At 38.2% G+C, this 141,279-nt stretch overlaps 2 protein-coding genes and 3 long non-coding RNA genes across 6 annotated transcripts; 1 reads left to right on the top strand and 4 right to left on the bottom strand.

Annotated features, from left to right (window-relative positions):
- Window positions 1-19,583: 19,583 nt before the first annotated feature.
- LOC148855343 (uncharacterized) lies at window positions 19,584-64,301 on the bottom strand. The gene is made up of 4 exons (XR_016112647.1): window positions 63,907-64,301; window positions 56,494-56,593; window positions 19,924-19,955; window positions 19,584-19,759 (listed from the first exon to the last, which is right to left on the bottom strand). It is a non-coding gene; the product is annotated as an uncharacterized LOC148855343 (long non-coding RNA).
- Window positions 62,865-63,896, bottom strand: LOC148855344 (uncharacterized). Its single transcript, XR_016112648.1, has 2 exons — window positions 63,343-63,896; window positions 62,865-63,243 (listed from the first exon to the last, which is right to left on the bottom strand). It is a non-coding gene; the product is annotated as an uncharacterized LOC148855344 (long non-coding RNA).
- Window positions 64,302-73,821: 9,520 nt separating the features above from the next.
- LOC148855342 (uncharacterized) lies at window positions 73,822-78,728 on the top strand. Its single transcript, XR_016094785.1, has 3 exons — window positions 73,822-77,238; window positions 77,346-77,441; window positions 78,257-78,728. It is a non-coding gene; the product is annotated as an uncharacterized LOC148855342 (long non-coding RNA).
- A 2,811-nt stretch (window positions 78,729-81,539) lies between these two features.
- Window positions 81,540-82,592, bottom strand: LOC148855341 (uncharacterized). The gene is made up of 2 exons (XM_088984905.1): window positions 82,299-82,592; window positions 81,540-81,968 (listed from the first exon to the last, which is right to left on the bottom strand). Exons 1-2 carry the CDS (start codon window positions 82,590-82,592, stop codon window positions 81,540-81,542), a joined length of 723 nt encoding a protein of 240 aa, XP_088841031.1.
- Window positions 82,593-91,057: 8,465 nt separating this feature from the next.
- LOC148855340 (25.3 kDa vesicle transport protein SEC22-1-like) lies at window positions 91,058-132,241 on the bottom strand. Of its 2 annotated transcripts, none has more exons than XM_088983226.1 (8): window positions 131,591-132,241; window positions 131,280-131,476; window positions 101,627-101,746; window positions 101,242-101,449; window positions 93,758-93,918; window positions 93,507-93,653; window positions 92,203-92,279; window positions 91,058-91,450 (listed from the first exon to the last, which is right to left on the bottom strand). In XM_088983226.1, the coding sequence occupies exons 4-8, from the start codon at window positions 101,427-101,429 to the stop codon at window positions 91,367-91,369; spliced, it is 657 nt and encodes a 218-aa protein (XP_088839352.1). In that variant the 5' UTR covers window positions 101,430-101,449; window positions 101,627-101,746; window positions 131,280-131,476; window positions 131,591-132,241; the 3' UTR covers window positions 91,058-91,366. The 2 variants fall into 2 exon arrangements, with proteins under 2 accessions (XP_088839352.1, XP_088839353.1); XM_088983227.1 differs by having other exon boundaries at window positions 131,280-131,349; window positions 131,591-131,806.
- Window positions 132,242-141,279: the final 9,038 nt, after the last annotated feature.

Genomic DNA, 141,279 nt, shown 5'->3' with positions numbered 1-141,279 from the left:
ATTAGGTTTGGATTTAATTAATAGAACTTAATTATGAGAAGAAACAAAAATGACTTAAATATATGATTCAATGAACATGAATGCAAGTTAACAGCTCAAATTTTGGATTTAATGATAGAGAATTAAATGCAATGAATATCTTTAAATTACCTATTTTCAATTCATTTAATATCAAGAACCGACTACCCTATTTGTCTTCATTTTTTATCAATAAATTTAAATATAGAAGGGTAAATTTTGTCCTTAGAAAATTCCAGAAATATTCTTGAGGCCATTCGTGCTTTTCAAAATAGTATAGATTTCTAACTTGTTTCAAACATTTCCCAAAGAAGAAAGAGTCATTGGAGCTCAAACGATCGAATAGAAATCATGTAAGAAACTTTACTTTGTGTGGTAGTAAACTACTATCTTTTGGTGAACTACTTAACTTATCCAAATATGCTATCATGGATTGGTGATTACTCATTTTGGGTAATCACTACTCACTATTTACAACAAGTAGTCTGCGAAGAGTGGTAAACTACTGATTCTGGATGGTCAACTACTCACTATTCATAGCATTAGAGACCTTAAGAAATTTTGATTCCAAAGGTTTAGGAACCATTCCCTTAAGCTTCGAAACTTAGGTTTTTCATATTTTAGTCCATGAATGGCTTTGGGAACACCTAGGAACCAAACTTACTCATAGCCATTGGTGTCAAAGATTTGGTCAACCGAATTTAGTCTTATTTAAGTCAATATAGTATATCTTGCACCTAGTTACTTCAAGTCCTAGAAAAACAAACAAATAAAGTAGTTAGAGCTTGATGTCTTGTTTTTCTTCTTTCTTCTTGGTAGCTATCTTCTTCTTTGGAGAATCTTTATTCCATCATTAACTACTCTCTTTTGCCTCAGATAAATAATTGTTTTTCAATTCTTTTGATCTCAATTGAGTATTAATGCTTCTTTGCAGTTGCACACTTTTGTACTGTCAATGAGTCTATTATTATCAAAATACATAAGGTCAACAGTCTTCTCTTTTTTTGATGATAACAAACCATTGGTAGAAAATGATAACAATAATAAGCGCACATCAAAAGTACAAATTTAAACTCTCCTTATCATTTTTCTACCAAATAAAACAAATATAGATATATGACCACTTTAAGAACAGATGGAATAACCAAAGGATATTATCAATGAAGCACATGAATGCAACAATAGGAAAATGAACAACACAAGAAGGAAATACATGAAATGCCTTCTTGTTGTCTCCCATTTTCTTATGTAGGTGATACATCATCTATTGAGTTAACCTTTTCAGAGCTCCCCCAGACTAATGGAGGTGATGCATCCATCTTTGTTTGGGAGGTATTCACATATCATTTCATTATTAATATCATATTTCTCATCATTACATTTCTCTCCTTTTTGGCATCACCAATATCATTTTTTTTTCATCAACACATTTCTCCCCCAACATCGACAAAAAAGAAAGGGAGCAAGGGAAACTAAATAATGAAAGGACATAGATATGTGGATAGTGAAAGCACAAGTGAAAGGCAATGTCATTATATAAATAAAATCAAAATTAATCACACTACTCAATCTAACATAGTATAGAATATGTGAAGATTAATAGTTATTAGGTTTGTACAATGAGAGCAAAGCATTCAGTTAGAAAATAAGTTCATCAAGCACATAAACATGTTAATTTCTAACTGAAATTACCATACATGATTATTGGTACAAAATGCTTTAACAAGTATGCATCAGAGCTTAGGTGCCCCCTTGACACAGATGCTCCTCCTAAATAGAAGCAATGTCTCATGATAGCATAAGAGCATTTTGTAACCCTTTTTCACTTTTCTTTCCTCTCTATTTGAATGCATTTTTCCACCTTGAAATTCATTTTAGTATTTTAGAAATCACAAAGGGATTAATTTTCTTTAAATTTATTGTAGATGGGGATGCATTTGGAAGGTACTGTAATACATAGAAGTTACAAATGGATTTTCCATGGCATTTAAAATTCATTTATTTCCACCATATTATTAGTTATTAGAGGTCTACTTATGTTTGCATGTTTAGGACAACACAGCCATAGTGCTAGACTAGGTATATCAAAGCTCGGATAAAATCTTAGCATGATCTATAACAAAGAACATCTTAGAAACTTCTGTGGGGAATGAAATATCTTTTAGTAGAGAGAGAAAAAAAAACAAAACCTTATTTGATATCTCAATATTCAACACTTTTAGAACTCCATATATTCTACCAAAAAAATGCCTAAGACCAAGTTCAAGGTTAGGAAAAGACCCCATCTGGTTAGTCCTTAGCTGTAAGTTTTTAATGCTCTTGAAGACTTTACAGCTCATTCTTTAGTGATAGAGCTCTAAGCATGATGTCAAGGAAGAGAACCTCTCATCACTATCAAAGTGCCAAGATGTGGCAACCAATCCATGTCTACTAGTTTCACCAATTGAGCAACAAAGGTTAGCTATTTTGTAAAAGCAATTAAAAGCATAGCAATGCTCTATTTTATATTCCAATATTTATTGCAAATTCTATGGTACAGAAATATGTTTCAGGGTATCAGTACTGCAAAGCACTGTAAACTGTAAATGTTGCACATGAATATTATAAGTACTGCACCCCATATGTATGCTAGATTTACAGCCTGACTCTGCAGTTGTCTTGGGATGAAATATGTACCACCCATGTTATGAAAGATTTACAGTGCTTTAACAATCTGGCAGTACTGGTACTGTGGAACAAGTTTCAGTACCATATAATTACTGAACACTTTTAACATACATAAATGAAAACTTCTTTTTATTAATTATTTATACTTCCATTGCCATAAAAATTTCTATCAATAAAACCTGTATGTTGGACAGAATATATTAGATATTGTTATCCATGAATAAAAAATTAAGATATAACCCATGTAAATGCCATGATACATTAGATAAACTACAATTCAAGTCTCTGACAGCCATATATGAAGCCTTACAATTTGGTGATAATGGTAAACAATGAGTTTATTAACTCTTTTTATTTTTTTCTTTTCCCAAACAGATAAGCTAGGATGCTCAAAAATAAATGCCCATTTTTTCTTGCACTGAGTCTTTTCATGGTCGTCCTAATATGTCTGCAGGTCAAAGAATCAAAAGATCAGTTGCAAAAAAACTCGTTTTTTGATAGCATTCCTCTATAATTTCACATATAAATCTTAATTTATCTTGACGAAGGATGGAATCATGGAATTTGGTATTTCACATTCACATAGTATTATTGGTGCATTAATTAATAGAGGTTTATTGCAAATTCAGTGGTTAATTATATGTCCCTAGACAAAAAAATCCCTCGGAAAATGTGGCAAGCCTCCCACTCATAAAAAGGGTAAACAAATTTTAATTCGAAAAAATATATAAATAAACATATGTAGAGGGGTGGGTCCCACTCCATCTCTCAAATCTCGACATCCATTCCTGTTGATTCCTAATACAATTTAGAACGTTAAAACATATCCTTTAATAACGAACCTAGCTAATCCAGTTTTATTTTCTTACCAAGTCAAATAAGAAACTCAACGAAGCATAAGGTTGTGTTTGGTTTGAAAGAAAAGGTAGGTCATTCCCTTCCTTTCCCTGCCTTCTCTTTCAAACCAAACACAGCCTAAAGGCCTTGAAGATGTTATATTGCTGTGGATCCCATTCTTCTATATAAAATGGGTTATTTAATTACATATCAAAGTAAATTTAGTGTGGTAAATCAAATAAGAAAACTCAGCCTAAAATACTTCAAGATTTACCACTTGGAAAGTGGGTCTCAAACAAATTGAAACATGTACCCTAGCTATAAGTCTCCCCGTACTAATCACCACAGGGTCATTCACTAGTAGATTAAGAAAGGGCAAGATGACAAACGGTTTGAAAACTTTGTAACAGTATCGAAACAAAAGAGAAAACAAAGGAACAATCATAGAAGCAGAAGTCAACATATTCTGCCAAACAATTTACATCAGTTTGCGAATAGACAGCTTGCACTGTGAAGACCTTCCAAATTTTGGAATAAGTATGAAACATTGGATCACTTTCAAATATGAACAAAGATGGCACAATTCCAATCCCAACCAAACAAGGAAAGAAAGGAAAATATAGGATTTCTATGCAAGAAAAAAAAATACACATTCATGAGCATATAGCCCTGCAACTCTGGCCGCCTGGGGTGTCCTATATAGAAGGGGAAGCCTGACTTCATTAAAAAAAAAAATCTGAGACTAAGAACTGTGGACGTTACTACGAGAATTTAACTTTCTATAATTAGCAACTAACTGCAGGAGGAAAAAGATGCTCTCCATCAATTTTAAAGCTAAACTATATATATATATATATATATTCACTTCTTAGAATTAGTTTTGAGACCCAAAAAATCAGTTCCAATGATTTTCACCTACAAAACCTGATTATGATTTTCAAAGTCAGAAAAGTCATTAGAATTAATCAATTAATTGGAAGAATGGCAAATGCGACCTGCATAGCTATTAAAGACCCAAACAACTTAGGCCCATCCCACAATGGTCCCTAGTTCTGGCCCAAATTTACTTATTGATTCATTTAATCATTTAATTATTTATATATTGGCTTACTGTTAAGCTCATTACCATTTGTAGCCAATAGTATTCAGCCTAGGCAAAGTGATGAGGTTAATTAATTAGCAGTCCATTCCTTTAAAGAATAGTCAATGTTTTCACATTGGTATTTCGTTATTAGAGCTCTCCCTGCACCAATAATCAAGCAGAATGAATAATGACTGATGATGAGAGTGTTTTTTTCCTTTTCCTTTCAAACTAAAAGAAAGAGAGATCAGGGAGAGAGAAAGAGAGGGATGGAGGAAATGAAAAGAAAAACCGTAAAATAAATAAGTAGATCAGTAGACCTTTTGTCTAACAATAAAAGAAAAAAAAGAAACCCCTGAGGGCTGAGCAAATTAAGCTGAAAGTGGCTTCTTTTGTGTATTTCCTCAATCACATGCAAAGCTGAAAGCTGATGGCTGTGAATACATGAGATATAAGAAAAAAGATAAAAGACAAAAGTAAATGAAAAAGGATGACTGAATGGAATGGATAAAGCGAGCAGCAGAGGTGAACTTAGAATGTGGGTGTGCATATATGTACGGCCATGTAGTGGCCACTTACAACAATCCACGACTCCCCTCCCCTCATGTGTGGACTTTCTAGTTTCTACTAATAATTGATGTAATGATGGTGGAACTAGTCAAACTGTCGGGATTCCAATTGGTTTCTTACTTAGAGAGAGAAAAGAGAGAGAGAGAGAGAGTGTGTGAGTGAGTCTGAAGAAAGGAATGTGATGAGGTCGAGATGGTGGTTGAGTACCAACAGGAAGGACGGGTATTTTCTAACAGCGAGTTAATCTCAAGATTGAGAAGCTAGATTCCCGGAAGCCATGTGAGACAAAGATGTCATCACATGACCCACTCTCTCTAATCTAACCAAAATTAATTATCAAAAGCTTGATTAATATGTATATAATAATAATACTCTACAGATTAATCTCTCTTAAGCCTGAACACACCTCTCGGCTCTCCGTGAGAGAAGACACATGCCCATCAATCAGATCTCTCCAGACAAACTTGGAGATTTAATCAGATGGGTATGAATCTTTTATTTTATTAGTTGGGGAAGGTGTGCAGATTTCTGACACTGTGACTTCTTTAATCAATATTCTAATCCCTTTATATATAACACTTCCTAAAACCAAGACCCCTTATATTATTCCTCTGGTAGGTGTTTAGAATTAAAAAAAAAAAAAAAAAAAAAACTTCAAATAAACACATCTCGAAAGAATATATTGGAGAATGAAAAGCTCCATTGATTCTGCCCACCTTTTGACTCTCTCTCTTTCTCTCTCTCTTAGTATGAATTGGGAACTGCAACATTCTTGCTGGGCCCAACCCAACATCTATTGTCTCACCAGCATGGCCTCTGTCTCTCTCTCTCTCTCTCTCTCTCTCTCTCTCTCTCTCTCTCAATATGCTAGTGAATATATGAGCTTTAGTTTTTGGTTCCAGTTGTTTCATGTCTTCTAATAAAATATGTGAAAATTTGCAGAAAGCCCGCTTTGTTTCCTGGAAGAATCTCATCTCCTCTGCCTAGAGCGTAAGTCGTTTGGTGGGTTGATCCAATCAATGATGTGTATATGAGAGAGAGAGAGAGAGAGAGTAGTGTAATTGCCTTTGGTGATTCCCAAATTAAACACAATGGACCCTTTAGGAAGGTCCGTCTTTTGCTTTGTTGCAGTGACTTGGACTGTGTAATGCTTTCTTTCTCATCAAAGGTGGCCATAATGCATTATGCATGCAAAGCAAAGTAAAACCCTTTTCCGTAACATTTTCTCTCTCTTTCTGCATGGAGGAATATTTTCGTTCCCCTATCTTTTTCTTTTGAATGGAAAAGTAAGGTTGCCCCATTTCACAGAAAAGCATTATAAAACCCACCTTATTGAGATTTAGAAACAACCCACTTTTTCTATTAATTTTTCTTTTCTTTCTGTAATACTCAGAAAAGTGATTGCTTAGAAATCAGGCTCCTCCCCACAAGGAGGATCTTCACACTCTCCAATGTCAATCAATCTGTAGATATTGTATGTGCTTCAAACTTCTCCTCCCTTCTCCTCATCTGAGAATACCATTTTCTTGTTTGGTTGGGGGGAGGGAGATAATTTATGATCTCCATTACTTCTAATCTACTTCTTGCTTCTCTGTTCCTTTCTCTTCAATCCCATCAACCCCCCCCCCCATGACATGAATGGCATGAAACTGTAAATTAGCTTTTTCTTTTGTGGGTCCTACCCACCAGATAGAAATTGACCTTCAAAATATTTTAATATTAATCCACTGTAAACATAATATCTCTCCTTTACAAGACTACAATCACCAATGAATAATTCCACTAACTACCCCTACAATTGCAGTGGCAATTTCATATATAATATAGTCAAATTAAGTTGACCAAGAAATTAGAAACTCTCCGTATGTAGTCCCTACTTGCTAAACAGGATACAGACATATTTTAATCAAACCTTATTTTGAACGTTTTCAATGTTGAAATCTGTGATTTATGTAACAGATATGAAGGAGTAATAGAGACCAAGATGTCATGCATTGAATCTCAACAATCAGGTAGTAAGTGCACTAATTACTTTTGGATGTACAAAGAAAGCTCCGCAATGGACGAACTGGCAGGTGGTCCCACTGCTGGGCTGCACTCCAACCACTACGTAATCCAACATGTGCATGGTCTAGATTGATGACCACGTCTGCCATTTGGTGGTGAAACACATAAAAATACAGACACAGAAGCACCCAAAAAAAAAGAAAGCTTCTCTTGTGCAATCCATTTGGTTTTTGTGTTTTCTTATTATAGAGTTTCGCCTGCATTCTGTGTGATTGCTCGCTTTGAAAATTGGATTTAATGTCAATTCATTAACACAGGAAAGGAAGAAGACTGATTCATCAATTGGGTTCTATCTATTGCTGTCCGGTATGCCACATCAATCAATGACATAGATTGATATTAAGCCAACACAGGACAAGGAAAATTATAGCCTAGAAAAAACCAACTGTGTACCTTTACTTTATTTTATTTTATTTTCTTCTTGGTTGGTGATGATAAAGGCAACTTTCTGGGCTGTTCGAGGGGCATGTATACCAGGATTCCAGCTTGAGCATCTCATCAGGGTCCCTTAATTTATTTTTCCTTTCACATATGTATAGCCATTAGATATGGCGGTTGTCTGAAGATGCTATCTGATCAACATAGGTTGAAATTTCGAACTACCTAGAGCTAGAGAGGACCAAGGTCATTCGATCAGGTCCAACCATTACTGATCCACAGTCGGATTTCCCTGTGTGGGTGTGGAAATGACGCTTCCTTGCCATATTAACAATTCATTTCTATCCTTCTGACCCTAGACTATAGACAATAAATTAATATATGTACAACAAGTCCACAAAAATAAGAGTTCAGTTATAGTTCAGATTATAGAATTAAAACTCAGCCAGAACTAAGGGTATAAAGGGATTGAAATCGAATGGAATCAATCAATAACAGAATAATTTGAATTTGATTAAGTAGTCCACCAATTAATTATTTATTACAATATATATATATATATATATATATATATATATATATATATATATATATAATTTAAATATTTTATATATATAATTAGTTGAATTTGAATATTTATAGAATCGAATCAGGTCATATCTGAATTCAATTTGATTATGTTGAATCTTAAATTCAAAATTGGATTTTTGGAAGAGTTGGCCCTACCTAAAAACCCTAAATGCAACCATATTTAGCACAATATATAAAAGGTATAATTCAATTTATAGAACGAAAATATACTAAAAAATTCAGTCAAACACATATATGGTACGTGTCTTAAAAAATAGGTTAGTGTTTAATAAATTATGTTTTCAAAATATAAAAAGAAAAAATTGACATACTTTACGTGTAAATGAATGTATAATCAACAAAACATATGCTTGCATGTTTGTAGAGGTGCAATCCAATCCAAAATCCAATTCTATTTTGTTGGCTTCGGATATCCCCCTTTTGGATGTTCGGATCAGATAATAGGATCCAATCCATGTATATATATATATATATATATTGAAAATAGTTGAAAAAATATTTGTATTTTTGTTCTTATTTATATAAACTATTATATATTCATTTTCTCTTAATAATTTATTATTTAAAAAATAAATAAATTAGATTGGATTAGACCAGATTCGGATATCAAACATCCTAATTAATGGATTCAGATTCGAATCAATGTTTGTGAGATCCAATCAAATCTTTGGGATCGGATTGGATTTACAGTTTATAGTATCAGATCGGATCATATTCGGATTCAAAATCAATGTTTGTGAGATCCAATTGGATCTTCGGGATTAGATTAGATCTACGGTTTATAATATCCTATCAGATTCGGATATACCCCTGATTCGAATATGATCCAATTCATCTGCGTCCCTACATATTTGCAAATTTAAAATTTTGGTAATATTCTTGTATTCAAATTATATTAAAAAATATGATATTCTTAATTACTTTTCAGTTTTGAAAATCTATTTTATTCAAAATCAGAGACTCCCCACCATGTCCTAAGTAGTCTAATCACCCAATTAGAAGCCAGCCTATTTTGTTCCGGAATCAGATCCCATAATTAGTACCATTCAAACCTAACTCCTCCCAACACTTCATTCCCTCAAATATGAGAAATTGCACCAAATTCCTTATGCAGACACCCATTCAATTCATGTTTCAGGATATCAGTACCACAAAATCACAATAGTATGTGATTATTGAACACCTGTCCTGTAATCTGTAAATTAATGTTGGGCTAGCTTCTTAATGTTTGCAAACAACACAAAATCTGTAACCTTCCATCGTGTGTGAAATGGTCCTCTGCAACATTTACAGCTCCACTGTGTAAGATTTACAACCTTACGTACTGTGGTTTTGGTGCCACAAACTATACTGTTGAATTAATTGCTCTCCTTTAATACAAGTGTTAGTGCTATAGTTTCTTTTCTATCATGTCCATTCATTTCTCTGTATAAAATACAGGTTTGGAGTTTTCTTCCAGTGGTCTTGGATTGAGTGAATGACGGTTTCTTTCCATCTTATGCATTCATTTCTATTCATCTGACCTTGGAGAGAACAGTCCATAAATACATGTTAGGATAATATCAAATTTCAACTATGCATGATTGGGTTTGTAGAATTTAGACTTCAACTGGGACTTTATTTAAACAAAAACTATACATGGCACGGCAAAAAGAAAAGTAATTACATGCATTTTTTTAACTTGTTTTTCCTCTTTTTGGTAGGAACAGGCATTATTATGTTTAACATGTCATCATTTGAAAATTCCAGAATAAAAACTTTCGGTCATTTCAGAACCATGGTTTTTGAATCGCCGTTGATCTAGACAGTTGAATTGTTCAGCCCGGAAATCATCCAGACAATCGATTCTATTTTACCTCAAATTCGGTCTCTGGCAAAAAATCATTGAATTGGTCAACGAACAGTTGATTCAGATAGTTAAACCGTTGACCCAGAAACCAGAGACTAATGCAGTTCCGTTCCAAGTCATTTTTTAAAACATTGTTCAGAACTTTGGTCCATTAAAAATTTCTAAGTTTTGATATCTTTCACCAAATTTTAATCTTCTATTAATTGTTTTACAGTATTTTCAAATTTATTTATATTCCTTCTTATTATATATAATATTATATCTGAAATTCCAAACCAAATAAATAAGTGGGCAAAATATCCAAATTCCAAACAAAATTTCAAAATTTTGGCCGAATAAATTCACCCAAATATCTTTCTTGTCATGTCAATGCTTGTGTCCAAAACCGAACTTTCCAAAATTTCACCAACATAATTTTAAACCATGTAAACATTGATGTTAAAGTATATTTTGCCATTAATATGAATATACATTAATTTCTAAAATAATAAGATCAATGATAGAAATACAATTATGTTATATACACGACGTATTTGGGATATTGATATAGAGGATGTATCAGAAGAAAAGAAAATCTTTGAGTGTTACTCCCAATAATATCTTTGGGTTCCAAAATAATTAAACATCCAGAGAAGCAATGGTTTTCAGTTGTGAGTAGGGAGAGAGGTCGGCCAATGCCGTACACACTTATGTCATATATGTAGCAACAGTGACTTTATAGTAGTTTGTGGAGGAGAAGCAATAACTTAAAAGGGTATGAAGGAATTAATAACAAGTGCGAATAGACCATTAGTGGTGAGTCTCTAAACCTAACCTAGGAACTGCAAGTCTCAGGTGAAGGTGAAGAATTTGCAGAGAAGAAAGCAAATTTGTAGGGTGTCTATTACATAGACTGAGCATATACATATATTTGGACGCAACCACAAATCCGGGGTATATCCAGATTGCAGATGGTGATGGTTGTGAATCATCCAACCAATGCAAACAGAACACAAATATATAATTTAGTTGAGATGAGTAACTCGACGGTCACATCCTACATTATATCTCTCCTTCCTATGAACCCATCTTTAATATTTATAGAGAGAGAAATAAGAGAGAGAGAGAGAGACAGAGAGAGGTAGAGTTTAACGTTTTATAGGCAGATTTAGAAGCATAATCAGCGAATCAGAAGAGGAGGGCAGGGATGTCGGTAATACCCGTGACCAGGAAGTTGGTTCACGTGGCTCAAATTTTCCCACTTTTTTTTTTCAAATTATCGTGTTAATTTATCTTCCTTATTAAATGATCAACAGTTCCCAGTTTGCTTTCAATTAAGCACCACAAATCTCAAGGTCTGATCCAAAAAAAAAAAAGCAAAACCCATGTTTTTTCCTTGTTTTGTAATAATTTCTTAGGTCAACCACTCCGGTGACTGGAAACACAAACAAGGGTGGTAAAAAAGATGAGCTCTACTATATACCCTATATATATATATGCTTCAGAAGCAAACCAATCTGGGAATTATGGAACAGGGACTGATCTTTGAACGAAACCCATGTGGGGACCATGCATGGATAGGGTCCCACACAAGATTTTACCATCTGGGTCATCCTCTGGTGATCAAGAAAACGACTGATTTGATCGAACCATGCATGGTGCAACATGACATGTGGGGGATAAGTAATTGTTTACAGAGCCTACAGAGGAGGAGTGGTTGACACAAGCTTCTATATATCCTAGTTGGGTCAGCTCCGATGATCATGAAAATGACTGTTCGGATCGGACGGTGAAGGACAATGGAATCCATGATGATATACTGTGACCAAATGTAGTAGAGATTTCATCCAATACGTTAGCACCCTTGGCATGTGTGTTGTTAATGCAAACAGCAACGCAAACGGTGGAAGATTCCAAACTTGCCCGGGAAACGAGCTCTGAGCGTTTCTTGTGATCGATGGTGTGTTGTTGTTCGATGACAAAGGGCCTCGAAACTCGAAATCCTCTCTCTCCTCTCTCTCTCTCTCTCTGAACAAGTCTATCTCTCTCTCTTTGATGGAAGAAGAGAAGAGGATGAATTGAAAGCTGGAAAGGGGAGAGAGAGAGAGAGGAGAGAGAGAGAAGGTAAAAATAAATACAGGAGGGAGAATTGAATGCGTGAGACAGCGTGACAGGCATAATTTAACTGCAAGAACATAGAGGGACAGACATGTCCCTTGCTATAAAATAATTTAATGATGATTACACCATCATTCATTCACTTTGTTTTCTTTTCCGTGACCGAGTGTCAGTACCCACCATTGACTGTTACGTAGAGTCTACTCTCTGCAACCGAGGGCCGAGGCCTACACCCACATTCTTTTCTTTATGACTTTATTGATATTCATGTGGCCTCTGAAATTTAAACAAGCTCTCTTCACTAGTCTCTACGCCAGCGCCACTGCATTACTTACTACTATATATCTAATCAAGCCCTAATCGTCTTTGGATTATTCCCAAATTAAGGTTGTTTCTCAACTGTTTTTTTCTAGCTCAATTGGGTAACCCAGGACTCATGGGTTGGTGGGTGGGACCTGTGTTTGTGTGAAGGCCGAAAGAGAGACAGTTCCACACAGAGATTGAATGAAATGGATCTGTTGAAAGCTTCAACCATGCATCCTTTTGTACAATGTTAACTTAGCTGCTTTTGACATTGGTTACTTTACAAAAGAAGGGGGTGGTCATGGGCTACCAAGAAATATTTTATTTAACAAAACGTTCTTAAGTGCTTTATGGGTCTCAGTGAAATGGTAGAAAAAGAAGGCATAGATGCCATATTGTAACAAATTAAAGGAACTCTCTCTCTCTCTCTCTCTCTGTTTGTGTGTGTGGTCCATTCAAGGTCTTAAAAATCCAAGGGGAACTTAATAACACCACATACCTAATAACCACACAAGACAAGAAGCTACTTGACTTTTGAATACACAGTTGGTCGGTGCCAAATAAGAAAATCACAGTATCCCACCCACCTCAAAATGGGTTGCTTTTAATAATGACATCGATAGTCTGAGGAGAGGCTCCCCTAGGCCTAGGGTTTATGAATTTCATCAAGATGAGTTTATTGCTCTGGTGACATTATGCTCTGCTGGGTCTGCTCCTTGGAATCAATAAATAAATTCCACAACCAAAATAAATAAGCAGTTGTAGTAGTAAGTGGAGGTTAGTTTTAGGCCTTATAAATCTTTACTAATTTAACTTTAAAGAAAGGTACTTAGTGGTAGTGGTAGAAGAAGACACAAAGGAAAAAAGAGTAGGATTGTCCTTGTTTATCGCAACAGAAGACTCAAGGAATAAAAGGGAGAGCCGTAGTCCACGTCTTTGCAAGGTGGATTTGGTGAGTGCAATGGGTTCAAGGAATTAAAGGTGCCCAACCGTCCATACTTACTTTTTCAGCTGCTAATTTTCTTTCTAATTCTTAGACCCAGTAGAAACAAGGGAGGTGGGAAGATGGACCAGCTGCAATCCATTGTGGAAATAAGGTCCTCTCACTGCCCAATGGGACACTGACACGTGGCATAAAGTTGTACACCTTTGAAGTTGACGTTAGAAAGAGAAAAGCTTGAGTGGATCCAGCTATATAGCTGCTATATTGTGGTATTATATTTTCAAAAAACTAGAGAGAGAGAGAGAGGGGGTATGTCCTACATGGCCCATTGATCGAAAAGAAGGTATTAATTAGGAGGCAGAGAGATACAGGACTTTTTTGGCAGCAATGAAAAGAAAGATGAGAGAGAAGGTGAGAGGAAATCATTTTGTAATCCATTGCTTTATGATTGAAGAAGAGGAGAGAGAGAGAGAATTTAAAAGCTTTTGGGTCCTGACACCAAAGGATGCAGAGGGTCTCTCAGGCTATGATGGCCTTATGATGGGCATAATCCTGGAATGGTGGTTTTGCTTTGCTTTTATTTGGTTGGGTTTTGAGTTATTGTTTTGTACCACTCTGCCCGAGGCAGTGACCACCGGGCAGCGGTCAATACTCAAAGTCGGAAGGAAGTGAGAGCCACTGAGCTTTCACATCACATCGGTGGTGAGAGAAAGTGAGATAAACCAAACAGGGAAAAGCTTTGAAAAAAGGCAAAGCGAAGCCAACTCCCCACGCTCTCCTCTCTCTCTCTCCTCACCTTCTCTTCCTCTTCTTTCCTAGTTTCTAGTTCCCACTTGCCACCTCTCTTTCTCTCTCCTCTCTCTCTCTCTGCCCGGTGAGAGAGAGAGGGGGGCTGACCTGACAATGTCCTCCACGAACGTCGCTGCCCGTCCTGTCTGCCCGGCATTTAAAGCGCGGGAGCAGTAGCGAAGATTTGGAATTTACAATGAGAGTCACAGCTCAGATGGACCCCTACAGTCTGTCAAACTACAAACACTACATTCCACAAACCAACTATAATAACCTTTTTGCTTCTTCCTCTATTCTTTTAGTTTATTTTAATTTTGTTTGATTATGGCTTTATTAGTAATCCCTGCTACCACTTTCGATTTCTCTTCTTCTTATTGTCTCGTGAGAAATTGATTTATTTTTTCCCTGTATTTTTATTTATTTATTTAATTTTTTTGCGGGTGGTTTAGGATTCCCTAAAGGATGGTGATCAAATTGTACATGTGACTTCACATTATTAATGTTGATGTGAACTCAACCACCTTTTTGACGAGTACTTTCTGTGATCATCTTCTGGACCAATGCCAATTTGATCAAACGCTGAGAAATAATATCCAACCCATTGACTTTCCATCTAAATGAATCCAATTGATTAGGTGGGGCTCCCATATTAAATTGGGTTATTTTTCCATCTGAGAAGATCTCCCAGGTGGAACTCATAGAAGCTAGGTTCCCATGCAGATATTATTTAATTTCTAGTAGTTATTAGACAGTCAGTTGGTCTTTTTGATTCATTCATAAATAGCCCAACAGCTCTTTTGTTGGTTTAATTAATTCTAACATTGGTATTCAGGTGGTTATGAGATGCTGCTTGACATGTTCTTTTGATTAACTGATAATAATCTAGGAGTTCCTCTTCAGATTCTGAACATTGTTTTTCTTTGTTCTTATTTCAGGTGTGTTGAACTGGAAAAGGAAAAAAAAAACATACAAAAGAAGTAAAATATATGCTATTCTATTGCTCATAGATGATGTCTCGGATTAAAACAAAAAAAAAGCAGAGCAAAGGGGTACCAAGATCAGTTTGGTCAGTGAATATAGTATATTTTATATTTTTTGACAGGTATACATACAACTGTTGTTTATGTCTCTGATCTATTTTGCTAATGGTGGAAATTTTATGGATGGATCATTGACCAGAGTTAGCAGTAATTGGTTGACCATAGTTGCCTAATTGGTTGAATTATATTGGATGGATGCTGCAATTTAATGATCCTAATCACTTTGTTAGTTGTTTATTTAAATATTTAGGACCATTTGGTGCAAGTTTGGGGCTATTGCTTTCCATAATTAATGGTAACTAGCTTGCCATACATATAAATCTGCCATTTATACCTAGACAACAACAAGCGTACATACTTCAATGAGTGAACTCCACCAGAATTGAACTTAAGCACATTGTAGGGCCCAAACTGTTAATACCATATCTATGTAGTATGTATTACATACTTCATGGCGGGTGCAATTTAATTATGAATTTGCAATGAATCTGGAGATCCAACCATACAACCCCAATTGCAGGTGGCCTATTTGATTAAAATACAAAGCAATTAATTTCAATTACTTTGACTATATACTGGGTATTCTATTTTCCATATTTGCAGCAATGAAAAAGAAGTAAATTTGATTTGGTGGGTATTCTATACTGATTTGGTTCCTAATAATGTTTTTGGTGAGTTCCATATTGGACAGTAGGACTATTAAGGCTAGGGAAAGGGAACCCAAAGTTTTAGCCGAGGGAAGCTTTCCATATCTCCAAGCCATAGAAATTGATTCATGAGTGTCTGTCAACTCATGGGCTTGACCATATCATTTTAATCTAGATCATTTGGACCTCCAATGAAGCCCATGAAGAATGGAAAACTACATACATACATACATATATGTTTTGCATCCAATAAGAAATAACAACTAAGGTTGTTTACTCCCCTAACCCTAACAAGGTAAAGTAAACACATATATACATTGTTTTGAACTGCCTAGGATGCCATTCATATATAGCCTCATGATAATTACTCATGGCAAGAAACTAGGGGAATCAGCTTATGTCCCTTATCCCACACTTAGCAAGAAATTAACCTTGGCCTATCTTGAAATCAGGCTGTGGACAAGCTTAGATAGCTCAGCATTCCATGTCTGACCAAAATGATTCCACGTTAATAGTTTGTCTTATTAAGACCATTCTGAGAGGTAAGTTAAGATCATTGCAGGCCATGAAATTTGGGGGTATCTTATGACTAATTGAAACTGGACATTAGGACAGTCCTGGTGGCTGCCACGCAAAGAACTGGTCCTCAATACTATTCAACCAGAGGGAGAGAGAGATGGGTCAATTGGGCGTGCGTGTATGACCATGTGTGACAATGAGAGAACATGAATTCAGTTGTCAATGCTCTATCTCAGTGAGAATGAACAATCATCCAAAGGGGTTGGACGGGCTCGGACTGCACCCATTAGCTGATTTGTCTTGTCTAACAGCTCGTGTCCCTCTCACTCGTCTTAAACAAAATGGGTAAAAGTGTGTAAATCCACGTAACCAAGGTGGCTTTATCTAGTAAAAGGCAACACCCCACTTTTTTCGAAACACATAAACGGCCAAGTGTTTGGCTCCACCAGTGACAACTCTATTCTATTTGGTACTCCTTTCTGCTTCCAGACTAAACCAAGACATCCTTTGAGGACCACACCAAAGGGTATTTTAAGAAAGTCAAAAAAGATTGTCAGCTACAACATACGAGCACTGTAACCAATTTGAATCCCATTTGTACAAACCATCTGTATCTCCATCTTCACTCAATAACACCATACCACAGCACTAGTTTCAACCCTTTCCCCCACAAATTGAATGAGCCCTACAGGTAAGCTGTCAATATGGTTCCAATTAAATTTCCCTTCACAACAGTTTGGTCAAGCTGTGAGAACAATGATTGATACCATCTCTTTTCTCTTAGTTCCATCTCCTGCAACATTTAGTTTTGAATCATTACAATCAATCACCAAGACTCACTGCAATTAGACCCTTCTGTTAATCTAAGTTATGGTCTATGTTATTCCTCCATGACTCCACCCATCTGTGCTTCACCACCACAGCGTGAACGTGCAAGGGACGAGCGTTGGATCACGGGTAACCTCTGCTTGCCCAGCTATTTATGGAACGGCAGTTCTGTAGGTTCCTCTGAACTTTTCTTAGCATCGAGAGGTCAGATGGCAGTGCAATAGCAAACAATTGCCTGCATGTAACATTCAAAGCTAAACAACAATTCCTGGTTTCATGGCAATCCCGTCAGTGGAGACGTCCTTTTCAATTAGCAAGCAACTTGGTTTCTGATTGATAAAGACCATGATCAACATTCTGATACCCATCAATTTGGTTAGATGAATGATCAAGAGTAGGCAGTCTTAAGAGTGATCACTTGTCCCCTGAAGTAAGACCGGCATTGGGGTCCCCACTCTTGTTTCTACAGACTTATTTGGATTTGCAGGCAGTATAGTATCAAAACTCATTAATAACCTGCAACAATGACAGAAATGTAAAAAGAGAAAGGAAAAAAACAAAAGGAAAGCGATGATAGTAACCTTTGGTGGTCCAGTTATGCACCGTTTATATGGAGGAAGCATATGTAGTATTCATGGCAAAGTGGGTTTTAATCTTTTTTGATCCCATGAAGTAGACTGTTGCAATCGTAAAGCAACCAATGCAGTGGATAACCATAAATGGCATACATAGCTACCTCTCAAGGATGTTCTGAAAAGATGAAACACATCTAGATGCGTTTCACACCTTATGGAGGGGGTATTTCCAGAGGGGCGTTTCAAATAATTGGGTGGGTACCCTCTCTCTCTCTCTCTCTCTCTCTCTCTGATTCATTTTACCCATTGTATGCCAAAAGTAATATGAAGATGTGGACCACTACCAAGAAAAAACAGCAAAGCTTAAAATCAAAGGCACAGGGTGTTGTGGGAATTCAAAATCCAAGTCCATTATCCGTTTCTTGAGCAGGATAAGCAACGGTCTTGCATCATTTAACCAAAGGTATCACATGATATTTTCTATTGGTATAGACAATCAGTTAGTTAGACCTAATCAACGGACCGCCTCTTTGATGAGCCATTAACTTCAAAATATCAGAAGATTGTAGATAACGTTTGTTATTTGCATGGATAATTAGGATCATTTGTTTGTCTCAAGACACGGGATTAGGTATGTCTTGCCAAAATGAAAATTTGTTCAATCAATTCAACAAACTAGTTTTATAAAACTCTTCACATAACACAGTTCATGGACTGTCTATAGACGTGTTCACCAAGCATCCAAAACCACCCAATAATCAGATTTTAATCTACAAAGTCTTCTCAGTTAACCATTAACAAGTAATAGTACGTGTATGTGGGAAACTAGCTTTTTAATTTATCTTGTGAAAGTAAAAATCCTATTCAGATTGAAAGGTAAGGAAGCATACAGAGGGTAAAGAGCTTGAATACCAACTCAAGTTGGGATTCAGAAGCAGCAGCAATGTAGGAGTTGGGCCAGTGCTTCACAATAAATACCTCAGAAATTACGCATCCTGTAACCTTGAGTCCATTACTTTGCCGGTTTGCCCTATGGGTGGCATTTATATCACGGAATTTCCAAATGAGCACCATACTTGTCCTATCAGTTGGGTTGCTAACCTGGCAAACCTTGCTCTTTCACTATCATGGCCCATTAACCACTACTCATCTGGAGTCCATATCATGGCTAGTCCTCAAATCTAATCCAGCTCTAGGGCATCTAAAGGTGCCTCTGGATCTTTAACAAAGTGATTTAGTCCCTTTACAAAAGAAAGAACCAGCCAAAATGACTAGAGGAGAAATTTGACACTAGATATGAACCCCGTTATTGAAAGCAAAGCAGGATAGAAATTGGGGTGCTCAAGGTCGGTTAACCGGTTCGATTAACCGTCGGTTTGGTTTGTCAGTTTTTTATATTTATAATATATATTATAAAAAAACATATAAATATATAATAAAAATAGAAATGCATATAAAACATTATATTTTAAATAATAAATAATATATCATATATTATAAATATATATTTATATATAACGCATATTTATTAATTTAAAATATATAAAATATATATGAAATATATATATATAATATACATAAATATATATAAAATATAAAAAATATATATGTATACCGGTCAGTTCTGTTAACCACCGGTTTTCCATATTGCGAAACCAAACCGGTTTGGTTCGATTTATCAAATTTATTATTCGGTTTTGGTTGGTTTTTTGGTTTGGTTCAGTTTTTCGGTTTGTCTTGCTCACCCCTAGATAAAAAGTTTAATAATAACAGCATGATAAGGGTTGTAAGAAATGCTTTCAACATCATAATAACTAGTAACAAGTTTAATACAGCTTTTATCAATAATGCGGCATCTTGCCCCATCTGCATCACAATATACCCTTCATTTAGATCCTCTTTCCATATAACTATGCTGTTAAAATGCCACGGTATTCGTGAGTTGAATTTCCAAAAGATCCTGCAGTGATTCAATCATTTTGACTCAATTAAACACCCTTGCCTTGACAAAAAGCGTTGACATCCCAATTATTTTAAATGATAAACAACTTATTAGCAAATTGCCCATAACCCATCAGCTCATACTTGAAAATGGATAAAGCTAAAAAGGGCAGTGCTTCCTACCTTTCTTTAGTTCGGTTCCATCCATCATTCAACTACAGTGAAAAAAATACATAAATTAGCATTGATCAAGAGAAAAAACACCTTATTTTCTGATAGTATTCATCTCATCTTGGAAAAATAAAGGATAGGTAAATTTGATCAAAAGGGGGGAGAGAGAGAGAGAGAGAGATGATAGGTAAACATACTTTAACTATTAAACAAGATCCATAATAGTCAAACAACAGAGGATTAACCTTCTTCCCTTAATTAGATCATAAGCTTTACAGAAGACTCATATGCTGTCTGATTTTCATTAACCCCCAAATGCATGCAAAAGGACCTCCAATACCATAGCAATGCATTTCAATCTCCACTATGATGCTTCTAATAAAACACAAAAATACCAGTATGCTTTTTTTATAGATAAAAAATTGATATGCTTGTGGAGTCGCATTTAGTGATGATAAAACTGAATTTATGGTCTTCTTAATGTTTTACACAGAATTTACATATATTGTTAAGATTGTTTTTTATTTTTTCTTTTGATAAGAAAAATATATTGTAAATGTGTATGCTAAGATGGATGAGTGGAAAAACTAGAAAGAATAGGATCAGAAATGAAGTCATTAGAAGGAACTTAGGAGTAGCTCCAAATAGGTGATATAAGAGAAAGCAAACTAAGATGGTTTGGTCATTTGTATAGTAGACCATTAACAGCACACATAAGAAGTGATTTGTTACAAGGAGCTAGAAAGGCTAGGAGTAGACCAAAAGGGGCATGGCTCGAAGTAGTAAGAAATGATTGAAGAGCTCATAAATGTACCAATGGATGACATTAAACAGAGGGGAATAATGAAACAGGATTCATGTAGCCAACCCCATATAGTTGGGGTTTTTTGTTTTATGTTATTATCTTTTGATGGGGGCAAACAGGGGAGGGGGGTACCCATCCCCTTTCCCTATGCCCCCCCCCCCCCCCCCCCCCCGTCCCCTGGTGGATATGGGATTAGATCTAGGGTCTCCACAACAATGAAACCGCACTCAACTTGGTCACCAACCAGTTGGCATATAGTTGGGATAAGGGTTGGATGATGATGATTTTTTTTTATAATAAAAGAAAAAGGAATTCATTAGAAAAAATAAAAATAGAATACAAAAGAAGGTGACCAGCAGTCACCCGAGAAAAAAATAAGCAATCTTACTGAACATGACACGACCAAAGCCCTATAACAACACCAAAAAAAATGAGCCAACACTTCAAACTCTGAAAAAAAAAATAAAAAGGTACTTGTTTACTTCTTCCCGCAGGCTTTACTTGATTTTTTTCGCCTTTGTAGGCAGCCCAATTCCGAATAAACCCCCTTTTAACCTTGCAAACACTTTTGAAAACTGGACTGTACTAAGGAATATCTGATTGTTGAAATGTCTTACAGCTAGGTTCTTCACCCCTCAGGCCCTTTTGATCACTATTGACTCTTACCAGCTCCAAAACCGCATTCCTCTCAAAAAACTGAATTGAAACCACCTCTTTCTCTCCGTTACAACCAGCCCCGCCTTTGAGAAAACTTGACTTCTTTTGGTCACAATCTAACCTTGAGTTGACAGCCGTCTCTACGGAACCCAAACTCAAATCTCCAACATTTACAGTAGGCATCGGATATCTTTCTTCCAAATTTTTGAACATTTTTTCTAGCATAATCCTCCCCTCCAATAATAGGTCAACCCAAAGCCTTACCTCCACCTCTACCCTTGCCACCTTTTCCAAATCAAGTATTCCCTCAACTAAATAAGTCTCATCTAAGATCACTTTCTCGGCATCTGAAACATCCTTTTCAGTATTAACATCTTCAAGCTCAATAACATCCTGTGAAGGCTTGCTTCTATATTTGTTTCATCTGTAGGCTTTAATGTTCACATTCTCTTCAATGTTTCCATCACCATGATCCAGCCCTCCTTCAAGACCAACACCTACCACTAATCCCGCATCCCCTTGTCTCACTGCATCCATATTTGAACAAAAGTGAAGCTTCAAACTCCCTTAAACTCTCATAGCCCTTCAATTCAACCCCCTCAAGCCTCCCATTTTTCTACAGCCAACAAAACTATCTAGAGAATTCAAAACCCCTTCCCTTCCCTTCAACCCCAACGAAACACCATCTTTCGCAAACTCAGAAAAATCATTCTTCCTATCAGAATTACCTTGAGTATTCCTCTCCAGCCTCTCATCATTTGCTTCCCCATCATTTTCAACCCCAGTTATTGGACAATCAAATCTCCCACCATCAAGCCTTCAATCTTCCACTTCAAAATTATGGGAACCCAAATCAAACAAATCACACTCTTCTGAGAGTTTCACCACATCATGGCCAACTCTGGAAGAGGAAATAACACAATCAACCTCAACAGAGTTGCCACAGTTGCTACCCATCTCACCTTCATCTACCAGTGAAGACTCCTCTTCAAAATCAGAGACCTTTACTTCCTCAGTTCCAAGCATCAACATCAAAAAGACAAAAACCACTTTCACCAACACCGACATGAACTGACAGTCCCTCCATATTAGACCTTGTTGTGCCCCAAATCCACTTTTCCAGAAAAGCCTCAGCTACATGCTGCAGCAAATGAGCTGAAGGGTTGAACATCCTTGCACTGGGATCAGAACCGAAGAAATCACGCCATTCCCAAACTTTCTAAAACCAAGACCAACACTCCCCTGTTTCTACTATTATGAATCGATTTCGAAACCTTCCCCTTTAAGTATATTGTAAATATTAATTACAATAAATTTTACATTCTTCATTCTGGATCTAGAACTTGTTACTTTGAAGATAAGCTGTCACTACTTTTCAACCCAATACATAAACACTTGACTAGTCAAGCTGGAAATCAAATCGATGTTTGTGGTATGGTTCCATATAGGGAAAACCTCCAGAACCATGATGAGATTATAATCCTATTTAACCCAAATAACAGCTCTGATGGAGACACAATCCTGATAACACATGAAGAAGGAAGTTTATTAGTAAGGAAAGTTGCAGTGTGCAAGAGAAAAGAAGATAAAGCCTAGCACTTTTGACAGTAATAGATAGGAACTCGTCACTTTTAGGTTAGTGCTTGTGCTGTTTCCCTTGAGAAGAGCAGTGCTTTCAGCATTCAGTATTTAGAAGCTAGTACAGCATTCTTCCAAATGGTTCAAACCTAGAACCAATAAACCTGAAGTACCCTTTGAAAGAAATTAGCCATTTACACTTCTTTTATGATCATTTAATGCCCTTTTGAAAGTAATTAAAGCCATTTACACTGGTGCCGCCTGAAGAGAGTTTGACTTCTAACACTTCTCTTCTCCTCTTTCTTTCTCTCTCCTTTCTTTCTCTTTTCATTATTTTTTATTGTTTCCTCGCTGATAACATGGTATCAGAGTGCAACTTCTGGGCCTGAGAACAGATCGCTCATCTTCTTCTTCCTCTCCTTGTTGTCTTCTACAGACTGGGTTCAAGAAAGTGATCTATGACTGATCTAGGAGTTTTTTTTTCTTCCTCTTGGTCGTGTACCATGAAAATCTTTAAAACTAAGTGGTCGAATGCTGTGAGAAGTTTCAGTTTTTCACTTGTCTATGGCCCATGGTGTTTCAGAATTACTTTGCGTTAGGTCCTTGCTGAATGAGATTGTGGTAGATGCAGAGGAGCCCATTATGTTATACTGTGATAACCAAGCTGCAATCAATATTGCCAACAATCCAGTTCAGCATGACAGGACAAAGCACATTGAGGTTGATAGACACTTCATAAGTGAAAGGGTGACAACTTGAGAAGTCTACATGCCTTAATGTCTCCTCTGAGTTACAATGAATTGATGTCTTCACCAAAGGGGTTGCAAAGAACAAGCTTGAACATGACCTACGCAAGTTGGGAATGTGTAACATTTACTAACAACTTGAGGGGGAGTGTTGAGGATTTTGTGCAGATTAGTTAGTTGTTTTTGTTTATTATTTGTTTAGATAGTAAGTGGAGACCACGGTAATCTTATTGGGACCCTTTGAAGTGATGTCTTTAAGTTTTTTATGCAGTTTTATGTGTTAGCCACCCTATAAGGGCATATTAGTTATTGTACTTATTTTTTACTTAAAGTATAAATACCAATGGGACAGGGCGGACAGATCTGATTTGCTCTCTCTTTCTTTCTCTACTTCTTCTCTTCTCGTTCTCTTCTTCCACAAGAAACTCTTCTTTTCTTTGCGAATTTTTGATTCAGCAGATTTCTACTCCTTCCCTGTTTCTCCTCAAAGGAGAGTAGGGTTGAGGAGACTCACATTCAGGTTCAGCTTCCTCCTCTTTCCAATCCTCTTCCATTCTGTGTGTTCCTCCACCGCCATAAGGGTTAGTAGAGTTCAAGAGCCGTGGAATAACCTAAAGCTATATTACCAACACCACTAGCTTCTCTAGAGGAAAATCCTTCTCAGTCAGATACTCTTGTTCCTATTCCTATTGATATGTCTGATCCTTCTACTATTAATGATCTAGATATTCCCATTGCTAAGAGAAAGGGTGTTAGATCTTATACTAATCATCCTATCTCTCATTTTGTCTCCTATGATCATGTCTCACCTTCATTCGATGCCTTCGTTACCTCTATTGACAATATCCCTAATCCTAAGAATGTGGCAAAAGATTTATCTATACTTGAATGGACAGATGCAATGAAGGAAGAACTTAATGCCTTACACAACAATGGCACTTGCGAGTTAGTAGATCTTCCTGAAGGAAAAGAACCGGTGGGATGTTAATGGGTATTCACAGTAAAGCATAAGGTTGATGGTACAATTGAGAGATGATGATTGCAAAAAGGAATGTAGAACAAAGGTAAGTACAAGCAGAAACCATACACTGCCCAGAATACTACTGCAAGGATGAGCATCATAAAGCTTGCAATGGTGTGGATTTGATGAATGCTATTGTATGAAGATGTTTCATAGAAGATCCTCTCAGATATTTCATGGAGGAGGGAGGAGATGGGAAGCAGGGAGTCGATACAGGAGAGAAGAGATGGGTGCAAGGGTAAGACCAAATTTTTCATACAGTAAGGCGGTGTCTGTCAGTGCATGGCCTGATTTTAGGCATTCAGAACTCAAAAAGGTGGAGGAAAAGTAGGTGGTATTGGCAGAGGTCCAAGGTGTTGAAGCAAGAAGAAGGTTCTTTCATGATTGCATGGTGAGAAGATTCTGGTGGAGAGTAGGGGTTCGAGAAGTGGAAAACTGGGTAAATAGTTCTTGGAAGGAAGTGGGGGGAGTGAGGGTAAAGAAGTTGGCAGATGACCTTTTCCTTTTCATTTTTCCTTCGAGATCCGATACAAAGTGGATCCTCGACAATGGTCCATGGCAAATGGGGAGAAATCATCTTCTTCTTGATTGGTGGGGAGCTAGTGTAGGATACCTCTATCTGGAATCAAGTGAGGATATTGATCGCTCGGAAACTATCTGGGTTAGGGTGTTTGGTCTTCCTCTGATTCTCTGGTGTCCGAGTGTAACCAAAACAATTGGGGATGCATGTGGTGGTTTTTTGGAAACTGAAGATTCTCCAGAGGAGCTGGCTAGTTGTGAGTGAATTCGTATGAAGGTGAGAAAGAAGACCCCATTCCTGAGAAGGTCGAGATTGTGGTTGGGGAGTTTCTTTTCTCAATTAGCATTTGGCCTAAAACTTTTCCGTCAGTCCGAAGATGGAAGAGGGACAATCAAACGAACAATCAAGTTCAAAAAGAGAGGACGGTTTTGGAGACCTCAAAGACAGTGGTTTTAGAAGATGTTGGAGAAAGTTCGCTGCCTCAAGATTCCCTTAGAGGTATTCAGGCCTGTAACATGCCGCCGATGAGGTCGCCAGAGATTGGAGGGGAAGAAGAGACCTTTGATGCAAATCTGGACCGTCCAATCTTAAAACCTATGGAGGGTTTGGATCTTATCTCAAGGGATAGCTTCGAGGTTCGTGTGCAAAAGTTAAAACTGGGAAGTAGTGGGGGAAATTCGATGGTTGAGGATTTAAAAACTTTAGTTAAACAATGTATTAAAGAGATGCACCCATGGAGGAGAACACACCGAACAAGGGGAGGGTGGCTTGACAAGGGTCAAAAGTTGGGGAACGTGAAAGAGAGGGTTTTCCAAGATGGGTCCAGGACCTGGACCCATGTCAATTGAACCCAAATAACCCAAATACCCGATGGTCCCGATCCATGCAAGCGTTCAGGAGAAACAAAATTTCTAAGTCCACTAGTGAACCAAGGTGGCCCATAGGAAGACGGTATCTCAACAACCCAGTTCATTTGGAGCTGACCTGGGTTAGCTAACCTCCTAAACAATCAGAGATGACAGGGCTCGAAACATTAGCTGAGCTGGATTCTTTGTCATCGGGGTCGAAGTTCAAAGGTGTTGTTCAGGCTGCTTCGCCTCTTCCCTTGTATCCTCTTGCTTTGGAGAGTCCGCCAGAGTTTGAACACAAGCGGCGACAAAATCAACTTCTTTCTTTGGTTCCTGTGTGATGGGGTCAGATGTGCAAAGTGAAAGTGGGGCAGATCGTCTCAACCAATTCAAAGAGCCGAAGAGAAGTGGGAGAAGCCCTGAGTTGACGAAAAGGAGTGAAGAAGCTCACCTAAAGGGAAACAAGGACAAGACAAATTCTTTGGAAGGCCAGGAAGGTAAGTATAGTAATATTGCTACTAATCCTTCTCCCTGGGTGACATCAAAGCTCTTGGGGTTGGGAAACTTCCTGGGGATTTCGATGGAGGGGATGAAAGCTGAAATAGTTAAGTTTTTTGAAGGGGTTGAACAAAGAGTTCTTATGGAAAGGGAAAAAATGGCAGCAAAAAAAGGAGGTACTAACTCAAAGAGACATAGAGAAATGATGAGGCTTATGTGGGGGTTGAATGATAAGGTGGGGAGTAGTGAAGGGGAAGCAAGGGAGTCTAAGAAGGTTTGAGGTGGGGGTAATTGGATTCTGATAAGTTTTTCATGGAGTTTAAAATTTTATCTTGGAATGTTAGAGGTTTGGGTTTGGGAAGGAGAAGATTGGTGATGTGTGATTCCCTGAAGTTGTCGAACTCGAAGATCGTCTTGCTCCAAGAAACAAAGTTGGAGAGTTTAGATCCTGCTATTGTCCAAAGTACTTGGGGGGAAGGTCGGGTTAGGTGGAAGGCATTGGCAGCTTCTGGGAGTGTTGGAGGTCTTCTGAGTCTTTGGGATCCTTCTTTTTGTAGCCTTGTTTCCAGAAGAAATTGGAAATTTCTCAATTTCTTTAATTATGAAGTTACATGATGGCATAGTTATCCAAATCACAAATGTTTATGGGCCAATAGTTTCAAACCTTTGGGTGGCTTTCTAGGAGGAGTTAGCAGATATGAGAGGTTCACTGATTCATCCTTGGGTCATTGGTAGAGATTTTAATGCGACTGTATCAGTGGAAGAGAAAAATACAAGGGGTAGAAGAACGGGGTCAATGAATTTGTTTGCTGATTTTATCAACAATATGGAACTATGGATGTCCCTGTTCAGGGTAACAAATTCACCTGGACTAATAATCAAGAAAACCCCACCCTGGTGAGGCTGGATAGATTTTTGGTTTCCTCAAATTGGGATGATTTCTTTCCTGATTTTAGGCAGGTCACTTTCCCTAGACCGGTTTCTGACCAGTCCTATTCAGCTTGTTTGTGGTCATCGGGAGAGAATCAGAACGCCTTTTAAACATGAAAATGCCTGGTTTGAGGAGGACAAGCTTATACCCTTAATCAAATCTATGTGGAATGAGCTTCAGGTGGAGGGTTCTAGCTCTTTTATTTTGGCAAAAAAAATTAGGTGCCATCAAAGGAAAGTTAAAAATGTGGAGCTTGGAGAGTAAATTGAATTCGGGTACTGAAAAGAAAGCTTTATTGAGCACCATTGAAGAGATTGACAAAGCTGAAGAGGTGGGTCCCTTAACTGAAGAGTTGAGATTAAAAAGAACTACTGCAAAAATCAGATATGACAAGTTGGTTGTAAAGGAAGAAATGAAATGGAGACAAAGAGCCAAAACCACTTGGCTAAAGGAGGGTGATAAAAATACGAAATTTTTTCACAAAATGGAAAATGCCCATGCAAGAGCTTCAATCAACAAGCTGGTGTGGGAGGATAGGAGTAGAGAATCATGTTCAGAGATTGAGTCAGTAGTCGCCTCCTTCTATAAAAATCTCTATAGAGAAAGCTGGACCCATAGGCCATTTCCTTCTGATCTTCCTTTCAAGCAGTTGGATGAAGATCAGAAATTTTGGCTTGAGAGACCGTTTACAGAAGAGGAAATAAAGGCAGCAATCAAGAAGTTAGAATGTGATAAATCGCTGGAGCCAGATGGGCTTACAAACCTTTTTTATGTAAAATGTTGGGATATTGTGAAGAAAGACCTGTTGAAGGTGTTCCAGGCATTCCATATAAATGCATTTCTGCAAAGAAGTTTGAATGCTACATTTATTACTCTCATTCCAAAGATTGAGGGGGCTGTAAATATTAAGGATTTTAGACTATCAGTCTCCTGCACAATTTCTCTAAAATCTTGGCTTAAGTCTTGGTAGAAAGAATGAAAGTTGTGCTAGGCAGTGTAATTTCTAGTAACCGAAGTGCGTTTGTTCTGGGAAGACAGATGGTTGATTCAATACTCATTGCAAATGAGTTGTTAGACTCTAGAAGAAGAGAGGGTACCCCGGGTGTTATTTGTAAACTTGATATTGAGAAAGCTTATGATCATGTTAACTTGAATTTCTTGGACCTGGTACTGGAGAAAATGAATTTTGGGCAGAAATGGAGAAACTGGATCAGAGTGTGTTAAGACCCCAAAATTTTTTATCCTAATTAATGGCCAATCGACGGGATTTTTTGGTAGTTCTAGAGGTTTGAGGCAGGGAGGTCCTCTTTACCCCTTGTTGTTTATTTGTACCATGGAAGTCCTAACTCTTTTCAAAGAAGGCTGCAGATAATGGGTATTGGGAAGGTTTTGCAATCTCTCCAAGAAAGGAAAAAATTAATATCCTCCAGTTTGCAGACGATACCTTATGTTTTGTTGATGCATCCCCGATTCAGTTGGAATTAGTGCTTTGGATTCTTAGTTGGTTTAAAGTGGTGTCTGGACTCAAAATTAACTTGAGTAAGAGTCAGATCATCCCAGTGGGTCAGTCTGGAGGATGAATGGAGCTGGAAATGGAATGCAGATGGTTGTTTCTCTGTTAAATCTATGGTTCTCAAGCTCCTTAGTGCAGGTCAGGAGAATTTCCCCGCCAGGCAGATTTGGAATTCAACTAGCCCCTCTAAGATTAATTTTTTGGTTTGGACAGTGGTTCTTGATAAATGTCTGACTAGAGTTAATCTGGAGAAATGAGGTATTTGTAGAAGAACTGAAGGGTAGTTTTGTAATTCTACTGTATTCTATTATTCTTTCTTGTACTATATTAGGCATGTATTTTAGTGTACAGCTTTTTTATTCTCTTTGTAAGGACAATCTTGTCCATTTACCCTAGTATAAATATCAATTTCCTGGGTTGGTTCGATCAGATTGATCAATCCTAACAGATCTGAACCTCTATCACTTCTCTTGCTCTTTCACCTTCTCACGAACTGATATGGTATCAGAGCAGGCTGCTCTCTAATCCTTTCCTCTTCCTTTTTGATCAGTTTGAGAACTTTAATCATTGCCGATTGGCTCTAGATTGTTTTGATCTCTCCAGAGACCTGTTCTCTATGTTTTGCGCATCTAGGGAGAGAGATTTCATTAGATCTCTCTCGTATGACATCAGTTTGCAATAAGAATTGAAAGGAAGTGCCGCCTAGGCCCTCTCATCATATTCGGAACTTTTCATCTTGATCTGAGAAGTTTTGAGAGAAATCTATACATCTCCTCTGGGTGGCTGCATCCAGACTTTCCTTTACTGGACTGTGAATCAAGTGTTCTTAATTTACTGGAACTTGGACAATTTCTGGTGACTGTAAGAGGTTTTTTTATCAGTTTCTTTGTCTCTCATAGTCTGATTACTACTTTACTGCTTGATTTGATTAGTCTTTACTGTGTTTCCTTTTCATTATGGCTCTGGAAAAGAATGAATTTATTTCTGTTTTCGATGGGAGCAACTATGCTCTCTGGAAGTTCCATTTTCAGTATTTTGTTGAAGGGAAAGGCATGTGGGGTTATATTGATGGTTCCACTCCCATGCCTGACGCCAGTGATGTCAAAGTGCTGAAATAGTGAACTGAGAACGCTCAGGTTACTTCATGGATACTTGGGTCTATCTCAATGGATGTCAGTATTCCAATGAGAGGTCTCAAATCTGCCCATGACATGTTCGAATACCTTGAAAACGTATATCGGCAATCGAATATGCCTAGGTAATATTAGATTGAAATTGATATCTTCTCCTATGTTCAAGGGGAGAAGCGGATTCAGGAATACTATGCAGGATTTGTAAATCTCTAGATTGAATATAAACTGGCTCACTTTGGGGATCTCTAGACTGAATACTATGCAGGATTTGTAAATCTCTAGACTGAATACAAACTGGCTCACTTTGGGGATCTGTCTACAAACTGCTGTGTGAAGACTATGAAGAAGCATCTCAATAAGAGAAAGATCATGCACTTTTTGATGCACCACAAGCCTGATTATGAAACTCTACTCTCCAATGTTCTCAATAGAGAACCAGTGCCTAAATTTGATGCAATCCTTGGAGAATTGTTAAGGGAGGAAACTCATCTTCTTACCTTATCTGCACTAGATCAGAAAAAGGAACATGGGATTGATACAGTGTTTTTGGCTACCAAACAGAAGAGTAAGAAAGACTTCTCGAAGTTGTAGTGTTACGAATGCAAAGAATACGGCCACGTGGCATCCCACTGCAAGAAGAAAAACTTTTGTACCTACTACAAACAGCAAGGACATATTATTGTGGAATGCCCGACTAGGCCTCCCAAGAAAGGACAACATAAGGCTTGTCAGGCCTCAACCGAATCTGTTTCTACTGATACTGCCTCCTCATCATTAGCTCACAAGCCAGATGCTTAGGAAAATTTGACTGAGGAAAAGATTCGTGAGCTCATGTCTCTAGCTATTTCTTCTGCTTTTTCTGCTTTTAGACTGGCTGGTAAGTCTGCTTATTTATGCTCATCTCCTTGTCACATGTGGATTATTGATTCCGGGGCCTCAAATCATATGACTAGGGCCTCCTTCGGTGATTCTCTACCTGTATATGCTTGTAATGATTTATATTTATCCACTACTAAGACCAAACCCTTACATCTGCCCAAAACTTTCTTTGTGCCCAAACTGACTACTAGTCTAATCTCTATTGGGCAACTTGTTGATGATGGTAATGATGTCTTATTTACTCGTGATGGTTGTTTTATTCAGGACCAGCACACTAGGGAGCTGAAGGGGAAGGGGCGTAGGCTTGGGAGGCTATTTGCTCTGGAATTCAAGACAAAGAGATCTTCACCTGATTCTTGTTTACTTTCCGTTACACCTAGTTCTTCTATTTCTTCCTATAATAATGTCTGGCACTTATGGCATAGACGTTTGGGTCACACTCATGCTAAAAATTTGGATTATTTATTTTCCTCTGGTTGCTTTCCTATGAATACTTCTTCAGTTAAAAATGTTGATAAATCTTGCTTAACTTGCTGCTATAGTAAAAGTCATGTTTTACCTTTTCCATCTTCTATTGAACATGCATTTACACTTTTTTTATCTTATTCATAGTGATGTTTGGTCGTCTCCAGTTATTTCACGCTTGGGTTATAAGTACTTTGTGTTATTCATTGATGATTGTACATGTTACACATGGGTTTACTTCCTTCGAAAGAAATCAGAAGTCTTCCCTATATTTAAGAACTTTCATGCCATGGTAATGACCCAGTTTAAAAGCACCATAAATATTTTGAGGTCAAACTCAGGGGGAGAATACTATGATGGTGAGGATGGTGAGTTTCAATCCTATCTTAAACAACACGGTACTCAGTCCCAGAGATCTTGTCCTATTACCCCTCAACAGAATGGAGTATCAGAGCGCAAGAACCGTCACATTGCTAGTATGGTGAGATCCTTGATACAAGACTCCCATGCTCCCCTTACCTTCTAGGTGGATGCAACTCGCATTGTTGTTCATCTCATCAATAGTCTTCCTACACCAATTCTTGAAAATTCTTCTCCCCATCAGCCCTTATTTCATCGTCCACCAAACCTATCCATACTTCATGTATTCGGATGTGTTTGTTTTGTCCATCTCCCTCCCCATGAATGCACCAAGCTAACAACTCAATCAGCTATGTGTGCTTTCATGAGATATAGTACAGAACAAAAGGGGTTTCTCTATTATGATCCCAAAGTCCGTCGATTGCACATTTCTCGCAATTGTCATCTTTCTTGAGAACCTTTCATTCTTTGAGCATACTTGTGAATTGCCTGCACCATCCATTTCTATTCTTCATAACTTTGGTTCTATAGGTGATTCTCCTTCTCTTCAGCTTCTTTAGGTGTATTTCAAGAAGTATCCAGTTCGCCCATTGCCTATGCCTCCTCCACTTCAAACAACAGTGGCTGGTCATTACTCTCCATCCAACACTACTAGAAGTACAGATTCTCCTCCCGAGGATTTACCTTCATCTATTCCTTTGTGTCGGTCATCTCGTATTTCTCATCCATCTTATCGCTATGGCTTCTTTTCAAGTCAGCTCCTTCTCAATTGTTTTGTCATCCACAAATATTCCTAAGTCTTACAACCAAGCCGTAGCAGTTGAGCATTGGAAAGATGCTATGGATTCAAAGGTTCAGGCTTTATTGGAGAATGATACACGGGATCTTGTCTCTCCTCCCCCATATGTCTCCATCATTGGTAGCCAGTGGGTTCACACCGTGAAACTCAAATCTAATGGTACTTTGGGTAGATATAAGGCCCGTCTAGTAGCTCAAGGCTACAAGCAAGAGTATGGAATTGACTATGATGAAACTTTTGCACCTGTGGCCAAAATGACAACTATTCACTTGCTACTAGCCATTACTGCTCTCAAACAGTGGATAGTTCATCAGATGGATGTCAAGAATGCCTTCCTCCGTGGAGAGTTACAAGAGACAGTTTATATGAAACCACCTCCCGGCTATTGTAACAATCCTCAGTTGGTGTGTAAACTGAAGAAATCCCCTATATGGCCTTAGACAAGCTCCACGAGCTTGGTTTGATCACTTCCGTACAATAGTGTTGGAGGCTGGTTTTCAGTAGAGTGTGTCAGACTACTCTCTCTTCACCCTCACCTATTGGGCTAGAGAAGAGAGCAATCACATTCCCATCCTCATTCCTTAATACTCCCCCAATACCCAAGGGCCTTGGGTTCCCCACACTACTCCCATCAAAATTCAACTTAATAAACCCACTGGGAGGAGGGGCCTAAACATGTACAGAATAAACAGTAGGTGTAGACCTTGCAACTTCCTTCCAATTCCTTAACAAATCATCATTTGAAAAGTCATTAAACAGGTCCGAAGACTTAAGCCAATGCACCACTCTAACATGAATCACCTCCAAGATGGAATGTAACCCTCTTTCCTTATCAGCAAAAATTCTCAAGTTCTTTTCTACCCAAATCGTCCAATATACTGCAGCCCTTATACTTCTCCACATAATTCTTCCCCTTTTCACTGGCCACCTGAAAAAAAGAAACAAACAGACTTTGCACATTCGGCGGGGGAGTCCAACTCTATCTCTATGGATGTATCCTTGATTTTCAATCATATTTCCATGCCTCTCCTCAATGAGGGACATATAGTAATGAGAGGAAAGCTCAATTTTCCTTATCTATTATTGTTTCTCACTCTCAGTCACATTGACTCTACTATTTTTTTTTCTTTTTTATCAGTCACTTTAAGTCTACTATCATTGCCATAACTAGAAAGATCAGTGTACATCTCAACGTGTGAAGCAACTAGAGATCATGCATTGATGCCAATGGGCTCTCAAAAGGCAAACCTAAATGTAGAGAACACTGATGTGGGACCCACAGCAGTGGTCCCCACTGTGTTCGTAGGACAGCATGTGTAGTTATTTGTTTCAGTTATAGTAGTGTCAGTTTGGGTCAGTTTGTTAATTCAGTTGTTATTTATTTCAGTTTTTATTTACTTTATTTATCATGTAAGTACTAAGGGCAGATCTGTCCTTTCCTTTATGTACTGAACATAACCTATAAATACTAAGAGAATGGCAGCGGCTAGACCTATTCATGGGCCGGGCCGGGCTCGGGCCGGGCTTTGACTCTTTATTAATAGAAAAATGTTAGGCCCGAGCCCGAGCCCGAAGCCCGACCTAATAAGAGAAATTCAAAATTTTCCCTATTAAAATAGACATTGTCTATTTTAATTCAGATTTTTTCCCCTATTTAAATGAACAATGGTCCTACAAGTGAATCAACAACATTCTCAAATCAAAAAATTTATTCAAATGGACATCACATAGGGTTTTTACTTAGGTTTAACTATAGGTCAGGCCGGGCTCTAGACCTGTTCATGGGCCGGGCCGGGCTCGGGCCGGGCTTTGACTCTTTATTAACAGAAAAATGTTAGGCCCGAGCCCGAGCCCGAAGCCCGACCTAATAAGAGAAATTCATGTCTATTTTAATTCAGATTTTTCCCCTATTTAAATGAACAATGGGCCTACAAGTGAATCAACAACATTCTCAAATCAAAAAATTTATTCAAATGGACATCACATAGGGTTTTTACTTAGGTTTAACTATAGGTCGGGTCGGGCTCTAGACCTGTTCATGGGCCGGGCCGGGCTTGGGCCGGGCTTTGACTCTTTATTAACAGAAAAATGTTAGGCCCGAGCCTGAGCCCGGTCCGACCAATGGGCCTACAACTTGGGCCCGAGCCCGGCCCTGATAAAAAGCCCGAAGCCCGAGCCCGAGCCCGAAGCCCGACTTAATAAGAGAAATTCAAAATTTTCCCTATTAAAATAGGCATTATCTATTTTAATTCAGATTTTTTCCCCTATTTAAATGAACAATGGGCCTACAAGTGAATCAACAACATTCTCAAATCAAAAAATTTATTCAAATGGACATCACATAGGGTTTTTACTTAGGTTTAACTATAGGTCGGGCCGGGCTATTTTGGCAAAGCCCAAGCCCGGCTCGAATTTTATGCGGGCCGGGCTTTCTGGCCCGAGGTTAAGCCGGCGGGCCAAAAAGCCTGTTCAAGCCCGTCCAGGGGTCGAGCCGGGCCGTGCCAGCCCGTCGGGCCACCCGGCCCATGAACAGGTCTAGCAGCGGCAGATGTGTTAGAATCAGTCCCTCCTTTCAACCCCATGTGTTCTCTTGTTTCTCTTCTCTTCCTTCTCCTTTTTCTCACTTTTCTTCTGCTTTTGTAAACCTAAAATCTATTAGGATTCAAGACTAATTACAGTCTTGATCTTCTACTTGGTATCAGAGCCTATCTAGGGCTTCTCATGTGTGTCTAGTCCAGCTGACCACATGAGAACTAGCTAGGGCTGGAAGCTTATGAAGAAGTACTCGGTGGCTGATTCTTGGAGATTACCAGGAGAGGTTCGCAACAGTTGAGGACTTGTCGCGGCTTGAAAAGAGTTGGTAATCAGGAAGAAGCAGCGAAGGTTAGGGTTCAGGTAACCCTGGAAGGCAGTGAACTGAAATCCATAAGTAAGTTTTTTATTTAGTTTCAGAGACTACAATCAATCGAGATAGGTTGGACCTATCTAGAAGGAGAGGCCGAACTATTTTAAGTTTGTTTCTAGGGTTTGACTGTTAGGCCGAACCCCCCTTCTCTCAGAGGTGATCAGTTTTAGGGTTTCATATTGACCCTACAACAGGTCCCACTTGTATGGACTGCTTGGAGAGTGCAGCTGAGCACTTATTTCAGACCTACAGTTGAAACCCTAATCCTACTCCCGTAGCAGTGGTTTCAGAAAATAGCATCTCAGATTGCTCTCCTAGAGGATAAAAACTTGACAGACTGCCTGGTACTATACTTGTCGATTGATTTCAGATCAGATTTGTGTTGGTTTCTTGCATATACTATGATAGCCGATTGATTTCAGATCAGATTTGTGTTGGTTTCCTACATATACTGTGATAGCCGATTGGTTTCAGATCAGACCTGCATTGATTTCACTCTGTTTTCTGGTGTAGTGGCTCTAACAGTTTGTAGCTACTGATTCTTGACCAAAGATGGAGTTTAAAGGTCAGGGAGAAAGTAGTTTTGGGAACAATAGTTATGGTAGTGTATCTGAAACCGGGTTTCAGATTACAACTGTGAGATTTGATGGGTCAAATTACTTGGAATGGGCTCAATCATCCATGATGGCTATTGGAGGAAGGGAAAAATTGGGTTACCTCTTGGGAGATGTTAAAGAACCTTCCAAGGATGACCCAACATACACCAAGTGGGTTCAAGAGAACTATTTGGTTATGGCATGGCTGTGTAATTTTATGCAGCCACATATTAGCCGAAATTACTTGTGAGCAAAGACAGCCAAAGAGATATGGGCTGTTGTGAAAGAAACCTATTCCCAACCCCTTAATGTTGCCAGAGCCTATGAACTGAAGTGTAGGTGAACAACCTTAAACAAGGAAATAAACCAGTTTTTGTCTACTTCTCTACCTTGAAATCCTTGTGGCATGAGATTGACCATCTAGAGACCCTTGAGTGGGAGAGTCCCAAAGATGCACAGACTCATAGAAAGCAAGTTGAGACAAATAGGGTGTTTGAGTTTCTAGCTGGTTTGAATTCAGAATATGACATTGTGCGACAACAGATATTGACAAGAGATAGTGTGACCCTTTCTCAAGCATACTCCCTAGTGCATAGTGAAGAGACCAGGAGGAAAGTCATGATGCAGCCTCAGCCCCCTTTCCCAGCCCTGACAGCTATTAAACCTAAGTCAGGAGGTGATCCAGAAAGGGACCGGAAGAAGGAAGATAAACGGGACCTGGTAATGTGAACATTGCAAGAAACCCAAGCACACAAAAGATACTCGTTGGAAGCTACATCCTCACTTGGTCCCAGCAAAACTAAGAAATAAGAAGGGTAATGCTCATGTGGCCGTGAACACTGATTCAGCACCCTCATCAGGCACATCCCTAGAGACTTTAGCTGCTAGTTGGGAGTTCAGTTCAGCCATCTCAATCACCATCAGCTCCTGCCACATCTACATTTGCACATTCAAGTACTCGAGCCTCAGCTTACCATGCTTCAACTCCAGGTAATACTGACTGCTGCTGGGTAATAGATTCAGGTGCATCCGACCATATGACTAGCTTGCCATCATTGTCCACTTCTTATCACTTGTCCTCTGGTCGAGATAGAGTATCCATTGCTGATGGCTCTCTTGTTCTCATTTCAGGCAAGGATGACATCAAGCTATCGGATACTATCTCTTTATCTTCTGTCTTGCATGTCCCTAAGTTTGATACTAACCTGCTTTCAATCAGTAGTATTACCAAACACATGAACTGTTCAGTAAACTTTTTCCCAGACCGATGTGTTTTTCAGGACTTGGAGACGAGGAAGGTGATTGGGACTGGTCGTGAGACGAGTGGGATCTATCTGCTTGGAGAGAGTTCTCGTCGGGAGGAATCAGTGGATAAGAAGTCTTTTGTTTCTCAGTCTGTGAGTCCGGTTATGCTTTGGCATAATCGATTAGGTCATTTGTCTTTCAAGTCTTTGAAGAGTCTATTTCCTGCTTTATTTGAGTCTGTTGAGTTATCAAAGTTGAGGTGTGAGAGTTGTGAGTTTGCCAAACATTGTAGAACCTCTTATTCTTTGAGTAATAAAATGAGTAATTCCTCTTTTGCTATTGTGCATACTGATGTTTGGGGGCCATATCATATCTCTTCTATAGGTGGGTACAGATATTTTTTACTGTTTGTTGATGACCATACCCACTTTTCTTGGGTCTATCTTATGCGTTCTCGGGATGAGGTTCCTGCTCTGACCCAAAACTTCCATCAGATGATTCTCACTCAGTTTGGAGCCAAAATCAAAGTCCTTAGATCTGATAATGCAAAGGAATACTTTGCTACGCCATTGACCTCCTACCTTCTTAGCCATGGAGTTATTCACCAGAGCACTTGCCCTTATACACCACAACAGAACGACGTTGCCGAAAGGAAGAATAGGCATATCTTGGAGGTGGCTAGAAGCATTATGCTTACCTCCAATGTACCTATTCGCTTCTAGGGTGATGCTATCCTCACGGCAGTATATCTCATTAATCGGGTTCCTTCCCAGGTTCTTGATATGAAAACCCCTTTTTCCCTTCTATACCCAAACGAGGAGTTGTTCATTGTTCCCCTTAAAACCTTTGGTTGTGCCTGTTTTGTTCAGCTTCTCGGGCCTCATCATTCCAAGTTTGAACCTAAGGCCTCCAAATGCATTTTCCTCCATTATGCACAAACTCAAAAGGGTTATTGCCGCTATGATCCGGTTTTAGGGAAAAGGTTTGTCTCCATGGATGTCACCTTCTTTGAGGAGACACCCTATTATCCTAGGGTCTCTCCTCAGGGGGAGAGCAGTGAGAGTGGGGCTATTTTGAGTCTCTTTCCTCAGGGGGAGAGCAGTGAGAGTGGGGTTATTTTGAGTCTCTTTCCTCAGAGGGAGAGTAGTGGGAGTGGGGCTGTTCCTTTACCTATTCCACTAGGTGATGAAGGCTGTAGTGGTGAGGGTGGTCAGAGGGATCAGGAGTTGAAAGTCTATCATAGGCGATGCAGGCAGGTTGATCCTAGTCATCAGAAGTCCCGGCCAGCTCCAGTTCCTTCTGCGGCTCCAGATCTAGAGCCTACTAAGATACCTTCCACTGTTACCACTTCCCCTCCTGTGGATGACCTTGATCTCCCTATTGGCATCCGCAAAGGGAAACGACATTGCACCACATCTACAGCTCACAGCATCTCACAGGTCTTATCCTATGATCGCCTATCTCCCTCTTACCGGTCCTATCTCACTTCCATTGTCAATGTCCCTATTCCAAGAATAGTGCAAGAAGCCTTATCAGTTCCAGAATGGAAAGATGCAATGCAAGTCGAAATGGATGCCCTGTTGAAGAATAATACTTGGGCACCGGTTGACCCACCAAAAGGAAAGAAACTAGTGGGATGTAGATGGGTGTTCTCTGTGAAGCATAATGTTGATGGCTCTATTCAAAGGTACAAAGCCCAGCTGGTTGCAAAGGGGTTCACCCAGACTTATGGTATAGACTACTTGGAGACCTTTGCCCCAGTAGCCAAGATGACCACTATCCGAGTTCTGTTATCCCTTGCAGCAAATCATTCTTGGCCCTTGTTCCAGATGGATGTTAAAAATGCCTTTCTGAATGGAGACTTATAGGAAGAGGTCTACATGCAGTTGCCTCCTGGATTCTATGATACAGAGACAGGTAAGAAGGTTTGTCGACTGAACAAGGCATTGTATGGCTTGAAGCAGTCACCTAGAGCCTAATTTGATAGGTTCAGATTAGCCCTTGGAAAATTCGGTTATGTGCAGGCCCAGTCAGATCATACACTATTCATCAAGAGGGTGGAGTCTTCTCTGACACTACTTGCAGTATATGTTGATGATATTGTGGTGACAGGAAATGATACCCATGAGATTGAGTCCCTCAAACAGCTCCTTCATCAAGAGTTTGAGGTAAAAGATCTCGGTGCACTACGGTACTTTTTGGGTATTGAGGTTGCTAGATCCAAGCAGGGGATTTTTATCTCTCAGAGAAAATATGCTCTAGATCTGTTAGCGGAAACTGGAAGGTTGGGTGTTAAGCCTGCTGATACACCCATTGAACAAAATCACAAGATTAGTGCAGAGGGCGGGGAGCCTCTTGAAGATAAAGTTATGTTCCAACGGTTGGTTGGAAAACTCCTATATCTCTGCCTCACTCGGCCATATATCAGTTATGCAGTTAGTGTTGTTAACCAGTACATGCATTCCCCTAGAACTTCTCATCTTCTTGTGGCAGAGAGATCAAAGTTGGGAATGATAGATATCTACTCCCAACTTGAGGGGGAGTGTAGAGAACACTGATGTGGGACCCACAGAAGTGGTCCCCACTGTGTTCGTTGGACAGCATGTGTAGTTATTTGTTTCAGTTATAGTAGTGTCAGTTTGGGTCAGTTTGTTAATTCAGTTGTTATTTATTTCAGTTTTTATTTACTTTATTTATCATGTAAGTACTAAGGGGAGATCTGTCCTTTCCTTTATGTACTAAACATAACCTATAAATACTAAGAGTGGCGGTGGCAGATGTGTTAGAATCTGTCCCTCCTTTCAACCCCTTGTGTTCTCCTGTTTCTCTTCTCTTCCTTCTCCTTTTTCTCACTTTTCTTCTGCTTTTGTAAACCTAAAATCTATTAGGATTCAAGACTGATTACAGTCTTGATCTTCTACTCTAAATCTTATCCCACCCTCTTCTCAGTTACGTTTTGTTCCTCTTCCTTCTTTACTTCTTCCTACTGTTAGTGATCTTGATGTTCCGATTGCCCATCATAAGGGTGTTAGATCTTGCACCACTAGACATGCTAATTACTCATTATGCTTCTTGCAATTCCTTATCCTTCGCATATTACAAAAAACAAACATACATATGTGTTTTGAGAGCATATCTAGGCAGGGGACTTACCTTTGAAAGAACAATTCCCATCCTTGTATTCCCTCTCAAGGTTTAAAAATGAGCCTATTCACACTTTTCTAAAGAGGTCTTAGAGATTCTAAATTGAAAAATGTATCAGCCTTGATTCAAGTCTTGGAAGGGGTGGTGTTAGATCCCTCAAGGAGAGATAACCGGATTCGAACTCTTTCTCCCTTTAGTGTTTTTTCTTGTTCCTCATTCTTCAAAGCCTTAGTTTAACCCTCTAATGGCCTTGGGCAACCTTTTCCAGTCAAGGAAGTTAAGGTAAACCAATCCCCCCAAGCATAGGAGCTTTTTGTTGGAAAGCCTTCCCAGAAAAGTGTAACACTTGTGGTTTAATCCAAAGAAAAGACCTAATTGATGTTTATCCCCAAACTTGTGCATCCTTTGTAAAGTTAATGGTGAGAGTTGCTATCACTTGTTAATCTCCTGCCCTCTTGTTTCAGCAATTTGAGATCGGTTTCTCTCTATTTGGTTGCAGATGGACCCTCCACCCAAGTGTACAAAGCTTGCTTGCATCCTTTCTATTAGAGAATCAAAGAAGAAGGGTAGAGTATTGTGGAGATTTACAAGAGTTGTCATTTGGACAGTTTGGGAAGATAGGAATCAAAGGATTTTCTTAGAAAATAAAAGTAAGGATGTCATCATTGGAACTATAACTGTTAGAGTGGTTCATTGGTCAAGTCTTTGGAGCTCTTTGAAGGAATATCAGTAGGTGATGTGTTCAATAATTAGAAGGAAATGGCTAATTCAGCACCTCTCAAGAATTGGAAGGAAGTGGCTAATTCACTAAGATGAATTTTGATGGGCACAATGAAGGGAACCCGGGCCCTTTAGGTATAGGAGTATTTACAGATGAGGAAGGAAAAGTTATTGCTCTATATACATGCCCTATTGGAGTAGGAAAGTCACTAAGAGCTGAGGTTATGGGGGTAATAGAAGGGATAAAAAGAGCAAAGGAGTTAAATATCAAAAAATTGATTGTGGAAGATGACGACTTGGAGATATAGGTACAATGGGTTAAGAGAAATGAAAACTCCTTTGCAAATGTAGTTGCAAAACAAGGGGTGGGAAGGGATAGTCTTTTTTGGGCCATGTTGTTGTTTGTTTTTTGTTCTCAGGGAGAGTTAAGAGAATTTACCCCTCCCCTTGCTTCCTTGTATTTGTTTCCAATTTTTTTTAATAAAAGTTTTGTTGTTAATCAAAAAAAAAAGTCAAACTATTGACAGAAAGAAGGTAGAAGGTTGGCATTAAGTTTAGGTGCATAGAGGACAAAAAGCAAGGTAAGGGTCTCAATGGCTCTAATGTCTCCCTTTCTAGAAATAGGAGCAAGAGAGCCATTGGCAAGGGAAACCTTATCTCATCCAGGTAAAAACCAATAGGAACAAAAAAAGGTTAGATATGTCACACAACTAGTTTGAAGTAGAAAGAACACCAAAAATCAAGGGTGAGTCAAACCCACCCCAAAGAAGAATACAACATATTTACAAAAAAGCCCTCACAAGGCTAAAGAAGAATACAACAAGAAAGAAAACAAAGTATAGAGTACAAAGACTACAATAACATAATACATCATTGAGACTCTTCAGACTCCCCCTCTAACCGATGCGAATTCATTAACATCATTTTGCTCACAAGAAATAAATGTCTGGATCTCATCATGGCCTTTGTGAAGATGTAAGCAATTTGCATATATAAGGCAAAATGAGGGAGAGAGATAGAGACAGCAAGAAACAAGTCTCGAATAAAGTGGCAGTCCACCTCAATATGCTTCATCCTTTCATGAAAGACAGGGTCAGAAGCAATCTTTATAGCACTAGTGTTGTCTACATACAAAGGGATAGGTGTAGAGAAAGAGTGACCAAGCTCCCTAAAGAGGGATTGAAGCCAAACAACCTCACTACACATAGCCAAGTTTGGCATGTATTCAACTTCCGTAGATGACTTGGAGACAATTTGTTGTTTCTTGCATTTCCATGAGATAAGAAAATCACACATGAAAACACACCACCCAATAGTGGAGTGATGGGTGTCAGGACAGCCTGCCCAACTACATTAGCATAGGCCCTCAATTGGATAGGAGAGGACGAAGAGAAGTCACTGTGATAAAGTGCCACGAACATAGCATCCAATGTACAACAATCAAATGGGGTTTTTTTATCAATAACTGAATTTTCATTAAAAATAAGAGCAGTACAAAGAAAGGGAGAGATAAACTCTCTTAACTCTCCCCAAGCATAAGAATAACATTACAACATAGCCCAAAAAACATGACTTCTCCCACCCCTTGTTTTGCTAATGCATCAGCAAAGCTATTAGCATCTCTTTTTACCCAATTCAGAATAATTATCATTCTTTGAACCAGCCATTTAAATTTCCTTTTCTCACTAATGTAGTCCCATGACACCAGTCACTCTTCCTTTTGAAGCCAGCTTAAAACCAACTTTGAATCCCCTTCAATAATCAGCTTAGATTCAACTCCTTGGATCTTTCAATACCTTGCCTAACCACTAAAATTTATGCCCTCAAGGAATCTCCCACCCCTATTGGACCCGAGTGTAAAGCAATTACTCTACCATCCTCATTTCCAAAAACCCCTCAATTCCTAAAGGGCCAGGATTTCCTTCACTACTCATCAAAATTCAGCTTAGTGAAACCACTGAATGGGGGAGATCAAGATGACTTAGTGACAACCTTCAAAGCTATGGAGTCAACCACTTCCAATTCCTCCTCAAGTCCACAACAGAAACACCCTCAAATAATTTAGGGTTTTTACCCAATGAACCACTCTAATGGTGATGACTTCAATGAGAGTTTCCCTATTTCTCTCCTTATCAGTAAACGTTCTTTGATTCCTCTCTCCCCAAATTGTTTAACAAACTACTACTCTCATACACCTCCATAAAACTCTTCCCCTCTTCCAATTCCAACAAGCAAAGGTAAGGCTAAACAGGCTTTGTGCGTTTAGCAAGGGGTTCCACCTACAACCAAACAAGGAAAAAAACAAACCCAAATATCTAAAACAAAGCGACAGGATATTAATAAGTGAAGGGAAGACTCACCATAAGCCTTACAAAGGGGATACCAATGAAAAGACAAGCACCAATTAGGTCTTTTCTTTGAAGCAAATCACAAAGTGTTAATCCTTCCCATAAACACTTTCCAGCAAAAACCACCAACCCAAGGTGGAATTGGTTTACTCCAAACCTCCTTAACCAGAAAAGGAATGCCCATGCTATCATTTTGTTGAATTAGAGACAAAAAGAAGGAAGGACAAGTATAGATACCTGAGGAGGAGAGGGTCCAAATTTGGCGATAACTTCTAGGAGGGTCTAAGAAAACCTTTTCAAGCTCTTGAATCAAGGACAAAGCACTAGTTAATTCACAATCCCTCAATCCCCTTCTAAGCCCCAAGTCCCAACCAAATCCTGAACTCGAATTGGAAGGCACTAGAAAAGAAGCAATAAACTCATCCTTTCGGTTGGAAATAGCATAAATATAAGGGAATTAGTCTTTCAGAGGTGAGTTGCCCATCCAAACATGGTCCCAAAATTTAACAAGATTACCGAAGCAAGGATTATACCTGATAAACTGTAGGGAAGAGGGTAGGACAACGTGAATGGACTTCGAAGGAGAGGCTCTAGTTGCCCTTGTTAATACTCCAACATCCCAACCACCAGCCACAAGCCCATGAATGCTAACGATTACCTTAACCCATAGCTTATGCCTCTTAATTGACAATCTCCAAAGCCATTTAGCTAGCAAAGCTACATTTCTTTCCTGAATGTTCCCCAAACCTAGGCCTCCAACCTTCTTCTTTTAACTACTTCCCAATTAACTCTATGGTCCTTTTTTTCCTCCCTAGCTCCCACAGGAAATCCCTCATTAGTTTCTCAAGCTTACTACTCACCCCTTCTAGAATCCTAAAAACTGACAAAAAGTAAACCAACAAGTTAGCAAGGGTGAACCTAACTAGGGTGATCCTCCCACCCAGAGACAAATAACTTTTCTTCCAAGTAGTCAAATGGGGTTAACTAGTAGTAGAGACAAACCAACTTACAACCTAAACCGCATGAGAGATGCAGGAAAGAAAATGGAGCGTCTACTGTCTGGAGCATCTAGAGACAAACCGACTTCCACGAATGTATCTGATAATGCGAAGAACTGTAGTCATGTGCGGTTGTCGAAGAGAAGAGACAAACTAACTAACAACTTGGACAGCATAAGAGATATCTGGACATGTCATGGTGAGGTAGACCAAACTACCGACAAGCTGTCAGTAAAGAGTGGCATCTGTTAGGGGGTCTCCATCATCCTTAAAAAGTTTCAGATTCATCTCAAGAGGTGTCTCAACCTGTTTGTCATCACTCAGGTTTGCAGATTTCACAAGGTCCATCGCATACTTGTGTTGATTAACAAAATACCCACAGGGAGAGTGAGTAACTTCTAGTTCCAAGAAATAAGTGAGATGACCAAGGTCCTTCACCTTGAAAGATTTATTGAGAAGTTGTTTCAAAGAGGAAATACTCTAACTGTCATCACCGGTAATAAGAATGCATCCACATAAAGAAGTAATAATGTAATTCCTTGGGGATGCCTCGATATAAACAATGAATAATCTAAAGTGCTCTGGGTGAATCTTGCATCTATGATCACTGAACAAAATTTCTCAAACCAAGCCCTGGGAGCTTGTTTAAGACCATACAAGGACTTTTTTAGTCGACACACCAGGGGAGAACTATCATAGTATCACGGTGGAGGCTTCATATAAACAATTTCCTTGAGGTCCCCGTGCAAGAAAGCATTTTTGACACCCATCTGATGAATCTCCCACTGTTTAATTGTAGATATAGCCAACAATAAACGAACAATGGTCATCTTTGCTATAGGGGCAAATGTTTCATCATAATCTATCCCATACTCCTGCTTATACCCCTGTGCCACCAAACGTGTCTTGTATCTATCAAGATACCCATCACATTTGAGTTTCACTGGATATACCCACCTGCTTCCAATAAGAGAGGCATCTGGAGGGGTAGGAATCATGGATAGGTGCAGGTGTACTTACAGGATCAAGAGAAGGAGAAGAACCCGTGGCTAGAGATGATGGATCAGCTTTTGGTGATGAAGAGGGTATAGCGATAGGAGACAGAGAACCTACAATATCGAAATGGAAGTAGTAGGCTACTTAACAATGTGGGCAAAAAAGGAAATGTTCTCAAGAAAGATGACATTGAGGGATACGCAAACTCAACAAGACTTCGGATCATAGAAAAGGAAGCACTTATGATCAGGGCTATATCCCACAAAAGCACACATTGCTAATTGGGGAGTAAGCTTTGTGCGCTCATGTGGAGGAAGATGGACAAAACATATACAACCAAAGACATAATGAATAGAAAAATCAGGTGAACGGTGAAACAAGCTTTGAAAAGGAGAGGTATTATGCAAGACAGATGAAGGAAAAATGTTAATAAGGTGCACAGTATTGCTGGCCGCCTCCACCCAAAATGAAGTAGGAGCATGGGAGTCATGAAGAAGAGTCTGAACTATACTCAAAGATATGTTTGTTCTTGCGGTCTACCACTCAATTTTTTTTTTTTTTGTGGAGTGCTAGGACAAGATCTTCGGTATTGAATTCCATTGTCTCTCAAGAAAATTTGAAAGTCTCCATCAAGGTATTCACCCCCCGAGTTTGAATGGAGAACCCCAATGTTTGAATCAAATTGGATTTTGACTTTTGCTAGGAAAGGTTTAAAGGTAGAAAAAATTTCAAATTTGTTTCTCAAGAAATATATCCAGGTAAAGTGAGTACTGTTAGCGTAGGGGTATTTCTGTCTTTATACCTTGATTGATGTTGCTGATCTGTAATGTTGTGTTGAAATATGTGCTCTTAACTTAAGTAAGGGCACATAGGTCTTTTCAGTTATGTTTTAATATTAATATAAATTCTCACTGGCCGAATGGGAGAGGACAGGTTGACTCTTTCAGTTCGAACCAGAATTCTCTCTTCTCTCTTTCTCTCTTTCTCTCTTCCTCTATCATTCTCTCTTCTTCTACATAACTAAACTCAGTCAGGCCAAACTCTAAGGCAGACCTGAATTCTATCATGGTATCAGAGCAGGTTAAATCTGCCTAGATTTCTGCTTGCCTAAGGTTCATTCTCTGCGCACCCTATCTAGGGTTTTCCTTTTTTTTCTGTGTTCGATTGGAGATAAGGGAAAGGGATGAAAAGGAGTGATCGCCCTCTTCCCTTGGGGGTCTCTATGCCTCCAATCAGGTCATATGTGGTCGGTTGCTGTGATTTCTGAGATCGCCCTCTCCTAGTAGAGGAGGAATAGAGGGCCAAACTGTGTGTGGCTGTTGTGTGTGAAGCGGGTGTTGTGTGTGGACTGCTCTCCTGCTCGCATGGGTGTTACTTCAGCGATAAGGTAAGAGATTTCAGTTCTGGTTTATGGATTAAATAGGAGGTGTGTTTCAGATCATTTGCTAGTGTTTCGGCCAGTCAGTGCTAGGGTTTATGCTAGTTTCTTTGCGCATGTTGAAGGAAGAGATATGATCATATAGTGGTGAGATTTTAGGTAGTTGTAGGAGCAGGGTTTGTGGTGTAAAGAGCACACATTCCAGCAACAATTAGTGCTGCAATCAGTGTGACAGGTGTGACCTAGTGGTGTGTAGTGTGCAGATCTTAGTGATAATAGAAGTCAGCAAGTGTGCAATATTGGTGATAACGTAATGGGAGACAGTAATGATTATAAACCTAGTGTGATGGTGCCTACAGACTACCTAAATGTTCAGATGACCTCCATTAAGTTAAATGGAGAGAATCATGTGCCTTGGGCTAAATCCGTTGAAGTATTTCTAAAGGCAAAGAAGAAGGTAAAACATATCAGAGAGAAGAAACCTTACTCTGACTCTCACGAGTATGAAGATTAGGAGCAAGAGGACGCTCAGATCATCACATGGTTGTGGAACAGTATGGAACCCAGGATTAGTGTGAACTTCATGTTCCTTGATACTGCCAAAGACGTGTGGGACCATGCGAAAAAATTGTATCAGGGCAAGACAATACAACCAGAGTTTATCAGCTTTATCAAGAGTACTTTAATCTGCAACAGGGCAATCAGAGTCTTGAGGAGTACTATGCCAACATGAGGAACATATGTAATGAGTTGAATGTTTATCATCCTCTCACTTCTGATGTCAAGATTTAGCAACAATAGAGAGAGCAGCTTGATGTGACTAGATTTTTTGTGGGACTAAAGTCTGAATATGAACCAGTATGGGCTCAGATATTAGGAGGATCAGCTCTTCCGTCCCTGGAAGAGGTATTTGCTCGACTTCGGAGGATTTCTATCGGATCTACTGAGAACTCTAATATCTCAGATAGATCGGCCTTTGCTGCATCGAGAGGCCGTGGTGGCAGAGGTGGAGCTCAGGGAGCTCAGTCTAGCCATGGTGTTGGTAGTGGTTCTGCATATGGCCGAAGTGGCAATGGTGGGTCTACTTATAATCGTGGTGGTGGTTGTACTGGGAGCAGAGATTCAAGGGGAGCCCGTGGTAGAGGACGTAGCTCAGGCCCGAGGAAGTGCACTCATTGTGGTATGGATGGACATACCATCAACTATTGTTATGATTTACATGGTCCTCCCTCAACCTGGGCCAACCATGCCGCGACCGGTGACTCAAGTTCCAGCTTTAAATAGGAGAATCATTCATCTAACCAGTTGCCTCCTACATCCACAGATGGTAACCATGAAGGAGATGGTGAGTGTTCCCCGTGATGAATATGAGAGGTTTATCCAATCACAACAGAACACGGCAACTTTTGCTCACTCAAGTATGGCTTGTCTGGCATCTACACCCAATCCCTGGATCATTGACTCCAGAGCCTCCGATCACATGACTGGAACTCCAAGTGTGTTTTCCTCCTTGTCTCATCTCAACATCGCAATTTGTCACCCTTGCTAATGGTTCCACATCCTCAATTTGTGGTGTTGGTAATGTTGACCTAGATCTTGTATCCCTCTCATCAGTTCTGTATGTTCCTAAATTGCCTTTTAACCTTATGTCTGTTAGTAAGCTAACCAAATCACTTAACTGCTCCATTACCTTTTATCCTTCTATGTATGTCTTTCAGGATCTCAAGACGGGGATGAAGATTGGTGGAGGGCATGAAGCAGGTGGACTGTATTATCTTGACGGTGGTGGTGATAGAACTTCAACAGCTCTCCAGTCATCTCTTTCTCCTCTCCAGTGGCATTGCCGATTTGGTCATCCGTCGCTCAAAGTCTTGAAGTCCTTGGTTCCGTCCTTGAGTCAGCTTTCTGTTTTGGATTGTGAGTCGTGTCAGTTTGGGAAACACCATCGTGTTCCCTTTAGTTCTAGGGTTGATAACCGTGTGTCGAGTCGTTTTTCTTTAGTTCATTCAGATGTTTGGGGTCCTTATAAAGTAATGTCATATAATGGATACAGATATTTTGTCATTTTTGTGGATGATTTTTCAAGGATGATGTGGCTCTATTTAATGAAAGAAAGAAGTGAATTGTTTACCATTTTCCAAAAATTTTATGCTGAAATTCATAACCAATTTGGTACCCATATCAAACTTTTTCGTTCTGATAATGGCCGCGAATATTTATCCTCATCATTTCAGGAATACCTGGACCAACATGGCATTATACATCAGACCTCGTGTACCTACACCCCACAACAAAACGGGGTGGCTAAGAGAAAGAATCGCCATCTCCTTGAAATAGCAAGATCCCTAATGCATTACATGCATGCTCCCAAACCTTTTTGGAGTGATGCAGTGCTTACCTCTTGTTTTCTGATTAATCGAATGCCCACGTTCATCCTTGATGGTCAGTCTCCGTTTCAGGTCTTGTTTCCCTCTTTGTCTCCGTTCCCTCTTACGCCCAGAGTTTTTGGGTGTGTCTGTTTTGTCCATCATCTGGGTCCTGGGAACGACAAGTTTGATGCCCGTTCTCTCAAGTGCATCTTCCTTGGCTATTCTCGGACCCAGAAAGGGTATAGGTGTTACCATCCTGGTTCTCGACGGTCCTTTGTGTGTGCTGATGTCAGCTTCTTTGAGTCTACTTCGTTCTTTTTGGGGTCTGGTGATGCTTCTTCCTTCTCATCACCTCCTCCCCTTCCACTTCCCGTTGTCGATCCTCAGTTTGTTCCAGTTGTGACCAAATCCTTGCCTCCGGTGCCACCACCTATTGAACGCCCACCTATTCGTCATGTGTATACACATCGCCCAAGTGCACCGGCTACTACTCCTCCAGCTACATCTCCGTCGACGGATCTGGCACCAGAACCCCACTTAGCATCTGAGATTGATCTACCCATTGCTTTGCGGAAAGGTAAACGTACTTGCACCCTTCATCCCATTTCTAATTATGTTTCTCTTACTCACATTTCTGCTTCCCATCGCCAGTTTGTTACCTTGTTATCATCAGTTATTGTTCCTAAAGATGTCTAGGAAGCCCTTGCCTCTCCAGGGTGGTGCCGTGCCATGGAAGAAGAACTCTCAGCCCTTCATCATAATCATACTTGGGACCTCGCTGCTCTTCCTCCTGGGAAGCAAGCTGTTGGTTGTAAGTGGGTTTATACAGTTAAGTACCTGCCTGATGGTAGTGTTGAACGCCTGAAAGCGCGATTAGTTGCAAAAGGGTACTCCCAAACCTATGGCATTGACTACATAGAGACCTTCTCACCGGTTGCTAAGATCGGGTCAGTTCGTGTTGTGATCTCTCTTGCAGCCATGTATCAGTGGACACTATATCAGCTTGATATCAAGAATGCCTTTTTGCATGGTGACTTACTCGAGGAGGTCTACATGGAGCAACCTCCAGGGTTTGTTGCTCAGGGGGAGGATGGTAAGGTGTGCCGACTAAAGAAGGCTATATATGGGCTTAAACAGTCTCCTCGAGCATGGTTTGGTAGGTTCAGTGAGGTGGTAAAGAAGTTTGACATGAAACAGTGCAAGGTTGACCATTCTGTATTTAGTCATGACTCTTCGGGAGGAAAAATACTGTTGGTGGTGTATGTAGATGATATTGTTATTACTGGGAATGATAACATTGGTATTGATAGGCTGAAGACTTATCTGCAGGATCACTTTCAGACAAAGGATCTGGGTAAACTAAAATACTTCTTGGGGATAGAGGTAGCGAGATCCAAGTATTGGATTAATCTGTGCCAGAGGAAGTATGTGCTTGATTTGCTGGACGAAACAGGCTTGTTGGGTGCCAAACCAGCTGAAACACCCATGGACACAAATACCAAGCTAAGCAGTGATATGGGTGAAGTGTTTGAAGACCCTGGCAAATACCGACGACTTGTGGGCAAACTGAACTACCTAATCATTACCAGACCAGACATCTCATTTGCAGTTAGTGTGGTAAGCCAGTTCATGCAAAAACCTCTGACTCCTCACTGGAATGCAGTTCTGAGAATTGTGAAGTATCTAAAAGGGGCCCCGGGTCGCGGTCTGATATACAAGAGTGGGGGAAAACTTGAAATAGAAGGGTATTCTGATGCTGATTGGGCCGGTTCTATGTCTGATAGGCGGTCTACTACAGGCTATTGCACGTTTCTGGGAGGTAACCTGGTGACATGGAAAAGTAAGAAGCAGACGGTTGTGGCAAGAAGCAGTGCAGAGGCAGAATATAGGGCTATGGCGCATACTGCTTGTGAGTTAGTGTGGCTAAGGAACCTTCTACAAGAAGTAGGGTACAACATTAACACTCCAATGAAGCTCTACTGTGATAATCAGGCTGTAGATCATATCTCCTCGAATCTAGTGTTTCATGAAAGAACCAAGCATATTGAGGTTGACTGTCACTTTGTGAAGGAGAAGGTGCTGAATGGAGAGCTAGACGCTACACATGTTAATACAGGAAATCAATGGGCTGACTTATTTACAAAAGGTTTGAGTCGGGGAAGAGTGGACTACATATGTAACAAGCTGGGAGTATATGAAGTGTTAGCGTAGAGGTATTTCTATCTTTATACCTTGATTGATGTTGCTGATCTGTAATGTTGTGTTGAAATATGCGCTCTTAACTTAAGAAAGGGCACATAGGTCTTTTCAGTTATGTTTTAATATTAATATAAATTCTTACTGGCCGAATGGGAGATGACAAGTTGACTCTTTCAGTTCGAACCAGAATTCTCTCTTCTCTCTTTCTCTCTTTCTCTCTTTCTCTATCATTCTCTCTTTTTCTACATAACTGAACTTAGTCAGGCCAAACTCTAAGGCAGACCTGAATTCTATCAAGTACAATCATCAATAAATGTAACAAAATATTTAAATCCCAACCTGAAAACAACTGGAGACAACCAAACATCACTATGTACTATTTTAAAAGGAACAGAAACATGTTCAACAACTGAAGGAAAAGGTAAAACATGGCTCTTACTCAAGCAACAAGAAATACAAGCCTTATCAACATTATTAAAAGAAGTAGCTTTAGAAGACAAATAATCATCACGAAACAAATACTCAAGTTTATTTGCATAGGGGTGACCAAGACACCTATGCCACAAGTGCCAAAAATTATTTCTACAAATAACCTTAGTACTAGGGGTGGTAGTAAGAATAGGATGTGGATGAAGGCCCCAGTGTCTTTTCGAATTCCAAGGCAAATAGCCGACCCAGTCTACACCCCTTCCCTTTCACCGTCCCAGTGCACTGGTCTTGTATCAAATAGTCATCATGGGAAAAGAAAACAATGCTACCATCCTCAACTAGCTGACTGACTGAGATCAAATTCATTGTAAGTTTAGGAACAAAGAAAGTTTTATGTAGATGAAAGAAAGAATTGACAGATGTAGTCAAAGACAAATCATTGCAACCAACAATATCCAATTTTTCTCAATCAGCAGTAATAATATGTTTATTCAAAGATTTGGGTTTAACGGACTGACCAGTGTGTGCCCTTGTCATATGGTTAGAAGCCCCAGAATCAATGATCCATAAGTGACTAGGAGAGGAACAATAATAGGATGACTCACCCGAAAGACCGATGGCTGAAAATACAGAAGAAATAGTTGAGGATACTAGCTGCCGCATTCTTTCTTCTGTAAGAGTACTAGAATTTTCATCTATTCCTGCTAAAGTTGTACTTCCTGCATCTACACCTTCAGTTGTTGTCTGGAAAGCATTATGTTGGCCGAGTAGGACATTCAGGAATAATATGTCCATGTTGTTTGCAGTAGGTACAAAAATTTTCTTCCGACAATGTGAAACATGTCCATATTCCTTGCATTCATAGCACTGTACACGGGACAAGTCCTTCTTGGGCTTGGATTTATTCATCAGAAAGGCTGTCTCTGTTCCAGAATCAGATTTCGACCTCAAGATCGATTGACAAATGAATCTAGTTTCCTCCCTGAGAAGCTCCCCCAAAACTGTGTCAAGTGTGGGAGGAGTGCCCCTACTGAGAATGTTGGACCTTACAATTTCATATTCAGATCTCAGATGCATTAGAAAATGCATGACCTTCCTCCTATCAAAGTGTTCTTTCATATTTTTGATGCAGCAAGCAAAGGTGCTTTCACCCATGTGAACTAATTCATATTATGTCCACAAATTCACAAAGCCAACATAATACTATATTTTCTTCTCACCCTGACTGTAAGAAAATATCCCTGTCTCAATCTGATATTGATGAGAGATGCTGGACTGTTGGTACACCTTTTCCATATAGGTGAACATCTCACTAGCAGTTCGATAACTTCTCATTGGAATAGCAATCTCAGTTTCAACGAAGCCAAGAAGCCAAGACACAACTTTGGCATTGTCGATCTTCCACTGTTTCAGCCCATTGGAATCAGATTCATCAGGTTGTTTTGTGGAACCATCCACAAATCCCCATAGGCCATTTCCCTCAACATAGAACTGGAAATGGAATTTACAGAAGGTATAGTTTGTCCCATTGAACTTTACTAGTAGAATATCCCTTTTCTCCATGGACATTTCAGCAATGAGTAAGCAAAGGAAACTAAGAAAGTAGAGCAGCCGAAGGTCCAAATCAATCCAATAAACAAAACAGCCACACAGTTTTTGAACTGATAACAGTCCAAAAAAGGTAAGCTTTCTGGACTGTCGAACAAGAAAAAGGGAAAAACACCCTTCAAAAGGAATCCAAACCAGAACTAAAGTATAGATCTATATAGATCTGACCTGGGTGACATCAGATCTGAAGTTTCACAGTGTTTGGAGTAGCCGATTGAGAGAAAAAGAAGAAACCCTATTTCTGATTGCGATCTTCCGGAGAAAGAGCAGCAGAGATGTGCTGATCAGTACAGCAACCTATGAGATCCAAAACTTGAGTAGATGGGTCGATCTCACAGGCCTAAAGAGATCTCAATCAAGGACAGGTTGAAAAACCTGCTTTGATACCATGTCAACTTAGATCAAATCAGAGAAGAAAAGCTAAGAATGAAAGGGTGTGTTCTCTCTTTAATCACACGCCCAGAAATAATTAACTTATATAAGAAAGAATACAATGTTATAGAAAGGACAGTTATGCCCTTATCTTACAAGAAAGAATAAAACAAAAGAGAGTGTACATAAGTTACAACATAACAAAGTGGTCCCAAGAGCCAAAAAAGGAAAGAAAATGTAAGAAACATAAATCAGTCTCTACAGTAGAGTTCTTCAATAGTCTACAAAACTCAACTATATGCCCCTCGTGACCACAGTGGGTGCATATCTGAACTCCATTAAAATTCCTACAATAACCAATGGTGTGCCCCTCTAAACCACAATTGGTATAGTATCTAACATCCATGGTCCTAGCACAACCTTAATCACCTGCTGCTATCTCAGGTCAACCCCTAGTACAACCACCTCCATGTAGACCACTACCACTACCATCTCTAGTAACTACCAAAGTTGAACAGTCCACAGTGGGTGTAGATTGTCACTCAAAGTCTTGCTCTTTGGATTCTAGAGAAAACTTCTTCCATAGATGGTAGTTCTAGACTGCCCAAAATTTGTGATCTCACAGATTCATATGCAAGTTTGATACCAAACAAGAACTTGGCAACATAAAATTCATTCAACTCCTCCATAACCCCATCAACTCAGAAAGATGATCTTCTAAAGACCAATCTACTTGCTATAAGGTGAAGAAGGATGGGAACAATTGATTTATACGAGTGATATTGTTGCTGCCAGAGCACATTCTTCTAATCAGTTCCCAAATAGGCTTAAAAGTATCCATGAAAATCAAGCTGTTATTGATTTTAGATTCCATGAAATTCCATAACCATGTCTTTATTAAGCATCCTCTTGCACCCAATCACAGAGTAACATATTCGGGTTTATTTTCGGTTAGGTATTTAAGCTTCTCTTTAGTTCAGTTTAGTAGATGTCATTTGAATGGGTAAGAAGTCAGGTGACACCATCACAGCAAGTTTAGACACCATTTCAATCACTACTTCCAATCAAATAAGTAATAAGAATCTGGTAACTAATCTTTACCACAACCGGCCAGTCACCAAATCAAGAATCAGGCTGCTTTCAGCATTAATAAAAAAGTTGACTCACCTTTTGTTTCACAAAACTGCAGTCTGCAGCATATAATCTTCACTGGTTGATGCATCTCCCAGTCACAAACTTCTGCATCCATATGATCACCATGCCCTCTTGAAATTTCCCAATTGAGGGTCTCACATTACACACCATTCACCACACACAAAGTGATGGATAGAACCATCACAAATGGCGCAAAAAAATAGCAATCTGCCTGACTGCATTCTCAGTCTTCTATATATAAAATCAGAAAAATAATAAAGAGAGAAGAAGATAGATTGTAAGAGAAAGAGAGAGAGAGAGAGAGAGAGAGAGAGAGAGAGGAAGAGTAGAAAAAGACAAGTCAGGCCATGTCAACCTGCTCTGATACCATGTAAACTGGTAGAACTAGCTACAGGAGTGGTTTAGAAGAGAAAATAAGAAGAAGAAAACTGATCACAGCCAGAAGAGAGGAGAAAACCCAAGCTCCCTGTTCAGTTGAGACTTAAAACTCAATTAGTCTCACCTAGCAATTGGCTGGGTATATATAAAAGACATCAAATTACAATGATAACCCTGTCTAAAATACCCTACTGCCCAATAACACATAAAAAAGTCTAGGGCAAAAAATAAAAACCTCCCCTGGGTTTCCCGACAATCCTATAAACCTCTGCTATATCTTGACATTGATAAAATCCCCCTAAAATTTTAGAAGGAGCAAATACCTCCCTTTCTTAGTTTTCCTGCAACAGAGAAATTGAAGCTACCAAAATGCCCTTTCTTTCTCCCCACTTCTACTTCTACCTATTTTTTTCTCTTCCTTCTTTTGCACCTCCAATGTGCATGAGGTGACCATACCTAGGGAGCTCATCTTGTTCCTCACAATTTCTGCTATCGAACCGGTGAAAAATCACCATAGTTTGCTCCTGTTTACTCCTATTTTCAAAACCATTTACATGATTACATTCCTCCTGTTTCCTCTTCATTCTATGGCATAAAACCAACTTCAAAACCATTAAGAAATTAGAATACAAAATTTAAGAAACCAAGGGTGTTGTGGTAGCTGGATGATTCTGAAGGCTGAAGAAAGTACCACTAGGTAGATGGCAATTACACCCAGATGTGCTTGTGGGACTAAAAGTCGTGTAGTTAATACATTTCAACTGACCCATTTAGCTCCAAAAAGGAGAATAAAACATTTCATTCTCAGAGGAGATCAGGAGACGAAAAGATATGGATATCAAGATTGACATCTTGGCCTTGATTCTGCCATTGTTACTCGGATTGGTCTGTCATTCAAACAAGCACAATTCAAGGATGATATTGCATTGTTGACATCTTCAGCAGAGTTATAGGTTATAAATCCAAAACCCTTTGACCTACTACTTTACCTGCCAAAGACCACCTTAGCCTCCACCACACCATTCCTTGCTCAGTCGCATAAGTTCTCATGCACTTAGTGTTCTTCCTGTATTGTTGCAACTCCAAAAACTGAAGCTTGAAGTGTTAGTAAACATTAACAATATTCAATAACCTGTTGCTTTTGAATTTGCAGGACATGCATGATGAAAGTTTATCTAAAAGAAATTCATCATAATGAAAGTTTATCAACTTGACCTTTATCGAAACAGTACTAAGCTTATTATCCTGACATTTTTTAACTAATTTCATGACCTAATTATTCATTAATTTCAGAGGAACCATGATGCTGTACAATTATCATGAGAGTCTCGTCCTAACTACTCAGTTAACCTACTAGATAAAGATCAAGTTCAAGACAGACCAAAATGGGGTATATATTAAACATCTTTGGGCTTAACTTATCTTTTACCCTATGCTTTTCTTGGCAAATTTGGGTCTCATGCCAGATCTTGTCTGCTTGAACCCCCGTCCTTTTCCATCTCCAATTTGTTTTAACAGGTTATCATTTACTAGTTCACTGCCAAGATCAAGAATGTTCAATGGCAAAGTATCTATTTGTTCAAGGTCCTCAAGGATCATTCACGTTAGCTTTTCATGAGCATATATGTTATGGGTCATTTATCAGAAGACCCGAGAGGCAACCATCTGATCATGCCAACTCAGCTAACACAGGCATTTGTTACTCAAGTGGGTGGTTACGGGATTCAGTAGACTGTTAGGCAGTTATTATTCGATCAATCATGGCAATCGTTGTAACCATTACAGATATAACTGTCTCAGAGTGACTATATATATGTAATCCCTCAACCTAATGGATCATTATTAGAATTATCCTTCATTATCCCTTGTCTCCTTCTCGCTGAGTAAGTAACCTGCCCTCTGTGAGGCAGTGCTCTGGCATTATAGCTCAAGGGAACCCTCCTCTCTTGTCAATAAAGGGAAGGGGTATGTATCAATTGGTATCAGAGCAGTTTGGTCCTAGGGAAAGGATGAACAGGTTATAAGAGCTCCCGAACAGGCTGGAGAAACGGCAGGAGAAGACTCTTACCCTTCTCGATCAAATTTGGGAGCGAGTCAATTACTTGTTTCCTTTGGAGGAGCATAGCCTACAAGTCTCTCCTCTTGGGAGAGCACTGAAGGTTGCAGAGGACTCAAGCTTGGCACCAAATCCAGAAACCTTGGTTGGCGAAACAGTGGCCGAGGTCCAAAACGGTGGTGTGAAGACTATCATACCCCCTGTCGAGATCCACCAAACCCCAAATCCTAATCCCTCCATCATGTTGTCCAACAACTCTGGTATGTTTATTCGTTCCTTCTGCGACAAACCTCACCTTCACCCCATTTCCCTCTCCCTCTCACTGAACCTCAGTCTTTCCATCACCCCCTCTATCAAACAGACAATGACCTTCCTCGTAAACCAGTCCCAGGTCACCAATGTCATGAACAATTCACCGCCTTTATTTTCCCCATCTTGTTTCCCAACCATAGCTCGAACAATTGCCTTGTCCTGTTTTCCAAGACCCATGAATTAGCCATATGAATTCTTGTTTCTTTCCTCTCTTGCCTCCATTGATGAACCCCCTCTCTGGCCTGACTTTCTCTGGGGAAGGCATCCTTTGACTCTGCTCATATGTTCAATCACCAATGATAGACCATTGTCGAAGATGGCATCGTCACCCCTTAGTGGCAACTACAAGCTCTGGTATGTCTTTTTCTTTTCCATAGTAGAAGGCCCTTTTACTGTTTATAACACCGGACATCAATTCGTTGGTCGTATGGGTTTGTCTATATCTCCAACTACCCCCAACAACCATTTTGTCAATCGGCTACCCTATTCTCTGATCATTTACTGTGATGTGGAGATCCCCTTTCGAGACATCACCTACAAGATTTCTACTGTGTTGAATGGGTGCTACCGTGAGGTCCTTTCAATCATTAATAGTGTGTGCAAGAAGACTCAAGAGGGTTCAATGGCGAAGAGATGTTGGCATATTTCTCGTCTGGATCCTTTCCTCCCCCTCACATTAGAGAAGTTGAACAAGGATGAAGCCAAGAACCAGGGCTCTGTGAACTTGTCTAATACAATCTTGGACACTAGCCGGATCATTGGTCAGACGCCTTCTAACCCATCTGTTCGAAGCAATATGGAGCTCTTGCTCCTCGAGGTAGATCCTGGCCCTGGTAACCAGTCTATCCTCATGGTCGCTGACAAGAATGAGATGAAGCAGTTAATTGTTGAAGAAGATGCGAGGAAAATAAGAAATAGAATAGTAGAACCACAACAAGGAAGCAGAGAAGACCGATTCCTGGCTTCTGGCGGCAAGGTAAATTCCACCCACCAAACTCATTTCCCTGACGCCAGAAATATCAAATCCCACCACCAAGTAGACTCCGTGAACAAAGCTATTGCCAAGGATACAATTGATACCCATCTCCATGCCATCTTCAAACAATTGGGAGAGTCTGGTACGTCTTTCAGTTACTTCCAATCCATTAAAAACACCAATCAATCTATTTCCGAACAGCAAATCACTGTCATCTTGTCCAAAGTTCAATGCAGTGGCAATATACAGCCCTTGGGTTGCATGGCCTTCGTTGACAAATCCAACTTCCAAGTCATCACCTACAACAAAAATGCCATGACACCGTTGGACCATAATCCGAAATTACTACCCAATTTAAACAAACATGAGACCATTACCGTTGATACTGATATTGTTAGACAGTTTTGTATGCCCTTAGCTTCAATCTGATTTGATGTACTTTTGTTATTTAGTGGAAATAAATAAAGTGCATGTTTGATTCATGTTGTTTGGTTTAATTCTGTGTAAAACCCTAAAACTGGACATTTATAGAGACTCATGTTAGTTTTAAATGTTCACAGCTGTTGGATGGCCTATCTCAGCCATCAGGGTAAGACCTGAGGCACATGCAGTATGGGATTACTTGAATCCTTGAACCGGACCAGATTTTCAGTATTGCCTTGGACCTTGGAGATAGATGGGCAAAACTGGAAAGTTACACCTGACCCCTAGACTCGATTATGACATTTCACTAGGTGTTGGATCAGGCTGCCTTTGATATGCCATTCAGTGAGATCCTTAGTGGGGATCAAAACCTGGGTATGTTGGGGCAGTTTGAGAATTCATCTGAGTGGGTAATCATAGTGACAGAATCAGCCACTTTGTCGGACAAAGGGTAATGATCAGGAATGCACTCTCTCTGATGGAAACCAAACTGCCGGTAGTTGATTTCAATCGTTGGAATTTTGTTTTTGCAAAATTAATATATTTATATATATATATGTTCGGTTTCGAATTGTTTGCAAATGGTTTTAATTCCCAGGATCCATGTGAGAGGAGAGTGCGGCACTGTTCCTTGCAGCCGAGGGAGAGGTCCTCTCTTGTCGGGCAGTGCTTGATCATTAAGGGCTGAGAGGTTAAGTGTAGGGCCATTGAGGATAATACCTGATGGGCTAATCTTGCACCTGCCCACAGTCCCTGGGTTTTTATAAGATGGCTTGGCCCAGGGACCACTTAATGTAAGTGTTGGGCCCATAGGGTCCATATGATGGACTCAAGGGGTTCATTGAGTTTTTCAGTGAATTCGGCTGGGCCGAACCCATGTGGCTGGTGTGTAGATCAATGCTTGGGTCCCACGCCATACAAAGAAGCCCAACTGGGCAGCAGATTGGAAAGTAATTAGACACTGAACACTTAATGGGCCAAAAGCCCATTTCGAGGTGGGCTGATATGATCACCCATCCTTGGGGCGAATTTGAGATTAAAGTTAGTAAAAGGATTGGGCCTTTAGCCTTATCCACTCTTAGAGACCAAATTCAAATTAGATTTGAATCTGGTAACCTCCTGATAAGATCAGGAGTAAGCTAACTCTATCTACAAAAGGGATTAAGATTATCCCCTATCCAAATACTGATTTGGATTGGGATAACTCCTAAAAAGGAGGTTTCTTAATCAAGAAGAAAGGAGGAAATTTCGAACCACCTTGAAGAGGTATAGGATACCTCCTGCGAATTCAGATCTGATCTGATTCATACTCTCCAGAAAAACAGAAAACAGTTCAGCCTTTTGTTTTTGGAGATCTCCTCCTACCGCCGCCATCTGCCATTGCAAGATTAGATCTTTGCAGAAAAGAAAGTCAAGAAAACTGTTCTTGACATCAGTCTTGCAAGAAAGACTGAAAAGAATTCAGTGTTATTTGAATCTGGTAACCTCCTGATAAGATCAGGAGTAAGCTAACTCTATCTACAAAAGGGATTAAGATTATCCCCTATCCAAATACTGATTTGGATTGGGATAACTCCTAAAAAGGAGGTTTCTTAATCAAGAAGAAAGGAGGAAATTTCGAACCACCTTGAAGAGGTATAGGATACCTCCTGCGAATTCAGATCTGATCTGATTCATACTCTCCAGAAAAACAGAAAACAGTTCAGCCTTTTGTTTTTGGAGATCTCCTCCTACCGCCGCCATCTGCCATTGCAAGATTAGATCTTTGCAGAAAAGAAAGTCAAGAAAACTGTTCTTGACATCAGTCTTGCAAGAAAGACTGAAAAGAATTCAGTGTTTAGTACTTCCAGAGGATTCTTGTGAAGGATCCAGTGTGTAGGACGCACCCTACTGGTTCTGTTCCATTCACAGCTGTGTCATCTTCAGCAGGAACGGATCTTGGAGCATTCTTTGGGCGTGAACACCAACTTTGGGAGATACTGCTTCTCCGGATCAGGTATATTCCTCCCATTTATCTTTTGGTACAGATCTGGTTTGATTATGGTTCAAGTAGGATCCTTGAATACTATATTCCAAATTTAGGGAATATGATTCCCAGTTGAGAGAAGGTAGGAAATTTTTGAAATTCGTCCACCCATTCCGCAACCTTTTTGGCGTCCATTAGATGGATCCTACCATTCTTTCAGATATAAACACTCTTTTCACTCCATTTAGCATGGGTTTGTTTGGGAAGGTCTTGTGTGTTTGAAAAATCAATTTACTGAACCATGTTGAAGCTAAGAATTCTGAGAAACCCTTTTATGCAATTTTGCATAGTATCAATGTGGGAATAGAAATTAATTTGAAGCCTACACAAACTGAGGACCCCACTCTATCCATTGCTTGGGTCGTGCAGTCAAAGAAGCTCATGGTCTGTACAACGTCGAGGGCGCAATTAGCATCCCAGTTATCAAGAAAACATCCACTTCTGATACAAACTCTCTTTTGTGACATACTTACTGCGATTGTTACTCGTCAAAATTCCCGCATTGTGGATTTTATGAGGTATGATAGTGCTGCATTTTTCTACTAAGGGAAATACTACCCAGTTCATGTCTCAACAGGGTTGAACGTGAGCAGTTTGACTGAAGTTGGATACCCTGGTGCAGCCTTTCTTGGTGATGCAGTTTGTGTGATGGTTGCGGCTTATACAGCATCTCTAGAATTCTGGTTTTGGCTCCAGTCCCACGTAGCAAAGGAGATCAAGTGGGGAGCTCTTGAATTGTTAAGACACTCTAACATTTTGTCGTTCACCATCCAACCTATTAGCACCAAATATTGGCTTAAAGGAGAGACAACGGGTTTCAACAAATTGCATGAGAATGGAGTCAACAAGCCCAAGGCTAACTCTTCTTTTATTCCAGTAAAAGATCTTGCCTTTTTGGCAATTCAAGGAAGCTACATGGAATGATCATCTTGTTGCATGCCACCCAATGACAGATGTTGACACCACCAATACTCAGGCTATCGTTTTAAACAACAGATGTCCATTAGGTGGCCAACCCAAGGTTTTGTTGTCCTCAGGAGAAGTAGTGTGATCTCCTATTTCTAGTCAGAATTAATGAAGCTCTGAATGCCGGTGATCTCACTGGACAACCATATATAAACCTCAACATTACAGTGTGCATGGGGTGTCAATCATGGTAGGCCTAGAAGTGTTGTCTCTCATTGTTGTTGACACCGGCAGTTGCGGATTCCGGATGGCTAACTCATATGGGTGCTGGTACTGCCCTACATTACAACCACGCAAATTTGATGGAAGATTTGGCAATCAGCATTGGAATTAATGAATCTGAAGCAAGCAACAACATTAATCCTAACTCTTGCGATTGAGAAGGACCTGCGAGAAGCAAGCAACTCATATCTATTGATGAGGCATTCTGTTAATCATGTGGTTTTAACGAAGGTATCAACAAGGTTTCATAAAATGATGATCAACAAGGAAGAGAGCATTATTATTGGATTGAACAAAGGTGAAGGAGGCACTACTATTGCTGCCTGGTTCCTCTACCAACTGTGCTCATTAGCAACATGTGCTACTCAGGAGACTGTACTAACCCAAAATACATTATTATATGCCTTGAGGACAAGGCTCAACTTAAGGGGGTGGGAATGTTATGGGTCATTTATCAGAAGACCCGAGAGGCAACCATCTGATCATGCCAACTCTGCTAATACAGGCATTTGTGACTCAAGTGGGTGGTTATGGGATTCAGTAGACTGTTAGGTGGTTATTATTCGACCAATCTTGGCAATCATTGTAACCATTACTGATATAACACTCTCAGAGTGACTATATATATGTAATCCCTGAACCTAATGGATCATTATTAGAATTATCCTTCATTATCCCTGGTCTCCTTCTCGTTGAGTAGGTAACCTGCCCTCTGTGAGAGGTGCTTTGGCATTATAGCTCAAGGGAACCCTCCTCTCCTGTCAGTAAAGGGAAGAGGTATGTATCAATATACTACTAGACTAACAATCGGAATTGAAACCAAATTAGAAATTAGTTACTGGAGAGTGGTCACTCACGCACTGAACCTGCAACATAGCCAATGAAGTACATTGCCCAGCTCTGAACTCCCCTTTGGCTCTCAATCCAAAATCACAATTAATTTTCAAATATTTTCCTCAATTTTATATTTTTCTTTTCTTTTATACCAAAGAATCGGTCACTCTAGCAAGCATAATCTTTATATTACAGGATCAAATCAGTGGAGACACCTAAAACCACATGAGGGCAGCAAATCAAATATGCTCGCCCAATTCTTTTCGACAAAATGCCTCAAATGGAAAACAGTTCCAGAGAACAAAGCATGTTCACTGACCCTTCCGTGTTTGTACGCATGAAGTAATTTAATCAGCAGATTTTGATAAGCCACTCTGCTCCAAACTTCAAAAACGATCAAATCCAGAAGGGAAAGACAAAGCAAAAGAGGGAGAAAAAACCGACATAAAAGGCATTGAACTCTTCACCGGATGGTAGCCAATCAAGAGCTCTACGGAGACATTTAAGCATCCAATTCAAGGAAAAACGAACGATTAAGGTATTTAGATTCTCAACAGGCAACGTCACGAATGAGAGAGAACACTCACCGTAGGACTGAGACGAAGCGAATGCAGGCTTCACATCCAAACGGAGGAATTGTCCCTCCACTTGAGCGGTGTGTGCTGAGCTTTTGCTTGCAGGAGATCCGGGTGGTGGGAAAATCTGACGCACAGGAGATATTCGTGATGTACGGTTGGATGCGGTGTTTAAAGACATTATATGAGATCGGACTATGAGCGAGAGTCCGGATCTCCTGCAAATAAAAACTTTCAGATCACGTAGAATTCGGAATATCTCCCATATATTTATGTTGAATTCTCGTGGCGTGGGGGAATGGGGCCGGATCTCAGAACAAAATAGTAGGATTATCAACGGATCGGGTGTGGATGGGGTCCAGATAAAATCAGAATCGAGGATGTATAAATCTTGATTGTAATGCCTCGTTTCGTGTAGCGCTATCACACTTACATGGGTAAAGTGTTTCTTGCGTAAAATTTATGGAAAAGTTTATTTAGTTATGTTCTTTTAGTTAAACCCTGATAAATTTTACATTCCAAGTTATCCATGTTCTTTTCACCAATTTTTCTGGAGAAGAAGCTAATATATTAGACTATTGTCAAAATTGGCCTAAATGAATATTTTATGTGGAGGTTTTATTTTATAAACCTGTATAATAAGTCTATACCATATTAAAAGTAATCCAATCAATCACAAACTAATCATTATTAACAACATTATCTTTTTTGGGCAATGATGACAACTTTTCACCATTGGAAAAGCTTGAGCTCAACACCGGTGGGAGATCGAGCTTTGTGGGGAGTGGGGAAGAAGCTATCAAGTTCCTCCAGCAGAGTGTTGACAAAGTGTCTGATTTGAGTGACCCTATCGATATAGATAGAACAGAGAACAAAGCCCCACAAATAGAGAGAGAGAGACAAAAGAGGTTTGAATAGGTTTCACCTAGTTTGGCTCAACCTTCTTCGGTTAGGACACAGGACTCCCTCACCGGTGGAGAATCCGGAAGACATGGTTTCTCTCTCTCTTGCTATTCGCGTTTTGATGGGCCTATATTTGATGCTTGGTCCCCACCCCCTCATACAATTGGGGTTTAAAGATTTACCAAAAGATTGTCTTGAAAGTGATCAATTAAGCCCTGTCCCAACGACGAAGGATTACAGTTAAGTTCTTAACTTAAGAACTTACTAAAAGATTGACCTGCTTAGTTCTGCAACATTGGTCGTTGCAATCTTTGGATTGGTGGATGGGGTTTTGGTGATGAACTTCTCAATATCATTGTTTAGCGAACCAGAAGCATTCAAGTGGGTTCTTGTAATCATAGGAATATGTGGAGTTATTATATTTTGTTCATTTTTTTGGTTTTTCAGGTACAAAAAGACTCAGGCCCTTGTAGATGCAACAAAAATGAGAGAAAAAGCATGGGAATCTCTCTTTCAGGCCTATTTTAAATTTAAAGAACGAAGAATGGTCAGTTAATGCCACCTCTCATCTTGTTCCTTCAGCTTCAACCTAGATTAAGAGAAAGGGGAATAGGGTAAAAAGAAAGAAAAAGGGTAAAATGGTTTGAATATTATCATAAAAGTTAGTTTTGGCATTATGAAATTATTTAAAATGCACCTGATCTCATGTGATTGACAGTGAGTTAACGCTAGGTACCAGATTATCACAAATGAAAGTTTTGAGTACCGGGTTGTCACAATTGAAAGTTCGAGTATTGGATTGTCATATTTTAAAGTTCGGGGACCAAATTGTCACTTGAGCCAAAGTATATGGTACTAATCGGGAATTTTATCTTAGATATATTGTTGTAATGCTTGACCGAAGTGAGAGTGAGAGAGAGATCCTTTATTAAAGCACCACTTGGTTCGTCTTTTTGCACGGTCTTTCGGCTGTTTATAAGCCAAGAAGACTAAAAAGTGGTCTATTCCCATTTGGCACACGGAAGATTTAGCCGCCAAAAGACACGATGTCGAAAAGATGTGAGAAGCCTATTTCGAACTGCATCTTTTGGGTTTTAATCTCACGTTGAAAGGCCCTAAAAGATGCATGAAAAGATGTGCATTTGCCAAACGATCTCCGAACTGTCCAAATCTTATGTCAAAAGTCCAATACGTGATTGTCAGAGTTACAAGAAGATCTTCTCGAAAATACTTGTCAAACGGGCTCTAACTCCGACGACAACAAAAATTAAAATCTCTTGGTAGTGGCTTGACGGCAAAAGTTAAAATCTACCCTCTTTCATGAAGAAAAGAGTCTAATAGAAAATAAAAAATAATAAAACTGAGATTCTAATTTGAATTGGTTATACCAGATTAACCCCAATATACTACCGCGCACTAAATCAAATAAATTGCCGCTTTACATTTCATTTTTCTTGCTTCAAACTTCTACCCGCGGGTCAGGAAACACCGCCACCTTGGGCATACCTGAGCCGGTGGCTTTAAAAACCGCCGACTTTCTTCATTTTTCTCATATACGCTTAGTTTGAAGGAAAAAAATTGAAAAAGTAAAGGAAAGATATGAAAATCTATTCAAGGTTTGTAAAAGTTTTTCTGTCTTTTCTTTCTTTTCCCTACTTTTTCCTTTAAACCAAATACAACCATAGTGATGGGTCATCATATTTCAGAGCTTGTGAAGCAATTCATTTTTATCCAAGTGCGTAGGAGCTCACATGTGCAAAGTCATATTCAGGGAGCTCGCACATGGGCTCACTCACATGTTAGTCGTAGTCTTTGGTTAGTCAAATTGTCCACAGCTCTAAGTTGGGCAGCCTATCTCGTTGGTCCTAGTATTTGGAAGTCCGGATTGGTTGTCTTTGGGCCAGGGTTTACTTTGGCTGTTGGGGCTCAATAGTATAGACTGTTGAGACAATTTCTAGGTTGGGCACATTTTGAGCAATTCAATAATTTAAATTCATGCTTTGGTTTTTAATAAAAATAAATTAATATGTAATTATTAATTTACTCATTCTCAGGGTAATGTGGTATTCTTAAAAATTCTCTCAATAACATAGACTGTTGACCTCCAACAGCTAAAGTTTTTCCCTCGAACCATGGATGGCTAAAACACCATTCCTGTCGTGCCTAACCTAAGTTGGTCTCTTAGTTAAGGTTAGTGCCCAATGTCGTTAGTGCTCAGTAGGGTTAGCATATATGCCATTGGTGCTTGCGCGGTGCCATTAGAGCTCGACAATGTCATGCTTTAGTGAATAAACAAGTTTAGTACTGAAAAAGAATGAGAACTTTCGATGAATGGTTTAAATACAAAAGACTTTAAGCCGTCATCAAGTTTGGCGCCAATTAATTATAATATATACTCCGTTTTGCAGAGTTCAAAGTACGGGGTTCAACACTCCTACTACAGCCTTCAAAAAAAAAAAGGATAAAAGATAAGAAGGATAAAAATAATAATAATTCCAATGATGGTGCAATATATTCTAAAGAAAATCTCTTTAACATGTTATCATTTAAGAATATTGTAGAATAGTTAAACATTAATAGCATCAATAAAGCAATTAATCCTTTGTGGAAAATCAAAGACTATTGAAAACATTCAAAACTATAGAAAGAGCATGTGGAGAATCAAGTTTAAAAATGCGCATAGGGAAAGTAATTAGGAATGGCAATGGGGCAGGTTCAGGGCAGAGATCATATTCTTTGTTTCCGCTCTCAATTCTGAAATTAACTCCCATCCCCATTGAAGATAAAGTTTATTCCTCCATCTCCAATTCCCAATGAGATGGGTTCCCCAAAATTATTTTAGACAGTAGTATTTTTTTGAAAAATAATTTTACTTAAAATAAATAAAAATTTTAAATTATAAAATAATGTTTTAAATATGTTTTGACACACACACACACACACACATATATATATATATATATATATATATATACACATATATAAATAATATAAATAATATACATTTAATATAAATAATTGGGGTTCGGGTGGGGAAGAGACTTCAATCCCATCCCGACTCTGACCCCGAATGGGAATTCCTATTAATCCCCATCTCTGTCCCCACCTTGCCAAAATAATCCACATCCCCGACCCCATTGGGTCAGGGAAGTCGGGTCTCCATCGGGGATGGGGAAAATTGCCATCCCTAAAAGCAATCAAGTTGCTGGTTTTCTAGCAAGCAAATCTAGTAGGAAGAACCCAAAAATGCTGATGGTCGTGACTAAGAACATAGATATTTCAATTTTACTAGAATTTTGAGGGAGGACTTTTGGGACTGCACTACCCCTCATCTTCTTAGCTGGAAATTGTGTATCCAATTAGATGAACTTATACTGCATTGTCTTGGGCTTTTGAGTTGGGCCCATTTAAATTTTAACAAATCCCCAACATGAGCACGATCCCACACCAAAGGCTGCATTCAGAAACAATGCAAATGGAGTGTCAATCCTAGTTCAGTGTAAATTTGCACTCTGGTTCACTTTTGTCTGTGTTTGACAACATTACATTTATGCATTGACAAATGACATACCAATGCATATTTACATTGATAATAAGATGTAAAAGTATACATCAATAAAAAAGAAGTAAATTTGCATTCAAATGGACTTTTGATAAAAAAAAAAAAAGCACATGTTTTATTAAAGTTCATGTTTGCATCCATTACAGTTAAAAGTCTGTTTGGTAAGAAGGTAAATTTGTCAGTGAAAAACTAATCCAGTTTTGCAATTTATATGATTACACTCTACATATTTGTATTCACACTTATTGGATCATTTCCAAACGCAGTCAAAATTGAGCTCCTATTTTGTGTTTCTTAATCCCTTAGGCTCAATTTGGAAAGAGTATAAATACAAACATGTACAATACAAATAGATACAAAATAATAGCAAATACAAGGTTTTGTACTCTTTCCAAATGGAGCCTTTATACCAATAAATATAAGAAAAAGAGTCTACGAAACTTTTTGTTTTTCATGTCTATGATACCTTTAGGAACTCATTTGGTGTTTACTAGCAAATGATTTGTAATATCCTATAAATTGAGCAATTATTTTTTTAACTCTTGGAAAAGTTATTTATTTTGGCAAGATAAAGAAAACAATAATCTCCATTTAATTTATCATAAAATAAGAAATTAAAAAATAGAAAATTGACAAAAAGTTATTGAGAAATTTCCAAAACAGCCTAAAATATCATTTAAAATTATTTAATTCTGCTATTTTAAATGGAGCAATTGATTATTTGATTTAGTTGGAGTCTCACCCAATGATGGTTATTGATCTACAAAACATGGAAGACATCGCAAAATTAGGATTAAACCATTGAAAATGCAAAGGCCGAATCGGGATTAATTGTACTTGATGGCTGTATTAGGGATTGTTTAATCAATAATGTCCCACGTCAGCCATGCATACAAAGGCGGTATTTGGAACCATGAGCGTTTTTTCAATAATGTTGCTAGATAGGCACCACTTCAGCATTTAGCCCATCATGCTGATTCGTATGCATAGAGACTCATAAAATCTGGCCTTGATTTATGTGCATACCTACAGTTGGAGGAATCTTCATTTTAATGATTTTCCCAATGGTTAGGTATTTATTCCCTGTTATGCCGATGTGGTGCCTAATGGCCCCTAGTTGTCAATAAATGATATTATAATTACTTTTCTTAGTTTTGCAAATAAATCAAATACAAATGTTTAGGGAATAACCAAAAGTTATACTAAACAATACAAAGTGAGCTAGAGATTGGTGTCATTGTTGGGATTATACACTTGATGGAGTCTGGATTTTCTACACAATCCTTCCTGAAGTCCTTTTTGTACACCATATCAAAGAGTGCCATGTCAGCACTCTTATGTTAAAATTTCACATGTGTGAGTTAGAGTAACAGGCATTTCAAACGTCCTCCCTATTTTTAGTATATTAAAATTTTAAAATAAATAAAAAAATACGGTTTCTTTTTCCTATTTCATTTAAATAAAAACAAGAAAATTAAACAATCAAGAATAAGAGTTCCGCCTTGACTTCCAATTTCCAAGAATTAAACATGTGAAAGCTGAGATGATTCTCTAACTGATAACCAACTGGAATCAATAATCGAGAGGTAAAGTAATTAATTGACCTTTTTCTGTCGATATTAATATGTAGACACCGATGCAAGTAATGCTGGCGACGGCACCTCCGGTATGTCACCCTATAGAAAACTGGGTTCCCTGGAGCTCCACTCGCTTCCACCGCTTTCCCAACAAAGTTTAAAATATAAACAGACAAAAACAAATGATAGTATGACTGCAGATGAGGAACAAGCTTATGGGAGCAGGACAATTCACTGATATCCTGCCGATTTGGTTGGATTTGTTGGGGTTGAGTGAGCTCTTGATGAAGTCCATTTCATTTGATCGAATGATGACACAGTTGGTTCTACAATTCTACTAGCCTGTGATAACATCTCTTTGTGAATCAATCTATCACTCCCAACTCTTCGATAAATCATTGATTTTGTAGCTTAACATCACTGCAAAAATATGGAACACGACATGATAGCTGAAGGAATTAATTAGAATCCTTGCCTATCTCTAAAGCAGTATCGACTCAAATCAAACTTCCTACATAATAGCTTCTTCCATATCTCTGAGTAGATTATTGGGATCTTCCGGTGTCAGCATATGATTTTTGCTCAGTTCATCGCTTGAACCTCTAATTTTTCCCAAACACCCAATTAGACCCATCTGACCTCTTCGAAACACTCAAAAACCCAAAAAACACAAATATCACCTTGAAAGCCATCAAATTCACCGTTAAACCTACCCAATACCAATCTGATGGCCCCAATTAACCCCCACTTACAATTCAACCATCAGATCAAACCACATCATCAAATCCCAGTCACCCCAAATACTCACTTGTGAAATCCCAACCACAAAATACCTTCGTTTACCCTTCAATTGCACAAAGATTCTATTTTAAAGTCCCAGATTGATCGGATTCCAAGTCCACCCGATTTGGGCCTAGTTGGCCCAATCCAGCCTTACCAATCACCTCAAACTACCTGGAAATCCTAGCATGTGAAATTTCACTCAAAACTTCCTTTGTTTGCCCTTTCACCACACAAAGATTCCATTTTGAAATCTCATATTAATTGAATCGAACCCTTTCTAGATCTACCCAATCCAGGCCCAGTTGGGCCAATCTGATCCCACCAATCAACCCTAAATGCCCAAAAATCCCCACCTTGCCAAATTTCAGCCAAAAATACCTTCATTAACCATTCTATTAAAAAAGATTCCATTTTGGCCAATCTTACTAGCCCATAGACAACCCCCTTGTGGTCAGACCCATTTCAACCCTCCATTCATCCTGAACCCCGGTTTGACCAAATTTTTCCAAAGATGCCACCCGGAGTCCCCATAATAACGAAAATGCCATTAACCCTACTATAAGTTAAACCTAAAGTTTCCAATTCAAAAAAGAATAGACACTATTCACCCTCGTTCTCCTCCGAACCTAGAACAGAGCACAAGCGACGACGAGTTCAAAACAATCCTCATCTTCGGATTTTCTCTCCCTATCATCTTTCTTTCTTCTTCTTCCTCTTCCTCCTCCCTCTGTTTCGCTTTAAATAGTAACCGCTGCTGCCCGAAGTTGCAGCGGCGGTCTTTCCGCCCGCCCGCGCCCCTTCTCTTTCTTCTTTCCTCTTCTCCTTTTTTCTTCTTCTTCTTCTTCTTCTCGGAAAACCCCCCGATTCACCGTTTCTTCCCTGCGAACGAATAGAGGCAACAACGGTGTTTCATCACCGCTGCAACCTACAATTTATCACAGCAGTGGCATATTAGAGCGCAGCCAGTCTCGGTGTCGGTCTCCCTCTCTTTTCTCAGTTTCACACAACTGCCATCGATCACAGCCATTATCACTGCGACCGAACTCATGATGATCTCACATGGCAGCACATCCCTGTTTTCACTACTAAAGTCAATTCCCTCATCTGTTTGAGGAATTAGAAGTAGCCCAAGAAGCTAGCCCAATTGTCCTCTCTATTCGAAGCAGGTCTCCTTTCATATCTGATTAATTCGCGTTCGCTCTCCTCATCGTTCATTCAGATGTCGAATAAATCTTATTCGGCTAGGTTTCTCTTTGTAGAAATCGATCACTCTCAGGCCAAAATCTCAATATAGGTAACGCCTGTTCTTGCTCTACTTCTTGCCGCTTCTTAGTTTTGTCGTGTGGTTCATAAATTTTTTGCATCTGCAACTGGGAGGAGAGAGACTGGGCTGATTCAGCTCTAGTAACTCTCGGTACCAGCCCAGATTTGCTTGTTCGTTGCTTGTTGTAAAGGTTTCAGTTGAATTAGTTTGTTTCTTCTTATGTTCTTAATATTTAGTTTCTTAGGCTTTATTTGTTTTAATTGAATAGGTTGTTTTCAGTTTTTCCCTTACTAGTTATCATTAATTCCTTCTCTTTGTTTCTATAAACTTCATTGAAGTTTAAAATTCTTTTAGGTAGAATATTTAAAGATGTTGAATATCGAAAGTTCATCCTATTCTTTATAGCATTATTATCTCCTAATATCCAAAGTTGTTGTGATGTTTTGTTTCTTGGTTCATAGAACAGTTATTTGTGCTGGTCCCATGTGGGCCCTGCCTATTGGACCTGGATAGGGGTGCCATCGGACTAATTTAGCTAGTGTCTTGGGCTAATGGAGTCACTATTAAATCAAAAGATTTTAATACTTTTTTCGGATGTCCTATCACCTCCACTTTTTTATTTGATCAGATTCTATTTTCAGCCCAAGTGACAAATGAGCCCATTAGTCGACTTTTACATTTAGGTTTCCAACAATAGAATATACCAACTACATGCATGAGATTTGTTAAGATCATGGCTCTCTCACGTTGCTAAAATCGATAGAGAATGGTCAATTGAATACTTCACCTCCATTGTTGATTCCAGTTGGTTCTTAGTTATAGAGTCATCTCAGCTTTCATGCATTTAATTCTTGGAAATTGGAAGTCAAGGTGGAACTCTTATTCTCAATTATTTGATTTTCTTTGTTTTTATTTGAATGAAATAAGAAAAAGAAACCTTAGTTCATATTATTTATTTATTTTAAAATTTTAATATATTAAAAATAAAGAAGACGTATTCTAATTCGCACATGTAAAAATAAGGAAGACGTATTCTAATTCAAAAGATTGTGCAGAAAATCCGGATGATGGCACCTCACAAAATAGTAAATTACCACCTGTCTGCTCTTTGGTGGATCTGCATATTTAGAACTAACGAATGGGGAGCGGATTAGCTTGAGACAAAAACAGACACACCCAGCTGACCTAACACGGTTGAATACGTCTGTGTTCGGTATAACTGGGTCCTAAATGGGGCCCACAGTAAGCATTGATGTGTTCAACTGTGAGAATAGTTCATCCGAATGTGCATGATTTTGTCTCCAGTTCATCCGACTGAACGGAACGGACGTTAACTCATATCTCCCAAGCCAAAAGACTAAAAGGCCATAAAATCTTCATTCCCGCTCTCCTCCTTCGACTATGTTTTCTTTATCACCCTCGTCTCATCTCAGCCAGAAGTCTAGAACTGAGCTTGGACTCCATGCTTCCTCTCTAGCGTCAAACAACTGAGTTAGGTGGTTACACCATCTGACGATTTCTTAGGTAATGAGAAATATGCTTTCTCGTCACTGTCTCATTTTCACTTTTTTATTCTTATTATATTTTTTACTACCAAATAGGCAAGGGAGGTACCTCCAATTGATAAAGAGTCACTGACCCTCCTTTTTTCTAAGGAAAGTAAGTGTGTCGAACATCCAAATGATCTAGATTTTCTACAATGCCATCTTGATACAAAGGATTACTCTTGACAAGAGTAAATTGCATTTGCAGGTAAAGAGTTGAATCAGGTTTGGGCAGCTTTTTGTTAGGTCCAATCACCGGAAACGATTCATTAATGAACTCTCTAAATTTGATTTTCTGAGCAGAAACCTAAAGGTCCTACGCAATACCAATAAGCTGAGCACTGAAGATTTTGATGATTTGAACTCTTAGGCCCCGTTTGGTTTGTGGAATGGGGATGAGAATAATATTCTCTTTTTCTCTCATTTGTTTCAACAGAAATAGGGGATGGGATGAGAAAGAAGTCGGATGTGAGATCCCAAAATTGTGTAATCTAGGTTGCATCAAAACAATGCGATCCCAGTGGAAAAACCTAAGAAAACTCAAGTTTCTTCATCCTCATCCTTTGCTTCGCTGCTGCTGCACCACCGCTGCTTGTAATCACCACCACCATCGCTGTTGGGTTTGCCCTTCTACCTTCTGCCGCCACCACCTTCACTTTTTCCTTCCCTTTTGGTAACAATCGCCACTGCTGATAACCACCACCGCTGCTACACCACTACTTCCCTTCCAGGCATCCAACTCAACGAAGAAGAAAAGTGAGAAATGAGGAGAAATTATATCAGTTACATGTGCTTGATCATTAGTGCTTGGTGGGATGCCAAATGAAATCTGATTCCCGACAATAAGTAATGATAGAAGAAGAAGAAGAAGATAAAAGCGTGTCTTTCAAATCAGACCTAGATACGAAATGAGATACCATCAAAAGATGCATCCCAGGGCGTTGGTAGGCTTTGTGTCCTCCGTCATCTCTTAGGCCTTACTTTCCATCCTCCTCTTCCCCTCTGCAACCACCACCAACGCTTTTTCGCTCTCCCACTCACCCTTTCTCGCTTCTTCCTTTGCTACCTTCTTCCATCTCATTCTCTACTTCCTCAGCTCCTCCCCTATCCTCACTTCCATCTCCCTCCTCTCTCCCTCCTCCAGTAAACGAAAAAGACTAGAGCATCTGAGTGGATTGTCATCGTCAGAGTTATAAGAGCGTCGCTGCTCAGATTGTGGTTGATTCCTCGTCGAAAATTTTGAGTGTTATTGCCGGTTATCGTGGACACAAAGGGGATTCTAGGATTCTCAAGTCCTCGTCGCTATATAAGGAGGTTGAAGGTGGGCATTAGGGGGATGAAATCCAGTGTAGAGCTTGGCTTGGTAATGGTGGGCATTAGGGGGTGCCACTCTGTTTCTTCTTCTCTTTCTCTTCCATGGCAATAGATTGTGGTTTCTGCTTTCTAACTACAATATCGGTGGCAGGTGGAGTGGCAATGAATGTCTGCGTTTTGTTTGATCTTTGTAAATTGAACCTAGAGAACTAGCAGGGTGGACTCTGTTTTGTATTGGGTATTTTTCCTACTATTTTCCCATATAAAACCAAACAATGGAAAGTTAAATTTTTACACTTTTCCATCCCATCCCATCTTTTCCCATCCCACCCAAATCTTCCCACAAACCAAATGGAGCCTTAGGTATAACTCGTGAGCATGTGATCATAGCTTTGGTGAGAGAAACAATAAAGTAAGGATCGACAATGATGATTTTTTGATGTTGTTGTTCGGAGTCATTTGAGGCAAATGGATGTCGACAAGAGTCGTAGGCGGTAAAGCAACGGCTCCATATTAGGTAAGTTTTCATCCTTGACAATTTTCAACTTTAGGTAAGGTAGATTATTTGGTTTGAAGCCATTGAAGTCGAATCTCCAATGTTTCCATCACAATTAGAAGCCATAATTGACCAAGAAGAAGAAAATAATATACGGTTTGCTTGAGTTCAACTGCTTCAAATTCGTGTTCATGCAGTAATCCCTTAAATTGTTACTAGTTGGAAATTTTCCATTTTTTCCCTTCGAATTCGTAGGTACTTCCCTTGCATGTTGGTAGTGAAAAAAAAAAACAAATAATCTATACTATCTATAAAAGAGCAAGTGCCCCTTTTCTCTGGAATTTTCATTAGATGTTTTCTACCCCTCTTGTCTAAGCATACAATGGGTATTATAAATATCCTCTACTCTCACTTTATAAACTACTCACTTATAATAGTTTAGAAATTGCCCACTTATAATAGTTCAAAAACTACCCACTTATAATAAGAAACTACCCATGAATCATAAATAGTTTTATTTTAGAGATACTTCTACGTGTAAATGCACATACACGTTTAGTAGTTACCATAAATAGACTAATAGACAAGGTTTTTAAAATTGACCCAGACAATGAATCAGTCAGGGGTATGGTTCCTAGGTCGAACGATCCGACCATTCGAATTGAACGGTTGACCCATTTTGACAAAAAATTAAAAAAATAAATAAAAAGAAATTAAAAAAATAATAACCAATCAAAATTGTCGAACGGTTAACCGCTCGAGTCAGTGGTTTGCTGACCAAAATCAACGATTTTTGGAAAAAATCCAATTTTGGGGAAACCCGGAACAGGTCACCTGACCAAATCGAGAAATTAGTTCCCGATTTTTCTGGCTCGACCATCTGGTCTAGTTTTGAAAACCATGCTAATAGATTTGTAATTTGGTTTGGGTTAAGACTTAAAGACTTAAGAGGTGCCCAACCCCTGCCCAAATAGGGCTGCAAATAATTCGGATCAGATCCAATCCAAATCCGATACCAATCCGTTAAGAAGCGGATTCGAATATCCCTCCTGATCCTAACAAATTGGATTAGATTGGAAAAAGCCGATCCGTTAACTTAATGGATTGAATTCAAATATTGGCCAATCCGATCCATTGTGACCCAATTAGATCCGTTAATTATGAAATATTATATATTATTATTTACATATTATATATGTATATTCTATATATTATTTATATAATTATATATTATATATTTTACACTACAAGAAATTCAGTCAAAGGTGGCGGTTTATAGCCAGCGGTCTTCTAAAGACCACCGCTTACATCAGTTTTAGAAGTTAACACGACGGTCCTTTACAATGGGCCAGATTTAAACTGATCTAAAGTTAAATAGACCGGTATAGGATAAATGGGGGAGGTAAAATATTTCATTCTGCTGAACAAATTTCACTAATGAGACAAAGGTTCTTTGCAAAGAGAACCTCTTGTAGAGAAATTTTGAAGAAGACAAACTCAGACAACCTCTTGCAGAGAAATTTTGAAGAAGACAAATTCTTTTTTCACGAGCAAGAAAAATAAGAGAGAAGAATCATTGTTCATGGAGAAGTTAGGAAAGAAATCTAAGGTTACAAATGCTGTTCGTTGAGAAGGGGAGAGATACCTTTAAATCTCTAGATGATATCCAAGCACTGAACCTTATTTGTTTTAGGAAAAATATTTTTTTTTAATTCTAAGTGCATGTTGAATAACTTGGTTTGAAGTTCTTTAGATCTCATTTCAAACTTCGAATGGGATATAAATATATCCACTTTTAAAAATTTTTATTTCATAATGATGACGAAGTGAGGGCATTATTGAATCAAGCCTAGGGTGAAGTTCCTGGCTCTCCAATATTTATAATGAAGGTTGTTTCCCAGGTATGATCATCGTCTTTTCATTTGGTTAACTTATTTTTTTCCTCTAGAAAGTTTGTAGTTCCAAAAGTTAATCTTGTCCCTGATAGTAAACTTGTTTCTTCATTTAGAGTCATCATTTAGAAGTCCAATTACTTTGTGATCAATATGACAATGTTGAAGCTCTGCATGGTTGTGATTGCAATGTTCAAAGGCAGCACCAGAAGGTGATTTTTCCTTATATGCTTTTGTTTCAATGTGGGTGATTTTTATAACCATTTTCTTCCTATTTCATTTTTACGACTTTCTTCTGGTGGGGAATTGTTTTTTCTCTGGTTTCTTTTTTCATTATAATATCTTCACCTGAGTTGTTAACATTATCTTTATGCTAAATAGATTAAAGGTTTGTAGTAGTACATGTATGTTAGACATCAAAGGTAGTAAAATATGTTATTGTATTTAAGGGTGCATCATTATTTGTTTGTGTTAAGATGGAGGAGTCAACCAAGTTATGTGGTTCAAACCATCAACCCAATCTCAACTTTAGAGAGTGAGAAAAAAGAACAACTCTGACCCAAATAACCAATTCATGGAGTGGAAATGTAGGAGTTTCAAGCTTGAAAGTTGGAAATCTCCAAATATTTGGAGCATTTGTGGAGCATTTATATGTATGTGTATGTAGAGTATTTATGTGTATAATGTAAGTTCAAGTTGAAAGAGAGAAAATGGCATGCACTAGTTGTAAGTTGATATAATTGAAAAGTGAGGAAATAGGAAGTAAGAAAAGAGGTCTGACCTGGGTGATCTTGTAAAGTCTCATTATTTACTCAAAGAAGAGGTCCGACTTGGGTGACAAGTAAAGTCTAAACTTCTTTACTAGAAATAGGAGTGGGGAAGTCCTGTATTGCCTAGTAGTCGAGTACTATTCACTTTTCTGCCCTATATATAAGTCACTCAAACCATGTCTTCATGTATCAAAATGTTTTCCATTATTTGCAAAATTAGAACTCTAATCATGTTTCATATTTTTTTGGTAGTGTAGGTTTAAGCTGGCATGGCTTTGTAATGGAAGAACCAGTGTTTGAACATAAAAGGTGCTACTTGGCATGGATCTGATTGCTAATGTTAAACTAGTATTTGAACATAAAAGGTGCCCCTTGTTATGAATCAGATATGTTATACCTTATATAATATCTCTTTGTCCACTAAGAATATCCTGATTAAATCAATTGATCAGTGGGTCTCTTAGATGTCCATTACTTCCATGCATATGCCCAGAAGAGACACGCACCCACACATCATATTTATACAATATTTAAATGAACCTTCATGCATTTGCAATCTAGAGGAGGAATTCATGAATTCTCATGTTCCCAATTTGGTAATATTTCTCTCTCTTAGTTCTATAATTAGATGATGATGCTCTCAGAAGTCAGAAACTTGAATGGTAGATTTGACTTCTTTGAGTCAATCATGTAAGAAATTGAGATTGCTTGATCCATCAAATCCACTAAGAAATTTGATTAGTTTAACTCAACTGCAGAAATTCAATCGGATTAATATGACTTAAGCATGGACAAGTAAATAGTAAACTTCAGGAAATGTGGGTTGTAGAGTGGCTTTAACAGTAGAGATTGTTGTTGTCATTTAGGGCTTTAAACTATCAATTTACCAAAGCTGGAGCGATGTGGATGTAGAAGTGACTACCTAACTGCTATTTCATGTTTGAATGCTCTTGAGTAACCACCTTGGAGGTTCAAGATTTTGGTTAGAAAATCCAAAGTTTTTGGGAACATATTGAATTGCTTGTTCAAGTGGGTCCCCAAGTTAGCTAACTCCCTAGTTGATTAGCTAAGTCAGGTGAAGAAAATTAAGGATTTTATTGGTGTTTACCAAGGCCAGGTTCTGAATTGTATACACATTACATAGTTTTTATTTGTACCATCATATGGTCATTTGTTCTTGGATGTAATAGTCTTTCTTGTTTTTTTTGGCAAGGACATTGTTTTTCTTTTTATGATTGGAAATGAATATAAGTTGTTATTTCATAAAAAAAGGAAAATAATAAAATCATGATTTTTTTTCTCTGGATTTAATTGCTTTAAAACCTTATGGAAGTCTTTTATGCCTATCTAAATCCTTCAAAAAATACATATTCCTTAACACTAATCTTTTCATATTTTCTCTCATAATTTGTTATTTATGTTATATCCTATGATTTAAATTTACTTACTCGAATTATCGATTGACTAAGGGTGTCCCATTTTGCAATAATTTGATTTGCTTGCACTTTTTGGCTTTTGTTCTTAGACATACAATCTGAATACCTTTTCAGTTTGCATTCATTGGTATCCATCACTAAATCATTAATTTAGATCTCAGTTGTTAGGTGCTACAGGGCTGGTTCAATGGTGATTCAATCAATAATTGAATGTCATAGTTTGAATGCAATTTATGGCAAAGAAATTTGCAAAATTCTCAATGTATCCCTACAAATCTCTATCCTAAGCCTTCATAAAAAATTTCATTAGCCTCTACAATAAGTTGTTATACAAGGAAATCCTTGAATTCCTTGCCAAACTATGGATCTATTGGAAATCCTTGAATTCATTGCTCCACAAAACACCCAAAAATATGGTTATCCCCCTTTTACTTAGCTTGAAGTTTCCATATCTGTAACATGCCCTGAATGGTATGTATGAAGTGGAATTTAATGTCAAATATGATTGAATGGTGGGCCCATTACACTGTATTGGATTTACAGTTTATGAATAATCTCCCATTTCTTTGCATAAAACAGAACCCATGAATGGTAAATCCATGAGTAAAAGAAGGTCCTAGGCTCCTAGTAGTTAGCATTGGTAGAATAGAAGGGTGAGAAAGAAAAAATTAAGATCTAATATGGAAGAAGAAAGGGAAAATAAGGTCTCTCAAAACACGATGGATTCAAAGATCTTGGTCTTGTTGGATGGATAAATCAATAACCAATTTAATGAGGCTAAAATAAAAGTGATGCAACTTAAACTACTATACAACCATTTAAGATGCTTAACCTTATTCTTGAGACACCAACAAACTAGAAACTAGCTTTTAAAAGGTTCAAATTAACCAAAATTAGAACCACCCAAAAATTACAAAATTTCCATTGGATGGGAAATCATGAGAACATTGATGTCTTGATTTATGGATTCTTTTCTTGATTCTATGTTTGCATAATCATCAAACCAAACTAGTGTGCTTTCAATCCACCTTTGACCCTGGAGGTTGAACAAAAGACATGAAAAGTTAACCAGATCCTAGGTTTTTTATGATTTTGATTTTACCAACTGGTCACCAGCTAGCTTTTTGGGTCAACATCTACATTGGATTTTAAAGCATTTCCCAAACCTTAAATGCTACATTGGGACTTGTGTTTCCTGTATCTGTAAATTTGAAAATTCTGTTTTCACAACAGATTTCTCTGATGCATCTCTGTAAAGGAATCAGAATAGAAGGTAGAGATGAGAGTGGTCAGCTTTAATCTATTTTGATTTTTGTATGAAAAAAAATCTGATCCATCCTATAAGTAGACCTTGAAACAGCATCTAGAGGCATGGAATTGTTGTTCTGTAGCTTCGAAAGTGAATTTTCCACGGGTTCTACTTTCAACTCTTCTGAGAACAAATTCCTAGACCACATCGTTTGCACCTATCTAGTAGTAGTATCTTACATTGTCATTTGGTAGCAATGTGTACAGGTGGAGGAAAATGTCATTAAGAGGTCAAAGATTGCACCAAGTATCCATTTGGAATTGAAATCTAGAGCCATTTCCCTATCTATATATAACTTCTTTAATGAACTATTCCTTGCTTAATTTCAGAACAATAAGTAACTTTCATAGCTCGCATCCTAGCTATGTCAAGCCATAAGTGATATGTCCCAGTCAGCAGCTACATAACAAGTGCTCTTCTTAGGGTGAGAACAAATCACAGAATTTCATTCAAATTTTCACTGCCCATCCCAGCTGGTTGGGTTGTGTTTAAATACAAGAAATTCTTAACTGCCTACCACTAGGATAGCCTTTAATTAAGGGATTAGCCTTCTAACTAGTTGGTCGATCTGTAAGCCTTAGCAAAATAACAAACTAACAAATTAACAATAATAACAAAGTAACAATAACAATAACCAACTAACACACTATGACACTAACAACTAACTAATTTGGCTGAGATATTCTCCAACCAGTTATTGACCCATTCTAACCGAAGTAAAGACAGAAGTAGGAGCATGTCTAGTTCATCACTCCACGAACCTCGGATTCCTCCTGGGCACCCTAGAGAACCTTCTTAACTTATCATTGCCCCCCCCCCATTAAGTGGAACATTGTCCTCAAGGTTCAAAGTGGGAAACCGATCCAGTAGTTCCTGTGTGTTTTCCCAAGTAGCTTCTTCGATGGGTAATTTCTTCCATTGGACCAGGCTTTCCTCAATGAAGAGCTTCCCTTTTTTCACACACCTTGTGTCTATAATAGCTTCTGGTTCAACAATGATTTCCCCATCATTTGTTATAGGCGGCAAAGTTGTGCTTGTAGCGACGTGATCACCAACATATTTCTTTAATGAAGACACGTGAAAGACATGATGAATCTGGGAATCTTCTAGTAACTTAAGCTTATAGGCAACTTTACCCACCTTCTCTTCTATGGTATATGGGCCATAGAATTTGTTGGCCAACTTTTGGCAAGTTCTTCGGAACACTGTTTGTTGGCGGTATGGCTATAATTTAAGGAAGACAGAATCACCAACCTGAAACTCAATATCACATCTCTTTGAATCAGCTACTTGTTTCATTCTGTTCACAGCCATGTGTAAATTGGTCTTGAGTTGTTGGAGGATAGCATCCCTTGTGAGAAGTGTTTAATCAACTTCGTTTACTGTTGAAGACCCGATTTCAATACCATAAAGGGCTTGGAAGGGTGTCCTTCCAGTGGGTATGTGGTAGGTGGTATTATACCAATATTCTGCCCAAGGAAGGAAGGTAGCCCACTTACGTGGCTGCTGAGATGTGAAACATCGAAGATATTGCTCGAGACAATGGTTTAATACCTCAGATTGTCCGTCGGTTTGTGGGTGGTAGGAGGAGCTCATGTTGAGTTGAGTTCCTGATAGTTTGAAGAATTCCTTCCAAAAGTTGCTTATGAAGATGGGGTCACGGTCACTGATGATCGTCCTTGGCATTCCATGTAGCTTGATCACTCCTTCAACGAAATTTACAGCTATTACTTTGGTCGTGAAGGGATGCGCTAAAGGCAAGAAATGCACATACTTTGACAAACGATCGATGACAACCAGAATAGTATTGAATCCATTAGAAGTCGGCAAGCCCTCTATGAAATCCATTGTGATATCCTCCCAAACTTGGCATGGAATGGGTAGGGGTTGAAGGAGACCAGCTGGTGATTGTGTGGTTGCTTTATTTCTTTGGCAAATGTCACATGAAGCCACATACTCCATGATAATTTTATGCATCGATGGCCAATAAAATTGTTGAGCCAGCCACTTGAATGTTCGCAAGGTACCCGAATGCCCACCCAAGGGTGAGTCTTGGAATTCATATAAGAGCTAAGAGATGATGTTCGAATTTGGAGGGATTACAACTTTGCCTTTGTAGCACACTACTCCATTTCGCCATTTATAAGGTTCCCCAAGATTTTCATTCGCACGCTTGCCAATTTTGATCATGTAAGGATGATCCATGGCCTCGCTTTTGATAGCTTCCCACAAAGAAGTATGAGGCACGAACAAGGTGTCAAGACAGGGACTTCCTTCTACTATGGACAATGCATCTGTGGCTGAATTTTCACGACCCAGCTTATAGACAATTTCATAGTCATAGCCCAATAGCTTAGCCACCCATTTTTGTTGCTCTAGAGTGGCTATTCGTTATTCCAATAGATATTTGAGACTTTTTTGGTCTGTATGGATATAGAACTTGTGACCAAGAAGGTAAGGACGCCAAGTTTTAATAGCTTCAAGAATGGCGAGCATCTCTTTTGCATAAATGGACCATGATTGTTTGGAAACCCCGAGAGCTCGACTCATGAAAGCAATTGGCTCGTTTTGCTGCATTAGGACTGCCCCAATTCCCCCACTTGAGGCATCTGCTTCAATCATGAATGGCTGGTCAAAATTGGGCATAGCGAGCGTAGGTGTTGTCATCATGGCTAGCTTCAGATTGTTAAACGTTGCCTCTGCCTTTGGTGTCCAATCGAATTTTCCCTTTTTTAAGAGATTTGTCAATGGCCAAGCAATGATTCCGTAGTTGCAAACAAACTTTTTGCAATAACCTGTGAGACCTAGAAAACCACGCAACTCGGAAACATTAATAGGAGTTGGCCACTTCCACATGGCTTGGATTTTTTCCTAGTCCACCTTAACACCATATGGAGTGACAATGTGACCCAAATACTCAATTTCTTGTTGGCCAAATGCACACTTGCGAAGCTTAATGAAGAATTGGTGATGCCTTAATATCTCAAAAATCGTTTTAACATGTTCAAGATGCATGGTCCAATTAGGGCTATAAATTAATATGTCATAAAAAAAGACTAAAATGAACTTTCGTAGGTACGGGCAAAAAATATAAATCATGAGAGCTTGAAAAGTTGAGGGCGCATTGCATAAGCCGAAAGTCATAACTAGATATTCAAAATGGCCATTGTGAGTACGAAATCCGGTTTTATGAATGTCGGATGGGTGCACCCAAACCTGGTGATAACCGGACCATAAATCTAGTTTGGTGAAGAGGGCCGCCCCATGTAGTTCATTTAACATGTCATCAATGGTGGGGATGGGAAATCGGTCTTCTATGGTCACCGTATTGAGAGCTCTGTAATCAATACAAAAGCACCATGAACCATCTTTCTTTTTAACTAATAAAACAGGAGATGAAAATGGACTTGTACTAGGTCTAATTAGCCTCAATCTTAGCAAGTCATGAACTTGTTTTACAATTTCGGCTTTCTGAAAATAGGCATACCTGTAAGGTCGAACATTAATGGGTTCGGTACCTTCCTTGAGGGTGATGCAATGTTCAATCTCTCTTGCTGGCAGTAGCTGTTTTGGCTCTTGGAAAATATCTTCATACATATCCAGTAACTGCTGCATGTCCATTTGCATCTCAGGTGCCTGTGTATTTGTTGAGGGCTGAAAGCAGACTGCGAACATGGAACATCCTTGGCGGGACTGCTTTGAGATGGATTTAAATGATGTGGCTTGAATTGGAGGGGCATCCATCCCATGTAATTGGTGGTAATTTCCCTTCCATTGAAACTCCATGGACATCTTTCTTCAGTCGCAAACCACCATGCCCAAGAGCTCTAGCCATTGGACTCCTAGGACCACATCCAAACCCATTAGTGGCAATGCATAAAGAGTCAAGGTGAAGGGTATACCTTGTAGGAGAATTTTCACATTCTCGAATCTGCCCTGGCATGTTAACGTCTTCCCATTAGCTACCTTTACTGTAAATGGCTTAGTGGAAACCACTGGCAATTGTAAAAGTCCCACCACCTTATCATTGATAAAATTATGCGTGGATCCACTATCTATGAGAACTATCAGCTCCTACGATCCTATCTTGGCTTTAACCCTCGTGGTCCGATTTGCAGCCCATCCCGTGAGAGCATGTAGAGAAATTTCTGGTGCCTCCTCCTCTTGGAAGTTAAAGTCGTCATTCTTGTCCTCCCATGAATGTTCCCACTAGAGCTTTCTGAGTCCAGCCTTGCACACAGTTGCCCAACCTTTCAAATTCTTTCTGGTAATCACGTAAGGATCCCGTTTGCTTGATCTTCGACAATGCTTCGTCAAAGTCCTCGGAGTCAATAGGACCAAATTGAGTCCATAACTCTTCTATAAATTTCTCCAACGTCACCACCTTGCCCTCTTCCCGGTAGACCCGTTTCAGCCATTGCCACCATTCATTAGCCTCGCCCTCCAGATGAAAGGAGGTTAAGGGAACCTTCTGTAGATCCAGTGTGCCCTGAAAATCAAAATATTGTTTGGTTCTTGTACTACAAACCATTGGATCCTCACCTGAAAATCGAGGAAATTCAACTTTGATTGGTTTCGCTGCAAACAGAGGCCGACCTTCATCTGAGTTATCGTGAACCTCCTCTCCGATGGTGCGGTTATGAACCTTCGAAGATGATAGCTCGAGGTTAATGCTAACTCCTGTCCCCTTACTAGAGAGTATAACTTCCAATAACTTATTAATGGTATCCTCCAATCGGTGGAATCTATTTGTCATACTCTCCTCCATTCGACTGAAGCTATTTTGGAGCCCCCCAAGGCCCGCTTTCAAATTCTTGATCCTCTCCTTGTTAGTTGCCATGAAAACCAGTAGCTCTGATACCAATGATAGGTCCCAGTTAGCAACTACGTGACAAGTGCTCTTCTTAGGGTGAGAACAAACCATAGAATTTCATTCAAAATTTCACTACCCATCCCAGCTGATTGGGTGGCATTTAAATACAAGAAATTCTTAACTGCCTACCTCTAGGATGGCCTTTAATTAAGGGATCAGCCTTCTAACTAGCTGGCCGATCCCTAAGCCTTAGCAAAATAACAAACTAACAAATTAACAATAATAAACTAATTGGCTGATCCCTATGCTATAGCAACAATAACCAACTAACACACTAACAACTAACTAATTTGGCCGAGATATTCTCCTACCAGTTATTGACCCATTCTAACCGAAGTAAAGACAGAAGTAAGAGCATGTCCAGTTCATCACTCCACGAACCTCGGATTCCTCCTGGGCACCCTAGTGGACCTTCTTAACTTATCAATATGTGGTAGCTATGATTCATCTCCATGGATTATCTGTTCTTGACCAAGCATGTAGAATATTTAAAATTTGCTTTTTAGTTTGTGATTAGTGTTTGAATTCCAATTATAAGTGATGCATTGCCAGTAAGCCCTTATGGATGCTATAGAATATTTTGAACTACTATTGATATTCCAATTAATTGCTTAGAATTCAACCCATGTAAATTTTAGTTACTATTCCTATCTTTACGGTTAAAATACTTGAATATAATTCTAATACTTACATGTTTTGATTTGCAAGTTCAACCAACATGTTAAGTGGATTTGCATTGGAAGATGTGCTACATTATTAGAGAATTTGATTATTTTTTTAAGTTCTTGTACTATTTATATGTCAATTGGATATTGTATTTGAACAATGTCTTTTGGATATTTTAATATATAATCTTTGAATTAATAGATTTCATTTTAAATTGATTTTTATCAAATGGTTTTGCTATATTAAACAGGTATGAAAATGCTAAATCAATAAACAATTCAGGTACCTCAAAAATGCTGCAATTAAGCGGGTATATGATTTTCTTTTGAAAAAAATAAGTATATGTCGGCCGTCCTGTCCATTGGCTTAGCTATCAACATGACCAAAAAATGTTAGAATTAACCTAATATAAATAAAAAATGAGAAAAAAGATCTAAGCCAGCAGTCATGCAATTGCCGGTTTAGCCACAAACAACACTTAAGCTGGCAGTTCGGACCTCCACCTAAGAACACGAGGGAGTTTGACAGAAATCTAAGGCAGCGGTCAAAACTGCCGCTTAGTTAATGCTAAGCTGGCGGCTCGCTGTGACCACTGCTTCAGAACAATTTAAACCGTCTTCGACCGGCCATCTAAGGCGGTCTTTTACATTTAAGCTGGCGGTCCTAATCTAGGGCGGCAGCTGATACGGGGGCAGATGCTTGACCGCCACCTTAGGTCTAAGGCGGCGGTCTAAAGGCCTATGCCAGTGGTTATACCGTTTTTCTTGTAGTTTAATATATTATTATATTTTATTAATAATATAATCTATTATTTTATAAATATAATTTTAATCGAATCGGATATCCAATAATATATTCGAATTTGAATACGAATCATATATTTTAAATCCGATGCTTATCAGATCCGGATCAGTCGAATTTTCTTAACGGGTCGAATCACATATACCCTTACGACTTTGATCTGATTCGTTTGCAACCCTGTGCCTAAATGTGAAATGAAATTAGCAATATCTCCTTTTCCTTTCTTGGGATGAGAAAATTAATGAAAATAATAATGTGAAGAAAAGAAGGGGAATAAAAGAGACATGAAAAGGGGGATCAACCAATACTAAGCAAAAGGGCCGACGGTTTTGCAGGTCATTGTGTAACTGAATTCAATCTATACAGATGGAATATTGGATTCTCCTTTCAATGAATTTTCACAAGAAATAAAGATGGAGCCATGGAGGCTGGAGAATTTCTCAGCTACAATTACTGCATCGCTTCATCTATGTTTTTTTAATAAAATAAATAAATAAATAAATAAATAAATAAATAAAGCTCTCTTCTCACTCAACTTTTTTTTAATGAAATTATATACAACGCTTACGCTTACGATACAGGCCCAAAAGCGTGCCAGTGCTGTGGGCCTGGGCTGGGTTAGGCTGCAGGCCGTGCCATGGCTTGGGCCGTGTTGGGTTAGGCCACAAGGCCAGCCTGGGCTGAATCAGGCTGCATTGTCTTTTTACTTTTTTGTTTTTTTTGAAAATTTTGATTTCTTTTTTAAGTAAAATTGTAAAACTAAAATATTTAACTTTCCTTTCAACTTTGGGAATTGGGAACTATTTAAAAAATTAAGAAATGAAAAAATCTAAGTTATCTAACACATGAGTAAAAAAAAAATACTTAACCAAATTGGAATAAGAATGATGAAATAACAAATTGGAAGAAAAATAGGAATTTTATTTCATTTAAATTTGAATGGTACAAATTACAAATACAATGATTGGATCATTGCATACTTGGATGAATGAAATATGAAAATGGAATAAATTAATAAAATATAACAAATACGATATGGTTACAAATTGAAATTACAAAATTACATTGTTAAATAATTAAAAAATATATCAAATAATTTAAATAAAATCAAACCCCCCGAAAAAGCTGTTGGGGGGTATTTCTATAAAAAAACCCCAAAAAGCTGAAACTAGTCGTTAGACCCTTTTGGGGAGGGCAACAACTATTTTTCGGGTGGGCCGAGCGCAACATGCTACGAGCCCTGCGGGCTAGGCCATGCTGGTACGCGGGCCACGGGTGGCATGGCCGTGCCGGTCTATGAGCCTCAAACCCCCGACCCAATTTACACCTCTAAATGGATCCCTAGGGATGCAAACGAATTAAACCATATTCAAATCAGGGTATATTCAAATTCAATCCAACACTATTCATGTCAGATTGAATTTAATAGGACTCAATTTGAATTCGAATCCTATCAGTAAATCAGATCTTTGGATCTGATCTTACTTGACTTGTTTTCTTTAAAAAATAATAAATTATTAAAAGAAAAATAAAATATTCTAATTTAACTAATGTAAAAAAAATACAAGTATTTTTTTAATTATTTTCATTTATAAAAAATAAATAATATAGTAAATTTATAAAAATATAATATAAAAAATATTTTTATAAATAAATAAATAACATATATATGTACTATATATATTTGTATTTATAAATATAGTATGTGCATTACAATACGAGACTAAGGGTTAGTCATTTTACTACAGATAGAAAGCATCCAAAAGGTTATTTTGAGCCAATTAATCTTGATGACATATATGACAAAGATGATCTAATATTGTCATGATTGGTAGAGAAAGAAAATGCATCAAGGGTATTAGATGAATCAGGTGATCTACCAAGACCTGATGTCTTTATTACTAGTCAAATGAGGGTAAATGTTGATTAATGGGTTAGAGAACAAGAGAAACAAAGAAAAAAATACAATCGCTGATAGTAGTGATGATGATGGTGGTGGTGGTGGTGGTGATAGTGCTAGTGATGGAAATAATAACACTAGAAACAATTAAGGTGCTGATTCTAGAGGTGACTAAAATCAAGGTGATCAATGTGGTGAATTTCTTAAATATATACCACCAATATATGATATAATGCCTTTAATGAAGAGGAACACCGTCCTAGTCGTAGGGATTCACAGTTAATGGGCAATTATGGTTATAGAAGACAAAATGAGTAGAACCAAGCCTATGGTAATCTTAGGAATGAAATGATGCAAGGCATTAGTAGCATGAATTTGAGATCATTTATACATTATGGATATGGCATGGGTCACATGGCTACTGTTTAGTCTGCTCTTACATCTATTTTATTTGCTATGGGTTCTTGGCCTTTTGGTGGTGGAGGATATGATAATAGGCAAGCTAATGATTCATCTTCGTACAACACAAAGTATACAACAATATGATTCACATGATTATGAATTAAGTTGTCAGTCTCAAACTCATTATCAACAATGCACTTGGGAGCAATACGAGTATTTTAGACAAATATATGTGAATTATTATTCCACTAAGATGGTTTGGAATGAATATTGTTTTTATGTCAATGAACAGTTTAATGTTAATACAAGTAACTTTCAACCTACACATAACTCCCTATGGTATTGATAGTCATCACTTCTGATTCTAGGTATGATTATAAATTGCCAAGTAATGACAATTTTTTATGATTTTTGTTTATTTACTAATTATCTAATTTTAATAATGTTTTATTTAGGTTAAGATTAAACATGAGCACTTTGTCACCTTTTACTAGTTTAATAAAGCCATAAAGATAATGAAAGTGATCAAGGTATATTCTAACTTTTAACTTCTAAATTCATCATATTGGGATTCACATGTTGAATTTATAAATTATAATAGATTTAAAATTTGAAGTTGGAACTGAATTAAATACTTTATTAGATAACGCGTTTTTGTTCCCGTATGTTCATTATAATATGTTTTTTCATAAAACCCACTAAAACATGTGATTTTTATGTATAAATAACTCATTTAAGTCTTATATTTAGTGATACTAATGTTTATTTATGATTTATTAGAGTATTTATAGCATTTCCTAATGTCTCTTAAATTTGCCTTTCCGATACACAGTATCAGCATTTTCGATACTTTGAACATTGGTGATAAGTACAAACAAAAATAATGTTTAGTTGTGATTAACTTTGAATGCAAACTGTTCTCATCTTATGCAAAATGTCTTGAAATCTATATTTGTTGTTATTATCAAGACATAAATACACTTTAACCAAACACTAGCAAAACTAAACCAGAGCAAATATGCGTTGAACCAGCATTAGTTGGAAGAGTGCAAATGAAATACAAATACAAATATTAGAGTGCCTTCTAGTCCATGCAAATACAAAGTCGGTTTAGCTTTGCATTGATAAATTTACTTTCTTGTCAAAAGATTTTTAATTGCAATGGATGCAAAGACAAATCCAGAGTTTGAAACATACCATTTAGCATTCATCAACTTTTGAGTGCATAGTTTACATCCATTTTTTTATGTAAACTTTTTTCTCATTTTGAGTGTAAGGATGCCTTGGAATTTGTAAAAACCGCCACTTACAAAACATAAATGCATTCTTACCAAACAGCAAAACTGAACCAGAGTGAATATATGCACTAAACTGGCACTTGCTCTTTTCCCAAATAGAGACTAAAGAAAAGACGGACCTTTTGCTTAACAAGTACAGTTCATTTTGGGGAAAAAATATTTCTATTAACCCTCATTTAATCAATGTTGTTGATAATCTGTACAGTTTACTCTTTGGCTCAACCATGAATTATCTTCTCATTTGAGGGAACTACCATGAATTATCAGTAATGTCTTTTTCACAATGAGATCTACCCATACAATAATGGAATTTAATAATAGAGGTTGGCTAGATAGCTGACTCTATTGGTCCTTGTAAAAGTAGACCAGAATGTTTATACTTCTAAAACAATGTCCACTTCCCTGTTTTATATATAAAATCAAATGAATTGCCCACATCCACATCCACATCCACAGTATTCTTTGTGGCTCGGTTTCTCCTCATAAAATGTTATTCTCAAACTCATGGATTTGTTACTTATCAGACAATCGATAAAAAGCACAAGATGACAAGATGATATGGAAGTGTTCACCATAGGTAAAAGATCTATTCTGAAGTTCTTGATAACATTGATAACACATGTAACATGTGAATGCAATAGACACAACAAAACTGTGCAGGAACTGCCTTTGAAAGATTGAATCACCAGATCTTCTTTCTGACCCAAAAGAGGAAGAAGACAGCTCCAAACACAATGGCTACAGGGGCCCACTTACGAATCAAAGCCTGCAATTGGTGGTGGACAACCACATAAAGAAGTGAATTGAAGAAAATTGCAAGAAACAGTTTTTAACATTCAATGCAAACACATGGAAAGGGTATGACATGGCCCATGTTCTCATCATTATCTTCTTTCTCTTTCTTTTCTTTCCTTCTTTTTAAAATTGAAAGCTGGATTATACCCAGTACATCAAACTCCAAAAAGGGAAGTAACGATGGGAGTAGCCTTAAAATCAGAGAAGGCAGGAAAAGATGAGAAAAAGGCCAAAGAAAGCATAGACAGAAACATCAGCCATATACTCAACATTATGTATTCTTTGCTTAATTCTTGACATAGCATGATACTTCCATATGTAGTGTATTCCAGCATTTAAAAAAACCATATGCTAGAATGGAGTTACTTGTTCAAATATTGCATCAGTTTTACCACTCCTTAACCCATAAAATGATGGCCACCATCGTTACCAAGTACAAGGATGATGAAATAGCAATAACCTTTTAATTAAAATGTAATTCATAATAATGCATGAGTTCATTTGAGGACACTGTTTGGCCAACAAACTAGCAACTCCGTTTTCAATGGCAAATATTTAGAAACACATCAACACAAAGAGAGAAAAGGAGTGCGTGGTAAAGTTCACACAAAGGACTAGTTAAAGTGAGGATTTTTACCACTCTAGCATATCTATCATCAAATAAAGCTGGCAAAAATGAATAGGCATTAGCAGTATGAAAAATACGTCATCAGAGAAACTGACCTGTCTATTTAAGTCTCTAGCCTTATCAGCATATATACGAGATTCTGAGGTCAACCTGCTAGACATTTGACTGACCTCTACAAAATTGAAACCGCAACAGTAATTAGTGTTGAGCTATGTCTTAAAATTGACAAGATATTAAAATAACATGAATACTAAAGCCACAGGGTAAAATACATGAAACAAAATGAATCTCTAAATAAAGGTCAACTGTATTTTTTTGACACCAAATCTAAAAAATACCAGCTTAAGGAAATACAATGACATGACAAAATAAGCCAATTTGATCATAATTAATATTTTTTTGAAAGATAAATCAACTTCTTTCATCTTAGATACTGCAAAGTGGAAATTAAATCAACTTCTTGTCTTAATTAACTACAAATTTAAAACTAATTTAACTGCTACAGAACCCAAGAAGAAGACAGGACAAGTACGTCCAGCAGACCACATCTAGAGGCTCATAATTCTTAACCAGAAAAAAAGAAAATCATTATTTGAGGAGTTTTCCCTATCGAGTGATTAATGTTAATTCAGTCAAAAGGAGCAGATTTAGGAGGGGCAAGGGGAGTGTCTTACAGGGGTTAAAGCTGAACCCAAATATTTTTTTTCATTTCATTTTTGAAACAAGTTCAAGTTTGTAGCAAAGAATAATGATGTTAGTAAAGGAGATGCTGCTCTTTTTCCATACATACATACATACATAATTATCCAAGCCTTATCCCATATAGGGGGTTGGCTACATGAATCCTGTTTCACCATTCAGTTCTGTTTAAATACCACCAACCAACCACATACCATAATAAATGCTTCAAGCAACTAACATAAGTGTACAAAATAAAAGCATATATAATACTATTTAAATAATTACAGATAAACCCAAACAAATATAAGTTTTTAAATAAACTTCACTTTTGACTAGATCGACCAGACATCAGTCAACTAGTTGACCTAGTTACCTAGTTGAAGCTTGGTCGTCCCAAGCGACCACGTCATTAGGATTGAGTCTATTGACCAACCAGTTAGTGAAGCAGTCAGTATGAACCCTAGATTGACTAGTCGATTTACTAATTGATGCTTTGACAATACTTTTATATCAGACAAAAAATGAAGACAAGATGCAGAAGCTCCACTGTTCAATATTTGTTCCCATGCATCTCTGACACAGAATCCATGAATGAAATTCTATGATAAGAATGACTTGTAAACTTAGACCTCTTTTTTCATACAAAAATACTTTCCACAAAAAAAAAGAACTAAATCAAACTATTCAAGTCAAAGAAAGAAGATTAGAGGGAGCTCACGATCCAACTTTTCACCAACACCAAGGACTTCTTGTACATTGCGAGTCATTATTTGGTGGACTTCATAAAGTTCATCATTCAACTTAGCCAGGTTCCTCTGAGTGCAGGTATCCAAATACAATTTCTTGGTTTTCTGTATGAATGTATCTTTCAAAAAGAAATAGAAGACAAAGAGAAATCTAGAGATTAATATGGCACCAATGGAACTTCGATGGGAAAAGATCATGTGACAAAATTGATAGAAGCTATACCAAATTTAATAAAGGCATAAGGTCTCGCAGCAGTTTCAATTTGATTCCCATTGACTCTCTCAAATTCATTTTTTAGATCTTCTAGGTATTGAAAAGCAAGTTTTTTTGGATAAGCACGATCACACATTGTCAAATAACATACACGGCCTTCAATGATATAGCTGTGAACTTCGGTCAAGGTAAATTCAGAAGATGGAATGGACTCAGAAAGGAAGCATATTATGCCCAATAATGGCAGGTTATCATGCTATCCATGCAACCATAAATTCACTCCATATAGTTCAAGAAAATCCATTTATTAAAATAAGGCATCTTAAACAGATATTGGTGCTTGCATGAAACTATGATCATACATGTATATACAAGAATTTTGTAAAAATGTATGTATTTATTACAGTTTGAGATGCCTACTGGAGCAAAATAGGTCAGAACAGATATAGATTTATATATCAATTCAATAACATGGTTATTAGTGAAAAGTTCTTGCATCAGGCAATGGCAAAAATAATCTTTTATGACAAGGATAGCACAATTAAAAAGGTGGAGTAAAAATCAATGACGAACAATAGCAGAAAAAAAGTGGAGGATGTTAGCTAAAATAAAAGATATGGATCACATGAGAGAGGCAGGCCCCAATCAGGAAGGCTGGTAGAGCAACAAGAGTAATGGTAAAGGATGAAAATAGGTGCTTAGCTCACATGGAGGAAATTTACTGGAGGCAGAAATCCAAGATCCTATGGTTAGAATAAAAACACAAATTTCTTTCATCACTATCCTGCTAAGCAACATTCCAACACTATCGCAAAGCAACAAATCCATGGTCATCTCATTGCATAAGAAAATGAGGTAAGAACAGTCATTGTTGATTTATATAGAAATCTACACTTAAATCAATCTTACCTCCAGCCTAGGCAAGATCGTATCAAATTTGATTGCAACTCAGGGTTGGAATGCAATTGTCTCGAGGCCCTATTTATAGGGGTGTCAATTGGACTGGATTTGGTCCAATCCAATCCAGTCCAATGTGAATCCATTATAAATGGACCAGGTTCAATCCAATCCAATGAATATTTTGGACCATTTTGGACTGGTCCAATTCAATGTTTGGACCATCCAATCTGTTCAAATTCATTTCGATTTAGATTGGTTTCAATCCAAAACCAGTCCATTGATACCTATATTCTTATCTTATTTCAATGGACCGGATATTGGTTTAATCCAACCCAATCGAATATAAATTTATTATGGATGGACCAGGTCGACCGGATTGGTCCAATCCAATAGTGTCTTGTTGGTCCATCCAATCCGTCCAAATTGATTTTGGATTGGACGGGGTCCAATCCAAAACCGGTCCATTGACACCCTTACCTATTTAATGACGATGAAGTCTTGCAGGTACTGGAAGAAGTTGAAGCACTGAGACCATCTAGATTCCCTATGGCCTTCTTTTAAGAGATGTTGGAACATTGTTGTGAGTTTAAGAAGTAGAAATATGCCCATTTTGAAATATTAATATAAGAATATCTCAATATATTCCCTAGTGCTTTAATGTTTTATATTGTTTTGAACAAATTTTACTTAGTTACATTGATGCAATATTTTAAACTTACATGTATATGGATATCATCCAAAGTTCCAGACAATGTATTTTAATTTTTATAGTAAAATAAAAATAAAAATAAAAACCATTAAAAAGAAATCCAGGAGAGAGATACATAGTGATAAGATATCACTGAGACAAAATGAAAGCAAAAGAAACACTCCCCTACCTTCACTAGGGTTTATCAAGCCCAATCCAGCTTGTATGTATGTATGTATGTGTCATATAATACAAAATATTAAATATTAAATATAATATACTTAGAGTCTGTTTGGTTTGCAATCAAGATTGGAATTAGAATCAGAATCATCTATTCCCAATGCTTGTTTGGTTCAGATGGAAATTGAAGTTGAATTCCATTGCTGTCTGGTTCATTTTTTTGGTAATAAAAATAAAATTTATTAAAGCAAAAAAAGAGAGTAAAGAAGGGGAGTGACCAGAAGTCACTCAAGAGAGAAAAGAAAAACAAACTTGCACTCACAAACAAGCCACCAACCTTTCCAAGCCTCAAAATCACAAAACCCAAGAGCTCAAAATATCACTAAACCAACACAAGCTACAAGAACCAAAGATCAGGCAAGACTAAAAAATGCAAAAACTCAACCTCAAAGACAGCAACAGACAGAATACTTCAAAACCCACTAGAAACAATGGCCTTCCTCAAGTGCCAATAGCAGCCCCACCCTCAAAATTGTAGGCTCTAAACCACCAACCACTTCTAGAGGTTTTCTTGGTCTTCCAGATCATCTTGCTTGGTTCAATCCCATATAGGCCTCATTTAAGTCTACCAAAAACCTTTGAGACCAGAAGATCTTGATGTTTTCTGTCTTTCAAATCTTCTATTTGCTAAAACACACTTCCGGGAATCCAATAAGCAAGAGGGGTTCTCTTAGTCCTTTTCAATTCTAGTACTGTGTTTCTCTAAAATAATTGGGCATCAACTAAAGCTGCAGTTTTTTCACTACCATCCTCTTCCAAACTAGTTATCGTTAAGTTATTATGGCCTTCATCAATAGGCGGCATAGGCACTTGAAAATCTCCAGTATTCTCCTTTCAGGCATCACGTAGCGTTCTTCCAAATCTTGGAACATTTTCCTTGTAAATGACTCACCTCCCAAGACAAGCAAGTCTAGAGCTTTACATACTTCCACAGCCTTGTCTACAACCTTAGTCATGTCAATAGATTTGCCAATCTGATGAGTCTCATCTAAACGAACTTCTTTCTCATCCTCCTCACTTAGACTTCTCTCCTCATCAGAGGAAATATCACCATCTTGAATCCTTTCAAATACAGACTCTGTCAATGGTTATGCTCTATACATTCTTTTCCTATTATAAACTCTCATTTTCCCATCAGATTGGGGTTTTCCTTTTAGTTCTTCCCACATTGTTGTTTGGTTCATTTGGTGCCAGAATTGGAATCAATCAAAGAACCAAACACACCCTTAATGTTTGTAGGCCATAATAAACCCAACATATACTTATATGTCAGGCTGAAGGTGCAGGCCATAGTTTTCAAGGTGCCAAGGTGTGGCTAGGCGACAGGGGGGTGCCTTGTCGTCTAGTCACCTACGTGATGGATTTTTTTTTTTTATCAGCAAGAAGAGAATTTTATTTGAAATTAGGTTAAAATAAGGTTTTACATCTTTGTGTATGGGATTAAATCTCCCACACTATTACAAATTTCTGTCCCACTTTACATTGCAGCCCAAAACAATTGTTGCCTTAAAGCCCCTTGTTTAGCAAGATAATCAGCTAACCCATTTGCACTCCTTCTAACCCATTTGAATTCAGCCTCTACCTCCCTTGCAACCTTTTCCACTTCACTTATCACTTGTTTGAAGGTCCATGGAATACTTCTATTGTTTTTAGCCCAAGAAATGATCACCTTGGAGTACCCTTCAACCTCAATATGCCTCATTCCAAGTTGCTTAGCTATCTTCAGTCCTTGTAACAATGCCATTAGCTCAGCTTTTAGAGAGTTGACCATGCCAATCAGTCCAGAGAACAAAGCTAATATTCTCCTTTCAGAATTTCTGATTACTCCCCCAATACCTGACAGTCCCGAATTCCCAAACGAGCTTCCATCAAAATTCAGTTTAAACCTGTTACCATCTGGAGGTTTCCATTCCTACGCGATGGATTTTTTTAAGTGAAAAACATATACCCTAGGGTAGTTTCCTAGGTTCCACAACCATATTTGTTTAATAACTATCCATAATTTTCATAACAAAATATAATGTGTTGATTAAACCCTAACAAATAAGAAAATAATAAAAAGAAATTAGTATATGATCACACAAAATGAATATTTTAGTTTAATGTCTATTTTATAATTACAATTTAAAAAAAATAAGAATATAAAAATATTTTATAACACAATGTACAAAACTGCTTGGTGATTACGCGAGGTGAGCTTCCAAGGGCACCTTGTCCCCTAGGCGTCACCTTGACAACTATGGTGCAGGCCAGGCTAGGTGCTAAGACTGGTATGGGCCCAGCCCATGATCACCCCTGCCTACACCCCCTTTAGAACAACCAATCAAAGCAAGGAGCTATGCCTTGGCAGCATGGCACTGTCAGGTATAGGGGGTACAATTAGAGACCATCATGGCACCGTTAAGATGAGCTTCATGGGTCCATAAGAAATCCTTAAGAGAGGAGATTCCAGCTCTCATCCAAGAACTATAACTGGGGTTATATTCCTTGGGATGGGCCAATCTGATTGTGGAAGGTGACTACAAGGTAGTCATTACTTGGCTGGAAAATGAAAAAGGTCCTTGGTTGTTGAGGCAGAAAACAAGAGAAGCTAAAGGCCTGGTATCCAATCTGAAATGCTCATTCAGATGGATCATTGGATACCTGGATCAGAAAATATAATAGCAGATGGACTTGCAAGAATGGGGGTTAACAAGAGCAGTCTTTTGTGTGGTCATCAAGTTTAGGTATTGATCTAAAATCTGTAAAGTCAGCTGATGCTGTTTCTTTGTACTGTCTTCTCTATATCAATCTTCGAGATCAATACAAATGCATGGTTATTGATCAAGGAAAAAAATAGAAAAAAGATTAAGGATTATAAACTAATCAGATTTGTAAAAACCATCTACAAGCTGCTGCTCAAGGTTCTTGCTAATTGCCCAAGGACATCTTGGCCCCCATGATATCCTCTTCTCAAGGAACTTTCATGAATCACGAATGGTACACAAATCCTGCATGGATCCTCATTGCAAACAAATATATAGACTCCAAGTAAAAGAGTTCTAAGAATCAGCTATAAGTTAGATATGGAAAAAGCTTGTGATCATGTCCAATGGGATTGATCAACTTGGCCAAGAGAGAAAAATAAACAACCCTGTGGGATAAGCCCTAACAGTGAAAAATTACCACCTTGTGGTAAGCTCTTGGATGTGCACGATTTGAGGCATCATAGAACCATAGACACAGTGATCCCGGGAAAGTGATTATGGCAATATAACAAAGAGCAGAACAAGTTATGGATTGAAGTGATCGCAAGTTTGCAACCAAGTATGGAAAGGCTATATTTGATTGGGAATCACTTCCACCTCAATCAACATATGGGATTAGTTTGAAAACTAATAATGAAAATCCTCTCAAATTTCAAACAATATGTTGTGTACATTTCAGGTAAGGAATGCTGGATGCATTTTTAGCATGAACTTGATACATATAATCTGTGGACTCATCATTGTATTCTAACTTTAATCAAAGCTACATTGGCTAACCTTCCTGTTTATTACTTGTCCATTGTTTAAATTCTAGTCAAAATAGCAGGAAAGTTGGAGAAGATAAGGGGGGGGGGGCGGCTTCCCTATGGGAACCAGGAGACGAAAAGAAAGGCCATTTGCTGAAATGGAGCAGGTTTGCAGACCAAAGGACAAAGGGGGGCCCGCCAAGTGTGCAAAGCTTGTTTATCTTTACCTCAGTGAGGGGTTTAAAAAAGAGAGAGAAAATCTTGTGGAGATGTGTAAGAGCAGCTGTATGCTGGACAGGAATCAATGTACTTTCCATGAAAAAGAAAAGAACAAAGAAGCCACCATTGACTTAATCTATGTTAGGGTGATCCACTGAGTCAAGTCTACGAAGCTATTTGAAGGATTCTCAGCAGGAGATATCATTAGAAATTGGAAAGAAGTAGACTGGTCCGGTCGGTTGATTAATTTCCCTGTTCCAACTTGGTCTCCTCCAACTTTGGGGTTCACTAAATTGAACTTTGATGGCAGCAGCGAAGGAAACCCAGGCCCTTCAGGTATAGGTGGAATGTTCAGGGACGAAGAAGGTCGAGTTTTGGCTATGTTTTCAGGGCCTATAGGTTGGGGAGATTCTCTGAGAGCTGAAATTTCAGCAGTATTAGAAGGGATAAAAAGAACCAAACAACTGAATATTAGGTAGTTGCTGGTGGAGGGTGACTCTAGATTGGCTATTAATTGGCTGCAAGAGAAAGATGTTAGTTTGTGGAAATTCTTGAATGAAAAAAAAAGACAACTTACCAGCTCACTCAAGACATGCAAATTATGTTTCAATGGTCCAAGAGGAGTCCCAATTCTTTCGCAGACTTTTTAGCTAAACAAGGGGTGGGAAGAGCTAGTTTCTTTTGGGCTGTGTTGTAATGTAATGTTTTACTTTTAGGGTGGGGTAAGAGTTTTTACCCCCCCTCCTGTTGTATCTTCTTCCTTCTCCTTTATTAATAAAAGTTTCTGTTATTGATAAAAAAAAAAATAGGACAAAGGGGGGCTTAGGATAGGGAACTTGGTCCAGAAAAATATAACTTTCCTAGGAATGGCTTTGGAGATTTCCCTTAGAACGAAAAAGGCTTTGGTACAAGGTGATTGAAACTTGAAAGTATACATGGGTGGTCAGACAGTGGCTGGAATGCAAAAGCAGCCCCTAATGCATTACCAACATCTCCCTAGAAAGCAATTCAAGAGGTTTGTCCTTCCTCTTGGGTTTCCTGTATTGCCTCATATTTCTGATTTAATAAATTATATTCATTCATAAAAAAAAAGAGGTTTTTCCTTCCTTCCTCAACCATATTCAAGATCCTAGTACTGTTGTTAGTGGTAAAGGTATGTTAGACTTTTTACCTTCTCAGTTAGACATAACAGTTAATGTATTTTACAGGGGAGGTCTTAGTCCACTTTGAAAAGAGAGGAGAGGTCTCAGTATTTAGGAGAAATATCAAGGGAGGTTTTAAGTCTTTTACCCAACTCATTACTCATTTTTTAAAACCTGTATTATGTAAAGACTGGCCTAAAACAACATAACACCAATTAGTATACTTATCATAAAAATACCATTAGTATGGCTATTATGAAGGCTTTTACCAAGTCAATGTTTTGGAGAACTGGTCATTTCAAAACCCAGTTTTGGGATTGGGTTGCAGTTCAACAGAGGTCATAGGAGTCAGAACACTAAATGGAACTTTATTAGCCCTAGCCATTATAGCTACTATATATAAGGAAACAACAAAACAAATACACAAATATCCATATCTTTATTGAGGTGCATAGGTGCAAAGATGTGCTTCACCAACTGCACTTACATTAGTCTAGATAAGCTACAGTAGGTTTAGGCACTGAGCTTCAGAGCCTTGCCACTCCTGTTTTGCCTTTGATAACTACCAACAACATGTTGCAACAATTTCATAGTCATGTATTGTAACAAAATATGCAAATGAAGACAATATTTGCACTTATTACAAAATTACACATCATGTTTCTCCAAATGGCTCAATCCATTTAATACTTAGACAACAATGTAACAATAACAATGAGGAAAATAAGTTCCAATCACATGAAAAGAGATATCAGGAAAATATTAGATACGGAAATATTGAGATGACATTCTTGAAGCATGCAAAGGATACTGAAAAACATAAGGACCAGTTTCAATTGACATTCTTGAAGCTTCATTGTGGCCCTTTGTCAAGTTCTTGAATACAGCCTTAGCCTGCTGTTTATAAAATTCAGCATCTTTTATATCACGGTCATCATCTAGTCCCTCAGCCAGTGGAAGGCCATCAGTAACACGAGCTATCATAGTCAACTTCACCATCTTCACTCTATGGCGTATGTCTACAAAGACGAAAATCTTATATGCATCAAAATCTATAGAATAAAAAACAAACCACTTGTTTTTTTTTTTTAAAAAAAAAACACCTGACAGCATCAGTTCATAACTAAGAAATTCATTTCATAACCAAATTATCTTGCTATGGAAATTGCAACAGAAATAAAGAATAAAAGAAATACCAGAGATTTTCACTTCAGATATTGGCCTTTAAAACTGCATACCAGGAGTATGAATATGTTCACAGACCTGACGATAATATGATAGTTTCGGGACTATCAACCCCAAATCCTCAGTGTTACCTGGCAGCATTAAGTCCAATTAGATACCATTCATCTGAAATTCCAACTGCTTCAAAGAACTTGAAAGGAATTCTATCATCCAAATACATTTGCAAACTTCACAACCATGAAGTCATTACAAGGAAATAGGTAAGACGACTAATCACGACAGAGTTATGAAGTTATTAAGTTTAATAGTCACTAAAGTCATCATCATCCAAGCCTTATCCCAACTATATAGGGTCAGCTGCATGAATCCTGTTTTGCCATTCCATTCTGTTTAATGCTATATTCATTGTTAAATTATTGGCAGTTTGGCACCAAAATCATTGCTCACTACTGCCCATGTCCTTTTTAGTTTAAACAGAATAACTGAAGTAGATCTAAGATTTCAATTTAGTTTCAAGTATGAGGTTTATTAGATCTACAGCACAAGTTTACAACCATTTCCCTGTTCACTTATTTGTGAGACCTTGTTGCTTGGATCTATCCATAATTAGTGCGTTTCCACTTGAAGCCTTAGTAAATACTTGTGTGAGATTCAATTCACGATAAGCCCAAGCTTTGTCTTCAACCATGGCTGATTACATGGTTATGGTATTTTGGAAGTAAAGGGCTGTAAACTTTGTTTTTTTTTAACTGTAAGGTAAAGTAATTTCATTATTAATCTTAAAACCATGCAACTATGTAAACCCCTGTACAAAGAGAACCTATACAAGAGGAAAGAAACCAGTATACCCAGAATCAGCCCCAAACCAAAAAGACTATAAACTCCTTACAAAAAGGAAATCATTATCAAAAAAGAATATGAATGTCTATTTTTGAATAGAGGGTGATTTGCCAGCCAGGAATGCACCATTCCCGAAATCCTTCTAAACACCTCTGCCTTTGTACTTTGTCTCTCTTCAAATATTCTGCTGTTTCTTTTGCACCACACTGCCCAAAAGACTGCTGAAGGGAGGATGTTCCAATCTAATTTTCCATCCTGCTTAATCCACTTGCATACCAAGCTCCGATGAATCCCTTCACATCAGCCGGGAAACACACATTAACCCCAAACAAATCCAGTAAGTGGAATCACAATGTAGTAACAAATGGCTAGAAGATTCCACACTTCCATTGCATAGTGTGCAAGCCATATTCGCCACCTCTACACCTCTTCTAACTAAATTGTCCTTAGTGTTAGTATCCTGTCCAGCACAGCAAACCAAACAAAAAAAAAAGCCAGTTTTGACAGAACAGACCTTATCCAAATCCTGTCACTTGGAAAGGAAGAAATATCCTCCCCAACAAGTTGTTGTAAAAAGATTTTACAGAGAAGGTCCCTGATTTCTCAAATAACCACTTTCTTTTCTCTTCCCCTACTCCAGATGCTCCTGAGTCACAAAACCTGGAGCAGACGACCAAAGAAGCAACCTCCCAGTCATTTAGATTCCTCTGGAATTGGGGGTTCCAAATACAAAGCCCATTTTGCCTCTCTAAGTAATCTTTCACTGTTGCATCCTTGTTTGTAGCAATCTTGAACAAGTCGGGGAATAAGACCCCTAATGGTCCATCCCCACACCAGTAATCCTTCCAAAAAAAGCACTCTCTGACCATTGCCAACTTCATACTTTATACCCTTCATAAACTTTGGATGAATTTTCTGGATTGCCTTCCAAATTGAACACCCATAAGAGGATCTTACTTCTCCCACTCCCTGCTGCTGGAACCATACTTGGGCTGCATATGGAAGCGATGTAAATATTTACGCCAGTTCAGTTTTGTTGGCATTTGGATGAAGTGGAGTTTTATGTTGTAAATTGATGTAAAGTTTTACATCGATTATCGATGTAAATAATACATTGATAAAATCAATGTAAAACTCCACGCTTTTCAATGTAACAATCACTTTTTTATGGTTTAATGTAAAACCTCATCGATGTACTTTTACACCGATGAGGTTTTACATTGATTCCAAACGGAGCCTTGGATACAATTAACCTCCTCCACAGACCATAATTGTCAAGGCAACGCCTAGGTGGGCGCCTAGGCAACAAGGTGCCCTTGGAGGCTTACCTCGTCCAGTCACCAAGCAGTTTTGTATACTGTCTTATAAAATACTTATATATTGTTACTTTTTTGAGATTATTAAACAAAAATGTTCACTTTTTGTGTTTATAAACTAATTTCTTTTTATTACTTTCTTATTTGTTAGGGTTTAATCAACACAAACATTGCTAACTGCTGTATTGAACCCTCAAAGACTTCAGAATCTGAACCAATAGGGGAAAAACTTCAAGTTTTGTCTAATCAACAAATTTCTTCCTCCATATCTTCTACTTCTTCTTCCACCTTTTCTTTTCTTCTTTTCCTATAACAAAAAAAGGGGTTCAGTCCCCATATTTTTTTGAATTTTCTTTTCTTTCTTTCTTTTCCTTCTCATAAATATGTTGATTTTCTAGACTTTAAACATAAAGTTTATAATTTTCTTATGAAAATTATGGTTAGTTATTAAAGAAAGATGGTTATGGAACCTAGGGAACTACCCTAGGATATGTATTTTTTACTTAAAAAAATCCATCGCCTAGGCGACTAGGCAACAAGGCACCCCCCTGTCACCTAGCCTCTCCTTGACACCTTGAAAACTATGCCACAGACTGTCCGGTTAGTCATTGAATCTCCACAAAACAAGGTAGTGTTGATCTCTTTTACTGACCTGATTCCCAAACCCACATTTTCCCTTGAACAACAGACTTTGTTCCTACTCACCAGATGGCATTTTGACTCCTCCTTCCACCCCTTCCATAGGAAGTCTCTCATCTTTCTTTCTAACACAGCAGCCTTATTTGCCAAAATTGGGAATGAAGACAAGGGATAAACAGGAAGGGAAGACAACACACTTCCAAGAGGCCAACTTTCTATCCACTTTTTCAATGATGGGCTCCCAACTGGAATTGGATTTACAATTTTCACCCAATGGCATACCCCAAGTACTTTGATAGGAGTTTTCCAACTCTGCAACCCCAATCATCAGCCCAAACTTCCAAGTTTATGACATTCCCAACTGCCATTATTTCACTCTTTTGGATATTAATATGTAAACCAGTGACCACCTAAAACAATCTTAAAATTGCTTTCGCATTCCAGAATTTGCTCCCAATAAGCAACACAAAAGAAAGAGTATCGTCTGCAAATTGTAGCAAAGGAATCCCCACCTCCCCATTCTCTACTTGGAAACCTGCCACTAGCCCTCCTAACCAGGCCCTCTCTACAAGCCTAGAAAGAGTGTAAACATTGTCTTTTTCAACCCACAACTATTTTGTGCTTAATTTATTTAAACTACAAACAACAGTTGCTCTTTACATTCCAAAGGTGGAGAATTTTGATAATATACATTTACCTTTCTTGCCTTTTGATGAAATAATTACCTTGTTCTCAATGTGGATGTTCAAGATCCTGCATTTTGGATTCCTAAAAGCTCATCACCTTTACATAATGAATTCACATACCATACAGCGCTCTGGCAAATGTATTTCTTCAAGCCCACTGAGTTAAATTGAAATTTGCAAGTCCTACTAAACTGCTTCTCTTGAATAAGAAACCATACTCATAGTTGTTGGTGTGAAAATTTTAATAAATTCTCATGCAACATAATTCACTCAATCAAGTAATTGAGTTTTTATTATTTTGGGTAAGGCCCATACAGGGAATCATACGGATTGTTCCCCTTAATTACATCTCCACAAGAAAGTAGAGAATACATTTTGATTCTGACTTGGAGAAATGAATGCATAGAACAATAGGGTACTAAAAAAAGAACTTTTCATTTGCTTTTCTTTTACATCAAGTGTACAAGAATGAGAAGAAAGAAAAAGAAAATACAATTGAAAAACTATATAGCAATACATTTCTCTTTTCTTTTGATACAAAGCAACTTTCCTTCTCACTCCTTTCTTCACAACAAGCCATAGTCAATCAGATGAAATTCTAATTGTAGACAGCCTTGATCCTTGGATTTTTGCATACAAAAAGGGAACCATAGTTAATCAAACTAAATATTTGATTGTAGACAATTTTCATCCCTCTACTCTTCATTTTCATTTGAAGGGAACCATAATCAGCCTTCGAGAATTAGACTGTAGATGGTTTAATCCCTAACTTTGTCTTGAAAGAGGAACCATAATCAACCAAGTAAAGGCACCTGGTTGTAGATGGTTTATTTCCCTTTAATCTTCATTTTCATTTGAAGGGAACCATAATCAGCCTTCGAGAATTAGACTGTAGATGGTTTAATCCCTAACTTTGTCTTGAAAGAGGGACCATAATCAACCAAGTAGAGGCACTTGGTTATAGATGGTTTATCTCCCTCTATTTCCTTTCTCAAAAGTAAAAGTAAAAGAGAGAGAGAGAGAGAAGGATACATAGCAGAAGACGTAAATAGGAAGTATTCACAGAGAGGACTTTCCTTTTTCTACCTGTGTTAGTGAGACTTTTCCTTCCTTGCCTTCCCTTGAGCACTTCTCTTTTCTTCTCTCCTTATCTTTCCTTTCCTTAAGAATCTCTTGTAAAAATTTTTCTTCGAAGAGTCTCTCCGTCTCTCTATATGTGCTTCTAGATTCCCCTTAAGGAGCTTAAATAGTGAGTGGGGTAGTTATGTAACTACCTCCTCCTAGGTGAAGGACACCCGTCCCTCCCACTTAAAGAGAGGGGACTCCCATACAGGATACTTTTTTATAATTTTAATGATTTGGCTAGCAGACTAGCCAAACCACTTATTTGAGTTCTAATTTATTAAATATGATTTGGGTTTAAAAAAATGTTTTCAACAATGCCCCCTTGAGCACTGTGGGCCCAGAATCCTAGAATATGGGCATACAAGGCTCAAATAAGCAATTAAAGTCAAAATTTATGAAAGTTCTATAGTTAGAAAAGAATTGAGCCAAAATTGGAAGAGTCCTAGTATGATCAGGACTCTTGCAATAATCTTTTCGGTAGACAAAATTTGATATAATCAAGAGTCCTAGTATGATCAGGACTCTTGCAATAATCTTTTCGGTAGACAAAATTTGATATAATCAAGAGTCCTAGTACTCTTGATTTTGTTATGCTTGATGTTATAAACTGTGTGATTTGATTTGAGTATTTGAGGGTTAATCACAGATTGTCACAGTTAGAAGAGTCCTAGTTGAAGTAGGACTCTTTGATTTTATGAAATTATCTTTAATCCACCCTTAAATCTTGATCCCGAGTTGTTTTTGACCAAGATAATTATTTTGTAGGCTCATAAAATAAGAGTCCTAATTTAAGTAGGATTTAGGATTCATGGAGGAATCCTGGCTTTAGTAGGATTTTTTTTTAAAATAATCATGTAATTAGCTTTTTTTTTTTGTGGAACGAAAGAGTCCTAATCTGAATAGGATTTTGAATAGGTCTCTTTTTTTATAGCATCCAAAGATGGATGTAATTTACTCCTTTTTTTTTATTTTTTATGTTTTATTTTTTTACTTTGTTTTATTTGATGAATAATTTTAATTAAACATCAGGTGGGCCCATAAGGGTATTAATGGTCAATTTAAATCCATTTGAATTGGAAATATTGTAAGGGGTAGAATTTGAAATTTTATTAAGGTTTTGGGCTTATATTTTCTTTTTATATGTTTAAAAGGGTTTGGATTCATTTTCTTTTTATTTAACTCCCTTTTAGAAGTGGTCCCAGCATCTTAATTTATTTAAGAGGGCTTGGGTTTTTATTTTCTTTGCATTTAACCCCCTTAAGAAGTGGTCCCAACCTCTTTAAGAGGGCTTGGGTTGAAGGGTCTAAGACTCTAAGTAAGAGAGGAAAGCTGATGTGGAAGACAATCCCAGCTGCTGTTTTGTGGTCCACTTGGGCTGAAAGGAATAGTAGAGTTTTCTGTAATAGGTCTAAAGGTCTTGATGATGTAATTCAGAGAGCAGTGGGCAAGCTGATTTCTTGGATTTCCATTTCTAGGGAGTTCAGAGATCTTAGCTTGCCCGTTTTGTTTCAGTCTTGCTCCTGGTGGAGATTGTAATCCCAACTGCATTTCAAACTGCCTTCTTGGGTCTGAATTGCAGTTTGTTTTTATTTCTGTGTTGAATAAAAATACATTACCTTTTTCAAAAAAAAAATCTTATTTAAAATTAAAATAGGCCCACAAATAAGTTGCTATAAAATTGTTAAGTGGGCTGCACGCCCCAACCTTTGTTCTTATCCCTAATGAACAATCCTAATAACATTAGGATTGTAAGACTGATTTTGGCTATAAAAGACATGGGCTGGCATTCCGGCCTCTATTTTTTTGTCCCACAGGCTTCTCACAAGCTCTCTATGGTTCATGAGAGAAAGGGAAACCTCTCTTTCACTACTCAAGTCAAGGACTTGCTGAAATCTTTCAACAAGAGAGACTTTTTGTCTTCTCTTCACAATCTGTGATTAAACAAAGAAAGTTTTCTTTGTTTTCTTAAGTGGTGGACGAACAAAGAGAGATTTTTTCTCCTCTTGAAGAGAAAAACCCCTAAACCAAGTTTGATATATATATATATATATATATATATATATATTTGATTGCTATCAAGAGAAAGCTTCACTTGCCTCCTCAATGGATTATTGCAGTATAATCACTGCAGCATTTCTGCTGAAATACCACATCTGCTGTTTATTTAAAGCCAAGTTTGCAGTACCATATCAGCATATCTGCTGTTTCCTTTAAACCAATTTCGCAGTATAATTACTGCATCAGCATGTCTGCTGAAACAGCGCATCTGCTGTTTATTAAGAAGTTAAGTTTGCAGTATAGCTACTGCATCAGAAACAGCATGTCTCTGCAAAACATAGCAGAACTTCCTTATCTTTCTCCCTATATATTCTGATTTGTTGATCTTATTTCGAACACAGCCTATGTTTTGGTTGTCAAAAACTTTGCCAACACTTTGCTATTCTCTTAGCGAACTAAGATTTCTTTTTTGTTCAGGTATGTTCACTCTGTTTTTAGTACTAAAGCTTCTTTTAGTACTGATGATTTTTTAATCAGGGACTTCTCACATGTGACTCCCTTCCTCATTACAGTAATCAGTTTACATCTGATCTCATAAAAGAGATCAAACTTAGAAAAAGAAGAAAATCTGATCTCATAAATATTTGTTTCATCCTCCTTAGATCAAAGACTGATATCATAAGAGAGATTATATCAAAATATTTGACTACAGAAATCAATTTAAGGAGATTTTTTTCTGTTTGAAATTTATTTTGATTTTTTTTCAAGTAGACCTAATTGGAGACTTCCTTGGTCTTAGGCTGATATGTTTTCAATTTCAGCTTTGAAAAGAGGGAAGGATTTGATTTGGAGACAGCAGAAATCAACTTTAAGAAATCATTTTGATCTCCCAAAGAGATGAAAACTACCTTAGTCTTAGATTAATATGTTCTCAACTTAAAAATTTGACCTCATAAAGGTGGAAGGATTAAAAGGTTGCTTTGATCTCATAAAGAGATCATATCAAAATGTTTAAATATAATTGATCTTGTAACAAAATCTGTTTTAAAAATACACATTTATTTGAAAATCATGTTGATATTATAATGAAGTTAGGTCAGGTTGACCTCATTGAAGATTATTTTGATCCCTTGATGATAACTTACAAAAGAATGTTTCGATAAATTTCAAGCTTTTAATCTCATAAAGAGATCAATTTCAGATTTGAACTTTTACTATTGACAAAGAGAATGATTTGGACCTCATAAAGAAAGAATAATAGATATCCATTCTTATAAGGTTTAACTACTTGATGATTCTAATTGACCATCAAAGATTAATTTCAGATTTAGGGGTTTTAATCTCATAAGGAGATTAGGTCAAGTTGACATTATTGAAGACTATTTTGATCTCATAAAAAGATTAGGTCAAGTTGACCTCAAAAAAAGATTATTTTGATCCCCTTTACAGAAGAATGTTTCAATAAATTTCAGATTTGAACTTTTTATTATGACTATGGGAATGGTTTGGACCTCATTAGAGGAAGATGGTAGTTTAAAAGGACCGATGACATCTAGGCCCCAAGCCTCAAATGGCCATGATAATGTTGTAGGATGAAGAGGCATGGGTGGTTGATGTATAAAATCGTCATGAAGTTGACATACTTTGCAAGTATAAGCAAATTGTATTGCATCTCAAATCATAGTAGGCCAATAATAACCTAACCTTTTTAATTGGCCTGCAACTTTTGGTCCAACTTGATGAGCTCTACATGTGCCTGAATGGATTTCATATAATGCATTTCTTGCCTCTTCATTAGATAGACATCTTAACAAGATTCCATCAAAGCTTCTATATAAGGTGTTGCCAAATAAGTGAAACATGGGGCCCACCGACGTATATCGACTCTTTTCTTTGGATCTGTAGGCAATCTCTCATACTATAAATAATCAATAATGGGTTGTCTCCAATCTGTTTCTTCTTCAATTTGGTACACTGTGACCATGTTGACATTGACAGCTTCTGGTAACATACCCCTTAGATTTTGGCAGTTAACACAATTCCTTAAGATGCAGATAGCATCTAAGATGATAGTGGGCCAAAAATAGCCAAATTCTTCTAAATGTCCTATCATTTCAGGGACATTATGATGTATATCACACTCTTCTGCATGTATTCGCGGAGAGCTTGTTGGACTTCATTTCCAGAAAGGCACTTATGTAGAATTCCATTTATGGATTTTCTGTATAAGTCTCATTTATATATCTATAATGTTCAGCTTGGCGTAGTACATCAGTACTCCTAGGATCTATCGGGATGAACCTATACTGTAGATAATTGATTATGGGCATTCTCCAATCTGAGGTTTCTTCTTCTGATTGAATTGTGACAAAGTTCACAAGCTCAGCTTCCCAAACTCTTTCATTTATGGGGGGAAGAACATGTCTCTCGCCTACTATGATCTAAAGTTGTCTTTGTTCAGGTAAGCTAAGAGACGCAGCCAACTTAGCTAAGGCATCAACCTTATCATTTTATGATCTTGGAATGTGACTCACTTGTATGCTGCTGAATTGAGATATCAGCTCTCTAGCTCTGTTAAAGTAAGGGATTAAACTAAACTTTTTAACCCCATACAATTCATTTAACTGGTTAACCACCAATTGAGAATCTCCGGAGACTTGTAAATATTTAATATTCATCTCCCGAGCCTTTTCTAAACCGATAATGACTGCTTCATACTCGGCTGCATTGTTTGAGCATAACGATGTGAGGGAGAAAGAATATGGAATTAAATCTCCTATGGGAGTGATGAACACAATCCCTGCTCCTACACCTTGTTTTGAAGAAGCTCCATCAAAATAGAGTTGCCATGGTCTTTCAGTTTCTATGTATAAGGCCCTTTTATTGCTTTTAAAGGAACATATTTTATCTCGAACTCAGATAAAATAAGTGACCATTTTGCTGGCCTACCCGTTAGAACTGGTTGAGAGAGCAAATATTTGAGGGGACAAGCTTTAGAAATTAAAGCAACTAGATGTGCAAGCAAATAACGTCATAGTTTTTGAACATCAAATACTAAAGCTAAGCACATCTTTTCAATTGAAGAATAATTGTGTTTAGCTCCAACTAAGGCTCTACTCAGATAATAAAGGGAATATTCATTTCCTTTATCATTATTTTGAGCTAAAATGCCCCCAGAGAATTTGGTGAAGCTGAAATATATAATATTAATGGCTTTCCTTTTATTGGTGCGGCAAGCACTTGCGGGTTTAACAAATATGTTTTTATGCTTTGGAAAGCATTTTGACATGCTTCGTCCCATATAAAAGGTGCATTCTTCCTCGTCAACTTAGAGAAAGGTTGGCATCTACCAGACAAGTTGGAGATGAATATCCTTATGTAAGCAAGTCTCCCTTGTAAGCCACATAATTCTCGCAAATTTCAAGGATGAGGCATATAAATCCGAGGAAGTTTCCTGAAGCTTCCCCAAATGCACATTTTAAGGGGTTCATTTTAAGTTGGTGTTTTCGAAGTCTATCGAAAACCCTTTTGAGATCATCTAAGTGGTGTTCTCTTTTCTTAGTTTTCACCACTAAATCATCAACATAACATTCCACAGTGTTGTGGAGCATATCATTGAATATGATTGTCATGGCTCGCTGGTATGTAGCTCCAGCATTTTTCAAGCCAAAGGGCATAACTATGTAGCAAAATATCCCTTTTGGAGTTCGAAAAACAGTTAGCTCTTCATCTTCTAGAGCAATCTTATTTGGTTATAACCTAAAAAGCTGTCCATGAAGGACGATGCTTCAAATCCTGTAGTAGCATCCACTAGCAATTCTGTAATAGGTAGTGGAAATTCATCTTTTAGACATGCATCATTAAGATCCCTAAAATCTATATAGATGCGGACTTGTCCATTTTTCTTTTTAACAGGAACAATGTTAGCAAGCCATGTAGGATATTTAACCTCCCTAATAAAACCAACACTTACAATTTATCAACCTCATGTTCAATTTTTACAGTGAACTCCAGTTTGAAGTGACGTTTAGCTTGTTTTATATGATGTCTATCCTTAGAAATAGCTAATCTATGTACAACTATTTTAGGATCTAATCCTGGCATGTCTTTATATCCCCAAGCATAAACATCTTTGTATTCTTTAAGGATACATACATTACTCTTCCCTAGTAAGTAGAGCACTAACAAAGATGGGCTTGGGGTTTTCAACACTTCCGAGGTTGATCTCTTGAAGGTTATCTGTTGTTGCTTGACCTCCATCTTCAAGCTTTGATGGTACAGGTTTTGAGCCTCTTTAACTTCTTCTGTTTCTTCATCTTCGTGGAGAAGATTGAGTGAGTGAGGGATATCCTCTTGAGGCATTACCTGTTGCAAATTATTACAATTAAGGTTTGTACCTTGAAGTGCCATTGAAGTATCAAAATCCTAAATAGGGTTCATACCTTGATCATCCAGATGTGAGGATTCATGCTCTTTGGTGGAGATGTAATTGATCTCTATTTTGAATTCTCCACCATCTTCTAACTTTTTAATGATAATGTTGGGTTGCTCTTTCCTTTCCACAACCTTGTTGACCTTTTGGTTTGGAAGTACAAGTCTCTTGAAAGCAAAGACTCGTTTCTTTTCATTTTTTGTGTATTCTTCAAACCTCTAAGTCGTTTGAACACAGAGACTCGTGGCTTTATCTCCTCTTGGCTGAAAATAGTCTTTTCACGTTCTGTGAACATAGAGATTGCTGAGGTCGATGCTGCATCACTACATGTAGGATTATGGTAGTGACTCAATGGCTTGAACTTTTGGAGAACTGACCCTTTATTCTTTCTTCCACTTTTTGGAAGGGAAGTTGACACAATAAACTGAGTGTATAGGATGGATTGATCAATCTTCCTAAGTGGACAAGTGTAACTTGTCATCAATGTTGCCATTGTAGTCTCTTGCAATGATGTAAGAGCCTTTTTCCCCAATTTCCTTTGGCTTTTTGGAATGTACCTAAAGGTAGCTTTAGGTTTTGAGTCAACTTGAGGTTTTTGCTTCCCTTTGACTTCCTGCTGCAATGATACAACAATCTTGACTTTAGAAGTTGATGGCTCTTTGCACTCTTGAAGACTACTTTCACCATTCTCTTTAACTTCTTCCTTTGAAAAAGGGAAAGAATGAAAATTAGCAGATTTATAAAATTTAGCATCCGCATAATGTACTTCTCCTAGAAATGGATCCGTATCTGCAACCACCTTTTCTACCTCTCCATCTTTACTAAACTTAAAGCATTGATGAAGTGTTGATGGGACAACTCCGTATGTGTGTAACCATGGACGTCCTAAAAGGACATTATACGAAGTATCTGCATCAATAACATGAAACAAAGCATCGGAATATAGCTCCCCAATTTCAATCTTCAAAGCAATGGTACCCATTGCTTTTTGCCCCTCTTGATTAAACCCTCGAATGGTCAAACATGAGGGGGATAATGTTTTCGAGGGTAGAAGGTTAACAGCAGATCCGTAATCTAGGAGAACTCTATTGATGGGAGTATCACCAATTACCCCTGATATATACAAAGGACAATTGTGATATTCCGTACCAATTACCCCTGATATCAGCAATTACCCCTTTGGGGACTCTGGTTGTGCTTCAATTTGATTAAGTTCATCTTTGAATTGTTCAGGATTAAGCAATGCCTGAATCAATGCCTTTCTCAATTCTAGAGAAAGTTGTAGAGCATCATAAACACTTAATAATGCAGGAATGCGCTTCAGATGCGCAAGAATGTCATATTTAATGTGCAATTTTGTTTCTTGCAATGCCTTATGAACTTGAGGTTTGACTTTGATTAGATTCTCTAATCTATGGCCTTCCTCCTTGTCTTGTTGAACTTGTTGAGTCAACTCTAACTCTCTTTTCTTTCCTAGCTTTTCATTTTCTACTCTGGAGATAAAACCATCTATATTCTTTTCTTTCTTGTGTTTTCGACTATACTGCAAAGTAATTTGATCCACCTCATTTTCAGTAGTGGGTTCTTCATTTTCTTTGCATGAAGCCACATAACATGGTGCTACTTCCAATTCATCGAAACTTTCTCCCAAGATTTCTTTTGGGATGTACTCTTTCAATGTGATTATAAACCTTGGGGGTTGTCCATACTCTTCTTCAAAATCAACTTGAACTTTTTCTTAAGTTCCCTCTTATTTTTCTTCTTATTGTTCATTGTGGAGGCTCTTTGTCCCCAAAAGAATCACTGAAGCATATCACACTTGGTTCTTGCATCGATTCATATAATGAAGGGAAGGTAGGACCCTCTTCCTCTAATAGAGAAACATTATTTACACCTACAATAGTTTCCTTAGGAGGAGGTTCTGCGATTTCAATTTCTCCCCTATTTATCATTGATTGGATGATGTCTTTGAGAACGAAGCAATCTTTAATACTATGGCTGGCCATCCTATGATGCCAACAATATTTCAGATCATTTGTTTTGTTCACCTTAGATGGTCTCTTTGGCTCTAGCAACTCAATTGCCTTTGCTGCTAAGAGATCTTCAAAAATTCCTTCCACATCCTCATTATCAAATGAGTATTTCTTTTCCCTTCTTTCTTGCAGAGTTATAGGCTTAGGGACATCCATTCCCTTAGCCTTATCCTTCTTTTTAACATTAACAAAGGCGACCATGGCCTCTCCTTTGCCTACAGGATTTTTGCCATCCTTTTTTGTTTTTGAAGGAGGATTGGGCTTGCGCGCCAGAGTCTTTTGCCTAGCAATTTGTCTTTCCACATTATTGGCTTTGGAAACCAATGCATCAAATGATTGAGATTCTGTTGTGCCTACAAAGGTAGCAATCTCTAGCAAGAGATTGTTAGCACAGATTTGTACTGCTGAACTTTCCTTTAATTGCTCAACACACTAAAGATTCATGTTTCTCCAACGTGTTATGAATTCATTTACACTTTCATTTGGCCTTTGTTTCGTTTCAGCCAAGTCTGTAATTGATAATTTCCTTTTGGAGCTCACAAACTATGCTAAGAAAGCATGTTCCATATCATCCCATGTGATGATTGATCCTGGTGCTAATTGTGTATCAGGTAAAAGCTGCTCCTTTTAAAGATTGCACAAATTTTCTTATTAATAAGGCATCAGACGTTGCTAATTCACCACATGCAGAATAGAAATGAGCCAAATGTTCATGGGGAGACCCATTTATTCCATCAAATTTCTTAAAGTTGGACTTTTGATATCCTGAAGGAAATGGGGGTGTATCATAATGAGCAGGATATGGTTTCCTATAACCAAGGACAAGTGGTGTGAGAGATGCCTGGAATTCCTTTATTCCCTCTACAATAAGTGTCTTTAGATCTATTTGAGGAGCTGGAGCAGAAGTTGATGCTTATTGAGACGACTCTCTAGCAGATGTGCTTGCTTGAGCCACCAACTAAGCAGCCAAAGATGCAATTTCTTCATCCTTTTCTGCCATCTTTCGCTACATCTCTTGAATTTGCTCTTCTAAACTTGAAGTACCAGTCACCGTGACTGTCATAGGAGATGGCTCTTGATCTTCTCCCAAGGACATAGCAATTCCTTGCAATTGTGAAGTAGTTTCATCCACAAACTCATCTTCTTGAATTGAAGATTTACAATCTTCTTGGATTAGTTTAACTTTGGAAGTGAGAGAATCACTGGTTAAACTTGAACTTGACGTGTCTTCAGAACTTTGCAAAGTAAAACTTTTCTTCATTGGGTTCAAGTTCTTCATTGGTTACAATCTTCTTGCTCTAGTGATAGGGCCTTTATAGGGTTCAAGTTCTTCATTGGGCATATATATGCCCTCGATGCAAAGTAAAAATTTTCTTGTTTAGCAAACATGTATCCAGAAATAAAAGCCCATTTTTTAGCTTCCATGTCTGATTTTGCTTTTTTTGATCTTTCTGTAGTAAAATTAGCAAGGGGAATGAGAGTGCTACTTTGTAGGCTTTTAGCCTTTGGAGGCCTCTTGGATCTAGGCTTACGAACGGGAATTGGAAATTGTTTTGAAGATCCTTCAATTCTAGTTGAAGGCTTCTGATTATAAATAATTTTCTTCCCACAAGAGGAAGAACCTTTTACACTTGAACTTCCGAGTTTAATTACTCGGGGCTTCAATTGTGTAGATGAAAGAACATCTGTTGCCTTTTCTCCTTTAGCCTCATTAAAGGTTTAAAGAGTAGATTTCTCTTCAGAAATAGTGACCATCATGATTATGTTGTAGGAGGAATCGAGAGATTCACTGGAATGGTTCCTATCATGATTTGGGTAAGGTAAATAACCTTAGCCCTTACTTTAGTGGACTTCTTTAGGGAAGTCGCCATTGATTTTGTAATATTCAAGATTAACAAAGCAATCTTTTTGGAGGAATTTGCCTTGGGTGGCTTCGAACCTACCTTCTGGGCAGAGTTATGTAGACTTTTCCTCAAAGGAGAGATCTTAGTGACCTTCCTTTTTTTCTCTTTCTTGACCTTTTTCTCCACCTTAGTGACAGAAGACATTGTAGCAGCAGCAAGAGGATTCACGTCCACAGTAAATGTTGCCTTGTAGGAAGGCTTCTTAGAGCCTCCTATCTTTTCCTTCTCCATAGCAGTCAGTTTGTGGTAGTAGACAACCACTTTAGGTGCCATGTCCGAGATATTTCTTCCTATATAATATTGATATAAGATTTACACATTCTTTTTTTTTCTCCTTTTGTTCTATACTCCAAGTCAAAGATGAAAAGGAAAATGGGTCCCGCCGGGCGTGCCAAAATTATGTTGGTGTGAAAATTTTAATAAATTCTCATGCAACATAATTCACTCAATCAAGTGATTGAGTTTATATTATTTTGGGTAAGGCCCATCAAGGAATCATACGGATTGATCCCCTTAATTACATCTCCACAAGAAAGTAGAGAACACCTTTTGATTCTGACTTAGAGAAATGAATACATAGAACAAAAGAAAAGAACAATAGGGTACTTAAAAAGAACTTTTCATTTGCTTTTCTTTCATATCAGGTCTACAAAAATGAGAAGAAACAAAAAGAAAATACAATTGAGAAACTATACAGCAATACATTTCTCTTTTCTTTTTAATACAAAGCAAGTTTCCTTCTCACTCCTTTGTTCAAAAGAAGTTGTAGTCAATCAGATGAAATCCTGACTGTAGACAGCCTTGATCCTTGGATTTTTGCATACAAAAAGGGAACCGTAGTCAATCAAACTGAATATGTGATTGTAGACGATTTTTATCCCTCTGCTCTTTATTTTCATTTGAAGGGAACCATAATTAGCCTTCGAGAATTAGATTGTAGATGGTTTAATCCCTAACTTTGTCTTGAAAGAGGGACCATAATCAACCAAGTAAAGGCACCTGGTTGTAGATGGTTTACTTCCCTCTACTCTTCATTTTCATTTGAAGGGAACCATAATCAGCCTTTGAGAATTAGGCTATAGATGGTTTAATCCCTAACTTTGTCTTGAAAGAGGGACCGTAATCAACGAAGTAAAGGCACCTGGTTGCAGATGGTTTATTTCCCTCTATTTCCTTTCTCAAAAGTAAAAATAAAAGAGAGAAAGAATGATACATAGCAGAAGACGTAAATAGGAAGTCGAGGACTTTCCTTTCTTTTTTCTACCTATGTTAGTGAGACTTTTCCTTCCTCGCCTTCCCTTTAGCACTTCTCTTTTTCTTCTCTCCTTATCTTTTGTTTCCTTAACAATCTCTTGTGAAAATTTTCTCCAAAAAGTCTCTCTGTCTCTCTATATGTGCTTCTAGCTTCCTCTTAAGGAGCTTAAATAGGGAGTGGGGTAGTTATGTAACTACCTCCTCCTCCTAGGTGAAGGACACCTATCCCTTCCACTTAAAGAGAGGGAACTCCCTGAAAGAATGGTAGGATCCATCTAATGGACGCCATAAAGGTCGCGGAATGGGTGGGCGAATTTCAAAAATTTCCTACGTTCTCTCAACTGGGAATCATATTCCCTAAATTTAGAATACAATATTAAAGGATCCTACTTGAACCATAATCAAACCAGATCTGTACCAAAAGATAAATGGGAGGAATATACCTGATCCGGAGAAGTAGTATCTCCCAAAGTTGGTGTTCATACCCAAAGAATGCTCCAAGATCCGTTCCTGCTGAAAATGACACAGCTGTGAATGGAACAGAACCAGCAGGGTGCGTCCTACACACTGGATCCTTCACAAGAATCCTCTGGAAGTATTAAACACTGAATCTTTTTCAGTCTTTCTTGCAAGACTGATGTCAAGAACAGATTTTTTGACTTTCTTTTCTGCAAAGATCTAATCTTGCAATGGCAGATGGCGGCGGCAGGAGGAGATCTCCAAAAATGAAAAAGGCTGAACTGCTTTTTCTCTATTTCTGGAGAGTATGAGATCTGATCTGAAATCGCAGGAACCTTTCTTGCGATTTTTCTTGGTTCGAAATCTCCTCCTTTCTTCTTGATTAAGAAACCTCCTTATTAGGAGTTATCCCAATCCAAATCAGTATTTGCATAGGGGATAATCTTAATCCTTTCTGCAGATAGAGTTAGCTTACTCCTGATCTTATCAGGAGGTTACCAGATTCAAATCTAATTTGAATTTGGTCTCTAAGAGTGGATAAGGCTAAAGGCCCAATCCTTTTACTAACTTTAATCTCAAATTCGCCCCATGGATGGATGATCATATCAGCCCACCTCGAAATGGGCTTTTGGCCCATTAAGTGTTCAGTGTCTAATTACTTTCCAATCTGCTGCCAAGTTGGGCTTCTTTGTATGGCGTGGGACCCAAGCATTGATCTACACACCAGCCACATGGGTTCGGCCCAACCTCTAAAACAAGGCCCAACCGAATTCACTGAAAAACTCAATGAACCCCTTGAGTCCATCATATGGACCCTATGGGCCCAACACTTACATTAAGTGGTCCCTGGGCCAAGCCATCTTATAAAAACCCAGGGACTGTGGGCAGGTGCAAGATTAGCCCATCAGGTATTATCCTCAATGGTCTTACACTTAACCTCTCAGCCCTTAATGATCAAGCACTGCCCGACAAGAGAGGACCTCTCCCTCGGCTGCAAGGAACAGTGCCGCACTCTCCTCTCACATGGATCCCGGGAATTAAAACCATTTGCAAACAATTCAAAACCGTACATATATATATAAATATATTAATTTTGCAAAACAAAATTCCAACGATTGAAATCAACTGCCGGCAGTTTGGTTTCCATCAGAGAGAGTGCATTCCCGATCATTACCCTTTGTCCAACAAAGTGGCTGATTCTGTCACTATGATCACCCACTCAGATGAATTCTCAAACTGCCCCAACATACCCAGGTTTTGATCCCCACTAAGGATCTCACTGATTGGCATATCAAAGGCAACCTGATCCAATACCTAGTGAAATGTCATAATCGAGTCTAGGGGTCAGGTGTAACTTTCCAGTTTTGCCCATCTATCTCCAAGGTCCAGGGCAATACTGGAAATCTGGTCCGGTTCAAGGATTCAAGTAATCCCACACTGCATGTGCCTCGGATCTTACCCTGGTGGCTGAGACAGGCCATACCAACACTTGGTGGCACACCAGTATCAGCCTTGGCAGGATAAATCTCCCCAGACTTATCCAACGGCTGTGAACATTTAAAACTAACACGAGTCTCTATAAATGTCCAGTTTTAGGGTTTTACACAGAATTAAACCAAACAACATGAATCAAACATGCACTTTATTTATTTTCACTAAATAACAAAAGTACATCAAATCAGATTGAAGCTAAGGGCATACAAAACTGTCTAACACTCCCCACTTAGAGCGAGGGGAACTCTCCACTTAAAGAGAGGGGACTCCCATACAGGATACTTTTTTATAATTTTAATGATTTGACTAGAAGACTAGCCAAACCACTTATTTGAGTTCTAGTTTATTAAATATTATTTGGATTTAAAAAAAAAATGTTTCAACAATAGTCCAAAACAGTTCTTAAAAAATCTGGATGATTAGGATTAGGATTGCTTGAATCAATAAATTTAGGTTTTAGGAATGCCTAGATTTTGTCTGGTTGAATGCTGTGCACCAACAATTTCCCAAGTATGGCAATGTAACTCACAAAATCACTGGTGATAGCTCTTTTACATCCTCTACAAGTTTTAAGAGAATCAAATTATCAGGAGTTTTTCATGAATACATGGAGATAGAAATTATCAAATCTTCTAGATTAATCCTCAATTCCATCACTTATGCAGTTATGCTGATTTTATGGTGAAAGAAACAACAGAATTTCTTTTAACTCAAAGAGCACAACTAAGGAGAAACTCGTCAAGAAGATAAGATTCATGATGGCACACTGAAGTTTTGAACTAAAGGAGTTGTGGATGCCCTTTGTAGACCTGGAAGACAGATAGATTGACACCATATTTGTTTTCTGATTGCACTGTTTTTTTTTTATTTTGGTTTTTCCTGTTTTCATGGTTCTAACTCATTGACCATGTAAAACATTGAGACCCCCTGAACCAATACAATTCTAATAAAATCCACTATCGTTTATTAAAAATTTATGACTATAACTGTTGTAACCAACATTTGAAAAAGTTGATGTAATTGTATTCGACCTTCAAGTCATCAACTTAATATCATTGCCAAAATCAAAGTAAATTCATAACAGTACTTATCCGACTTCATTTTCAGGTTAGTTTTTTTAGAGCATAAAACAAATTAAATTTGTCAAATTCACAAGGACCCAGCATCCAAATTAACCATACACACAAATCAAGAAATGGTCCAAATTTTTTATATTGATAAAGAAAGATCAAGTATTTTAATGACATGTGATATATTATTTATTAAAAATAAGATTAAGCCGTTTTGCTCTTTTGATGCAAGCAGACCAGCTTAGCCCCAATCTGGCTACAGCAGCTAAAGCTGTCAATTAAGAGTACAACTCATTATGGCCCGATTTGTCATTTTACATTGTTTCATCCTTGGAACTCAGTCTAGGCCCATTCAAATTTTGACAAAAGCCCAACCCAAGTCTGCCCAACTTGCACCCCTACTGTCAATGAGTCAGGTCTACACGAAAAAACTGAACCAATTATGTCAATTCTGGTTCTGTTTGTGTCCTGATTAATAATTGGGTTGGAACCAGTTCTTGCTGCTCCGAACCAATTATATGGTGAATAATCTATATCTATCTATACTATTATTAAAAGTTTGAATGAGAATGAAATTTTTTGTTTGACTAAAATACCCCAATTTTTTTTTAATTTGGCCCCTCATTGTACGGACAGAAATGTAATTTGAATAATCATTTTTTCTCATTCAAATCCTTCTCATTAAGCCTTATATTTAAGATACATAATAACTCCCAATGACATTCGTTGAATCCTATTCTTCACTAGAATACCCCTATTATCGAATTTGGTCTCTCCAATTCAATTCCCTATCATTAAGTTTTATATTTAGGGTATTAACTTCCATTTTTCATTAACTCTAATATTAATTGGCCATATTAAAAAAAGGGAAATTGTCCAAAGCTCACCAAGACTTTTCATCATTTCACTTAAACTCACCATAACTTTTCAAAATGTCCAAAGAACCCCGTATCAGCGAGTTTTTATTTTCTAAAACTCACCATCCGTTAGAGCACCGGGTGTACATTGACAGAAGTTGTCCATGTCAGAATAAATGCAATTTTCATGACCAAACTGCCCCTGAATGGCAAGTCAGCCTTATTAAACATATTTTTATGACTAAAAATGCCCTTAAGTGCCCAACTGCCTTATATATAAGATTTGTACTCGTTGAGAGACGGCTTGCTCTCATTGCGCTGCTTGAAAGTATTTCAAGAAAGCTGAAAATTTGGTTTTGGATCAAATAATAACAGGGGTATTTCTGAAATGTTGAAAATGGTATGACAAAGGGTAAAATAGTAATCTCCTAACACTCTTTAGTCTGTTTAACGTCAAGTTACTTACGTGGGGTTTCCTGGACATTTTGAAAAGTTATGGTGAGTTTAAGAGAAACTAAAAAGTCATGGTGAGTTTTAGACAATTTCCCTCGAAAAAATTAGCGTAACAAAGAATAATTGTTTTATTGATGATACAGATAAAATACAAATTTAAAATCAACCCAAAATAGAGTTGTTTTCCTATTTCGTAGCAAGTCAACTATTCAACCTTTTAGGTTAAAATCAACCCCAATTCCTTCCCTTTCCTCTTCCAGTGTGCTTCAGATCAAGAGGCTTCAGTTGCAGAGTGCTATAGTGTATTTGGTGGTTCAGTTCTTTGGTCTTCTTCATTTCGAAGGAACCTTTTTGATTGGGAGGTGGATGCGGTTTTGAATCTGTTGACCTGTCTTTAGAACCATGAGTTGGATTAAAATTCGGAGGATAAGTGGCAATGGAAGTGGAACTCAGATGGGGTGTTCTCTGTCAAGTCTCTGGCTTCTAACCTCTATAGGAGGGGTATTCCTGATTTCCCTGATCATCAAGTGTGGAATCCCACCAGCCCAACTAAAGCCAACTTCCTAGTTTGGACTATGGCTCTTAATAAATGTCTTACTAGAGACAACCTAGAGAGAAGGGGCATTCAGATGTTGGACCTGTCTTGCAGTCTGTGGGAGTAGTGTTGAATCCACTGACCATTTGTGCATCCACTGCCCGTTTTCTGCTCAGTTGTGGAGCCATTTCCACAGCTCGATGAAGTTAAGTTGGGTGATGCCGAGGTCGGTTAAGGAGCTGTTATGTTGGTGGCAGCTTATGGGTTTGAGCAAGAAAAAGAAGACCGTTTGGAAGATGATTCCAATTGCTGTATTGTGGTCCATCTAGGCTGAGAGGAATAGAAGGATTTTCAGTAACAAGACTCTAAGTCCAAAAGAGCTAATTCAGGAAACAGTGGGCAAGCTGATGTCTTGGGTGTCTGTGCCTGCCAATTTCAGAAATTGTAATGTGTCAGCTGTTTTTCTTTCTAGCTCATGGTGGAATGTGTAATTGCTGATTTGATCAGTCAGACTTTTATGGGACTGATCTCAGCCTCCTTGTGTAATTTCTTCTCAATAAATATTACTTTACAAAAAAAAAAACCCTTGATTTAATAATTAAATAATAATAAAAACTAAAAATGATGAAAACAAACAAAAGTATTAAAAAATATAAAAAATAATTGTAGAAGCCATTTGGGCGCATCTCTAATATCATATATTTATCATATTAAACAAAAATAAGTGTGATAAATAAGAATAAAATTATAGAAAATTTTGAAAACATATTATTTGTGCAACTGGGATGGGAAAATTTCCCTTCTCATCCCATCCCATCTCATCCTTTCTCAGCAACCAAACGGACCATAACATTTTGTTTGGTTTGTGCAACTAGGATGGGAAAATAGGAATATTCTTCAAAGATTCCTATTTTCCTACGTTTGTTTTGGGCGAAGTGATGAGATGCGATGAGAACTGTGTTCTCAACTTTTGGGACGCAAGGTCTCACCAAATAAGTGTGACCCCACTAGGAAAGGAAACAACTAAGAAACTTTTATCGAAGGAGGAAAATAGAGCATTGTCTTCTTCTCAACCGCCATCCAACCATATACTCACCGGCGCCATCTCCGGCGACCTTTCTCGAAGGTAAGCTCATATTCGGGTTCCTTTCATGATTTCCGTTCGTTTCTATACCATTTTTACATGTTTTCATTGAATGAGCTCCACACGAAATTTTCCCAACGCCTAGACCCATCTATGGTCATCTAGATCCAAAAAAACATCTGATCTACCATTGAAGGCATTTATTTTAACGCCGAAGCTACAGATCTAGCTTCTGGTATCTACCTTTTTCTAGATCTGGTGTTTTTTCTAGATCCGCTCTGTGTTATATATTTTTTTCGGACTTGCTGTTAGATCTGATGGTGTTGGTCTGAAATACATTTGTCTATGTTAGATTTCTTGTGTTGTAGATTTGTTTTAGGTCTATTATAGATTTGTTGTTTTTGTTTTTCCAGTTCTAGGCTTCTAGCATTTTATTATCTCTATAACACTCAATCTCATATCTATATTTTTTTCGTTTTCATTTTTTGTTGTGTTTCAGGTCCAACCAACGAAAGGGGTTTTCAGGCATAGGTACTACAACTCAGTCAACCCACGCAAGGGGTTTTCATTTTTTGGAATGGAATAGTATACGTTGATTTGGGTATTGAATACTCTGTTACAAATGATGATGCATAGCAGCAAAGATCTCTTTATTATGCTTGTTTTTTTTTTTTTACAATTTCCGATGGGTTATATTTTCAAGTCATCTCATTCCACACAAGTAGCAGTAGCATGCATCATCATTGTTGTAAACTTTCAGGCCATCTTTGATTTAGCAGTAGCAGAAGCAGTTAGGTTATATTTTCTGTTATATTTTCAAGTTATATTTTCTGCATGTAAATTTTCCAGTTGATGATGACCCTCTGAAGTTCAAGGGGTCATCATCATTGTTATTCCCATCTTCATATTTCTAGAATCACCCTCCACTGCTACGGATCTGACTGAGATAGACTTAGGATCCCTCAAACCAACCAATAGAGCTCCAACTTCTGCTTCAGAAGCATCTGAGATCTCATTGGCCCACTAAAAGCCCATAGCAGATCTGGAGTTAGAAATAGATTTGAAATGCATCCCCATTGGCCCGCTAAAAGCCCATAACAGATCCCCATTTCCCCCAATGGAATTGATTTGTCCATTGATCTATACATAGAGTGTCAAGAAATTTGGAATGGTTTTAAAGTGCAGTATCATCAAAAATATGCCATACAGTATATAGGTGTTATAGGTAAGTCTGTATGTTTAGACTGGCTCACTCCTAAGGAGTACCAATGATAGATCCAAGTCGATGCAAGCCTATCTAGATGTTGTTGATAGACCATATATAGATTTTAAGTGCTTTGGTGGAGTACTTAAATAGTGGGAACAGAAAAAAAAAAAAGGTTGAATGGATGGTTGCTCAACACACCACGTGTCCTTCCAGAAATTGGTACTCCTCCCATCCCACAATTTGAACTTGGTATGTTGCAAAAACTTAGGTAGTCTCAACATAATCCCTTTCCAAACACCGGTACCATAGGATTGTTGGAGATAGTTGTTATGTCCCAGAAACTTTACACACAATTCTCAGACTCACAACAGAATTCACACAACTCGAACATCAACAAAGAAACTGGTATTCATTCAGAAGAAAAGAAGAACATTAATAGTTGGTCGGTTCTTCGAGAGACCGCCGGCTCTCCCAATCACTCACAGTATTCTTCACTCAACAAAAGCCTATCTCCCCTATCCCCCAAAGCCCCTTCTTATACTCTTCTCACAGCATAACCGACTCCCTCAATAAATGCCCAGCTGGCCAAGTTATAAATGCCCACACTCTTCTTATTCCTAACTGACATAGCTATAAATGCCTCAAGACTCTCCTTATTCCCTCCAGCAATAATTGCCCCCATATTCAATTATTTCCCCCCTTAGCCGAAAGCTGACCTTTCCCCTTCCTGGCATACGTAAAGTTAATCGGGGGCCTATCATTACCCGCTGCCCAAAGTCTAACCTTGTCCTCAAGGTTGAAATGAGGAAATTGGTCTCGAAATAAGTCAAAAGGCTACCACGAATCTTCAAAATCAGGCAGGTTCTGCCAATGGATGAGCACTTCCGAACTAGTAACTCCAGGCATAGTGGATGGGCGCACCCCTCAAACGGCTGTAGGTTCCACAAGCATTTCCATATCAGCCGACAGAGTGGAAGGAATCACAGGAGAAGAGATATGATTGTCAACCGCCTTCTTGAGTTGCAAGACATGAAAAACTGGGTGAATCCTTGCATCTGGAAGAAATTGAAGTTTATAAGCGACCGCACCAATTCTTTCCACAATAGAAAATGGTCCATAAAAACTAGGGGCAAGCTTTTCATTGACTCGGCAAGCTAGAGACTACTGGCGATAAGGTCGCACTCACACATACACTAAATCCCCAACATCAAAATTCACATCACGTTGGTTCACATCAGTCGAGTCTTTCATCTTTTGTTGTGCACGGTGTAGATGAGCACGCAACTCCCTAAGTATAGCATCTTGCTGAAGGAGAACAGCTTCAACATCAGCATTAGTCGTAGAGCCAAGCTCATAGCAGATTAATGGAGGAGGATCGCGCCCCTAAACCACCTTGAAAGGTGTCATGCCAGAAGCAGTGTGAAAAGAGGTATTATAGTTGTATTCTGCCCACGATATCCAAGAAGACCAGCGGGAGGGGGAATCAGCTGCAAAGCATCGCAAATAAGTCTCTAAACAGCGATTAACCACCTCCGACTATAAGAGAATTTAAGTGCATTTCAGCAGAAACTCTAGAGAGAGCGTCAGCCATAGTATTTAAGTGCATTTTCCTCGTGGGCCCACAGCACCCCCCTCTGGAACTCACTTTAATTCACGGGTTTCGCAAGTGACTACTTCTGCTGTCACCCGACTTGCACGTGCCGCGATTCCTCCTCCTTCATCAGTCCCTCTTATTAAGGCCCCACCCCCTGCTTTCAAAAAGATGACTGATAAAAAGATGTAGCAAAAACGTGAGAAGGGTCTATGCTTCCGTTGCGACGAGAAATACAGTCCAGAACATCATTGTGCTCTGATACCACTATTATGTCCCAGAAACTTTACACACAATTCTCAGACTCACAACAGAATTCACACAACTCGAACATCAACAAAGAAACTGGTATTCATTCAAAAGAAAAGAAGAACATTAACAGTTGGTCGGTTCTTCGAGAGACTGCCGGCTCTCCCAATCTCACAATATTCTTCACTCAACAAAAGCCTATCTCCCCCATCCCCCAAAGCCCCTTCTTATACTCTTCTCACAACATAACTGACTCCCTCAATAAATGCCCAACTGGCCAAGTTATAAATGCCCACACTCTTCTTATTCCTAACTGACATAGCTATAAATTCCTCAAGACTCTCCTTACTCCCTCTAGCAATAATTGCCCCCATGTTCAATTATTTCCCCCCTTAGCCGAAAGCTGACCTTTCCTCTTCCTAGCATACGTAAAGTTAATCGGGGGCATATCAATAGTCCCAGTCCATAGCTAAGTGACCATACTTATTCCCAATAACCTGTTGCCAAAGCTAATTTCTTTCTTCACCATGCCTCCACAGCCATTTGGACAGTAAAGCATCACCCATGACCTTTAACCTCCTAATTCCTAGACTGCCTTTCTCTTTAGGATCAGCCTTGAAGCATGAGAAGAAATGCCTGATAAGAAAAAGAGGCTGAAGATTGCTAGAATTGGGAATAAATTCTTTATTTCCTCTTTGTACGAAAACTGCCAAAGGTTAGACTAATCAAAAAGAAAAATGCCAATGCTTCCTTCCCCATTCCCAACTGATTATAACAATCAACTGGTCTTCCCCTATATAGTCGATCCAACAAATCTTGTCTTTCTAAGTCCCGATTAACAGATGGCTCCCTATCCACGTAGTTCAACCATTCTTGCAGAGTGGTCAATGTCAATGCAAAATAGTTGTCAAGGCGACGCCTAGGCGACAAGGCGCCCTTTAAGGCTCGCCTCGCCTAATCGCCAAACAGTTTTGTACTATGTATTGTAAAATACTTTTTTATTCTTTATTTTTTGACATTATAATTATAAAATAGGCATTATTAAACTAAAATATTCATTTTGTGTGTTTATATACTAATTTCTTTTTATTATTTTCTTATTTGTTAGGACTTAATCAATATAATCATTGCTAAATGTTGTATTGAACCCTCAAAGACTTTAAAACCTGAACTAATAAGGAAGAACTTGAAATTTTGTCTAATCAACACATTTTCCACTACTACTACTACTACTATGGCTATGGTACCTAGGGAACTACCCTAGGATCTATGTTTTCTATATAAAAAAATCCATCGCCTAGGCGCCCGCCTAGTCGACTAGGCGGCAAGGCGCCCCCCCGACGCCCAGCCTTGCCTTGGCGCTTTGAAAACTATGCAATGCAGTTGCAGTGATCCATCCATTCAACCTTTTTTTTTCCGTTCCCACTATTTAAGTACTCTATCAAAGCACTTAAAATCTATATATAGTCTATCAACAACATATAGATAGGCTTGCATTGACCTCGATCCATCATTAGTACTCCTTAAGAGTGAGCCAGTCTAAGTATAGATCAATGGACAAATCAATTGCATTGGGGGAAATGGGGATCTGTTATGGACATTCAGCGGGCCAATGGGGATGTATTTCAGATCTATTTCTAACTGCAGATCTGCTATGCACTTTCAGTGGGCCAATGGGATCTCAAATGCTTCTAAAGTAGAAGTTAGAGCTCTATTGGTTGGTTTGATGGCTCCTAAGTCTATCTCAAACAGATCCTTAGCAGTGAAGGGTGATTCTAGAAATATGAAGATAAGAGCAACAATGATGATGACCCCTTGAATTTCAGAGGGTCATCATCAACTGGAAAATTTACATGCAGAAAATATAACCTAAATGCTACTGTTAACTACTACTGCTACTGCTAAATCAGAGATGGCCTGAAAATTTACAACAATGATGATGCATGCTATTGCTATTGCTACTGCTACTGGTGTGGAATGAGATGACCTAAAAATATAACAGACAATATAACCCACCAGAAATTGTAAAAAAGAAAACCATAATACAGAGATCTTTGCTGCTATGCATCATCATTTGTAACAGGGTATTCAATACCCAAATCAACATATACTATTCCACTACAAAAAATGAAAACCCCTTCCATGGGTTGACTGAGATGTAGTACCTAAGACTGAAAATCCCTTTCGTTGGTTGATACCAAAAGCTAGATATGTAGCTTCGACATTAAAATAAACGCCTTCAATGGTAGATCAGATGTTTTTTGGATCTGTACGACCACAATGGCTCTAGGCATTGGGAAAATTTCATGGAGAGCTCATTCAATGAAAATAGGTAAAAATGGTACAGAAACGAATGGAAATCATGAGAGGAACCCAAATATGAGCTTACCTTCAAGAAAGGTCATCGGAGATGAAGCTAGTGAGTATATGGTTGGACGGCGGCTGAGAAGAAGACGATGCTCAACTTGCCTGCTTCGATAAAAGTTTCTAATTGTTTCCTTTCTCAGTGGGGTCACACCTATTTGGTGAGACCCCGCGTTCCAATTCTCATCGCATCTCATCACTTCACCCAAAACAAACATGGGAAAATAGGAATCTTTGAAGAACATTGCTATTTTCCCATCCCAGTCGCATAAACCAAACAAGTTATTATGGTCCGTTTGGTTGTTGAGAAAGGATGGGATGAGACGAGATGGGATGGGATGAGAAGGGAAAATTTTTTTCTCAATCCTATCACCTGTGTTTGGTTGTTAAGACCAATTATCCTACCAAATCTACTTCCAGTGTTTGGTTGCTGAGAAAATTTTGCAAGATGGTTGGATTCATTCCACTTTGACAAATCCATGCAATCTCCAATTCCACAATACAAGACTTGTTTTTTGGATGACATGACACAATAGTATTTTAATATTGCCACGTGTCATGCTGACATTGCACAATTAAAAACTCCTATATATTAAATATATAGCTTACTTGTAATAGTTAATATAAACGGTTCTGTCAAACCAGCCTATTCTTTAATAAACTAAAGAATAGGGGATCTGGGTTGTAAAGACCTATAGGACACCATGCACAAACCAACATGACCCATTCTATCTTCTCTTGGAATGGGCATCACAAATTAAACTCATGAAGGCCTTAATCAAGAAAACACCCATGAATCCCTCTGTTTTGCAAAAATCAATACAGCTCGGCAACCCAAGTCTTCTTCATGTAAATAACTCATTTCAATAGTCAAAACTAACCCAAGACCCTATGCTATGGATAGCCACTAGTTTATGGAGTTTTCTAAGATACTATTGCACAAAAAGACAATTAAAATTCTACCCATAAAGCACAGATAATTAAAAAATGCTATCCATATAGCAATACAAAGGAAGAGATGACCCACCATACATGTCAGGTTCCATGGTAATCTCAGAATAGAAGGGGAAGAAATGAGCAAAAGTTTAAATTCACTCCAAGTTCTGATCAGAAGACAAAATCATGATCAGTCACCTAGTTACTTGTCATATTCCATGAGATTGTAGTTAAACTTATTTATATTCTTTTGTTTACTTTTATGCTAATCAGATAAGAAACAAGCAAAGGAGATATGCTTGTCTGTAACAGATGTTTTGGCCAAAAAAAATCCATTTTTCTTGGCTCTTTTTTAGTCAGCTTTGAGGGCTGTTATTTCTGGCCCAACCAGCACCTATCCTTGGAACTTTGAAGGATTTCTTTTTGGATCTTACAATTGATCCTTGTAATCTGGAACCTATCCTTGGAGCTTTGAGGGCGGTAGTATGAAGTTACTGGTTTAACAGAGACAGAATCAACAGAAAAAAAAAAATGTTGTAGCATGAAGTTACTAGTTTCACTATCCACCCATCAGAATAATTGTTCCCTTGTTTTGGGGCTTCTTATATTAAAATTATTTTTACCTGCTTTCGAACAATTAAGTGATTTGCTTCGAACAACATTCCCCCCTCTTTTTCTACAGGTTTTCATCTTTTTAAAGTTGAATTTGGGCATTTAAGAGAATAGGAAGATACTCTGTTCTGACCTCCTTTATAACAAATTGAAGTAATGATTGTCTCTGCTCTTTTAACTTCTGTGGGAATCAATCTTGGCCTGTGCATTTTATTTTTCACATTGTATTCTATACTGAGGAAGCAGACAGGTAATGTTAATGCAAAAATACATTTCAAGAAGGTGTTTTTAATTTTTCTGGTATGACAACTTCAAAAGAAAAATGAAAAAAAAAAAAAAAAAACATGAACACAGAAACCCATGGTGACTGATGTTTATTCAACATTTGTTCTGACTCAGAGACAGATAATCATATGAATGTAAAAACGAAACAAAAAATGACAATGGAAAGTAGACTTCTATCGATCAACACATAGAAAAAATGAAAGAGAGATTATACGATCAACATATACAGGGTATGTGGTACCTCAGGCTAAAAATCCCCTACTTGGTTTGCTTGAGATGACCTGAAACAAATCAAAAATAAAACGCCAGATCTGGAAGAGGCAGACGCAGGAAGCCAGATCTGGAGCTCCGACGTTAAAATGAACGCAAGTGGCCGTCGATGTGGAAGAACAACGCCTTGAACGGTAAATCAACCGTTTTCTGGCAATGAAAATTGGTCTGGACGACCAGGGATTAAGGTAGACAACGGTGAGATTTGAAGGGGAAGCTCATTCAATGAAAGAAGACAATAATGGTTAAAAAATGAACACAAATCGCCAGAGGTGAACTTGCCTTCGAAAAAATTGTCGGAGATGGCACCGGCGAGATACCGTTGGACGGCGTGTGAAGAGAAGATGACACTCTGGGTTGGATTATTTTCTCACGAATGGCTTTTTTTGCGTATCGAGTTTTGGGAACCCACGTCGTCCCATCTCTTCCCATCCCATTTTTTCATTCAAAACAAACACTTGGAAAATCGAATATTCTTTAAAGATTTTTCTCTTTTCAATCCTTTCTCAACAATCAAACGTACCATTAAGGACTCGAAACCATGTAATTTTAGATTAAACGTAATTTTTTTTGGTAGTTAAGGAACTACTATACAAATTTAATGGTAATTAATCCCACAAATCACAACAAATGAACTCTAAAGGCCTATAAAGCAAACGAAGATTAATGCTGACAAGAGGGTCGGAGTGAGAGCTTTTTTTGCCAATCAATGAGCAACCTGATTTATTTCGTGATAGGTATGGGAAAACACCACCCCACAACCCAGCATCCCCACCAAATTGAAAACATTCTTAAATGATGGTCTGAAGTCTCCACGACAACTCAAGAGTCTTCTAAGATAGGAAATGACGATGAGAAAGATTAATCGTGGTATCCCCGATAGGACACCTTCACATCCAAGACCTCACCGAGGGAGTTCCTGGCAATGCAAGCAATACACAGCGCCCCTCATCATTGTTGGATGTATCAAAATACCCAGGTCTTGGGCTTTTCCAAGATATTGAATTCCATGCTTTATTAATGTTATTGTCCCCCAATGAGTGGTTATAGCATCTAAATGATTAATGAAATTGTGGGATTAATCCCTGAGGGATTATTACTTTTGTCATTTAAAATATTTCATTTCTATTTTTTGTGTTGGCTTTCTCTCTATTGAATTTATCTATATGGTTGTTTTTAGGTCCATAATAGACCACCAGCCTTTTATAGATCCTTCCTTATCCAATTGGTTCACCATATTCAGGTCCAATTGGCTTTGCTCTCATGCAATTTTTTAAAATGTGATCAATGTTTTCATCATCCCCACAGAAATTACACATCTCACTTATGGGCAAACCCCTCCTCCAGAGGAGGTCTTTGGATGGCAATTTGTAGTTTAGGAGCAAGAACATAAATGTTTTAATTTTGGGAGGAACATTGAGGCCCCAAACCATGCTTAAGAAGCCTCGGTGTTCCACTTGCCCACTATCCATCACACAAGCTTCTTTATAAGCTAATTTTAATTTATAGTAAATTCAACCTTGGGGTCTAGTCTCCAAACTACTTCATCTTTTTTTGGGTCCGAGGGGATAAAGATGGTTTTAATTTTGTTCTAAATCAGATTTGGAACCAAGTTACATAATCACTAACTTTGAGATCTTCATTTACATGGGTGTTACCTCTCACAACAACTTATAAGATGTAGTCCCCCACCCATCTATCATTCCAAAAATTAATAGATCTCCCATTTCTAACTGACCAACACAAACCTCTACTAAGATCTCTAGATTTGAGAATCTCCCTCCATGCCAACAAAATCCCCTTTTTTATCTTTGGCATTCCAAAAATCCTCACTTCTTAGGTATTTATTTTTAACAACTTTGACCCAAAGGTTGTTTTTTTCTGTAATAATTTTCCACCCAAGTTTTGCAAGGTTTGCATTATTTACCCAACTTAGGTTCTTTTGCCCTAGGCCACCCCAATGTTTTGGCAAATAAACTTTATTCCAACTCATGAGAGGTAGATAGGCTTTTTACCATTATTATTTGACCATAAGAAATTTCTTTGGCATCTATTGATCTCCTTGATGTTTTCCTAAGGGATCTTAAAAGATCTCATTATAAATTGGGGCATAGAACTAATTGTGGAATTAAGTAGAGTGACTCTCCTGCAAGAGAGAGAGTATTTTTCTTCCACCCTACAAGATCCATTTGGAAGGATTACAAATACAAATATGTAGCGCAAAACCTTATATTTTGTATGAATTTATAATGTACATATTTGTATTTGTACTCCTTCTAAACTAAGCTACAAGTTTGTTGCTGATTCTTTCCCTTTAATGACCAAAGGTCCTCTTAGTCACCCTATCCAAAATCATAGGAACCCCTAAGTAAAAGTTTGATTTCACATCAAGAGGAATTCTTATGCATCTAGAAATGATCCTATGAAGTCTTTAGGAACATTCTTTGAAAATCTTAGGGCAGATTTATCAAAGTTTGGGTATTGTCCTCATGCTAGTGCAAACTAATTAAGAATACCTTTTATTTGGAAACCGACAGGCATAAAAGTTTTGCAAAAATGAGGCAGTCATCAACAAATTGAAGGATTAGGATATAGGGCCTACCTCTCAAGGCTCTACACCTTATTTGGCTTTGGTGTTTAGGCGCTTCATATTGAAACTTTTTAGACAAAGCTTCCATGCATAAAACAAAAATATATGGAGAAAGAGGATTCCCTTATCTTAGCCCCCTAGATAGGGTGAAACTTCTTGAAGGGGATCTATAAGGGTGCAAATGGATTGGATCATGATTCAATCTGAAATGAGATCCGATCTTATTTGATCGAATTCATATCACCCCAGTTTAAATATTTGGATCAGATCAAATTGTGTAATAGGATCCAATAAAAAATCAGATCGGATTCGAATCACCTCCCTATCCAATCTGATATATATTATGTTTATAAATATATATATATATATATATAATATGTTATTTATTAATTTATAAATTTATTATATTATTTATTCTTTTATAAAAAAACATATATATATGTATGAAGAAAATAATTAAAAAATACTTGTATTTTTTGTTTTTACTTTAGTTAAATTAGTATATTTTATTTTTCTTTTAATAATTTATTATTTTTAAAGAAAACAAGTCAAATCAAATCAGATCCAAAGATCTGACTTACCGATAAGATTCGAATTCAAATTGAATCCTATCAGATCCAATCCAGCATGAATAGTGTTGGATCTGATTTGAATATACCCTGATTCAAATCTGGTCTAATTCATTTGCATCCCCAGGGATCCATTAATAAGAATCTTGTATGAGACTGACTTAACGCAAGACATGTCCAATCCACCCATCTCTTCTGAAACCCAAATTTGATAAGGACTTTCTCCATGAAGTCTCATTCTAGCCTATCATTAGATTTCTGCATATCCACTTTACATCCCATAATTCCATTCCTTTCTTCTTCTTCTTCATTGAGTGAATAATCTCATGGGCAATTAGGATAATATCATTGATTTGCCTATTTGGGACAAAGGCACTTTGGTACAAGGAAGTGGTATTATCTAGGAATGACTTAACTCGATTAACTGAAATCTTGGATATAGCTTTATAGATCACATTGAACAAGCTTATGGGTTTATAGTTACTAACAATCTCCGAGTTCTTTGTTTTGGAAATCAAGACTATGAATGTTTCATTAAAAATAGTATTCATTTTCCCTAAATGGAAGAAGGCTTTGACAGCCTTGCATACTAAACCCCCAATGATGTGCCAAAATGTTTTGAAAATAGGGCATTTAGGCTATTAGGGCTTGGGGCTCTCAGGTCCTTAATAAACTTCACTACCTCCAAGATTTTAGTGTATGTTTCTTGCTTTATAATTTGATCATTTTGCTTCATCGAGATACTAGGGCTAATACCCTCTATAAAATCATCAACCCTACTAGTTCCTTCTGATTTAAATCTATCTTCAAATTTCTTGAGAAAGAAATTGGTAACATCATCCTGATCTTGGATCCACACACAATTATCATTTTTAATTCTATTAATTCTAATTTTGTTTCTTTTGATAGTCATCATGGTGTGAAAGAACGTATTATTCTTGTCTCCCAAATTAATCTAGTCAATTTTGGCCTTTTGCACCCACAATATTTCCTCTTTTTTAAGGATATTTTCTAGTTGAATCTATAATGCTCTCTCCAGATTAATCGTGGGATGATCTTAAGGGTTATTCACAATAATCCTTTGAGCTTCCCCAATCCTATTTAACAGATTTTCTTTTCTTTTGAGAATATCTCCAAAGTGATTCTTATTCCATAACCTTAGCTCCTTTACCAAATTATTTCGCATTTTAATGAAAGTCATAGCTCTTGAGCCATCTGTGTTAATATTCCAAGCATTATTAACAACATTTTCAAGGCTTGGGTCACTGCACCACATGGCCTCAAAATTAAAGGGCCTCGAGCCGCAAAAAGTTAGACCTGTGGTGTCCAACAAAATAGGGGAGTGGTCAGATACAAGGGATGATTAAGCAAGTTAGCATCTGGGAATTCCCTCCTCCATAAATCATTTGAGAGCACCCAATCTAAGTGTTCCCAAGTGGTGTCGTTCTTCCATGTATATCAAACCATGCATGTTGATTTCAATTAAATTGCAGTCATTTATCATTCAATTGAAATCTCGAATATGGTTTGGAGTGACTTGTCTCCCCCCAACTTGTTCTCATTCAATCTGTATGAATTGAAGTCTCCCATTAGGATTCATGCACCTTCATTATTTTCAGCAATGAGTCTATCCAATCCCATAAAATGCATTGCTCTAGCTTTTAAGGTGGTGCATAAACAAAGGTGCAAAAATATAGTTTGTTATTTGTTTGATCTTTTGATTTGAGTCTACACAAACGATCATTTGTTAAGATAACATTAACATTACATTTGCTTTTGTCCCATAATAAACATAAACCACCCACAAAACCAATTGGATCAATTAGCAAGGATTCATCAAACACAGAAAAAGTCCTAACAATTTTCTTTGCTCTTATAAGGTTCACTCTAATTTCTTGCTAAAAACAAATAGTTGGTTTATGAGTTCTGTTGAACTCCAAAACTTGATGATGAATCTGGGGTCTCCCTAACCCTCTTATGTTCCAACTAAAGAGTTTAGTAGTAGCTACCATAGGAGTGGTGCACGGTTTAGCATCTATCATGTGAGTGTGGTGAAGAAGATCCAAGGCATACTTGGGGTAAGAGAGAATCATGCCATCAGTAGTGGGATGAGATTCAATCCCAAGAAAGAAATGCAAAGGCCCAAGGTCTCGTAGAGAGAATTTAGAAGCAAGGGCCTGAATGAATTGATCAACAAGAGCGGGGTTGGAGCCAGTGATGATGATATCATCAATGTAGACGAGCACCAAAGTAACATCACGAGGAGTGTGATGAATGAACAGTGAGGCATCAGCCTTGGACTCAATGAAGTCATGAGTGACTAAAAAATTGTGGAGCTGAGTGAACCAGGCTCGTGGAGCCTATCGTAAGCCATAGAGATAGCGATGTAATTTGCAGACATGATCATGGTAGGATGGATGTTGAAAACTGGGTGGCTAACTCAACTTCCTTGGTTAAGTAGCCATGAAGGAAAGCGTTATTGATGTCCAATTAGCGGATAGACTAGGACTTGGATGTGGCAATGGAGAGAACCAACCTGATTGTGCATGGTTTAACAACAGGGCTGAAAGTATCCGAAAAGTCAATCCCCTCTCGTTGGTGATAACCTTTCGCAATGAGACATGCTTTGTATCATTCAACGGTACCATCAACACGGCGCTTAATTTTGAACACCAAAAGGAATCCCACAATATTTTTGTCTTGTGGTGGAGGAACAAAAGACTAGGTTTGGTTCTAAACCAGTGTAGAGAACTAGGTATTCATGGCATCACGCCACTTTGGATCACGCACAACTTAAGTAAAGGAAGTGGGCTCAACGTCAGTGGTGATCGAAGTGGTGGAAGCAAGAAATAGCAGAACGTAGCAATCCCAACTAAAAAACTTGGAAGTGATAGTAATTCGGGGGACGTCCAAAAAGCAGCTCGTAGGGAGACTTGTGGCCAAGAAGTGGGGTTGGAAGGCGGTTGATCAAGAAAACTGATGTGGCAAAGGCTTCACTCTAGAATTGTCAAGCTTGGCATTTCGAGGAGTGTTAGCCCGGTATCAACAATGTGGTGATGTTTACGCTTAACGATGCCATTTTGAGCATGAGTGTGTGGGCAACTGCAACGGTGGATGATTCCGTGTTCCTGTAAATAAGCATGAAATTTGTGGTATTCGCCCCCTTCATTAGTGTGTAAGATTTTGATGGGCCTATTCAGTTGTTTTTCAATCATGATCCAAAAACGAATAAAAGTGGACAAGGCTTCAAATTTCGTATACAAAGGAAAAATCCAAGTAAATCTAGTAAAAGCATCAATAAACTCAATGTAGTAATGATGACCATTATTGGAGGGCATAGGAGAAGGCCCCCATAAGTCAGAATAGATAACATCTAAAGGAGCAGGCACACTAATTGATGAAGGTGGGTGTGGGAAGCGATGAGACTTTCCACGAACACAAGGAGAGCAAAATTTTGAGATAGACTTGGAGTCAACTAGTAGGTGGTGTTGTTGAACAATCTACTGAATTGCACGGTGTTGAGGATGATCGAGGCATCGATGCCAACCGTCGACAGTAGTACGTACCCCCAACATGGCCACAAGTCACTTATTCGATCTATGGGAAGAAACAGAGAGCTGAAAGAGGTTGTCTTTAATCATCCCTAAAAGTATTGGTGTTCCCCAAATTTTGTCATTCGCAACAAAACTAGAATCATCAAACTCAAAAAGGACATTATTGTCTTGGCAAAACTGACGAACAGATATCAGGTTTTTGGTGATGTCAGGTACATAAAGAATATTATTTAAGTGCAATATACGGGAAGAGGTATGAAGAGAATTATGTCCAATGTGTTTGATGTCCAAACCTATCTTGTTACCTATGGCTATCTTGTCATTGCCGTTGTAATCAAACCGAAGAGAGGGGTTGCCAAGATTGGCTATAAGGTGATTTGCGGCACCAGTGTCAGGGTACTAATTGCCATCAGAAGATTCCGTGGTATTGGAGGAAATAAGGGCTATAGACGGTGGGTTACTTCCGAATGCCTGAAAACTAAGATCAAAGCAGTGGAAGCAAGAAAGAGTAGAATGTCCAACCTTGCCATAGACCTGGCAAGTGACCTTTGGTTGAGATGGAATGGTGTTACTGTAACGATCCTTACCTCTGCCACCATGTGAAGAGGGGTTGCCACCGCGACCACACCGGTGAGAGTTGGGTGGGCGAGCTCCTGGTTTATGAATAGTTAAGTTGGCAGAGAGCTAAGTGTCGGTGAGGGTAGAGTGTTGGTGGTTGAGGCAAAGCTTGAATTGATGTAGGAGACTATGAAGTTCTTCGAGAGAAAGAGGGCCATTTTTGTGGTGATGGCGGTGACGAGTGTATCATAGTCTAGTCCCGGACCTCCCATGGTGTAGAGGACGATGTCATCGGATGAGAGACCTTGGCCGGCGGCTTCAAGGGCATCTGTGTAGCCTTTGACCTATTGTAGATAGTCAATCATCGACTTAGAGCCTTTTTGAAGATGATGAAGGTCATTTTTAAGTTGCATGATCCTGGCTTGTGAGGGAGAAGCATATATACGAGTCAGGATCATCCATGCATCATGAGATGTTCTGAAACCAACTACTTGAGCAAGAGCTCCTCCAATGAGAGTCATAAGCAACTAGCTAAGCAAGAACTTGTCCTGGATTTTCCAAGAGGTGAACGTAGGGTTCAAGTTTTTGACGCCGGCAAGATCTGTCATATCATAGAGGAACTGAGGGGGACATTAGGTAGAGCCATCGAGATAGCTGAACAGGCCCAGTCCTTCAAGCATAGTTTGGTACTGGACCTTCCACAACAGGTAGTTATGCTTATCTAGTTTGACGGAAACTAAACTGGCAAGGTTGTCGAAGGGGGAAGGGAAGGGAGAAGAGAAAGAGAAAGAGAATGAAGATGGGTTGGCGGCCATGGCTCTAATACAAAGTGAAAGAGGATAATTAGATAAGAATGGTTCAATGTATTACTGATTGATCAGTGGTTTAAATACAAGGCTGATGGTTTACAAGATAAGTACATTAGTTAGGATAACTCTATCTGAGATAGAGTTTGTGATAAACCATGACTCTAGAGGATAATCTCCCTAGAGGATAACCATTATTAAGAATTACCCATGCAAGGGTGACGTGAGTACGTGGGGTTCTAACTCTGCTATATTTGTTGTTAAATCCCTCTACAAACTGGGTAACCAAGTGTTTTGCCTCAACACTGATCTGATTCCCTCTTATACACCCTCCCTCACTAGCTTCCTCGATCTCTGTCATTTATTACAGGCTGTATTCACTAAGTGTGGCTTTTCTCCTTCTCTCTGAGTCCCCGTGAGAGGGAGCCTTATTATGCTGACATAATAAGGCATCCCTGTAACTTCTGCCACCTTTTTTAATGAGGCTTTTGGAGTTCTCTTTGACAAGCCCCCTTTTCCCATGCAAATTAAGTTTTAGGGCCCTCACAATCGTATATAGGCTAATAGGATGAGCCTCCCTCTTCCTAATTTCTTCTATGCCTTTAAAGTTGGGGGTTTCATTATTATCTTCTATTCCAATAATATTACTTGATCATCATACATTCTTCAATTCGCATGACAAAAGGCTTTTCATGTCTTCAGGAGCAAATTCTTTTCTTTTTTTTTTTTTTTTTTTGTTTGATCATGCTGGAGCATGCAATGACTTAATTGTAGGGTTATAAGACACTCAACGATCGAGACCCCTATATATGCAAGATGATCTATCCACATGAGCCTTAGGAGAGATGTCACTAACACGTGGATCTTCTGCCTAGCTACAATGGGATGGATCTCCCCCCTTGAACAGTCTTTCTATCTTCTACCCACTCATTTAGGGTAGGCTCAATTAAGGACTCCCAGATCTTCTTTCTAACTTCAGTGAACCACTTCCTTGAAGAAAGGTAGATGGCCTTTCACCAAATCTTTATTTCTATCCGATGAAGAAGCTGGAACAGGTTGCATTACCTTTTAATTTGGAGGATTCACTTAGCTTGTCTTTTGGCCGGGGCTGACAAGTTCATCCTCACTAGCTATCAGATAAACCGTGAACTATGCATTCTAATCCTTGGTCTGATTGTCTACTAGGAGGTCTAAGCTTATTATGTTTCCCCACATTAACTTTCCAAGAGCTCCATTTAGCTGCTTTGTACTCAATACTTTTCTTTCGAAGATAAAAGCTCATAATCCCTTCTTCCTCAATCTGTTTTAGGAATGTATTAGTGTCTACAATAAGAAGCTATTTAAAAAAAGAAAAAAATTCTTACAATGGTGGGGATCACTTTTTTTTTTGGTTCCTTATTTCTTTCTCTTGATTTGACTTTTAGTTGATTTCCTATTTTATGCTCATATGCTTGAACTTGCGCCATATCATTGTGCTCCTTCGTATTGTTTTCCTTACAGGGATGATCATCCCAGTACTCCTTGAGGATTCTATTACAGGCACTGTTCTTATTTTCACCAATTGGGTTCTCATCGTAAGTGTTAGTTACAAAGGCAAACGCAATTTTCCACTAGTTAATCTCTTTTTCGATTTTGGACTTTGATGAAGGAAGATTTGGCCCGACCTCACTGTTACGTGACACATGGCAGAAACAACAGCTCGGCAAAAGGGCCAAGCCTAAGGCGTGAACAAGGGAACACCAGTGGACTGAACTCCCTACGGGGGGCCCAAACTCACCCTTGGCCCAAAACCAGAGTAATCCGAACTGGCCAACTTTGTAACAGCTCGGGATACACCTCGCCGAACTGACCAACCTTGTAACAGTTCGGGATACACCTCGCCGAACTGGCCAAC

Source organism: Nelumbo lutea, chromosome 4 (genome assembly GCF_056320005.1).
Source record: "Nelumbo lutea isolate HS-2025 chromosome 4, American lotus-T2T, whole genome shotgun sequence".
Classification (NCBI taxonomy): domain Eukaryota; kingdom Viridiplantae; phylum Streptophyta; class Magnoliopsida; order Proteales; family Nelumbonaceae; genus Nelumbo; species Nelumbo lutea.
This window is presented reverse-complemented; position numbering and strand designations above follow the sequence as displayed.

What these genes read in the sequence shown, in the direction of transcription:
- LOC148855340 (XM_088983226.1), bottom strand. Translation starts at nt 101,429, where the DNA reads ATGGTGAAGTTGACTATGATAGCTCGTGTTACTGATGGCCTTCCACTG. An exon ending in ACTGGTCCTTATGTTTTTCA is followed by an intron (nt 93,919 to 101,241) that starts GTATCCTTTGCA and finishes CGAAGTTCACAG; the next exon opens with CTATATCATTGAAGGCCGTG. An exon ending in TTATGCCTTTATTAAATTTG is followed by an intron (nt 93,654 to 93,757) that starts GTATAGCTTCTA and finishes TCTTTTTGAAAG; the next exon opens with ATACATTCATACAGAAAACC.
- LOC148855341 (XM_088984905.1), bottom strand. Translation starts at nt 82,592, where the DNA reads ATGGATTTCATAGAGGGCTTGCCGACTTCTAATGGATTCAATACTATT. An exon ending in AAACCGACGGACAATCTGAG is followed by an intron (nt 81,969 to 82,298) that starts GTATTAAACCAT and finishes CTTAAATTATAG; the next exon opens with CCATACCGCCAACAAACAGT.